Source organism: Callithrix jacchus, chromosome 11 (assembly GCF_049354715.1).
Source record: "Callithrix jacchus isolate 240 chromosome 11, calJac240_pri, whole genome shotgun sequence".
Lineage (NCBI taxonomy): Eukaryota > Metazoa > Chordata > Mammalia > Primates > Cebidae > Callithrix > Callithrix jacchus.
Window position 1 is genome coordinate 52,432,137 of NC_133512.1, and position 144,179 is coordinate 52,576,315.

Genomic DNA, 144,179 nt, shown 5'->3' on the forward strand with positions numbered 1-144,179 from the left:
TTGTCAAAGGCCTTCTCTGAATCTATTGAGATAATCATGTGGTTTTTGTCTTTGGTTCTGTTTATGTGATGGATTACATTTATAGACTTGTGTATGTTGAACCAGCCTTGTACCACTGGGATGAAGCCTACTTGATCATGATGGATAAGCTTTTTTATTTACTGTTGCATTCAGTTTGCAAGTATTTTATTGAAGATTTTTTGCATCTATGTTAATCATGGATATTGGTCTGAAGGTTTCTTTAGTTGAGTCTGCCCAGTTTTGCTATCAGGATGATGTTGGTCTCATAAACTGAGTTGCGGAGGATTCCCCCTTTTTGGATTGTTTAGAATAGTTTCAGAAGGAATGGTACCAGCTCCTCTTTGAACATCTGGTAGAATTCAGTTGTAAACCCATCTGGACCTGACTTTTTTTGGTTGGTAGGCTATTAATTGCTTCCTCAACTTTAGCCCTTGTTATTAATCAATTCAGAGTTTCAACTTCTTCCTGGTTTTTGTCTTGGGAGAGTGCAAGTGTCCAGGAATTTATCCATTTCTTCCAGATTTACTGGTTTGTGTACGTAGAGTTGTTTGTAGTAATCTCTGATGGTAGTTTGTATTTCTGTGGAATCGGTGGTGATGTCCCCTTTATCATTTTTTATTGTATCTGTTTGATTCTTCCCTCTTCTTTTTTTTTTTTATTAATCTGGCTAGTGGTCTATCTATTTTGTTCATCTTTTCAAAAAACCAGCTCCTCAATTTGTTGATTTTTTTGGAAAGTTTTTTGTGTCTCTATCTCCTTCAGTTCTGCTCTGCTCTTAGTTATTTCTTGTCTTCGACTAGCTTTTGTGTTGTTTTGATCTTGCTCCTCTATCTCTTTCAATTTTGATGACAGGGTGTTGATTTTTAATTTTTTCTTGCTCCTCATTTGGGCATTTATTTCTATGAATTTCCCTCTAGACACTGCTTTAAATGTGTCCCAGAGATTCTGGTACATTGTTTCTTCTCATTGGTCTCAAAGAACAGTTTTATTTCTCCCTTCATTTCATTGTTTATCTAGTCAATATTCAGGAGCCATTTGTTCAGTTTCCATGAAGTTGTGCAGTTCTGAGTTAGTTTCTGAATTCTGAGTTCTAATTTGATTGCACTGTGATCTGAGAGACTATTTGTCATGATTTCCATTCTTCTGCATTTGCTGAGGAATGATTTACTTCCAATTATGTGGTCAATTTTAGAGTAAGTGCAATGTGGTGCTGAGAAGAATGTATATTCTGTGGATTTAGGGGTGAGAGTTCTGTACATGTCTATTAAGTTTGCTTGGTTCAGATCTGCATTCACGTTCTGGATTTTCTTGTTGATTTTCTGTCTCATTGATCTAATATTGCCAGTGGAGTGTTAAAGTCTCCCACTATTATTGTGCGGGAGTTTAAGCCTCTTTGTAGGTCTTTACGGACTTGCTTTATGTATCTGGGTGCTCCTGTATTGGGTACATATATATTTAGAATAGTTGGCTCTTCTTGTTGTATTGATCCTTTTACCATTTTGTAATACCCTTCTTTGTCTCTTTTGATTTTTGTTTGTTTAAAGTCCATTTTATCAGAGACTAGGATTGCCTCCCCTCCTTTTTTTTGCTCTCCATTTGCTTAGTAAATCTTCTACCATCTCTTAATTTTGAGTCTATGTGTATTTTTGCACATGAAGTGGGTCTCCTGAATACAGCACACCAATGGTTCTTGGCTTTTTATCCAATTTACCAGTCTGTATCTTTTGATTGGGGCATTCAATCCATTTACATTTAATGTTAATATTGTTATATGTGAATTTGATCCTGCCATTTTGTTACTGGTTGGTTGTTTTGCCCTTTCATTGGTGTAATTTCTTCATTGCGTCATTGGTCTTTACCATTTGGTTCTTTTTTGCAGTGGCTGGTACTGGTTTTTCCTTTCTGTGTTTAATGCTTCCTCCATGAGTCCTGTAGGGCAAGTCTGGAAGTGATGAAATCTCTCAGCAATTGCTTGTCCATAAAGGATTTTATTTCTCCTTCACTTATGAAGCTTAGTTTTGCTGGATATGAAATTCTGAGTTGAAAGTTCTTTTCTTTAAGGATATTGACTATTGGCCCCCACTCTCTTCCGGCTTGTAGGGTTTCTGTCAAGAGATCCGCTGCGTGTCTGATGGGCTTCCCTTTGTGGGTGACCCGACCTTTCTCTCTGGCTGCCCTTAGCATTTTTTCATTCATTTCAACCCTGGATCTGATGATTATGTGCCTTGGGGTTGCTCTTCTTGAGGAACATCTTTGTGGTGTTCTCTGTATTTCCTGGACTTGAATGTTGGCCCGCCTTGCTAGGTTGGGGAAGTTCTCCTGGATCATATCCTGGAGAGTGTTTTTCAGCTTGGTTTCATGCTCCCCATGACATTCAAGTACACCAATCAAGCATAGATTAGGTCTTTTCACATAATCCCATATTTCATGGAGGCTTTGTTCATTTCTTTTTACTATTTTTTCCCTAGTCTTGCCTTCTCATTTTATTTCATCTCTGATATCCTTTCTTCTGCTTGATCAATTCAGCTATTGAAACTTGTGTACACTTTGTGAAGTTCTTGTGTTGTGTTTTTCAGCTCCATCAAGTGGTCTATGTTCTTCTCTAAGCTGGTTATTCTAGTTAGCATTTCATCTAACCTTTTTTAAGGTTTTTAGTGTCTTTGCATTGGGTTAGAATATGTTCCTTTAATTCAGAGAAGTTTGTTATTATCCACCTTCTGAAGCCTGCTTCTGTCAATTTGTCAAATTCATTTTCCATCTTTCTTTGTTCCCTTGCTGGTGAGGAGTTGTGATCTCATGGTGTGGAAGAGGCATTCTGGTTTTTGATGGTTTCATCCTTCTTCCACTGGTTTGTTCCAATCTTGTTGGATTTATATAGCTTTGATCTCACATAGCTGCTTGGAGAGGTAGCCTCTCCTTTGTCTGCCTGCAGAGGCACTGCTGGGTTGCCACAGATTCAGTGGAGCTGCTGCTTATTTTTCCTGGCTATTATATTTACTCAGAAAAATTAGGCTGGCTTCTGCAATGGCGGCTGCCCTTCCCCCTGCTGAACTTCACTCTCTAACTGATATTCTGGGTGTGAAACTCTAATGTGAGAATTTTTTAGCCTGCTAGGCTTTGTTGTATGGGAGACCCATTCTGCCATGTGGGGTGTTTTCCTGTTTTTAGTTCCCCTTCTTTCTGGGGTGTGGATGGCTCTGTCCATCCCGCTTTCTGGCTTTTTCAGCATCAGCCAGTGCTTCCACCTAGATCTATGCTGATAGCCCCAGCACCAGCTGAAGTTGCTGTTCTGCCCTGTTCAGGCAGCTCACTGAGGTTTTTCAGCCTAGCAAAGGTCTCTTGTTCTGTGGGTTGTAGAGGGCTTGGGTAGAGCACTGTGTCTGAACCAAAGTCCCGGAGAGGGAGTTCCCCCAGTCCTCTGGTCAGTTGCATGTACCTTCTGGGTGGGGCAGCCTCACCTTGCCTCAACTTGCCCTATTTGGTTTATACCCACTGTCCAACCAGACCCACAAAATGAACCTGGTACCTCACTGGGAATTGTGGAGACCACTCAGCTTCTGCACCTCTCTTGCTGGGAGCTGCTTTCCAGAGCTGCCTCTTATTTGGCCACCTTGGAATCAAAAGCCTTAAAAATTTAAGCTAACCAATTTCAACAACATATTTAAAAAAAAAATACCATGATCAAGGGGAATTTACCCCAGGGATACAAGGATGTTTCAAAAAAAAGAAGTTTATAAGTGTGATATATCATGTTAACAGAATAAAAGACAATAACCATATGGTCATCTCATTAGATGTAGAAAGAGATTTGACAAAATTCAACATCTTTTAATATTAAAAACTCTCAGTACATTAGACATAGAAGGAACATATCTCAACACAATAAAGGCCATATATGATAAGCCCACAGTTAACATACTCAACAGTGAAAAATTGAAACCCTTTTCTCTAAAATCTGGAAAAGGTAAGAATGTTTATTTTTATTACTTCTGTTCAATGTAGTGTGGGAATTCTTTGTTAAAGCAATTAGACAAGAGAAAGAAATAAAAGGCATCCAAATGGGAAAGGAAGTAGTGATATTGTTACTGTATGATGACAAGAACTTACACATAGAAAAACCAGAAAGATCCACCAAAAAAATAGTTAGAGTTAATTTAAGAATATGGTAAAGTTGCAGGCTACAAAATCAACATACAAAAATTAGAGGTCTCTATGTACACTAACAACATTCCAAAAGAGAACAATTCTATTTACAATAGCTATAAAAATAATTTAGAAATAGAGATAAAAAAGAGACCTGAAAACTAAAAACTATAAAAATTTTAATGAAATAAGTTGAAAAGACACAAATAAATGGAAATATATCCCATGTTTATGAATTGGAAGAACTGATATTGTTTAAATGTCCATAATACCCAAAGTGATCTATGGATTCAGTACAATACCTATCAAATCAAAATTTCAATGTCATTTTTTATGAAAATCAACCCTAAAATTTATATGGAACCACAAAAATCCCAAATAGCCAAGGCAATTATGAGGAAAAAAAAAATTGGGGTCACACCACCTGACTTTAAACTACATTACAAAGCTACCATAATTAAAGCAGCATGGTACAGCATAAAAATAGACTCTTTGACCAATGGGAAAAAATGGTCTGGAAATGAGCCCATGCACATATGGACAAATGACTTTCAACAAAGGTGTCATGAACACAGAAAAAGAACAGTCTTTAATGAATGCCGTTTTAAAATAATTGGGATATCCGTATGCAGAAGAATGAAATTAGGCTTTTATCTTATACCATATGCAAAAATCAACTCAAAATAGATTAAAGACATAAACATAAGACCTCACATTGTAAAACTACTAGGGGAAAACATTCCAGAAGAACTACAAGACACCGGTCGGGGCAGTGATTTTTTAGATTTGGCCCCAAAAGCACACTCAAAAAAAGTGAAAAGAAACTAACAGAATTACCTCAAAATAAAAATCCTCCACAAAACAAAAGAAACAATTAACAGAGTGAAGAGCCAGCCTAAAGATCAAGAAAATATATCTGCAAGCCATGCATCTGATTAGGGGTCAATATCTAAAATATAAGACTCAATTCTATAGAAAGAGAACAAATAATCTGATTTAAGAATAGGTAAGGGAACTGAATAGACATTTATCCAAGGAAGACCTACAAATGGCCAACAGATATATGGAAAAAATTCTCAGTATTTCTAATCATTAGAGAAATGCTAATTAAAACCATGATGAGATATCCACACACGTTTCAGAATGTCTATGTAAAAGATGAAAGATAATGAGTATTGGTAAGAATGTATAGAAAAGGGAACACTTGTACACTGTTCATGGAGATATAAATTAGTATGGCCATTATGGAAAACTATATGGAGGTTCCTCAAAAAAAGCTAAACATAGAATTACCATATGATTCAGCAATCCCACTTCTGAATATTTCCTCAAAATATTTGAAATCATATTGAAGAGATGTCTGCACTCCCATGTTCACTGCAGCACTATTCATAACAGCAAAGTCAGCCTAAGTGTCCATCGACAGAGGATTAGATAAAGAAAATGTGGTATTACACATAATGGAGTACTATTCAGTTAAAAAATATTGTCATTTGTGGCAACATGGATGGAAGTGAAGAACATTGTGCTAAATTAAATAAGCCAGACACAGATGAATATTGCATGTTCTCACTATATGCAGCATATAAAACACTCAAATGCAAAGAAGCAATGAATAGAATGGTAGTTACAGGCAGGGGGAGGGTGCAGGAGGAATTAGGAGTTGGTCAAAGAGAACAGATCTATAGATTAGATATCTGATCTTTTTCCTTTATATTGGATTGCAGAATGAGTACATTTAATGTACATTTAAAAATCACTGAGTTAATTTCACATGTTCTCATCACAAAAATATGTATTAAAGGGTAATGAACACATTAACTTGATTTAATTATTCCATATTCATAGACAATATCATTTTGAACCCCATAAGTACATGCAATTATAATTTGTCAATTTACAGTTAAAAGTGTATATAAGCCTGGCATGGTGACTTATGCCTGTCTCAGCATTTTGGGGGGCTGAGACAGTAGGATTGCTTGACCTCAGAAGTCTGAGACCAGCCTGGACAACAGTGAGACCTCATCTGTACTATAAACAAACAAACAAAAATTAATAAAAACATCTATAGGCCAGGTGCAGTGGCTCACACCTGTAATCCCAGCACTTTGGGAGATCAAGGCAGACAGTTCATGAGTTCAGGAGATAGTGGCCATTCTGGCTAACACAGTGAAAACCCGTCTCTACTAAAAATACAAAAAATTAGGCATGGTGGCATGTGCCTGTAGTCCCAGGACTAGGGAGGCTGAGTCAGGAGATTAGCTTGAACCAGGGAGGTGGAGGTTGCTGTGAGCTGATTTCCTGCCAGTGGGAAAGAAATAGTCTGGAAATGAACCCATGGTTCATTTCAGCCTGGGTGACAGAGCCAGACTCTGTCTCAAGCAAACAAACAAAATGAACAAAAAACATCTACAGCAGAGGAGATTCTTAATAATCAGGTGAACAAATTAACATACATGGTTTGTGAATATCTTTCAACCCCTTTATCCAACCACCCTAGTGGTTGATAAGCCTATGTACGAAGTAGCCACAGTGGCAGGGATAGATGCTATGCATGGGCTAAATAACATGGACTTCCCCTCACCAAGGCTGACATGGATACCACTGTTGTTAAGCCTAATCTATCAACATCAGAGATCAGTGCTTACCCTTTGATGTGCCATTATTCCCCAGGTGACTAGATAGATAATTGATTACATCGGTCTCTTCTTTACATGGAATAGGCAAGGATTTATTCTTATTGGAATAGACATGTATTCTGGATATAAATTGGGTTTTCTTGTTTATAATACACTGCCAGTGTCACAATTTGTAAACCTATGGGTTGCCTCACTCATCATTGTTACTATACAAATGTTGCTGGTAACTGGGGAATTCATTTCAGAGCAAAGGTGCATAATCGGCTTATGAGTTCATTAATCTCCCAGCACCAATCACCTAGAAGCAGTTGACCTAGTAGAATGCTAGAATAACCTAGTGAAGACCCAGTTATGATCCCAGTTTGGAGACAATGTATGAGGTTCTATTTTACAGAATGAAGTTTATAGTTTGAATTAGTGACCAATATTTGGTGCTGTCTCTCCCATAGTCAGGATAGATGGATCCAGGAATCAATATACAGAATTGCATATAATTCCCCTCACTATTAGTAATCCTCTTGCAGAATTTTTGCTTTGAGCTTTGCCAATTTAGAAGATATAGTTCCAAGGGAAAAATGTTTCTACGAGGGGACACAATGAGGATACTATTGAATTATAAGTCAGGGCTACCACCTAGCCATCTAGGGTTCTTCATGCTACTGATTTAGGCAAAGATGGGGTTAATCAACTAGCTGGGATGATTGATTCTGATTACTAACAGAAAGGGGTTGCTGCCTACACCGGAGCAGGAGGACTATGTTTGGAACCCAGGAATTTCTCCACCCCAAAAGGGAAGGGCCACTGAAGACTCAGGTCCTTCAAAATGAGGGTTTAAACATCTCACCAGGTTAAAAACAACAGCAATGAGCCAGGCATGGTGGCTCACACCTGTAATCCCAGCACTTTGGGAGGCAAAGGTGGTTGGATCACAAGGTCAGGAGTTTAAGACCAGCCTGGCCAAGATGGTGAAACCCTGTCTCTACCAAAAATAAAAATAATTAGCCAGCCATGATGGTAGGCACCTGTAATCCCAACTACTAGGGAGGCTGAGGCAGAGAATTGCTTGAATCTGGGTGATGGAGGTTGCAGTGAGCCAAGATCGTGCCACTGCACTCCAGCCTGGGTGACAGAACAAGACTCTGTCTCAAAAAAAAAAAAAAACAAAAAACAAAAAAACCAGCAACGACATCTTTGATAAGGTGAAATTAAGACTGAGAACAAAAGAGAGAAGGGATTGATAGTGAAAGAGGAAAGTTATAAACTATGACCTTGGAACTAGTTAAGAAATAATGAATAAATAATATATGTACTTTCTGTTTATTGTATAAGTGAGTATTCATCTCTATACATGTAAATTTTCCTTTCATATGCTTCCCGTTATTAATTTTCACAAATTTTGTTGGCAGTTAAGTTTATAATTTGGTCTTTAGGTGATCAAATATTCAGATGGAACTGTGATTGAATTTGGGGAGTAGTTATCATAGCCAAGAGATAAATAGTGTAATCATTTATGGATGTGGATGCTTTTATTGTGACTTTAGGCTCCTCATTTTGAAAAAAGGATGAGAGCATCTTCATTCGTACAAAGGATAGTTGCATTTCTGGGTGGAATCATAGAGTTGTTTTTGTTGTTTGTAAAACAAATACACATAGAAGGATGCAAGTATGCTGAGTAGCTAAAGGGATGGGTTTTGCCAGTTTCTGAATTACTGTCCCCAAGCTTCAAACCCACTCTTCTAACTGAGCTTTGTGATGCTGGTGTTGGGACTCTACAACTACATTCCTGCTTTACCAGATGATTTCCTTATGCTCTGCCAATAGGGGATACTAGAGGAAAACTATTAGACTGGAGAAGGAAAAGCCTTGTTACTTCCTGTTTGCTTCTTATTCCTGTTCCTGTCAGTGTCCTCCAGCCTCTTTTCACTCTAGAAGTGGCAGCCAGTTCTAGCAGCAGCAGTTGAAGCAAATTTGCAAATTCCAACTTTTGCAAAACTAGCTGCTTCATACTCACTCCATCTAAGAGACACCCACTGTCCACTGCCCTTCTCCTCAGATGTCTGAGTTTCAGCTACTGGGGGCACACTTCTAAGCTTTTAAACCTTAATAATTTTAACCTCTTCCCCTTATTCCCTTAGCTCTAGAATTGATAGCTTCTTCCTGCAATTGCTACCTCTATGACACCTTATTGTTCTCTTTTGCTTTATCAGTTCTTAATAACTAATTAAAAACCCTTCATATTAAATTCTCTTAATGAAAATGACTGGCATCATTTCTGTCTTCTGATTGGACTCAAGTTTAGCCTAAAACTGCCTTCTTATATATTTCAAGTTCAGCCTAAAGATTTCTCCATACAGAGAAACACTGTAAACCAAATGTGTAAACAGATTATAACCTAATCTTGTTTCAGTCAAGTTTTGGCCAATTGAAGGCAGCCAGAGGTTCAAACCATGTTCAAATAAAGTGAACACGAAGCTGTAATCAATCCAGCTGTTTCTGTATCTCACTTCCATTTTCTGTATGGCACTTTCCTTTTTCTGTCCATAAATCATCTTTTACCACAGAGCTGTGCTGAAGTCTCTCTGAACCTATTTTGGTTTGGAAACTGCCTGATTTCTGGATCATTCTTTGTTCAACTAAACTGTTTAATTTTTATGTGTTTTTTTTGTTTTAGCAACTAAGTGATTCAAGAGGTAAACTCAAGCTAGCTCATAAAGCATCTAACAATATGCATTGAGGAGTTTGGACTTACCTTGAACAAGATAGTATTGAAGTGTTTTAAAGCAGGGAAGTGACATAATCAGATTTGAATTTGAGAAAAATTACCCTCCTGGCACTCCATAGAACAGATTGGATGGTCAATTATAGAGGAAGTTAGGAAGATATTGCAGAAATCCAGATGAGATAATGGGTTGAACTAAAGTGAAAGTGTAGATAGAAAAAAAAAAACTGAGTGAATGTAAGAGTTATTAAATAAAATAAACAAGACTTGGTGTGATAGGTTGGATAAAGGTGGGGAAGGAACAAAAGGAATGTATTTCATGCAGAGCTAAGGAAGAGAAACATATCAAAGATGACAGTTTCTGATAATGACAGCTGGGTGATTCAGTTCACAGAAAGTGCAAACAGGGTGATCAGGTTTCAGGCAATTGAATGAATGGAGTTTTGAACTGTGGTCTTTGGGTCTTTGGATAGCCAGGGGTGGACATCTGAGGAAAGCTTGGATTCAGAGGTATGGAGCTCATGAGAAAGAGATGCAGCCTGGCGAGAGATCTGGATATCATTAAATACATGGCTCAGAGAGCCAAAGGAGTTGATGGAGTACCCAGGGAGGGAATGGAGTAAGAAGAGATCTAAGACCGAAATCCTAAGAACGAAATGTGAGGACAATTGGTGTGGTACTTTAAGCATGTGTTTCTTTTCATTCCTGAATTTGAAAGGTACCATTAACTGTGTCCAGAGTTAGGGTCCATTTACATGACCTCAGGATCGCAAAAAATTTGCCTCGCAGTTTCCTTTTGGAAGAGTTGCTATCATCTAGTGTTCACTGCCATGCCTGCATTGTCTCCCTGCACAGGGGACTCTAGTGGGACTACTCTGTTTGTTGGTATCACTATTCGATGACCAGTAAGGGGTGCTCATCTATAAGGAACTGATGGCAGAGGTACCTAAAGGAATGCTTAGCACTGTGCAAGCAATGTGAGAACCTCTGAGTGGGTAAGACCACTGGAAAGTAACTGTCTAAAGGGTTACTTGATGGGGACATGACTAATAGGTGCTGACCCAACAGGTCACCTTTACCAATTCAATTATGTTTTCCTCTGGGAGGAAGTGTAATGGTATAGTGGTTAAGGGCATAGGTGCTAGGAAAACTTAAAAGACTAAAATCCCACTTCTCACTCTTATCAGCCATTTGACACCTAGCAAGTTACTTCATTCCTCTAAGCTTCAGATGAGTCATCTATAAAACAGTAATAGCAAATCATAGGGAAGTTGAGGCTTAAATAATTTATGTAACATGATCCATCTAATAGATGAATAGCTATACACTATGTATAATCTATATAAGAACCAATATAAATCTCAGTATCTGGCATATATTCTGTGTTAACTACAAGTGCTTGATGTCAGTTGATTGCCTCTCTTCTTCAATGTGATCCTGCATTATCAGTTCTGTGATGATGGAAATTTAAACATTTTTCATTTGTAGTGAGAAAATCTCTAGTTTTATCCGTGGAGAGTGTGGAGGATCATTGCAAAAGCAGAGATTTATCTAGTGTGCTGCCATTTTTGCTTCTCCTTCGCTCCTGCACAGATGCGACCAGCATGTGTGTTGGGACACCATTGTACTCTGCCAGCTGCATGTCCAGGATGTATAGTCTCTTGCCAAGCTTGTAGCCTGGCCTGGACTGCTGATCACCTCACCTGGCACTCAGGACATGATCACTGAACATCTCAGGCTATGGGGCACCCTGCCCACAAATAAGCTCCAGATGCCCTGACTCCCTCTTTGTGCCTACCTGGCTATCAGCCTCTGCCCATCTCTATCCAAGTTGCTTATTGTGTAACTCTACACAAACACTGTGCATTCCAAGCCACAAATTTCCTGATGCCTGATACTCTCTGTATGCTTGTTACCATCATCAACCTGCCTGCATTGCATAAGGTTGTTTCTTAAGATGCCCAGATAGGCACACTGCATACCTGTCTGTACACAACCTTACCAATGAGCAGAATCCCAAAACTCCAAATTCCTCTGAAAGCCTGCCTGCCTGCCAGTGCCATCCTACCTACCAGAGGGAAGTTTCCTGCTTGCTTAGCAACTGTACACTAGCTCTAGCCTGGGCAACACAGGAAATGCCTCTGCTACTTACTAGGCTCTGAATCCCAACCTTGGAAAGGGCCCCTCTTTCCAAGTTTGTTCTTCTGTTGATACTCTGCCTTGTCTCTAGGGTATTCCTTTGAGTTCTCTTTACATCTTTATAACAGCTTTACAGTTACTTCCCTACTTAATACTTTTTATGTTAAACTTTCCATATTCAAATTGATGGTTTGTCTCTAGAATAAACACTGATTGACATGCTACTTTTAGGTATTACTTTATTCAACTAATATTTATTAAGTTCCTACAATGTGGCTGACACTTTATAATTATTTGTCAAACATCAGTGAATAAAACAAAATTTCTGCCTATGGAACTTGGATTCTCTATAGAAAGACTCAGATTGTGTTCTCTCCTCCCACTGCACAAGATGCTAAAAAGAAAGGCCAGTGGGAAGAAGTAGGTAGCCAAGAAAGTAGTGAATCCCGGTTTGAGGAAAGACTTAAAGAATTTTGGCATTGGACAGGACATCCAGCCCAAAAGGGACCTCACCTACTTTGTCTCTGTTGTATCAGGTTGCAGCAGCAGAGAGCCATCCTCTATAAGTGGCTAAAAGCACCTCCAGAGATTAACCAGTTCACCCAGGCCTTGGACTGCCGAAGAGTTACTCAGCCACCTAAGCTGGCCCACAAGTACTGACCAGAGAAAAAGAGAAGCAGAGGCTGTTAGCCCGGGCTGAGAAGAAAGCTGCTGGCAGAGGGTATGTCTCCACTAACAGATCACCTGTCCTTCAAGCTGGAATTAACACTGTCACCACTTTGGTAGAGAACTAGAAGGCTTAGCTGGTGGTGACTGTACAGGACATGGATCCCATCGAGCTAGTATCTTCTTGCCTGTCCTGTGTTATAAAATGGGGGCCCTTAACTGCATTATCAAGGGAAAGGCAAGACTGGGGCATCAAGTCCACAGGAAGACCTGCACCACTGTAGCCTTCACACAGGTTAACTTGGATGACAAAGGAGCTCTGGCTAAGCTGGTGGAAACTATCAGGACCAATTACAATGACAGATAAGATGAGCTCCCCCGTCCCTGGGGAGGCAATGTCCTGGGTCCCAAGTCTGTGGCTCGCATTGCCAAGCTAGAAAAGCCAAAGTTTAAAGATATTGCCACCAAATGGTTAAAGGAACACAGCTAAATTTTCTGTACATAAAACTAATTAAAATAATACAAATTCTCCTTTTTAAAAAAAAGACTGAGATTGGGGCAACCGAGTTAAACCATGCGAGATGTGTCTTTGCATCTAGAAGACAGAAAGTTACCCTCACATGTTTCATAAAGCTAAGCTTTGAGAACAATTCCAGTATTTCAAAGTTATTCGCTGTATTATTTTATGGAAATGTTATGGTGTAGGCCTTTCTCCCTACTTTAGTTGGTTTAAAATACTATCTAATCCAAATCCCATTCATTTAAATGTTTTTATCATAATCTTTTTGTTTAGTCATATTTTAAAATCAAATTGCTATTGAGTGAGCTTTTCTTACAAGTTCATTATGATATACATTTTAAATGCAAAATTTTACTATTCTTGCAGCCTGGTGCTTTGTTCTCCTTTCAGTCATCTGACGTGAGTGGCAGCATTAATTAGAAATGCAATTGCTATACAGATAGTTATTCTCTTAATATTGCTTAGCAACAATTATTCAACATTCAGCTCCTTTCAGATTTTGCACTGATATATTTTGAAATCCTGAAAAGGGTATACAATTTCAGGTATCTAGCATTGAACTCCATTACTTCTTTGCTAAAACACTATAAGTTAATCTTACAATTTGTACAAAAATAATACATTTCTTAAAGCCCATAACTGGCAGTTGACCCCAGCATTTCTGCATGTTTCTGTAAGTTAAACTTAAAGATGTCCAAAACACTCAATTAGTTGGAATAAGTGTATTTGTATTTGAAATTCATTAATCTTGAGAGACAAAATGCATTCCTTGATCAAATAAGTTCTGAAAATAAAAGGGCAAAAAATGTGGTTAAACTAGATACATCTATCAGCCTGTTGAATTCCATGTTACATGAGTCAAATTGACATAACAAAGGTCCTGTAGTCTTTGCTTTATCAGGTCTCTTACCAAAAGGAAAACGCAAACAACCCTCAAGTGTTATTCAATGTGACACCAATTTTTTGAAACACATCAACATAAAATGCCAAGAGCTAGAAAATAATGAGCTTTATTAAAAAAAAGATAAAAGCAACAAATACAAACCCAAAAGTAAACATTATGTCAATTTTCCCTCTTAAGCAGATATATTCCTACATTACACATTGACCAAATTCTTGAAATGTTATAAATAATTCAAAATTGTGGGGAGCTGGATTATGTTGAAAGGGAGCTAATCACTATAAATGAGAGAACCTGTGGTCGATCCTTAATTGAAATAATTTCCTATTTTATTAGTTTTACTCAAGTTATGTTGTTGGTTTAGTCTGTTTTTAATACAGCAGTGAAAGTCAAGCCCAGAAACTCATCAGAATTTCCTAGAGAGCTTTTTTAAAACTACGAATGCCCAGGCTCTATCCTACACAGTTTCTTCAGGGTAGGCACCCAGTAATTTGTATTTTTTGCAAATCCACCATTGTAGTCAATGGCAAAACACTCTCCTTTAAAAGGTTCAATATGCCTTAGGAGAGGAAGGAGGGGTTCCATATCATGTCCAGTCTTTCCTTCTTGATCTTGAGCAAATGTCTCCAAATGCCTTTGGACTGTTCTTTAGAGATTATCTCTCTTTCCCATGACTACACTTTGAACAATTATCTTTCCCACTCCAGAAGTTTTTACTAGCTTACAAATGGAAGTCAATGAGGTAGACATACACTTTGAAGAATAATTATAAACACTCATATGAACATAACACATCTTAGAACATGAAATGTTGCTCCCCAGGATCCCAGAAGACTCCATGCGCCCATTTCTAATCACAACCATGTTAGTGGAGTTAACCACTATTTAATTTTTGTGATTGTAATTTGCTTGCTTTTCTTTAAAGTTTTACCATGAATACCTGCATCTCTCACAATATTGTTTTGTTTTGCCTGTTTTCCAACTTCCTATTAATGCATTCACACCATATTTGACTTCTCTCATCCATCAGTATATATGAAAATAATATTCATTCATGTTTGCTGCTATATGACTATATCATAACTTTTTTCCATTCTACTATTAAGGGACTTTAGCATTGTTTCTGATTTGACAAAAACAAGCAATGGGGAAAGGATTTCCTATTTAATAAATGGTGTTGGGAAAAACTGGATCCCTTCCTTACATCTTACACAAAAATTGACTCAAGATAGATTAAAGACTTAAACATAAGAGCTAAAACGATAAAAACCCTAGAAGTAAACTGAAGCTGCTAAAATTCTTATATGAACACTCTTGTATAGTATTCTAATCCACACATGCACAAAATTGTCTAAAACTGTTTTGTGAGTTGCAAAGTAATAACAGTAACAGCAATAATGATAATAAATGCATTGTGGTGTTTATTACATTCCAGGTACTGTTCTGAACATTTCATAAGGACTAACTCATTTAATGCTCTCAATGCTGTGAGAACAAAATTTGGTTTTGGGGTAGGGAGACAGACCTTACCTCTATGAATCAAATCACATGTTCAAGGCCAAAAATCACGGAAAATGGGATTCAAATCCATGTAGTTGGCAGAAGTGTCCGTACTCAATCATCATACCACAATGTAATACCACCAATGCAGTAACATGAAAATACAATAGTATTGTGCATAATAATCTTCCAATTTTCTAGAAAATGTCAAATTGTATTCCAAACACATTAAGTAATGTATACTCCCACCAGCAGGATAAGAGTTTCTATTATTTATCTTCATCAACACTTGTTATTGTCAGACTTTATCAAACCTGAAAGTTGTGTAATATAATCTCATTATAATTTATGTATGCATTTTTCCCTATTACAAATGAGGCCAAGGACTTTTTTATGTTAACTGACCATGTAAATTTCCTTATTGGTGAATTTCCTATTCAATTATTTGCCCATTTTGTATTGAATTTTACCTATTTTTCATTTATTTATAGGAGTTCTTCAGATATTCTGTTGGCCATTATATGTGTTGCAACTTTTTTTTTTTTCTTCTTATTTTTTTTATTGCATTTTAGGTTTTGGGGTACATGTGCAGAGGATGCAATACAGTTGCGTAGGTACACACATGGCAGTGTGTTCTGTTTGCTTTCACCCCTTCACCCACATTTGGCGTTTCTCCCCAGGCTCTCCCTCCCCACCTCCCCCTCCCACTGGCCCTCCCCTTTTCCCCCCAATAGACCCCAGTGTTTAGTACTCTTCTCTCTGTGTCCATGTGTTCTCATTTTTCATCACCCACCTATGAGTGAGAATATGCGGTGTTTCATTTTCTGTTCTTGTGTCAGTTTGCTGAGAATGATGTTCTCCAGATTCATCCATGTCCCTACAAACGACATGAACTCATCATTTCTGATTGCTGCATAATATTCCATGGTGTATATGTGCCACATTTTCCCAATCCAGTCTATCATCAATGGGCATTTGGGTTGATTCCAGGTCTTTGCTATTGTAAACAGTGCTGCAATAAACATTTGTGTGCATGTGTCCTTATAGTAGAATGATTTATAGTCCTTTGGGTATATACCCAGTAATGGGATTGCTGGGTCAAATGGGATTTCTATTTCTAAGGCCTTGAGGAATTGCCACACTGTCTTCCACAATGGTTGGACTAATTTACACTCCCACCAACAGTGTAAAAGTGTTCCTTTTTCTCCACATCCTCTCCAGCATCTGTTGTCTCCAGATTTTTTAATGATCGCCATTCTAACTGGCGTGAGATGGTATCTCAATGTGGTTTTGATTTGCATCTCTCTGATGACCAGTGACAATGAGCATTTTTTCATATGATTGTTGGCCTCATATATGTCTTCTTTCGTAAAGTGTCTGTTCATATCCTTTGCCCACTTTTGAATGGGCTTGTTTGTTTTTTTCTTGTAAATCTGTTTGAGTTCTTTGTAAATTCTGGATATCAGCCCTTTGTCAGATGGGTAAACTGCAAAAAATTTTTTCCATTCTGTTGGTTGCCGATTCACTCTAGTGACTGTTTCTTTTGCCGTGCAGAAGCTGTGGAGTTTCATTAGGTCCCATTTGTCTATTTTGGCTTTTGTTGCCAATGCTTTTGGTGTTTTGTTCATGAAGTCCTTGCCTACTCCTATGTCCTGGATAGTTTTGCCTAGATTTCCTTCTAGGGTTTTTATCGTGCCAGGTCTTATGTTTAAGTCTTTAATCCATCTAGAGTTAACTATCTTTTTATACTCTGAGGCTTCTGTTTGCATTCTTTACTACTTTTAACAAGAAGCTACATGTTAATCAGACTTACTCATTTTGTTCTTTAGAACTTGTGGTGTCTTATTTTTAAAGGTTGTTCCTACTTCAATATTTTGAAGATATTTTTTGTATTATCTTCTTGCAGTATTGTATTATCACCTTTCTTATTTTGATCTTTAAGAAACCTATAACCAATCTGAGACACCAAAGTTTTTTTTACTAGAAAAATACCACTGTTCCAGAACAGTTTATTGACAAGCAGTCCTGTCTCCATTATAGTGCAGTACAGCATTGCCATAAGTCAAGGCTCCACATAAGAAGAAGCTATATTATCTTAATAACTAAAGCTATATTTTGACATCTGGTAGGGTAAGTCTTATTACATTGTTCTTAAGAATGCCTTGGTTATTCTTGGCCCTTTACAACTTCATATAAATTTTAAAATAAGCTTGTCAATTTTAAAAATTAAAACATTTAGAAATTAGATGAAGACTGCATTGAAACTACAGATCATTTGGAAACAAGATATTTACAATATTAAATCTTCTAATCCTTGACTGTGGAGTGCCACTTTATTTAAGACTTCTTTAGTGGCTTTAAGTAGAAAGTTTACAATTTCCTCCAGATAATTTTTAACATCTTTTTCTAAATTGGTTTCTAAGTATTTAATATTTGTTGATAAAATACTTATAAATTTTCATGCTGGTTTTTGCTGCTACACAGGAATTCAATTGATAGCAATTTTCACATCCAACAAACTTCTCTTATTCATCTGAATTTGTGGAAATTTGTGGAATCATCTAGATTTTCTACATATACAATTATACTGTCTGAGACTATCAGATTTGAATCCAGAAGAAGAAATCACAAATATCCTGTCTTTTTCCCAGTCTTAAAGACAAAACTTTCAATGATTCATCATGTTTATTGCTGCTGTTCAGTATAACCCTTTCATTGCTAAAGTGCCCTTTATACCTGGTTTGTTAAAAGCATTTTTATCATGAATGGATACTGAATGTTTAGCAAATGCTTTTCTCCATCTGAGATGATCATAATTAAATCTCCTTTAATTTATGCCGTTGATCATAGTAATTGGTTTTTTTAATGTAAAAGCAACTTTGGATTCCTGGAATAAACCCAACTAATTCCTAATGAATCATCCTTTGACGAATTTGTCTTGCTAATACTTAGTTTAGAATTTTGAATCTATGTTCCTAAGTGAAATTGGCCAGTAATCTTCCTTCCTCATACTTCATTTGCTTTCAGGTATTTGCTGGGCTCATATAATTAAGAAGTATCACTCTTTTTCTGAAAGGCTTAAGTTTGGAATTAGTTTTTGAATACTTGTTAGTACTCACCAAGTAAGTTGCTTAGGATGGAATTTTCTTTCTGGGAATATTTTAAATTATGATTCAATTATTTTGATGGCTATAGAACTATTTTGTATATTTTGGTAAGCTATATTCTTATTAAAATTCAATTTTTTCTACATGTTACAAATTTACTGGTTTTAAGTTATTCATAATAACATATTTAACATCATAACAGAAATATTTTTGTCCTCTTCATTCTTGATACAGGATATGTCTGCCTGCTTTTTTTATTACCTTTACCAGAAGTATATCACTGTTATGAATCTTTTTTAAAAAAAAAAGTTATAAAGAAATTTCTGCTCTAATCTTAATTTCCATTTTCCTCTTTTTGTTGTTTTTTTGTTTTGTTTTGTTTTGTTTTGTTTTGAGTCTCACTCTGTCGCCTAGGCTGGAGTGTAGTGGTGCAATCTCAGCTCACTGCAACTTCCGCCTCCCTGGTTCAGCGATTCTCCTGCCTGTCTCCTGAGTGACAGGGACTACAGGTTCATACCATCACGCCCGGCTAATTTTTGTATTTTTAGTAGAGAAGGGGTTTCACCGTATTGGTCAGGCTGGTCTTGAGCGCCTGACTTCATGATCCCATCCACCTCAACCTCCCAAAGTGCTGGGATTACAGGCGTGAGCCACCGCACCTGGCTGGCTTCTATTTTCTTTCAGCTTATTTTGTGTTTCTGTAATAACTTAAAGATATATGCATCTTTTCCTAATACATCTTTCTGCTAAACACATTTAAATATATCAGTTTCTTCCAAGTGCTATTTTAGCTGCAATGCATACATTTTATGTATTTTCACCACTGTCCAGTTCCACTTTCTAGTTTAGATAAGCATTTCTTTGACTCATGGGTTACCTTGAATTGTCTTAACATCCTCAAATATGGGGCTGCTGAATCATTTACTTACCAGGTAATGCCAAGTTTTTTTGTTATTGTACTTTGGGCTCTGGGGTACATGTGCACATCCTGCATGCTGCAGGATTGTTGCATAGGTACATACATGCCATGGTGCTTTGCTGTCTCCATCTCCATCACCCCCCCATCCCCCTCCCCATTGCCTACATCAGGCAATTCTCCCGGTGTCATCCCTCCCCATCCTCCCTGCTCCCTGCTGGCCCTCCCCTACTCTCCCCTCCACCCTCCCCACCTAGCCCAGTGAGTGTTGTTCCCTTCCCTGTGCCCACATGTTCTCATTGTTTGTCACCTGCCTAGAAGTGAAAACATGTGGTATTTGGTTTTTTATTCTTGTCAGTTTGCTGAGAATGATGGTTTCTAGATTCATCCATGTCTCTTACAAGAGTCTCGCTCTGTCACCCAGGCTGGGATTACACGCTTGAGGCACTGCACCTGGCTGGTAATGCCAATTTTGAATTATCTTCCTAGTGAAGTGAACTTTTCATTATGACTCTTTTCCCTAGCAATTTCTTTTTTCCAATACTAATATATATACATCAGCTTCCTTTTGGTTTGTATAACTTTACCCATCACCTTACTTTCCGGTTGCTTGTATTTTATGGTTTAGGTGTTGTCTTTTATAACAGTATATAATTGGTTTATTTTTTTAATCAGTTAACAATCTGCCTTTAACTGGTTGTATTTTCCTTACAGATGGTGGACAATAGAACTTTGTCAAATACATAGCTTGCAAATACTTTCTCCCATTCTGTAGGCTTCCTGTTTATTCAGGGCAGCTTTTTAGTTGGCATTAGATCCCATTTGTAAATTTTTGCTTTTGTTGCAATTGTTCTTGCTGTCTTTGTCATGAAATATTTGTCTGTGCCTGTGTCGTGAATAATATATACTGACTAGGTTGTTTTCCAGGCCTTTTATAGTTTTGGATTTTACATTTAAGTCTTTAATCCATCTTGAGTTGATTTTTGTATATGGTATAAGGAAGGAGCAGTTTCAGTCTTCTGCATATGGCTAGCCAGTTATCTGAGCACCATTTCCTTTCTCCATTGCTTGCTTCTGTCACCATCAGATGGTTGTAACTGTGTAGCTTAATTCCAGGCTCTCTATTCTATTCCCCTGGTCTATGTGTCTGTTGTTGTGCCAGGACCATGCTGTTTACTGTAGCCCTGTAGAATGGTTTGAAGTCAGGTAGTGTGATTCCTCCAGATTTGTTCTTTTTGCATAGAAGTGCCTTGGCTATTTGGGCTTTTTGGTTCTGTATTAATTTTAAAATAGTTTTCTAGTTCTGTGAAGAATGTCATGTTAACTTAATAGGAATAGCATTGAATCTATAAACTGCTTTGGGTTGACATAGGTCATTTTAATAAAATTGTTTCTTCCTATCCATAAGCACGGAATGTTTTTCCATTTGTTTGTGTCATCTCCGATTTCTTTGAGCAGTGTTTTGCAGTTCTCCATGTAGAGATCTTTCACTTCCCTGGTTAATTGTATTCCTGGAATTTTATTCTTTTTGTGGCAATTCCGAATGGGACTGCATTCCTGTTTTCACTCTTGGCTTACCGTAGTTGGTATATAGGAATGCTACTGACTTTTGTATGTTGATTATATGTCCTAAGATTTTGCTGAAGTTGCTTCAGCTTAAGAAGCTTTTGGGCTGAGATTATGGAGTTTTCTAGATATAGAATCATGTCATCTGCAAACAGAAATGGACTTCCTCTGTTCTTATGTAGATGCCCTTTCTTTCTCTTGCCTGGTTGCTCTGGCCAGGACTCTCAATACTATGTTGAATAGGAGTAGAGAGACAGGGTATGCTTTTGTCCATTCAGTATGATATTGGCCGTAGACTTTTCATAGATGGCTCTTATAATTTTGAGGGATGTTCCTTCAATATCTAGTTTATTGAGTTTTTAACATGAAGAGGTGAATTTTATCAAAAGCCTTTTCAAAGCACTTCCTTTTGTGAGAATCTGCAGGTGGCAACCTTGCTCCTATTTTGTTATCTGACAGTATCTTTATTCTACCCTCATTCCTGAAATACACTTGCTAGGTACAGAATTTTAAAATTGAATTTATTTTTCTTTCAACACATTAGAGATAGTCATTCAGCTGAAGATTTAGTTGTGAGAGAAATCACTCTGCACTGCTTACCACTTTAGCCCACTGCATCTTGCACTGCAATCTCTACTACTACTTCAAAGAGTCTGGTGAGACAGAATATTCACACATACACAAGTTTCAATTCAAGAAGTCAACTTATTATAGGTAGGCAGTAAGAACAACGGTAGCCCAGGATTCATGACAAGCAAGTCTCTGAAGGCTGAGGAAACCAGCATAGGGCAGATTTGGATTTATCTGTGCATACTCCACTTGCACTGTCGCTGAGAGCCGCTGGGGAAAACAGTACCCGTTGGAGGGGTGACATGGTCTGTTGGGTTAAAGTGGTGAAGGACATCCTGTTCCAGGAGGGGCATGAACAGAGCCTGGGCTATTCTGGACAATTCTTTATCTTTGGTTGTTGTATTCCTGGCACATTTTTACAAGAACTACAAGCGAGAAAGTGGAGAACAGCTGGGTCACTAAAGCTATTCAGGGACTTGTCCTGTACTAGCTGAGGTTTCTGTTACTTTTGTTTTGGCTACTTTTACAAGTTTTTGGCATTCTGTTGTTTCACTACATATGTGTAAGAGTGAGGATTTTATATCTATCCTGCTAAGGATAAATCTGTAATGTGTTTCATTGATTTGAAAAAAAAATCTCAGGAATTATAGCTTCAAATATTGCTTCTGCCTATCTATATGAAACTATTAGACATACATTAGACTCTTGTGTTTTAACTGCCTCTCATATTTTCAAGCTTGCTTTTTATGCTGAATCCTGGATAGTTTCTTTTGGTTCTATCTTGCAGTCATGAATTCTCATCATTTCAAGTCCATCAAGGTTTATTTTTAAATTTTAGCTATTCTATTTTCCACTTCTAGAAGTTATAATTGGTTCTTTTCCAAATATGCCAGGTTTTTATAATGCCGTTTCTTGCAGATATTTGCCAGCAACTTTTAATTTTAAACATGTAAACATGTTTTGTATTACACATGTGTTAATTCCAGAATCTGAGTTTTCTGGTGGTCTATCTCTGCTGCCTCTTAGCCGTAGTGCTAGTTTTCCATGTGGAATCAGCTTGTTATTGAAACGTAAGGATTCACTTTCCTTGGAAAATTATTTGTTGACAACAAAACTTGTTGACATCCGTCAGACACTCATTCTGGGCCATATATCAAATTTATAGCTCAAGTTTTGTTTTAGCACACAGATGACTTAAATCCAGGATGGCCTGCAATTCTGCCCAAGTACTGAAGCAGGTTTCTTCTGGCTCACTCTTACCCTGAGGATACAGTCCTTAGGGTCTTGTCTTTCCGGAAAAAGTGTTTCTTATGACTCTCTAACTCACATGGGTTCTGTGCTTTCTGTTCTGCCCACTGTGTCAAAACCAAAACCAAAGTTGAAATTCATCTTAGGGTAAAAGAGGCTTTATCCAGTTTCACTTAGAAATATTGGCCTTATAATTAATCTCTTATGATATTGCCAGCTCCTAGAAACTTCTCAAAAATGCTTTTTCTACTCCTCCTAAAGTTTTCATTTTCAGCAGGAGAACTGCTAGATTAACTATCTGCCACATTACTGAAAAGAAAATCTAAAATTTTATTAAAAACCTCATATATTTCATAGCATCATTTTCTCATTTATCAATGTGAGGAAATTTTCTATGTCATTAAAAATTCTTCATAAACCTACTTTTAAACTACTTCATTATACATGTCATCCCAACTCACTTAACCTTTTAGGTATTTGAAAGAGTTCTGTTATTCCCAAATTTTCACTCAGATAATCATTTTTAGTAACATGATTATGTGAAAAACTTTGTCCACGTTCATGAGTATCTTTTCCTTAGGATAGAATCTTAGAAATAAAATTTACAGGTTCAAAAAGTATCACTGTTCTTAAAGTTCTTAATACATCTCTCCAATTTATTTTCAATAAGCTGTATCAGATTCCTCTCAACCACCAAGACCAATGGTAAGAAGTAAATTGCGCCATGTATCACTACTATTAAGTACAATCCAACACCCTTCTCCATGCCAAATGTTAAGCAAGGAAATATGATCAGATTTGCATATCAGTAAGGTGACATCTACAGCCAAATGGCTGCAAACAACATACTAAAAAATGGACTGGAGACAAGAAAGCCACATATAGATTGCTACAAAAAAAAAAAAAAGAAGTCTAAAGTATCAGACTGATAGTTGGAAAAGGGGGAATGAGTGACTTTGAGACAGTAAAGCACTGTCTCACATAACTCAGCTCTAACTACACAATAAACCATCACAGAATGTACTGATTTAAAAGAACTACAGTTAATTTAGCTTGTAACTGGCAATTTGGATTGGGATTAGCTGTCATGGCTGAGCTCACTCGTGTAAGTGTGGTTGGCTGAGAGCCGGCTGGTCTAGGATGATCTACCTCTGCTCTACATGATCTGATCCTCTGGTAGGCCAGCCCTAGTGTGCTCACATGTCAGTTGGACAGATGTCCAATAGTGCAGATAGAAGTATGCAAGGCTCTGAGGCCTAGAACCTAAGTTTGCATAATATTACCTCATTCTTTTGAGCAAATCAAGTCAAAAGGCCAAGAGATTTGAATAACTGAAAAACAGATGAACAGGAGACACTGCAAAGTTACCTTGCAAAAGATACAGGTACAAGGAGTGGTAGAGAACCATGAGCATTTTGTGATCCACCACATAGTGTTATCACAATTGCTGAATAATGAGGAAGAGGCCTCTAGGGAAATGGTGAAGTCACCATAAAAGTTTCAAGGTAGCTACACATTATGTCAGGGGTGGTTATTAACAATAATGAAAATGTATTAGACTTTGTATAGTCTATTATACAAATGATTGATGTAAGTAAATTTTAAAGCTTCTCCCTAACCTTTTATTGTGAATGAACATTGATGCAGGGAGAAGAGACGGTCACAAGAAAAATCATGTATGTGTTATTAAAGTAGAAGTGATGAAATGTTCAGAATGACAATGTATTTAAAAAATAACCTTGCTGGAATTCTACATCTATCATTATCACAGCATACTTCTTTGATGAAGCTAAAGAAAAGCCAGAAGGCTAATATTCTTGGATGAGAATAGCATTTTAAAATTTTTTCAACAAAATTCTAGAAACTTGTCCATTTTAGATCCATTATTTCCTGTTTAGTTGTAAAATCAAATTTCATACATCAAGTGCTATTATTCCAATGAAGTTTTTTCAATTGTCACTAGTGATCTTGATCCACATATTACATTTATAATATCCAAAAATAAAATATTTCATTAGTAACAGGAATTTTCAAAGCTTAAATAATATATTTCAAAAACCAATGATAATTAAAGTAAGGATTCTAAATTTCTGCATGTCTTGTTAAGCTTTGTTGTATAGACTACAATTTTGGTTCCGCAGATTCAGAAACACGAAATTGCCAATTGGGTTTCATGGCTTCTTGCATCAGCTCCTGCAACTGTCCAATTTGTTCATCACGAAAGTCATTAAGTTTTTCTTCTGGGAGGAAGATGCCAAAACATGGTTTTCCAGTTGAATTTTGCCTGTTTTCATTAGCTTGTTGCGATAACACTGTTGCATACACCTAAAAAGAGAAAGAATGAAGGTTATAGACATAAAGTTTAACTAGTATTTAACATTAGAAGAATTGAATTTTAATTCCAAGTCACCTATTTTTCCTCATCACTAAATGCAGAAGCATTTGGTTAGGAAGATACAAATATAGTTGTGAAGATACAATTCATTGATAATTTTATGTGTATCTATTTTTTAGCACTTTTAAGAATTTCAGTCAATTTTTAGCAAAATTTTTAACCTGGAAATAAGTAGGGCATGATGAGTTCATGGATGGGCATGCATAAACCACTTCAAAACATGTGCAAAACTGTATTTACAGAAGTATGGACATCGTTTCTAGGGCCATAGCTTTCAACAGATTCTCAAACAGGAAAGATGGGTCTTTTTTCCCCCAACTTTTATTTTAAATCTTCACATGTATCCCCTAGATACAAGGGGTATATGTGTAGGTTTGTTACATGGCAACAATTACATGATGCTCAAGTGTTGGGTACTGATCCTGTCACCTAGGGAGTAAGCATGGTAGTTTTTCAACCCATACCTCCCTCCAGTAGTCCATGCTGTCAGTTGTTCCCTATTTACATCCATGTGTGCTCAATGTTTAGCTCCCCCTTAACAATTGTCCGTTCCTGTGTTAATTTGTTTAGAATTAAGGCATCCATGCTGCTGTAAAAGGACATGATTTTATCCTTTTTATGGTTGTGTAGTATTCCACAGTGACATGTAATACATCTTCTAGTGAGTCTAAGTTTATTCCTAAGTCTTCAATTACAATTTTAATTTAAAATACACTAGATAAAAACTTCTTAAACCTTTAAGCTTTCAATACGTAACAACCATCTGTGTCAAGAAAAACTGTTTTTCATGTTCTTGTTTTGTTCTTATTCATTAAGTACATTCAGTCTAATACTTCAACTGTCACCATCTGTGCAAGTGCCACTGTTTTAAAACAGACTCTCACTCTATAATTAATTAATATTTTAACAGATGAATTACCAATGTATTTTAGTTCATAAAGTTAAAGTGAATGAACTGGCTAACTATGGATAATGCTGCTACTCAATCTGGCTTGAGATATCCAAATTGCTTGTAATTGCTGAAATGGGAATGTTGCCAGAGCAACTTTAATTCCAAACATTCCAAATCTTAACTTATGGAGAAAATATTTTCTCCATGATTTACAGAAATCCGCTTATGAAAACACTTCAAGTTTTCTCAATTCCACTTCTAAGTATATGCTTCAGAGCATCAACCTTGGCGCTATTTTGTTGGCAGTGGAGAGGGTTCCTGGGAGTCTGCTCTTGCATTGCAGATGTTTAGGAGCAACACCCTCTCCCAGTCTTGATAATCTAAAATGTCTCCAAACACTGCCAAAGGTTTCCTGGTAGACAAAAATCACCCTGGTTGAGAACTACCAAACATCTGAACAAATATCATCCATAAGATGTTCATTGTGAAAGCAAAAACTTCATAACAATTTTACTTTAATAGGAGAAAAGTCAACACTAAAACTTACTCAGATAATAAAGAAATAACAGGCCGGGCGTGGTGGCTCAAGCCTGTAATCCCAGCATTTTGGGAGGCTGAGGCGGGTGGATCACGAGGTCAAGAGATCGAGACCATCCTGGTCAATATGGTGAAACCCCGTCTCTACTAAAAATACAAAAAATTAGCTGGGCATGGTGACGCATGCCTGTAATCCCAGCTACTAAGGAGGCTGAGGCAGGAGAATTGCCTGAACCCAGGAGGAGGAAGTTGCGGTGAGCTGAGATCGTGCCATTGCACTCCAGCCTGGGTAACAAAAGCAAAACTCCATCTCAAAAAAAATAAATAACTAAAGAAGTAACAACAAATAAGCTAAAAGTCTATGTATCAACATAGATGAATCTCCAAAACATAGTTACTCATTTGCAAAAATGGAATAGACAAACAGCAAAAACAATCTTGAAAAAGAACAAAACTAGAGGACTCACAACTCCCAGTTTCAATACTTGAAAGCTACCTTAAAACAGTATGGTACTGGCATTAGTATAGATACCTAACACCAATAGAATAGACAGTCTAGAAGTAAATCCTTATATATGTACCCAATAGCTTTTTTACAAAGATGTCAAATCCACTGAATGGAGGAAAGAATAGACTGGTCAACAAATGGTGCTGGTGGGCAAACTGAATTTCCACATGCAAATGAAGTTAGACCCCCACCTTCCTCCATATACAAAAATGAACTCAAATATAATAGCTAAAATTATGAAAATCCTAGAAGAAAACATATAGGTAAATCTTTATGACTATGTCCTTTGATTTGGCAAAAGGTTCTTAGATATGACACCAAAAGCCCACACAGCAACAACAAAAATTGATAAATTGGACAGCATCAAAATTTAAAACTTCTGTGCAACAAAGGACACTTAATAGTTAAAAGACAAACTACAGAATGAGAAAACATTTGTAAATCATATCTGATAATGGTTTACTATCCAGAATATATAAAGAATCACAACAAAAAGACACCCAATTTAAAAATGGGTAAAGTACATGAATAGACATTTCTCCAAAGATATATAGATGGCCAATACATGAAAAGGTGCTCAAAATCATTTATCATTTAAAAAAATGTAAATCAAAACCACAATGATATGCCACTTCACACCAAGATGTCTACTATAATAATTTTTTAAACCCCAGAAAATAACAGGTGTTGGCAAGGCTATGAATAATGGGAATATAAAATGGTATAGGTGCTGCACAAAAGATTGGCAGTTCCTCAAAGTTAAAACAGAATTACCGTATGATTAAATGCACTCATAGGTATATACCAAAATAACTGAAAGCAGGATCTCAAACACATACTTGTATACCCATGTTCACAGCAGCAATATTTAAAATAGACAATATTTGGAAAATAACCTTAGATGTCCAGAAGCAAGCAGATAAACAAAATGTGGTACAGACATACAATGGAAGAATATTTATCACCCTTGAAATGGAAAAAAGTTCTGATGCATATGACATGGATAAACCTTGAAAACATTATGCTAAGTGAAGAAGCCAAACATAGAAAGAAAAATATTGTATCATCCCACTTAAATGAAATATGTAGAATAGAGAGTACTAAGGGCTGGGAGGAGGTAGGAAAGGCTGTTATTGCTTAATGGCCACAGAGTTTGTTTGGGTGATGAAAAAAAAATCTGGAATAATATCTCTACAATGTATCATGTACAGTGTCCAGGAAAAATATTCAAAATTATTACAAACATAGCCAAGAGAAAAGGCAATCAATGGAGACCAGTGCCTGAGATTATTCAGACATTAGAATTAGCAGAAAAAGATTGTATAACAGCTACTATAAATGTTATGTAAAAGAAAATAAAGTCCTCATAAATGGGCAGATAAATTTCAGCAGAGAATGAAGAATTGTAAGAACCAAATAAACTCTAGAACTCAAAAATGCAGTATCTGGAATTTTTAAAATGTCATTTAGTAGATTGGAGATGAAGAAAAGATACATTAAACTGAAAATATAGCAATAAAAATTATCCAATTTCAAAGAGAAAAAAACTATTTAAAAATGAATAAAATATCACTGATCTGTGAAACAATGCCAAAAGATTTACTATACATTTAAGTGAAATCCACGTAAGTGCCTTAGCAGAAAAATAAACAAATTCAAGAAGCTTAGCAAGTTCTAAGCAAAATACAAAATAATACTATACCTAAGCATATAAATTATTGAAGAATAAAGAAAAAATCCTTTTTAAAAGTTTATAAAAGAAAACATTTACAAATATGGGCAAATTTACAAAACATAAAAACAAGCATGGAAGCAACCAACATCAGGATCCTGATTACCTCTGAGGAGTAAGAAGGGGAAATGGAATTTTAGCTATACTTTTATTTACTTTCAAAAAGAGTAATCTCAAGTAAATCCTTCAAAATATCAATATTTGTTAAATCTGAGTGATAAATACATAACTTTTCCATTTTGAAAAATTTTATAACTTTATGGCAGTGATGCTTCTTACGGAAACTAGAAATATATCAGTGAATAAACACTGTGGGTAGGAAGACTGTCATGAAAAGGAAGAAAAAAAAAACCCAACTTTCCTCCTGCAACACCACCCATTACCTACTACTCTTTGACTCCATGTACTTGCAACAGCATTCCTTTCCTGACAAGACACAAGAATGACCAAAATAAAAATAACTTCAGGACATAACTTGGAGGTGTCCAGATATAGAAGCAGCAGCAATAAAATGTGACTTTATGACTAGGTCACCCTGTCAAGCATATCTACCTGGAGGGAGGAGACTCAGAACAGAAAAATACTACACTACACATTAACTAACAGCATCCTTTGGTTTCAAACTGTTATCATGCTGGCTTCTAAGAATAAAGCTATCCCGAAAGTTAGAAGACTCCTATGATTGCTCTCTTCAACCAAAGAGAATGTGCAGTGCTCCTCAGGATAAGTTAAGCAGCTGCTTCAAGCAGCAGAAAGCAATGGAAGAGAAACACTGAGTATAGTGAGAGCTGGTGCAGTGGGCTGAATGGTGTCCCCAAAAGATGTCAAGTCCTAATCTCGCACTTTTACTTATATGTATATTATAGGTTTTGCAGGTGTGATTAAATTAAGGATTTTGAGAGGAGATTATCCTGATCAGTCAGAAAATAACGTTCACAAGTATTCTTAGAGGGGATAAGAGAAATTAGGCATATGGAGGAGAATGTGATATGAAGACAAAATCATTTTGGAGTGATATGGCCCTAAGTCAAGGGAATCCTTCATACACCAGAAGCTGAAAGATGTGGATTTCTTCCCTAGAGTCTCTCACTCTTTAATTAGGCCTCTCTAGAATATGCTACCATTGTTTTAAGCCAACCTGTGGTAATTTATTACAGCACACAGAGGAAATTAATACAGCAGTAACTACAGAAACACAGTTTTAAAGTTTCCTAGTAGAAAAAACTAACCTTCATGCTGCGCTATTTCCCACCAGAGTTTTTGAAAAGGCAGACAAGCTGTAGTACCAGTTTATCAGTGATAGAACAATCAGAAATATTTTAAGGCTAGCTGTGACTTCACTGTACTAATTCTCTACCTATATATTAAACTTGGTTATAGTCTGAATCAAATTGATACTATTAAATTAATGGTATGTCCGAGCACAGTGGCTCACACCTGTAATCCCAGAGCTTTGGGAGGCCAAAAGGACTACTTAGTTTTTAGTAAACCAAACACCACAAGTTCTCACTTATAAGCGGAAGCTAAATGATGAGAACACATGAACACAAAGAGGGGAACAGACACCTACATGAGGGTGGGAGAGATAACTATTGGATACTGGGCTTAATGACTAGGTGATGAACTCATCTGTACAACAAACCCCATGACACAAGTTTACCTAGGCAACAAACCTTCACAAAGGCTTTAAACCAAAAATTTTAAAACTCATTTATCTATTGTACACATTTTTTAAAGAATAAAAATGAACTATATATAAGATTTCTTCTTACCAGCATTTGGAATTAAACTAAATAAACCATTTCCATGAATAGCATAAAAAGAGAAACAATCAGATATTATGTGCCTCCTGATAGAAGTACATATTGCCTATACCAAACAACAACAAAAAAATCAACATGCACCTAATAAGCTTCTACATCTAATTATCAATTTACAGGAAACACAAGAGACGTAAGTGTTAAACATCACCACAGGACTGCAATCAGCATGATTCAGACTATGAAAAACTACATTAACAACCCCAGTCTCAGAAGTAATAAAGGAAAAATAGCAACTTTACAGTGAGAAAAGCTGAAAGAAACCACTCAATGAAATGATCAAGGTAAACATCACCAGTAATAAGTCACACTGCCCTCATGTACCTCCCGATAATTATGCACTGAGAGGATGTATTACCTCTGTGGTATTCTTCCTAATAATTCACAACCTCAGTCTAATCATAAGAAAACTTCAGACAAACTTCAATTAAGGGACACTCTATAAAATACCTGATCAGTACTCTTCAATAGTTTTAAGGCCATCGACGACAAGGAAAAAGGAAGGAAAGAACTATCACATATTAGGGGAAACTAAGGAGCTCTGATGACTACATTTGACGTCAGATCTTGGATTACGCCCTGCAACAGGGGAAAAAAAACATTCCTATAAAAGCTAGTGAAACTGAATATACTCTATAGTTTAGTCAATACTGCATCAATGTTAACTTCTTAGTTTTTATAAATGTTCTATGGTTATGTAGGCTATTAATAGGGGAAGTCACTGCAGAAAGGTACAGGAAACCTGCACTATCTTTGCAACTCTCTTCTGTAAGTCTAAAATTAAAGAAGAAAAAAAATTAAGATTTAACAGGTATATCAACTCATTATAATACATATATTTATTTCTTATTTGAACAAAAATGCTAGCAGTGGCTCATGGCTTTAATACCAGCACTTTGGGAGGTAGATGGATCACCTGAGGCCAGGAGTTCAAGACCAGCCTGGCCAACATGGTGAAACCTCATCTCTACAAAAAAGACAAAACTTAGCCAGACATGGTGGCATGTGCCTGTAATCCCAGCTATTCAGAAGGCTGAAGGAGGAGAACTGCTTGAAACTAGGAGTCAGAGGTTGCAGTGAGCCACAATTGTGCCCCTGTATTCCAGCCTGGGTGATAGATAGAGTAAGACTGCCTTTAAACAAAACAAAAAAGAGAGAATCCAGAAACGTTAAAAACTGACTTGAACTTTGGCATTATTTCTAATTTTGGAGGTGACATAATAGTACAGTCATGACTTTAAAGAGTCTCTTTTAGGCACCTATTAAAATATCTGTACATTGCGGGGGTGAAGGAAGATGGCACTCTAGGAGCAGCTCAGGATTGCAGCTACCAGTGAAAGCACAGAGGGTGAGTGGACGCCATATATCCAGACGGATCTTTATTGCCCACAGACCAGGAGATTCCCAGGTGGAGGAGCCCCACAGGTTGCCAGAGTGGCTGTTTTGGTCAGTGCGGCTGTTTCAGCTGGTGCAGCCATTTTGGCTGGCGTGGCTGTTATGGCCAGCACCACAGTGCAGTGGCTCTCCGTACAAAATACACTGATCTGGTTATCCTGTTAAACTGGCAATTTGAGATCCGGAAAGGCAGATTAGCCCATTCATCTGATTAAATGAGACTGAAGCATAAAGCAGGCCAGGAGATTACCAGGCAGCCATGTTTTCACCTGGCACAGTGGGTCGCCGCACGGGAAATCACACAGATCCTGGCACCCTTTCAGCAGGCTACTGAAACACCTGAGAGAGTCAACCATTCAACTTAAAAAAAAAGGGCCCTGAGGCAGGAAGCCAGGTGATCAGGCTCAGTGGGTCCCACGCCCACAAAAACAAACAAACAGCAATTGGAAATGCTGGGGGTTGAGAGTTTCATGGCAAGCACAGCTAAAACCAGGACAACCCAGCTCTGTGGGGCAGGGGCGTCCGCCATTACCGAGGCACTCCATCCCTACGGATGTAGTCTGCCATTGCTGACGCAGCCTGCCGTTGCCAAGGCAACCCGCCATAACAGAGGTGGGCCAACATTGCAAGGCAGTTCTAACCACACCCATATAAACAGGACTGCAGGGAAATACACAAGGCAGCAGGACCGAGCTGGCAGCAGGATGGAGCCGGCAGCAGGGCAGAACCCACAGCAGAGGCTTAGCAAAGCCTCCACAGGCAGTGACTAGGCTGCCCCCTTGCTGGGCAGGACAGCCCGAGGGGGGGAAAAAAAAAAGGCTGCAAGACAACGGATACCATAAATAAAGCCCTAAGCCCCGGGACAGAGCACCTGGGGAAAAAAGGGGGTTTATGAGTTCTGCTGCAGCAGACTTAAATGTACCTTCCTAGCAGCTCTGAATGAACAACAGAGCTCACAGCTCAGCACTTGAGCTCCTATAAAAAACAGACTGTCTCCTCAAGCAGCTCCCTGACCCCCATATATCCAAAGAGTCACCTCACAAAGGACTGATCAGACTGACATTTGGCCGGCATCATTCTGAAACAAAAATAGCAGAAGAAGAAACTGGTAGCAACCCTTACTGTTCTGCAGCTGCTGCAGGTGATCCCCAGGCAAGCAGGGCCTGGAATGGACCTCAGCAGTCCTACAGCAGAGGGGCCAGACTGCTAGAAGGAAAACTAAGAAACAGAAATAACTTCATTATCAACAATCTGGATGTCCACTCAGAGACCCAATCTGAAAATCAGCAACTACACAGATGACAGGTGGATAAACCCACAAAGATGGGAAGAAACCAACGCAAAAAAAGGAAAACACCCGAAACCAGAACACCTCACCTCCTACAAGGGATCACAGCTCCTCACCAGCAAGGGAACAAAGCTGATGCAGAATGAGTGTGATGAAATGATGGAATCAGACTTTAGAAGGTGGGTAATGAGAAATTTCCATGAGCTAAAAGAACATGTTCTAAGTCAACGCAAAGAAACTAAGAACCTTGAGAAAAGAGTTAATGAAATGATAACAAGAATGGACAACTTAGAGAGGAATATGAGTGAATTGATGGAGCTGAAAAACACAACACAAGAACTTTGCAAAGCATGCACAAGTTTCAACAGTGGAACTGACCAAGCAGAAGAAAGGATATCAGAGGTTGAAGATCAACTCAATGAAATAAAACGAGAAGGCAAGATTGGAGAAAAAAGTGCCAAAAGGAATGAACAAAGTCTCCAAGAAATGTGGGACTATGTGAAGAGACCTAATCTACGTTTGATAGGTGTCCCTGAATGTGACGAAGAGAATGAATCCAAGCTGGAAAACACTCTTCAGGATATTATCCAGGAAAACTTCCACACCCTAGCAAGGCAGACCAATATTCAAGTCCAGGAAATAAAGAAAACACCACAAAGATATTCCTCAAGAAGAGCAAGCCCAAGGCACATAATCGTCAGATTCACCAGGGTTGAAATGAAGGAGAAAATGCTACAGGCAGCCAGAGTGAAAGGTCAGATCACCCACAAACGGAAGCCCATCAAACTCACAGCAGATCTCTCGGCAGAAACCCTACAAGCCAGAAGAGAGTGGGGGCCAATATTCAACATCCTTAAAGAAAAGAACTTTCAACCCAGAATTTCATATTCAGCCAAACTAAGCTTCATAAGTAAAGGAAAAATATAATCATTTGTGAACAAACAATTGCTCAGAGATTTTGTCACCACCAGGCCTGCTTATAGGAGCTCCTGAAAGAGGCACTACACATAGAAAGGAACAACCAGTACCAGCCACTCCAAAAACATACCAAATGATAAAGAGCATCAACAAAATGAAGAATCTGCATCAACTAACTGGCAAAACAGCCAGCTAGAATCCAAATGGCAGTATCAAATTCACACATAACAATATTAACCCTAAATGTAAATGGGCTAAATGTACCAATCAAATGACACAGACTGGCAAATTGGATAAAAAGCCAAAACCCATCAGTGTGCTGTATCCAGGAAACCCATCTCACATGCAAGGATACACAAAAGATCAAAATAAAGGGATGGAGGAAGATTTACCAAGCAAATGGAGAACAAAAAAAAGCAAGAGTTGCAATTCTCGTCTATGATAAAATAGACTTTAAAGCAACAAAGATCAAAAGAGACAAAGAAGGACATTACATAATGGTAATAGGATTGATAAAACAAGAAGAGCTAACCATCGTAAATATATATGGACCCAATACAGGAGCTACCAGATATATAAGGCAAGTTCTTAATGACTTACAAAGAGACTTAGACTCCCACACAATAATAGTGGGAGACTTTAACACTCCACTGTCAATATTAGACAGATCAACCAGACAGAAAATTAACAAGGATATCCGGTACTTGAACTCAGACCTGGAATAAGCAAACCTGACACACATTTACAGAACTCTCCACCCCAAATCCACAGAATATACATTCTTCTCAGCACCACATCACACCTACTCGAAAACTGACCACATAATTGCAAGTAAATCACTCCTCAGCAAATGCAAAACAACTGAAATCATAAAAAAACAGTCTCTCAGACCACAGTGCAATCAAGTTAGAACTCAGAATTCAGAAACTAACTCGGAACCACACAGCTTCATGGAAACTGAACAACAGCCTCTTGAATGTTGACTGGATAAACAATGATATGAAGGCAGGAATAAAGAAGTTCTTCAAAACCAACGAGAATGAAGACACAACATACCAGAATCTCTGGGACACATTTAAAGCAGTCTCTAGAGGAAAATATATACCAATAAGTGCCCACATGAGAAGAATGGAGAGATCCAAAATTGACACCTTATCGTCAAAATTGAAAGAGCCAGAGGAGCAAGATCAAAAAAACTCAAAACCCAGCAGAAGACAAGAAATAACTAAGATCAGAGCATAATTGAAGGAGATAGAGGCACGAAAAACCCTTCAAAAAAATCAATAAATCCAAGAGCTGGTTTTTTGAAAAGATCAACAAAATGGACAAAGCACTAGCTAAACTGATAAAAAAGAAAAGAGAAAACAGATGCAATAAAAAACAATAAAGGGGAAATCACCACAGATTCCACAGAAATTCAAACCATCATTAGAGAATATTACAAACAACTCCATGCACATAAACTAGTAAACTGGGAAGAAACTGATAAATTCCTGGACACTGGTGTCCTCCCAAGCCTAAACCAAGAAGAAGTTGAAACTATGAATAGACCAATAACAAGATCTGAAGTTGAGGCAGCAATTAAGAGCCTACCACACAAAAAAAGCCCAGGTCCAGATGGGTTCACAGCCAAATTCTACCAGACACACAAAGAGGAACTGTTACCATTCCTCCGGAAACTATTCCAAATAATCAAAAAGAGGGAATCCTTCTCAAATCATTTTACGAGACCAACATAATCCTGGTACCAAAACCCGGCAGAGACTCAACAAAAAAAGAAAACTTCAGGCCAATATCCATGATGAATGTAGACGCAAAAATCTTCAATAAAATACTGGCAAGCCGATTGCAACAGCACATCAAAAAGCTTATCCACCATGATCAACTAGGATTCATCCCGGGGATGCAAGGCTGGTTCAATATTCGCAAGTATATAAACGTAATTCACCACATAAACAGAACCAAAAACAAAAACCACGATTATCTCAACTGATGCAGAGAAGGCCTTTGACAAAATTCAACAGCGCTTTATTTTTAAAACCCTCAATAAACTCAGTATTGATGGAACGTATCTCATAATAATAAAAGCTATTTATGACAAACCAATAGCCAATATCATAGTGAATGGGCAAAAACTGGAAGCATTCCCTTTGAAATCTGACACTAGACAAGGATGCCCTCTCTCACCACTCCTATTCAATATAGTACTAAAAGTTCTAGCTAGAGCAATCAGGCAAGAAAAAGAAATAAAGGCTATTCAAATAGGAAATGTGGAAGCCAAACTGTCTCTATTTGCAGATGACATGGTAGTATATCTAGAAGACCCCATCATCTCAGCCCAAAATCTCTTGAAACTGATAAGCAATTTCAGCAAAATCTCAGGATACAAAATCAATGTGCAAAAATCACAAGCATTCCTATACACCAGTAACATACTGAAAGAGAGCCAAATCAAGAACAAACGGCCATTCACAGTTGCTACAAAGAGAATAAAATACCTAGGAATACAACTAACAAAAAATGTAAGGGACCTCTTCAAGGAGAACTACAAACCACTGCTCAACAAAATAAGAGAGGACACAAATAGATGGAGAAGCATTCCATGTTCATGGTTAGGAAGAATCAATATCGTCAAAATGGCCATACTGCCCAAAGTAATTTAAGAGATTCAATGCTATCCCCATCAAGCTACCAATGACCTTCTTCACAGAACTGGAAAAAACCACCTTAAACTTCATATGGAACCAAAAGAGAACCCGCATAGCTAAGTCAATTTTAAGCAAAAAGAACACAGCAGGAGGCATCACACTACTGGACTTCAAACTATACTACAAGGCTACAGTAATCAAAACAGCATGGTACTGGTACCAAAACAGAGATATAGACCAATGGAACAAAACAGAGGCACCGGAGGCAACACAACATACATACAACTATACAATCTTTGATAAACCTGACAAAAACAAGCAATGGGGCAAGGATTCCATCTTTAACAAATGGTGTTGGGAAAACTGGCTAGCCATGTGCAGAAAGCAGAAACTGGACCCCTTCCTGACACCTTACACTAAAATTAACTCCAGATGGATTAAAGACTTAAACATAAGACCAGGCACCATAAAAACCCTAGAAGAAAATCTAGCCAAATCCATTCAAGACATAGGCACAGGCAAGGACTTCATAAACAAAACACCAAAAGCATTGGCAACAAAAGCCAAAATAGACAAATGGGATGTAATCAAACTCCACAGCTTCTGCACGGCAAAAGAAACAGTCATTAGAGTGAATCTGCAACCAACAGAATGGGAAAAAAATTTTGCAGTTTACCCATCTGACAAAGGGCTGATATCCAGAATTTACAAAGAACTAAAACAGATTTACAAGAAAAAAACAAGCCCATTCAAAAATGGGCAAAGGATATGAACAGACACTTTACAAAAGAAGACATACATGAGGCCAACAAACATATGAAAAAATGCTCATCATCACTGGCCATTAGAGAGATGCAAATCAAAACCACATTGAGATACCATCTCACGCCAGTTAGAATGGCGATCATTAAAAAATCTGGAGACAGCAGATGCTGGAGAGGATGTGGAGAAATAGGAACACTTTTACACTGCTGGTGGGAATGTAAATTAGTTCAACCATTGTGGAAGACAGTGTGGTGATTCCTCAAGGACCTAGAAATAGAAATTCCATTTGACCCAGCAATCTCATTACTGGGTGTATATACAAAGGAATATAAATCGTTCTACTATAAGGACACATGCACACGAATGTTCATTGCAGCAAAGACCTGGAACCAACCCAAATGCCCATCGATGATAGACTGGACTGGGAAAATGTGGCACATATACACCATGGAATATTATGCAGCCATCAAAAATGATGTGTTCGTGTCCTTTGTAGGAACATGGATGAATCTGGAGAACATCATTCTCAGCAAACTGACACAAGAACAGAAAATGAAATACCACATGTTCTCACTCATAGGCGGGTGATGAACAATGAGAACACATGGACACAGGGAGGGGAGCACTACACACTGGAGTCCGTTGGGGGGAATAGAGGAGGGACAGCGTGCGGGGAGATTTGGGGAGGACTAGCATGGGGAGAAATGCCAGATGTGGGTGAAGGGGAGGAAGGCAGCAAATCACACTGCCACGTGTGTACCTATCCAACTATTTTGCATGTTCTGCACATTTACCCCCAAACTTAAAATGCAATAAAAAACAAAAATATCTACATTAAAATTTTATGTTTGTGATTTGATTTAAAAATAATCTGGAAGAAATAGGTGTGGGTACAGAACAGCTCATGGCCAATCAGGTTTCATATCTGTTGAAGTCGAGTGATAGGTATAAAGTGGTTCATTATATTTTCTCTACATCTGTATATGTTTAAGATTTATCCCATTAAAAAATGAATATACATGTGCACACACACATTCATATATAACTTAAAATTAGAAACATTCAACTAAAACTATTATCAACAAAGCTTCTCAGGTACTGAAGAGCTACTCTTGGCCTAAGTCTAAACACAAGCCTGTAACTCTGGAGAGAGAATGTTCTCATATTGTTTTATCAAACCAAAAATCACAGCTCTCAATTCTTTTTGTTTCAATGAGTGAAGGATACTAAGTGTCTTCAAAGCCCAATTTAAATTTTTGAAAATCAGCAAAGAAAAAACAAACCATGTTTTACTCAGATTCAAATACTGGTAAACCATCACAAGATTTTTTCTTGTGCATGTATCAGAGTGCAAGACGAAAAAATGCTGGTTAGCTTTGAAGGTATCTTTTCTCAATCCCAAGAGCTTAATATTTCAATGAAATCATAATAACATGGCTAACAAACTTTTATACTTCTTGCTGTTAATTTGTTAGATTCTCATTCTGTTGTCTATTAACCATTTTACTGTCATTTCTTCCTGTCTACTAAGTGTTCATTAGAGCAGGGTTCCCCAACCTCTAGGCCACAGACTGGTGCAGTCCATGGCCTGTTAGGAACCAGGCAAGCATTACCTCCTGTTAGATCAGCAGTGGCATTAGATTCTCATAGGAGCATGAATCCTATTGGGAATTGCTTACGCAAAGGATCTATGTTGTGTGCTCCTTATGAGAATCTAATGCCTGATGATCTGAGGTGGAGCCAGTTCATCCCAAAACAATCTTCCACAACAAATGGAAAAATTGTCTTCCACAAAACCAATCCCAAAAAAGTTGGGGACCACCTAAAGTTCTTTGATATAGAAAGCCTTGATTTACCAGTAGTTATTCTTCTGTTTCTAGAAATATTAAACATATTATAATAATTTTTTACAATATATATTTTTTAAATCCAAGACATATCAAAACCTAGGTTTCAGAGCAATTTCCTCACCAAAACAATGGGATTTCAGAATTGTCACTTTAGCACATAGCTGGTGAACCTTTATTTCATTTACTTTGTGTACCATTACTATTTACATTTATAATGTGGAAACATTGAATTTCCCCACAGGCTAGCATCAAAGTGGCATACAATTCCTTACATAACTGACATGCAAAAATTGAGACTGACTGGTTCAATAAACAAATCTGGGTCACAATTTAAGATTCCAATAAAGAACAGCGTTGGAAGAAGAGAATGGAATTTGAATATGAAATGGTGATAGAGTCACAGAATGACAAGAACCAAGAAAACAATGAATTTCAGAGAGTTGAGGACTCTGTGAGTAACAGGACTATGAAGGCAGAAAAGCTACTGGATCCTTTCATACCTTAAAATATACATACATATAGAAAGAATTATAAAGATTGGCCAAATTAACTAGTTAATCTAGGCTACAGATAAGCATGCAATAGTTAAAAATCAGGTCAAACATGTACTGACATGAAAAGCTTCCCAAGTAAAATAACCAGCAAAAATATGCCATTTGTACATGTTTCAAAACATGTACAAATTTATATATGTGAAGAATTATATATTTGTATACAAAAACAGAGGCTGAAAGGATACCAAGAAATTTTTGAAGAATACTTTTTCACATTTTGTTCTGAGCACCTCAGCTCTGTACCATTTTGATATTTTATAATAAATACTATTTAAGTAATTAAATGAAAGGGAAAGAAAGTAGGGAGGAATCGCTATAGAAAAAATTTGCAGATAAATCACATATCTAGTATTTGCTCATCTGTGTTCTTTAAAACAAAATTCCACATAAATGACCCAAAACTAATAATGATATATGAAAATCTAAACTGTCAAGCTCTGTAAATAAAGAAAATTAGTTGTCTCACAAAAGGCTATTTGTATTTCAAAAAGAATGTATCATAGGCCTCCTTTAATACTAAAACCAAGTGGTTTAAAACATTTTATGAAAACAGCGTTTTTAAGGTACTCATTGACTATACAGAGTTCAAGAAAATACCAAACTGTGTAACATCTGTCCCATTAAAAATGACTTTTTAAATTTTTATATACAAAAAATTTCCTCAATAGCATAAAAGATTTTAGGTGAAATCATAAAAATACTGCCACAATTTTTTTCACATACTACAATCAGAATTAGTCTGATGCCTAGCTTTCTTTTGAATTACATAAATTATAAATTCCCTTTTAAAATAGGCATACATGGTGTTACCATTCTCACAACTTCCTGGATAGCTAAAATGACAATAGTTTTTTATAATTTTGAAAAATTATTTGTATTCTTCAATGTAAACACCCAAAGAGAAAGCCAACTATTAGATCTGGGGAAGAAAAAGGTAACTTTTGCCCCAAATTTATTCAATTATTCTAAGATTCTATATAGCAACACTGAACCAATAAACCTAAGTTAGGAGCATTTGGTCAAGCTTTCCCCAGAGAACTTATTAAAAATATCATACCTCTTAGAGGAGCAAAAACAAAAATACCACTTTCTACAAGAAGCCTAAAAGTTACCTGAATTACTATAACTACATTCAAAGCCACTTTGGGGATTTGAATCACATCTGCCCAAGTCATTAATACAGAATATATTATAGAAAAAAAGAACCTACATTGGCAATGACAATAAATTTGGTTTACTGGGCTCATTCTGACCAAGTTTTATGATTTCCAAGTCAAAGATAGACTATACATGCTATTTCTTAGCCTGCAAACCCTTGTAATATATAACACTTTGATTCACGGATTGCATAGAAAGTAACACTAGTGTCACCAACAAGTGAATTTCTCAGGTGGCCAAGAAGCTTACCCTCTGAAGTCAAATTCCCCAGGTTCCTCTGTAAACCCAACTCAAGATTCACCTGTGACTCCCAGAGATGAGCAGAAAAGGTGTTAGTTGTGACATAGCACAGCAAAGAAAAAAGAAAGAATAAAAGTAAAAACATAAAGTTACTGGCTAAGGAAGTAGTAAGGAAATGTTGTAGAAAACCTAGTTCACAAATATTCTTTACATTTGTCTACTATAAATTCTGTATGTCCATGATATTGGACACTTACAAATCAAATGTCATAATGTCAGAAATGAGAGGTCGGCACAGAAAATAAGCACATTCTTGTTTATAAAATTCATCTGAAAGTTCCTAGAAACAGTAATAGCATTGTACTTAAGGTAATATTACATAACTTGTTTAACTTCACCATCTAAAAATGTATTCATAAAACTTATTTTAAAAATACATTTTCTTGATTAGGTAAATGGACTATTTGTACATTTTACATTTTTTTGTTGTTGTTTCTCACACTGAGTGAGAGAAAGAACAGATCATTTTATGTTTTATATACAAACTTAAGTTTATTTTTTAGTAATATAATTTGCCTAGGTGAAAAGAGAGAGAGTGTAACAGCAAGGAATAGAATACAGGGAGGCACAGGAAATTTTCTGGAGTGACAGACTTTTCTGTTACTTTGATTGTGGAGATAGTTTCATGGGTGGATTCATATTTCAAAACTCACCAAACTGTACACATTAATATGTGTGGTTCACTGTGGATCCATGATGCCACAGTAAAGCTGTTATGTTTAAAAAAAAGGAACTAGCCAACTCCTTCTTACCTTACTCACTTATACCCCAATGCCATTTTTGGAGGTTAGGATGGGTTCTAGGAAATCAGCAAGAAAATAAGCTTAACTATAATAACTAAGGATGACAATAATCCAGTTAGATAAGAATGACACTGATTTAAAAATGGATCAGAACAAAAACAGCTTATGAGGCTGATATCTAAAACTCAAAAAAGCTTTTGAAAAAATTCTTTTCCTCCAAATACTTTACTATCAATATTAATCATCAAAAGCTAGCTAAATTGCAATAGTTAAGAAAATAGAACAAAAAGTTCACTCCTAGACATTAAAACATACAGAGTTCAAAACTCTAATTTGATTTTTCTTCTTTTCACATTTTTATGATCAGGCTTTTTAACTCTATGGAAAAAATGCATTTAACAATAAATTTTTAACTACCTGTTAATCTGTAATGCAGGTTAATTCTATATTTTATATATATCATAAACCAACTTAAGAACATGATGCATTTAAATTCTATTATGATGTAATCCATTTAGAAAATACTCAATTCATTGAGAAAATAAAATGAGTATGTTTTATAACAAATTAATTTAGATTGTAGCTGTCATCAAAAAAATATATAGCAATCTCCATAATTCTTACTCTCCAAAGGTATCTATTATCAAGTGAGTTTCTACATCAAATCAAGTAACATTTTAAAAAATCACATGTGAAATTGACAGTACCTTTATAGTTAAATTTGGGGTAGTACTGATCCAAAGCAGACTATTATGATATTAATACTTTGTTTCTCAAAGGCAAATTTTAACAGAATATTTAATATGTTCTGTTATACTATAATGTATTACAAGTTATCTTTTGCATTTAAATGTTATTCTAATTAACCTAATGAAAGAGAGTAGCGTTATCACAATCACATTCACCCATAATCTACACATCTGTAATCAAACTAAAATACCAAACAAATAAGCTAGCACACTCACTAAAGGAGAATATGAGAATAAGTATATAAGAAATTAACAGGATATTTATTTATACACTTAAAACATGGGATAAAAGAAGAGGGAACAAAAATTAGTTAATGAATTAACATCATAAAGAATGTAAAAGGGTGAGGAAAAATGAGAACACATGGACACAGGGAAGGGAGTACTACACATCGGGGTCTATTGGGGGGAATAGGGAGGGACAGTGGCGGGGAGCTGGGGAGGGACAGCCTGGGGAGAAATGGCAAATGTGGGTGAGGGGCAGGAAGGCAGCAAAACACACTGCCATGTGTGTACCTATGCAACTATTTTGCATGTTCTGCACATGTACCCCAAAACCTAAAATGCAATAAAAAAGAAAAAAACAAAACAAAACAAAACAAAAAAGAATGTAAAAGGCATGAGGAAAACACAGAAGCCAAGTATATGAAACCTCCCACTTTGGGGTCAACACCTATCCCAATTATACCCCCAGTTAGCAGGGAGAAGTTAGAGCAGTTGTCTCACTTTTTCCATTTCATTAGCCCATATCTTAAGATTAAGGTGTTATAAAACCCAAGAGGAGGGACTGAAACCACCACTGCAAAATTATAACTGAAACAGTGAAAGAGATCTGACCAACTCCATCTTGCTTCTAGCCTCCAAGCTGCCCTTATTCATTCCTGGGCACAGGCTGAATTAACTTTGAGAAAAATTAGTTTACAGTTTGAAATAAAGATAACCTTTCCCAAAACGAACCCCCTTTTTGTCTAGGGACTAGACTGCTGTTTGTAAGATTAACAAATTGCTAAAAGATTATGATTTAAGAGTCATGCAGTTGGAGGCTACAACATTTTGACTCTCCCCAAACTGCTCCTGGGAATAATATCATTATTGTGAAACTTAAGATTGATGTGGGATTTATTTTTTCTCTAACTTTAGTTCAGCTAAATCCAGGTTCTTGTATCATAACCAGGAAAAATTGGGCATCTGAACACACTGAAGGGTGAGGAGGGCAAAATTTATTAAGCAAAAAGAAAGCTCTCCGCAAAAAGAGGGAGTCCTGTCAGCAGGTTCCCACCTCACAAACTGAATACCAGGGCTCCCACACATGAGCTGAAGAGACCAGGCTCCTCCCCTGCATAAGGCACAAATTCCTGGTGGCTCCACCCCATTCCCCCAGTGCATGTGGACCTCCAGTTCACTGTGGGCATGCCCAGGCAAGACCATGCAGGTATTCCCTTATCTGCACAAAAACATCCAGTGTAAACACTTGTGGGGCAGGTTGGAGATTCTCCAAAGACCCTTCCTTATCTCTCTAGGCATTTGTCCACCTCCTGCCTCTATCAAGATCAGTTCTTATTTTGCATACCCTGCACTTGGTTCAGCTGGCACCACCCACCAGATCAATAAACTGGCTCATTTGATCTTGTGGCCCCCAACCCAGGAACTGACTCAGTGCAAGAGGATAGTTTCAACTATGTATGATTTCATCTCTGACACAATCAATCAGCACTTCAGAATCACTGCTCCCCACCCAGCAAATTATCCTTAATAAGCCAGATCCCAAGTGCTCAGAGAGACTGATTTGAATAATAATAAACTTGCCTCCTAGACAGCTGACTCTGTGTGAATCACCCTTTCTCTATTGCAATTCCCTTGTCTTGATAAACTGGCTCCGTCTAGGTAGCGGGCATGGTGAACACACTGGGTAGTGCATTAGTCTGTTCTCTATACTTCTTTTTTATACTTCTATAAAAAGTTACCTGAGACTGGGTAATTTTTTAAGAAAAGATGTTTAATTGAGTCACAGTTCCAAAGCCTTAACAGAAAACATGACTGGGAGGCCTCAGGAAATGTACAATCATAGCAGAAGATGAAGGGAAAGCAAGCACCTTTTTCACATGGCAGCAGGAGAGAGTGAGCCAAGGGGCAAGTGCTACACACTTTTAAATCATCAGATCTCGTGAGAACTCACTATCATGAGAACAGCAAGGTGGAAATCTGCCCCTATGATCCAATCACATCCCACCAGGCCCCTCCTCCGACTCGGCATGAGATCTGGGAGGGGACACAAATCGAAACCATATCAGGTGGTTATATGTAAATCCATCCTGAAAACACTCCTCTTTAACTGCCTTGGCATGAAAAGAAAAAATCATTGAAAGCTGTAAAATCTTATCAAGCATTGTCAAGAAAGAAAGTGCCTAGATCAAATTAGTATTTTGATGCCCTGAGCAAGACCCTATAGTGGATAAAGTACATAAAATCCATTATGCATTGTTGACTATGCTGAATGAATAACTTTCAAATGGTAATTATTTTTACTATTTTATAAGATCCTTCATTTGACACCTTATTACACCAGCATCATTACAAACTACCTATAGTTCCTGTAAACCCAAAATAAAATTCTAAGCACTTGCGACCCCCCACCCCAATTAATTGAATAGTCCCTTCTCTTGGTCAAGGGCATTCTAAAGTAAACCTGAAATATTAGTTCAGGCCATGATGGGAATGGGTGGTCTGGCATGCCTCATCATACCTTCTTCCCTTTGGAATTCAGGCACGGCTGACCAGCATTAGCATTGAAACAGAAACCTTAAAACTAACAGAATAAACTGTGTAAGTCTGACAGAAACATTTACAATCTATTCTCTCTGAAGGCTGCTATCAAGAGGCCTCATCTCCATCTCCACAACCCCTTATCTTAACCCAGTAACTCCCTATTATTGATTCCAGGTCTTTAGATAAACTCTTTCAATGAATTGCCAATCAGAAAACCTTTAAATCTACCTGTGACCTGGAACTCCCACTCTCCCCAATTCAAGTTGTCCCCACTTTCCAGACTGAACCAATGTACATCTTACATGTATTTACTGATGTCTTATGTTCCCTAAAATGTATAAAGCCAACCTGTAGACCAACCACCTTGGGCATATGAAGTCAGGACCTCCTGAGGCTGTGTCACGGGCATATCCTTAATTTTGACAAAATACTCCAAACTGATTGGTCGAGACTTGTCTCAGATACTTTCTGGTTTATATTGCTAAATATTCTATATCCATGCATCAGCAGCCATGTATTTCCTTTATTTAGCATGTCCTTATTTACTTCATGGAATAAGATTTCAAGACTCAGTTCAAGTGTCATTTTCTTTCCCTGTCCCAAGTTTGCCTCTATGCTCCCTTGGCACTCTGCACACAGTTTTTTATAGCAGACTTCTTACTGCTGATGTTGACAACAAAGTCCTCAAAACATATGATACTGCCAAGACACCCACATGCCTTCAATGTCTAGCAATACCAGGCACTGACATACATTTATTAAAGAAAAAAGGGGGTACTGCTGGCAAGATGGCCAAATAGGAACAGCTCCTGTGTGCAGCTCCCAGCAATATCGATGCGGAAGGTAGGTGATTTCTGCATTTCCAACGGAGGTACCTGGTTCATCTCACTGGGAAGGGTTGGACAGTGGGTGCAGCCCAAGGAGGATGAGCCAAAGCAAGGTGGGGCTTGCCTCACCCAGAAAGTTCAAGGGGTTGGGGAACTCCCTCTCCTAGCCAAGGGAAGCCATTAGGGTCTGTCCCCTGCACTCTGGCCCAGATACTGCACTCTTCCCACAGTCTTCACAACCCACAGACCAAGAGATTCCCTCTGGTACCTGTACAACCACCTGGGTTTCCAGGGCCCTGGATTTCCAGCACAAAACTGGGCGGCCATTTGGGCAGACATGCAGCTAGCAGCAGAAAATTTTTTCATACCCCAGTGGTGCCTGGAACACCAGTGAGACAGAAACATTCACCCCTGGAAAGGGGGTTGAAGCCAGGGAGCCAAATGGTCTGGCTCGGTGGGTCCATGCCCCCAGGAGACCAGCAAACCAAGATCCACTGGCTTGAAATTCTTGCATCCAGCAGAGCAGTCTGAGCTCGACCTTGGACACACAAGGTTGGTGGAGGAAGGGGTGTCTGCCATTGCTGAGGTTCGAGTAGGCAGTTTTAACCTTACAGTGTAAACAAAGCTGGCGGGAAGCTCAAACTGAGCAGAGCCCACCACTATTCAGCAAGGCTGCTGCAGGCAGACTGTCACACTAGATTCCCTCCTCTCTGGGCAGGACATCTCTGAAAAAAAGTCAGCAGCCCATCAGGGGCTTATAAATAAAGCCCCCACTTTCCTGGAACAGAGCACCTGGGAAAAGGGGCAGTTGTTGAGTAAAGCTTCAGTAGACTTAAACATCTCTGCCTGGCAGCCGTGAAGAGAGCAGGGAATCCCCCAGCACAGCCTTCGGGCTCTGATAAGGGCCAGACAGCCTCAAGTGGATATCTGACCCCCTTGTATCCTGACTGGGAGATACCTACCAGTAGGGGTTGACAGACACCACACACAGGAGAGCTCTGGCTGGCATCTGGCGGGTACCCTGCTGAAACAAAGCTACCAGAGGAACGAACAGGCAGCAATATTTGCTGTTCTGCAGCCTCTACTGGTGATACCCAGGCAAGGAGGATCTGGAGTGGACCTCCAGCAAACTCCAGCCAACCTGCAGCAGAGGGGCCTGACTGTTGAAAGAAAAACTAACAAAAGAAATAGTTTCAAAATCAAAAAGTATGTCTACTCAGAGACCCCATACAAAGGTCACTGACTTCAGAGACCAAAGGTAGATAAATCCACAAAGATGGGGAGAAACCAGACCAAAAAGGCTGAAAACTCCAAAAACAAGAACACCTCTTCCCTCCAAAGGAGCACAACCCCTTGCCAGCAAGGAAGCCAACCAGATGGAGAATGAGTTTGACATATTGACGAAAGCAGGCTTCAGAAGGTAGGTAATAACAAATTCCTCCACGCTAAAGGAGCATGTTCTAACCCAATGCAAGGAAACTAAGAACCTTGAAAAAAGGTTGGATGAATTTCAAATTAGAAAAAAACAGTTTAGAGAAGAACATAAATGGCATGATGGAGCTGGAAAACACAGCATGAGAACTTCATGAAGCATACACAAGTTTCAATAGCTGAACTGATCAAGTGGAAGAAAGGATATCAGAGGAAAAAGATCAATGAAATAAAGCAAGAAGACAAGATTAGAGAAAAAAGAGTGAAAAGAAATGAATGAAGCCTCCAAGAAATATGGGATTACCTGAAAAGACCAAATCTACGTTTGATCAGTGTACTTGAAGGTGACGGGGAGAATGAAACCAAGTTGTAAAACACTCTTCAGGATATTATCCAGGAGAACGTCCTCAAGCCAGCAAGGCAGGCCAACATTCCAATTCAGGAAATGTAGAAAACACTAGAAAGATACTCCTTGAGAAGACCAACCTGTAGACATATAATCCTCAGATTCATCAAGGTTGAAATGAAGGAAAAAATGCTAAGGGCAGCCAGAGAGAAAGGTCAGGTTGCCCACAAAGGGAAGCCCATCAGAGTCACAGTGGATTTCTCTACAGAAACCCTACAAGCCAGAAAATGGTGGAGGCCAATATTCAACATCCTTAAAGAAAAGAACTTTCAACCAAACTAAGCTTCATAAGCAAAGGAGAAATAAAATCTTCACGGACAATCATATGCTGAGAGATTTTGTCACCACCAGGACTACCTTACAAGAACTCCTGAAGGAAGCACTAAACATGGAAAAGAACAGCTGGTACAAGCCACTGCAAAAACATTCCAAATTTTAAAGACCATCAATATTATGAAGAAACTGCATCAACAAATAAGCAAAATAACCAGCTAGCATCAAAATGGCAGGATCAAATTCACACATAACAATATTAATCTTAAATTTAAATGGGCTAAATGCCCCAATTAAAAGACATAGACTGGCAAGTTGGATAAAGAGTCAAGACCCACAGTGTGCTGTATTCAGGAGACCCATCTCACATGCAAAGACACACATAGGCTCAAAATAAAGGGATGGAGGAAGATTTACCAAGCAAATGGAAAGCAAAAAAAAAAGCAGGGATTGCAATCTTAGTCTCTGATAAAACAGACTTTAAACTCTCAAAAATCAAAGAGACAAAGAGGGTATTACATAACAGTAAAGGGATCAATGCACTAAGAAGGGCTAACTATCCTAAATATACATATGCACCCCTTACAGGTTCACCCAGATGCATAAAGCAAGTTCTTAATGACCTACAAAGAGACTTATACTCCCACACAATAATAGTGGAAAACTTTAACACCCCATTGTCAATAGTAGACAGAACAGCAAGACAGAAAATTAACAAGGATATCCAGAACTTGAACTCAGTACTGCACCAAATGGACCTAATAGATATCTACAGAATTCTCTACCCCAAATCAACAGAATATACATTCTTCTCATCACCACATCACACTTATCTAAAATTGACCACGTAATTGGAAGTAAAACACTCCTCAGCAAATGCAAAAGAATGGAAATCTTAAAAAACAGTCTCTCAGACCACAGTGCAATCAAATTAGAACTCAGGATTAAGAAACTCAAAATTGCACAGCTACATGAACAACCAGATCCTGAATGACTACTGGATAAATAAAAAAATGAAGGCAGAAATAAAGATGCTCTTTGAAACCAATGAGAATGAAGACACAATGTACCAGAATCACTGGGACGCATTTAAAGCAGTGTGTAGAGGAACATTTATAGCACTAAATGCCCACAAGAGAAAGCAGGAAACATCTAAAATCAACACCATAATCTCACAATTAAAAAAACTAGAGAAGCACAAGCAAACAAATTCAAAAGTTAGAAGACAAAAAATAACTAAGATCAGAGCAGAACTGAAGGAAATAGAGACATGAAAAACTCTTCAAAAAAATCAATCAATCCAGGAGTTGGTTTTCTAAAAAGATCAACAAAACAGACCACTAGCCAAACTAATAAATAAGAAAAGAGAGAAGATTCAAATATATGCAATAAATACGATAATGGAGATATCACCATGGATCCCATAGAAATACAAACTACCATCACAGAATACTAAAAATACCTCTGTGCAAATAAACCAGAAAATCTAAAAGAAGTTGATAAATTCCTAGACACTTATACCCTCCCAAGACTAAACCAGGAAGAAGTCAAATCCCTGAACATACCAATTACAAGGTCTGAAATTGAGGCAGCAATTAATAGCAAACCAACCAAAAAAATGTCCAGGACCAAATCGTTTCACAGCCAAATTCTACCAGGGGCACAAAGAGGAGCTGGTACCATTCCTTCTGAAACTATTCTAAACAACAGAAAAAGAGGGAATCCTCCCTAACTCATTATATAATGAGGCCAAAATCATCCTGATACAAAAACCTGGCAGAAACACAACTAAAAAAGCAAATTTCAGGCTAATATCCCAGATGAACATCAATGCAAAAATCTTCAATAAAATACTGGCAAACCGAATCCTGCAGCACATCAAAAAGCTTATCCACCACATCAAGTCAGCTTCATCCCTGGGATGCAAGGCTGGTTCAACATATGCAAATCAATAAACATAATCCATCACATAAACAGAACCAAGACAAAAAACTATATGACTATCTCAATAGATGCAGAGAAGGCCTCTGACAAAATTCAACAGCCCTTCATGCTAAAAACTCTCAATAAACTAGGTACTAATGGAATGTACCTCAAAATAATAAGAGCTATTATGACAAACCCACACCCAATATCATACTGAATGGGCAAAAACTGAAAGCATTCCTTTTAAAAACCAGCACAAGACAACGATGCCCTCTCTCACCACTCCTATTCAATGTAGTATTGGAAGTTCTGACCAGGGCAATCAGGCAAGAGAAAGAAAGGAAGTGTATTCAAATAGGAAGAGAGGAAGTCAAATAGTCTCTATTTGCAGATGACATGATTGTATATTTAGAAGACCCCATCATCTCAGCCTAAAATCTCCTTAAGCTGATAAGCAACTACAGCAAAGTCTCAGAATACAAAATCAATGTGCAAAAATCACAAGCATTCCTATACACCAATAATAGACCATCAGAGAGCCAAATAATCAGGGAACTCCCACTCACAGTTGCTACAAAGAGAATAAAATGCCTAGGAATACAGCTTACAAGGGGCACAAATAACTTCTTCAAGGAGAACTACAAACCACTGCTCAAGGAAATGAGGACATAAACAAATGAAAAAACATTTCATGTTCATGGATAGGAAGAATTAATATTGTGAAAATGGCCATACTGCCCAAAGTAATTTATAGATTCAAAGCTATCCAACCAAGCTACCATTGACTTTCTTCAAAGAACTAGAAAAAAACTACTTTAAATTTCACATGGAACAAAAAAAAGAGCCCATATAGCCAAGACAATCCTAACTAAAAAGAACAAAGCTAGAGGCGTCACACTTCCTGACTTCAAACTATACCACAAAGTTACAGTAACCAAAACAGCATGGTTCTAGTACCAAAACAGATATACAGACCAATGGAAAAGAACAGAGGCCTCAGAAATAAGCCATGTCTGCAACCAACTAATCTTTGACAAACCTGACAAAAATAAGCAATGGGCAGATGATTCCCTATTTAATAGTGTAGGGAAAACTGGCTAGCCATATGCAGAAAACTGAAACTGGACCCCTTCCTTACATCTTAGACAAAAATTAACTCAAGATAAATTAGACTTAAACATAAGACCTAAAACCACAAAAAAACCCTAGCAGAATATAATGTGATCTCCTGGGTGGAATCCTGGAACAGAAAAAGAAAAAGGTCATTAGGCTCATGACCTAAGCCATGGTGAATAAAGACCAAGCTAAATGAGAATAAGAATGAATTTTAGTAATAATGTATCAGTATTAGTTCGTTAGTTGTAACAAATGTACCATACTTTCTTTTTTAATGGCAAAAAGTTTAATGCTGTTAGCTTTATATCAGTGATATTAGATGCTTCAAATAGAAAACCAGTTAAATTAAATCTAGGAGCAGGCTGAATTCTTTTTCAAATTCATGGAGTCAAAGTAAAACTACTGGTGACTATTTGTTTAATTTTTTTAAAGAGACAGAGTCTTGCTCTGTCACCCAGGCTGGAGTACACAGTAGGGCAATCATAGCTGGCTGCAGCCTCAAACTCCTGGGCTCATGCAATCCTCCAGCCTTGGCATCCTGGGCAGCTGGGCCTAAAGGAATAAGCTGTCATGCCTGGGTAATTTTTAAAATATTTTTCTAGAGACAAAGTCTCAAATTATTGTCCAGACTGGTCTCCATCTCCTGGCTTCAAGTGGTCCTCCTGCTTTAGCCTCCCAAAGTGCTGGGATTATATAGGCACAAGCCACTGTGCCAAGCTGGAAATTCATTCTTAAAGGTGAAACATCTGATGTTATTTCAGTTCAGTGCTATCGTAAACTCAATTTTTAAAAAGTTTACCATTGGCTGAGAGCAGTAGCTCACACCTATAATCCCAGCACTTTGGGAGGCTGAGGTGGATGGATCACTTGGGGTCCAGAGTTCAAGACCAACTTGGTGACATAGTGAAACACTGTCTCTACAAAAATTATCTGGGCATGGTGGCGGCATGCGCCTGTAATCCCAGCCACTTGGGAGGCTGAGGCAAGAGAATTGCTTGAACTTGGGAGGGAGAGGTTTCTGTGACCTGAGATCACACCACTGCACTCCAGCCTGGGAGACACTGCAAGACTCTGTCTCAAAAAACATAAAAATAAAAATAAATAAAAAGTTCAGCACTGAAGATAAAATTATTTTTTACAGTGATAACACAAATACACATTTTGGTGGAGCAGAGTGGCAAGGTAAGAAACAGTGTTCTTATTCGAGTCTTTGAGAGGAAGGTACATGCAATTAGTGGTGTGTACACAATTTATAACCATGCCCAAACCGTGACATTCTAATAATCAAAACAGAATCTGCTGTCAAATTGACACTTAGCTAAAAATCTGTTTATACAGTAAGAATAATACATAAAAATTTTGTAACAAGACTGTTATTGAGCACAAGCACTTGCCCATGGCAGCATGAACTGTTCTGTTGGGCTGCCTATCATCTATAGATTTTAGAAATACTGGAGCTGTTTCAGAACTAATTTGCAAATCGATAGCATCCTAAAATAATGATGAAATTTCTTATAAACTAATTCCCTAAATTTTGGTTGCATTTTGTTCAAATCAGCAGGAATTATTTAATCAAAGTACTGGACAAAGAAACAAAAAGCTTAAGCTTTTAACAAATGGTGTTTTTGAAAACAAAGCTAATAACTAGAAGACAAATTTATTAAAAGAAGAAACAATGTATTATGACAGCACAAATAATGTATAAGATCTATTTCTGAAATTCTATAATTGCATATCTATCTCAACTTCTGAAAACAATCTTTAGAAGGAACTCCTGGTTATAACTGGGTATGCTTATATTAATATCCAAATATAAGAAAATTGAAAAGGCCTATGATTTTGAAGCAAATGAATTTGGCAAACCATTTAAAATAATCCTAAATTCAGATAATTTATCTGACAACTTTTGTCCTACAGAAATATCTGTCAAAGAAAACTAATCTAAATGGAAACAAAAAAGAGTTCCTATTAAAATCTTTGGGCTTAAATATTTATAATTTAAATGTAAAAAAAATAATGATTTGAGAATACCCTCTACTGGGCAGAATTTGCCCTGAGTTTCTTTGGTATCCCAACATCTACAGCAGAATAGTTTTCTCTATTAATCATAAAATGTAACTTCAAAAAAGGTATTGGGCAATTTAAAAAGTGAGTTTTTTTTGCCTTGAAGTATATAAATGCTTCAAGAAAATTTTTGAGAAGTTATAAAGAACCACTTTACAGTTCTAACATAATAAACCCAATTTATATGTCAATAAATACACATTTCAAAAATGTGTTTATGATTTGATTTTAGTGCTTCTTTTACTCCCAGAAGTGTCCAGTTTGACAATAAATTATACAATTAAACTAACAGGACAAAACGTCAGCACATTTAAAAAGGAAAGAATATTACCAGCGAAAAATTAAAAATGCCGTATGTTATCTTTTCTTTTTTTTTTTGAGACAGAGTCTCACTCTGTTGCCCAGACTGGAGTGCAGTGGTGTGATCTTGGCTCACTGCAACCTCTGCCTCCCGGGTTCAGGCGATTCTCCTGCCTCAGCCTCCTAAGTACCTGGGATTACAGGTGGATGCCACCACACCTGGCTAGTTTTTGTATTTTTAGTAGAGGCAGGGTTTCACCATTTTGGTCAGGCTGGTCTCGAACTCCTGACCTCATGAGCCACCCACTGCAGCCTCCCAAAGTGCTGGGATTACACACGTGAGCCACCATGCTTGGCCCAAATCTCTTCACTTTTTAAACTACATTATCTACCATCTAGTGTTCAAAAGCAGGGGAAAAATGGCCATTTAAGTTTTTAGAAAATTTCCAAATCTCGATTTTTATCTTTTTCAGGTCATCAATATAATTCATAATTTCACAACTAACTTGTTAACTATATATAAAGCTGCATTTTCCTTAAAATTTTTATTAGAAACATTGTTTTAATAAGAATCACAGAAATTTACTCAAAAACAATTATGTGTTTGATGGCTATCTGCCTTCCAAGATTGGGAAATCCTGAAAACAAAGATTTTGTCTATTGGGGTTTTGAACTACTATAAATCATCAGGGTATAGAGCATGCTCTGAAGCATGGAAGGCATTTAATAAATGTTTACTGAATGAAAGAATTTCTTCAACTACGACAAAGAAAATTTAAGAGAACACTTGACAAGGACAGGGAAACAAAGCAAGAATCAAAATGATAATGAGACCATGAAGTTGTCATTCAAAATTCCAGGTAAGTTAACACAAAAGAATGTATGTTGAATCAATTTCTTATTTTCTAAAATGAAGCCAAATAAAATTTCACATGTTAAGTTTCATATATTCATCTATAACTGGTAAATATATCCCCTCTATATCCCCTAAACTAAGAACACTGACTTTTACCAAACCAATTTTTTAAACACTATTCAGTGAATACCCATAAAGCCTTCAAAAATGGATTAACATTGTATACAGTAGAAAAACATTTACTGTCTTTTAAAATTAGTTAAAATATATAAAAGATATTTAAGGTGGCAACAAATCTATATTAGACAATTCAAACATAAAACGTACTAGTTTAGAATGTGAAAAGACAAACACTACTTAAGATAAAATTGAAATATAAAGTTTTCATTTGGTTAAGTCTTCCCAGACATAAGTATCTTCTGCCATCATGTGGAAATTTCTGAAATTACATGTATACACACACACAAAAATTAATGTTACCAGTTCCTAGAACTGATCAAATAATTCAGCAAAGTTTCTGAATACTAGATTAATGTACACAATCAGTAGCTCTTCAATACACGAACAACGACCAAGCAGAGAATTAAATCAAGAACTCAACCCCTTTTACAATAGCTGCAAAAAAAAAAAAAAAAAAAAAAAAAAAAAAAAAAACACCCTTAGGGATATACCTAACCAAGGAGTTGAAAGACCTTTACAAGGAAAACTATAAAACAATGCTGAAGGAAGTCACAGATGACACAAACAAATGAAAACATATCCCATGCACATGGATGGGTACAACCAATATGCCAAAAGCAATCTACAAATTCAATGTAATCCACATCAAAATATCACCATCATTCTTAACAGAATTAGAAAGAACAATTCTAAAATGTATATGGAATCAAAGAAGAGCCCACATAGCCAAAGCAAGACTAAGCAAAAAGAACAAATCTGGAGAATTGACACTACCTGACTTCAAACTGTAAGACTATAGTCACCAAGACAGCATGGTACTGGTATAAAAATAGGCACATAGACCACTGGAACAGAATAGGGAACCCAGAAATAAACCCAAATACTTACAGACAACTGATCTTCCACAAAGCAACTAAAAAATAAACAAACAAAGTAAGGAAAGGATACCCTTTTCAACAAATGGTGCTGGAATAATTGGCTAACCACATGTAGGAGAATAAAACTGGATCCTGATCTCTCACCTTATACAAAAATCAACTGAAGATGGATCAAGGACTTAAACCTAAGAACTGAAACTGTAAAAATTCTAGAAGATAACACTGCAAAAACCTTTCTAGACATTGGCTTTGGCAAGGATTTCATGACCAAGAACCCAAAAGCAAATGCAATAAAAACAAGATAAATAACTGGGACCTAATTAAACTGAAAAGCTTTTGCACAGCAAAAGAACAGTGACAGAGTAAACAGACAATCCACAGAGTGGGAAAAAATCTTCCCAATCTATACATCTGACAAAGGACTAATAACCAGAATCTACAATGAACTCAAACTAATCAGTAAGAAAAAAACAAGTGGGCTAAGAACATAAATAGACAATTCTCAAAAGAAGATATGCAAAAGGCCAATGAACATATGAAAAAATGCTCAACATCACTAATGATCAGAGAAATGCAAATCAAAACCACAATGTGATACCAACTTACTCCTGCAGGAATGACCATAATGAAAAATCAAAAAACAGATGTTGGCATGGATGCAGTGATCAGAGAACACTTACACACTGCTGGTGAAAATGTAAACCATACAGCCACTATGGAAAACAGTGTGGATATTCTTTAAGGAACTAAAAGTAGAACCACCATTTGATCCAGCAATCCCACTACTGGGTATCTACCCAGAGGAAAAGATAATCTTTTTCATTATTTGAAAAAGATAATTACACACGCATGTTTATAGCCACACAATTCACAATTGCAAAATCATGGAACCAACCCAAATGCCCATCAATCAATAAGTGGATACAGAAACTATGGTATTTATACACAATGGAACACTACTCAGCCATAAAAAGGAATGAATGAAAGCATTTGCAGTGACCTGGATGAGACTGGAGACTGTTATTCCAAGTGATATAACTCACAAATGGAAAACCAAACATTGCATGTTCTCACTGATATGTGGGAGCTAAGCTATGAGGATGCAAAGGCATAAGAACGATACAACTTCGAGTACTTGGAGGAAAGAGTAGGAGGGAAGTGAGGGATAAAAGACTACAAATATGGTGCAGTGTAAACTGCTTCGGTGATTGGTAGACCAAAATCTGACAAATCACCACTAAAGAACTTATTTGTGTAACCAAATGCCATTGTACATCAACAACTTATGGAAAAAAAAAATAACAATGTATCAGACTAGGGTATTAGTTTACCCTAATAGGCTCTACTATTTTAAAAGATTAATCCAGTTTTTAAACAAAGTGAATATTCTAAGAAGAATTTAAGAAGGGGCCAGGTGCAGTGGCTCATACTTTAATTCCAGCACTTTGGGAGGCAAAGGTGGGTGAATCACTTGAGGCCAGGAGTTCAAGACCAGCCCGGCCAACATGGTGAAACCCCCTCTCTACTAAAAATACAAAAATTCGCCAGGTGTGATGGCGTGTGCTTGTACTCCCAGCTACTCAGGAGGTTGAAGGGAGAGAACTGCTTGAACCCAGGAGGCAGAGGTTGCAGTGAGCCATGATCACACCAACGCACTCCAGCCTAGGTGATAGAGACCTCGTCTCAAAAAAAAAAAAAAAAAATTTAAGAAGAAAATGATCCTGAAAAGTTGCTCCTTCTTCCTGAGAGAAGAGGGTGGTGTTCATTGGTACCTTAAGGAAATTGCATGCAGACACTCAATTTCATTTTCTTTCCAAGATTCAGAAATTATGGCTCTTCTGTGTCTTTTCCACTTCAAAATCTTAAATTCCTTAAAAACCCTCTCCTTTTCTCTCCCCTACTTTTGGCACTTAAAACACTATGTTAAATGGGAAAAGCAACAGGAGTATTAAGCTACTTTAACTTATACTGAATAATTAGTAACCAGAGATGCTTGATACTAGTTTTATAAAGACAAAAACCTTATTAATAGCCACATAGCAAAAAAACAATTAAAAACTGAACCAGCTATGCATACTATCATATGCCTAGTATCTTGACAGTATTATCAAAAGACATGAATTAAAAGTGCTTAGAATAAGCCTAATGCCCTAAATTCTCATATATTTATAAAATACAATTTAAGAATTTAAAACTTCATTTAAATTATTAATCTTTATAAAAACTACAGTTCACACATTTGATTACTCAACTTTTTATCCAGCTGTGGTAATTAGCATGTTTGGTCTTTGTCAAAAAATAACCACTCATTTTTGTTTAGGGGGGGAAAAAAGATTTACTGAACATCTGTATAAACATATTACTGTCCCAGTAATTTTACAAAAATAAGTAGAACATTGTCTTTGTCCTAATGAACTTACCATCTACTAGTAGCAAAAAGGTGTACATAAGTAACTATGACACAAATGTGTAGAAAACATTAAGTACCAAAAGAGAAAAAAATACAATTTCAGGGAAATTAAAAGACATAGAGATTTCTTTCCACTTGAAGAATTAATCAATTAAGAACCAACAGCACAGTACGAAGGCTGTTTTGAAAGACATTTTAGGGTTTGGCCACGCAGCAAAAGACAGAAAAACAAGACAGAAAAGCAGTTAAGCCCTATGAATAGTGGGAGTCAAAACAACTTGAGGCCACTTTCTGAGAGCAATGCTCAGTTAAATGACTAGGACATAGAATTCATGACAGAGAACATTGAGATAAAGGTAGGAAAAATATATTTGGGTCAGATTTTGCAGTTTTGAACATCAAGTTAAAGAGAGGTCAATGGAAAAACAGTGATGGATTTTGACAATCGTAATAAAATGATCAAAGTTGTACTTTATAAGGTGACATTTAAGAGAGACTGAAGGCACTTTGGGAGGCCGAGGTGGGTGAATCACGAGGTCAAGAGATCGAGACCATCCTGGTCAATATAGTGAAACCCCATCTCTACTAAAAATACAAAAAATTAGCTGGGCACTGTGATGCGTGCCTGTAATCCCAGCTACTCAGGAAGCTGAGGCAGGAGAATTGCCTGAACCCAGGAGGCGGAGGTTGTGGTGAGCCAAGATGGCACCATTGCACACCAGCCTGGGTAACAAGAGCGACACTCCGTCTCAAAAAAAAAAAAACAAAAAAAGAGAGAGAGACTGAAGGTAAGATTATTTATGAAATTACTATAAACATCCAGAAGTACTGACAATTGGAATGGAGACAATAGGTCAGAGTTCTGATACTATAAAAGAAAACAGAATTAACAGGGTTTGGCATCTAATAGGATACCGAATTTAAGAAAGACTTAAGAATCATAAAATTACAAAATTTGTTTTCAGAGCATTCCTATCTGGAATTCTTGCCTCCTTCCTATCAACCTACTTCCTACCTCACATTGATAGCAGCAGGAAGCAGACAAATGCCTAGGCAGATAGGGACAAGTCCACAGTCAAACCCTGTAGGGTCCAGTCCTACAGGGTCCTTTGAGCCCCCCCTCTGCTGGTGTGGAGACAAGAAACTGTAGAAATAAAAGACACAAGACACAGAGATAGAGAAGAGAGAGTTTGGGCCCAGGGGCCCAGGGGCCCACTGCCAACCAAAGTGCAGAGTCCAGCAATGGCCCCAAGTGCCTGGACACTGACTTTTATTGAGTACAAAGCTGGGGGCAGGGTAAGTAGGGCATGGCGCTGGTGGTCAGTGGCACGGTCAAGTACATCATGTGTCATATAGGTAGGGGCCCAAGACTTTCTAGTAGCCAAGGTGAGGTAAGGAACATAACACGTCAGCACTTTTCCATACTTGTCAAGAAAGAACAAAGACATTAAGATTTATATTACTTTTCCTGACTATCTCTTCTAAGAAAAAAGGAACCAGGTGCAGAAGCGGAACAAGAGAGTGGACATGGAATGTATCCCCGGAAGCCCTGCATCACACAGAGACAATTAAACCGCAAAATGTCTGTGGGCTTACCTGACAGCCATCAGGCCTACAGCAACAGCTTGGAGGAACAGAATTTTCTTCTAACTCCCCAGAGGAAGGAGACATCTTGACCATCTTGGACGTCTCCTTCCCAGCTGGCTAAATAGTGTGTGCTTTCCCAGTGCTGGCACTGCCACACAGCCAAAGCACCCTCCAGCAGCCCTTACATGGGCATGACAGAAGGCTTAAAGCATCTTGCCCTCTGTCACCCCAGGTTCACACTTCGCAATCTGAAAGACATTAGTAAAAGAACTATGATCACCTATGAATAACTAAGATTACCTATGAGTAACTACTATGATTATATCTCCAGTTATTTTCTTCTTCATTATTTATATGGAAATAGGCTGAGGCTTCTGACTCCTGCCTCAGTACTTATGGGGTCTACCCTTGACAAAATCCCACCTTCAAACCAAAGACAGTTTAAAGCCTGAAAGCCCAGGTACATGTCTCAAATAAATCTACAGACCAGACTGAGAACCTCTTTTCCCGTTTGGTGCTCTTTCCTCTGATTGATACCCATCCTTCACCTATTTTACATATACCTACCCTTCCCTAATTGGCTTTTTACACCATCATGCCTACCTTTGAGTGGTGCCTTTGTTTTAGCCTTTTTGCATACTCACAAACTACTCAGCATGCACTCCCCGATTCTGAGCCCATAAAAGCCCCAGACTCAGCCATATTTTGGAACTGCCAGTCTCTGGGTGTGACGGACTACTCACCTTCTGGTGGGGGAACACCCACTTTGAGTCCCCTTTCCACTGAGAACTGTTCTGTCACTCAATAAAACTCCTCTGCCCTTCTCACCCTTTGGTTGTCAGTGCAACCTCATTCTTCTTGGGCACAGGACAAGAACTCAGGAACTACCAAACACTGATAGGAAAAAGACTGTAACACGATGGCCTCTGCCCTCTGCCAGCACCAGGCAGCCACCTCAGGCAATGGGATGCAGCAGCAGGGCTGGTCAGCCCTGGACATACTGGCTGGAGCAGGGCAGCAGGACTGAACAAGCTATAGCACAGGCAAGCTGGGGAACACCTGGCCCAGACACAGGTTGAGTGTGGATCCTGTGTCAAGCACAGAATCTGGGCTAGAGTGCAGACCAGGTGTGACCCAATGGGCCTAATGGGTAGGTGCCTCCTGCAGTGAGCCTGGGCACAAGCAAGGCCCTGGTGGGCGTGTTGCTGGCCACATAGGTCTCCAGCTGCCAAAGCAGCAGCAAAAAAATACTGCATCAATATTAAAGCTAAAACATCTCACAGTTATTGAGCACTTACTATGTGTAAGGCACTGGGTAACTATTATCCAAATACCATCTTACTCAATCCTTAACCTTAGAGGTAAGTACTATTGCTATGCCCATTTTACTGATGAGGAAACCAAGGCCTAGAATGGTTAACCAAAATACCCAAGTTCACATAGTAAGTGCTTAGATGTTAACCAATGTCAGATAATCATTAAAAGTGTTAGTCATAAAACATTTAAAATGTAATCTCTCACACAGGTATACATATTTTTAAAATAAACTCAAAGATACAATGATCTTCAAAAGGTGGGCAGCAGTGGCTCAAGCCTGTAATCCTAGTACTTTGGGAGGCCAAGGTAGGTGGATCACTTGAGGTCAGGAGTTTGAAATGAGCCTGGCCAACATGGTAAAACCCTATTTCTACTAAAAACACACAAAAAATTAGCCAGACATGGTGGCAGGCACCTGTAATCCCAGCTACTTGAGAAGCTGAGGCAGGAGAATTGCTTAAACCTGGAAGGCAGAGGCTGGAGTGAGCCAAGATTGTTTTACTGCACTCCAGCTTAGAAAACAAAGAAAGATTCCATTTAAATTAAAAAAAGCCAATGGGGCTTGGTGCAGTGGCTGACACCTGTAATCCAGCACTTTGAAAAGCCAAGATGGGTGAATCACCTGAGGTCAGGAGTTTGAGGCTAGCCTGGCCAATGCGGTGAAACCTACTAAAAATAAAAAATTGGCTGGGTGGTGCCATGCGCCTGTAATCCCATCTACTCGGGAGGCTGAGGTAAGAGAATTTCTTGAAACCAGGAGATGGAGGTTGTAGTGAGCCAAGATGGCCCAACTGCACTCTAGCCTGGGTGACAGAGCAACACACAGTCAAAAAAACAAACAAAAAAAAACAAGCAAATGGAATGAGGCCATATGAAGGAATGGCAAGTGACATGAAATGGTCATGAACTGGTAGATACATTGGGTAGGTAACTACCTAATCATAAATTCGATAGCTAAAAGAGATGCTTTCCCTTTTGTACTCATACTCCAAATCACTGTCACACTGCCATAAGATCAGCATTCACAACTATTATTCTTTAAGGCACAATGGGTCTCACCCTATCATATACTGATTTGTGGCAGGCTCATAAAGTCCTTAAAGATCCTATGTATTAATATCTGTAACCACTAAAAACTAGTAGACATTGAATAACTGAGTAAACAACTGACCTCAGTTGGGCTGCTTCTGTCTAGTCCTCTCCAACAGTATCAACACCCTCATAGTCCAAGACCTACATTTTGAACAATTTCTCCATGTCCCTGACTTGAACTTGATCCCAAAACGTCTGCTCCTGATCTGTTGTCTCCTTTCTAGTTTTGAACTTAATAATATCCTGTGTATTATCCTTGACTCTCAACTTGTTAAGGTAATGGACAAATATAGCTGGCCTGATTTACGTTAGAAGTGTTTCTCCTAGAGCCTAGGAAATTTCCAAGAGTTCCCTAACCCACAGATTCCTTCCTCAGTTATCAAGGAAATGATTTAATTTCCATGGGATCTAACAGAACACATGTTAAATCATGATTCTCCTTTGACTGACAACCTAGTAGGCTATGCAGAGGATGTGACAGATGTGGACAAGTTCCCAATGCTCTCGGCTTTAGTTTGTATATACTTTCCCAAAGAAAAAAATGTGATACTGAGGCTCCCAGATAGCACTGAAAAACCACCAAAAAAAAAAAAAAAAAAAACCTATATTTAACAAAAATGGTGCAGTTAAATATTACACAATAGCAATCACATTTTATTTTACATAGTCATTATAAATCTACCATTTTATATTATATTAAGGACTAGATCACTGTTTATGGCTAATTCAAGCATTCAAACTAAGAATTATTACTATCTTCCAAGTATTAAGCAGAGCAATAAACTAATCAAACTACAGTAAGAGAACAAACATTATATTTAAATGCACCATATACATCTACTTCTACAACTAAAGACCAAGGCGCAACAAAAAATTTCAGATCCCAGTTATGCTTTTAAAAAAGAAGAAAACTTCTGAATAACTTTTTAAACTTTGCCTAACTTCACACTACCCATTACTATTTAGGTAAATACAGTTTAAAAATGTACTGTAGTTCAATCTTATACAAACTCTTGCCACCCCCTTAATTTAGGCTGTAAAGCATATTTTGATAGCATATTGTTAAAAAGAGTGGAACTAAAATAATCTGGCCTGTCTTACTTTATCGAAAGTAAAGTAAGACAAAATCTGAATTATTCACGTGAAACAGAAATTTTCTTTTCAGACACATGTATCAAGATTTGTAGACATGCCCTATTTAAAACAAATTCGATGTATGCAAATACAGGCTTATACAAAAAAACAGATTATACTTTGATAATTCACTTTTCTAAAGGATTCACAAAAGAACTATTTTAATTAGTAAGTTTGCCAATACACTAAAAGTTATATTTCAAAAAAAAAAGCAATTTATCAACAATTCTTCAGAAATACACTGAAGGGTATTAAATTAGTTAGTTATAATAGTATCAAGCTTCAGAAACTCCTATTATTAGTCTTTGTCCCAATAACCTGACAAATATAGCAGGTGAAACCAAATACATTAACAGAAAATGCATAGAAATGCATATTTAAGATCGTCTCTGATAATTATATTTGTATCTATCCTAATAATCATGAACCTACCAAATTATTCTTTTAAAATATATTCATGGACTAGCAAATTACAGAATCAATGTGACTAAAGGTGACCCAAAGAAACCAATGGGCTAAAAGCTACTATACCTTCTTTGTACAGGCCAGAAGTACAAAAAGAAAAATCCAGAGATCCCCGTTAGTGTGGCAGTTTCTTAAGAAGTGCTCTCACCGGTCAAAGACAATGTCTAAGAAAGGAAATCTAAATTCAATGATCTGGAAATGAAATATTTTGGAGCTGCTAAGGGAGGCAGGAAGAAGGATCCTAATGTACACAAACTGTCACTGCCAGCTAGCTTCTTGTTCTGTTGAGAGTTGCACCCTAAGAACAAATCCACAAACACTGGCATCTTAACTAAAGACCAAAATGTTAGTTATGATGTAGAGTAACCTTAGTGATAGCAAAAAGCAGCCTTACAATAATAAGGGAGTAAAGCTGAATGAGAAATATGACAAGGATGTAGCCACTTCAGGAAAATCTGACAGTCCAAAAAAGAAAGCTACGGTTCCTGAAAAAACAAAGGGGACTAGGATGAAGAGGATGACAGATAGGAAAAAGAGAGGATTAAGGAAGGGGGTATGAAAAAAATAAAACTGAACATCTCTTTCCATGTAAATTCCAGAGTAGGGAAAACACCATAATACACCTCTTTGCGAATGTGTCTCTGCCCTTAGTAGATTTCATTACAAAATTAGAATATGATCACAATGCAGTTTCTAAGTGTTCTGAAAATTTTAAGTATGTGCATTCAATAGTCAAAGGTGTTATGAGCACCCAGAAACTGTATCAAAGTTGCAAAAATTTCCAAACATTTTAAAGAAGTTCTTCTCATCTGGGTAAGGTGGCTCACACCTATAATCCCAGCACCTTGAAAGGGAAAGGCAGGCGGGTCACCTGAGGTCAGGAGTTCAAGTCCAGCACGGTCCACACGGCGAAACCCTGTCTCTACTAAAAATACAAAAATTAATCAGGCATGGTGGCAGGAGCTTATAATACCAGCAACTTGGAAGACTGAGGCAGGAGAATCCTGTGAAACTGGCAGGCAGAGATTGCAGTGGGCCAAGATCATGACACTACACTCCAGCTTGGGCAACAGAGCAAGACTCCTTCTCAAAAACAAAAGAAGTTCTCTCACTCCATGCATCTTTCTCTTAGCCATATAAAGGCATTTAATGATATTCACAGCATTTTTCTTTTAAAGTGGTGTTCACTCTGGTTATTCACCAGAAATCCAGAGTTATCAATTGTATGTATCTATAGCTTACAAAATAAATAAATCACATAGACAAATTCTTGAGGCCCATGCTTGGAAGTGTGAGGCAATAAACATGTTACTTTTTGGAAGGGCCACATTCAAGGTGTGTGCTGTGAAGCCAGATCAACTGAGGCTACAGCTGGCAGTCATCTCACCGAGATGGTTGCTGTAGCTGTTTTTGCAGGTATGTGTTTGCTATATATCATCTGCTGCCATTCTTAGCTTTGGAAAGGCAGGGAGGGAGTCAGCTGCATGAAAAGTGTATGGATTTAGTTTTAAGTGGGTTAGTTTTTAAGCAAACTATAGACCTCTTCATCAGGAAAGAGTCATTGCATCAAAGTACAGAAACCGTTCCTACTTACCTTGTGATATGAACAATAATATTCTGCTTTGGCTTTGGGTTTTTTGTTTGTTTTCTGCTATAACAATGAAGCGTCTTTTAAAGGAAAATAAACCATAATATAATTTTTAAATCTATCAAATAAAGCATAAATATTTGAGCTCAGAAAGCAAAATGCAATTTACTTTAGAAATGCTTTGAGTTACACTGATTTAGGAGTAAAGAAGAGCAAAAACTTGTAAATGAGGCAACTATGATTCTCCCTCCTCTGGAGTTAAGCTAATTAACTTTTCAGGCGAAGAGAAGAATCTAAAATTTTTCAGGCCTAGGTAAAACTAAGTAAGAAGTGGTTTAATCTATTAACATGTTTAAGAATAATAATGATACCTCAACAGAAAGAAGGTGGTTAACAAAAAAATAAAGGAGTGAGGGCAAACTTCTAATATGCATTCAATACTATTCAGGAAAAAAGAGCAATGAAACTGGGACCTATAGAAATAATCACTAAAGGGATGTTTTCTACTGCAGATACAGTGAGGCCTTATGAAAAAAAGCTTTCATGCCTACCTGCTTCCTGTCATTTTAATTCTACGTTTACCAGACAACCATCTAAATACTAATTCAGTTTCCCAGAAAGCTTAATAGAGGTCCCCTGAAGTCAAAGAAGTTCTTAAAAACAAAAGCTCTTTGAGAACTTATCTGGCAGCAAATCCTGATATAAATGTACATAAAGTATTTACTCCATTTACTGTGAATACTCAAATTTTTTTCTGAATATATATTAATGTATTTGATTACAGTACCACCCTAGATCCCACTGGGTGTTAAAATTCACTAAATACTACTTACTCACTTTCTAAAATCAAAAAACAATATGTGGTTATGAGACATATCTGAAAAGGTGTCCCCTGGAAGTAAATATAAATATTCTAACTACTGGAAAATGAGAGCCCTCTTTATCAGCACCTCCTCCCCTAGCAGCAGAAAAAAATAAATCAGTACTCTCATTTATATTTCAATGTTATATAAATTTAAGTAATGTGAGTCTGCTGCCAGTCTTATCATTTCTGGTTATGTTGGTAAAGTCCAACTCCAGGCTACAAGATCAATTACCAGACCCTATAATCACAATCAGGGTGGCACATACCTACTTAGAATATCTTTCCATAACGTACTGGTTTCTAAGCCAAGCGGAGCCTGTTTACTTGTCTTCCATCCTCCTTGATTGATGTATCAGAACACAAACCAACAGTTAACCTATATCCCCTCCCAATCCTACCCCACTATCAGCCTTCATTTACCTTCTACAAAACATAGGGGGAAAAGGTAAAAAATTAAAATAGAATACAGTTACTACGTGGTAACTTAATTTTTATCAAATTAAGTTAATAGAAAAATCATTTAACATTTAAGTATGATCTCTAAGAAATTAAACATGAAAAGATTTTTCATGTTGCTTACCAACACATAATACTAGACCAGATAGATGACAGTGATGATGCCAAATGTTGATTTTCTGATCTCAGCTTTGAGCCTAAAGATTCCAAATATTTTTCTAATGGTTAAAAATATTTACATAAGGTTTAATTTTGAATCTATACATGTTTAGATTTTACTTCATTTACAAAATTCAACAAGAAATCATACAAAATATACAGCTGACATTAACATTTATGAAACATGAAAAAGTCTAAGTTGAACCTATAAAATATAAAAGATAAAATTAAGAAATGTATGCATAAGGAGCTAGTAGCTGACACATTGAACGTGTCTGCCTCAAGTCTTTTGTGAAATAAGATGGGTAAAAATATTAAGTACATCCAATCCATTTTAAAAGGTATTCTTAATAACCTCCTTATAATTACTAAAGTAACACCTGATATTTGCAGAGAATGAGGAAAATCTCAGGTACATAGAACAAAATTGCAGTCATTCTTAATCTTATCATCAAAGATAAATGGTTTATATGTAATTATGTTTTTCCATGTTATTAGTTCTTCTGAAACACCATTTCTAATAACTGCATACTAACCCATTTATCATATGACTATAATTTCATTATTCTATCATTGGATATCTACAGTAATTTAAATGTCTCACTTTACTATAGAAATGCAACACACCAATTAACATCTTTGTACATAAATCACAGAATGACCTATTAGAGTCCCTTTTGCCCATTCTTTTTAGTAAAGCTTTAAGTTGTTTCCTATTAAGCTAAATAAGCTCTTTTCATATTAATGTGGTCAATCACATACTAATCCCAAATATTCCATTTGCCTTTATATTTTAACCAAACATTTGATTAACAATTTAACTCACCTCATAATATAATCACATCTTAGAGGTAAAAAGGAACCTTTTGGTCCACCTCTAATTCAGGGGGAAAATATTATTTTCCCTCTTGAGACAATTAAGGCCCAAATAAACCTTTCAAAAAATTACACAGAAAACAAATATGTGTCTGATTATTAAGAAAGTTTAACAGTTATAGCCCATCAATTTCTATTCTCATCTCGTTACTGAAAACAATCTTTCAAATAGAAATATCAGGCAATTAGCACTTCAGGCTAATAAACATAAAAATAAATTACTATTCAAATAATATTTAGACACTGGTTTGCAAGACATTGTGCTAGGGGTGTAGAAGATAAAAAGATGATTAGAAGTTTTCTTTTCCCTGAGGAAAAATAAAAAAATTGAAAAATCAAATAGACAAATTATAAGAAGCAAACAAGCAAGATTCAAAGAAAAAAAATCTGTAATCATTTTACAGCATATAAAAGTATAATAGTTTTTTGGAAACATTATTTTTAAATATTGACTAGACTGTCATAAAATAAGAACACAACATTTTTGTCCTATCTAGCTATATGATACTGATGGTGGCAGGAGACAGACAAATTCCTAGGCAGACAAGGGTGGGTCCCAGTGAAACCTGACTTGCAAGCCAAAAACAGCCTGGAGCCTGAAAAACAAGCTACCAGTTCCTGGTGAAGTCTATGACCAGATAGAGAACTTCCTTGATGCCTTTTTAGCCAATCAAAAGGTGTTTTTTCCAGGCCTACTCATGGACCAATCAGCATACACTCCTCCATTATGAGCCCATAAAACCCCTGGACTCAACCACAGGTGGAGACTACTCCCCTTCAGGTAGGGACTACCTACTTCAGGTCTCCTCTTGTGTGGAGAGTGGAATAAAACTTTTCCACCTTATTCACTCACTCTCTGGTTGTCCCATAACCTTATTCTTCTTAGATGTGGAACAAGAACCTGGGACCCAGCAAATGGTGGATGTAAAAGCAGCTACTGTAAGTCCATAGCCTTCCCGACCTCTGCCATCACAGAGCTGCTGCCCCAAATGACAGGAAGCACTGGAGGGGTAGGGCCAGCACACTGCCCCAAGGGTCGGTGGCACTGAACAAGCTATAACATGAACAAGCTGCAGGTGGTGACACACTCCCACTAGCTGGTCTATGAAAGAAGGGGTAGGACCCTTCTGAGGTCCCAAACTCAAGGACTACCAGAGCCAGAGCTATGACATGCCCCAGTTTGCTGGGCTGCAGACAGCAGAAACAAGCTGTGACATGCTGAAACACCACCTTTGGGGCTCCATGGTTGCTAATGGCTCTGAGTTTTCTGGTACCACTGCATTCCCCCTCATCCAGATGCTGGCACCCAAGGTGGAAGCCACTGGGGTATGCCTGATCCAGCCACAGCCTCACACAAAGCCAGTGCCTGGAGTTGCTTAACCTGCCACAGACCCACCATAGCAGCCAGTGCACCTGGCTGTGAACCATGGCTGGATCCTACAGTCACTTGCTCACATATCCCTTGCTGCTCTGTGCCTGGCTCATACTCAGTGGACATGGGATCCAGGCTGGTTGTCTGAGCCAAGCACAGCCTGACAGGCTGAGTGGACAGAGCAAGCCTAGTGGCCAGCTCAGAGCTAAGCGAGGACTGGGCAGGGGTGCTGCCGACCAGAGAAGATTTCTGGATGGCAAAGCAGCACTGAAAAAATCCTGTATCAATATCAAAAAAGTCATTTTACTTCTATAGGCTTTAATTTCTTCATTTTTAAAATGAAAAGATTTCCAAGTAAAGATGACAGACTGGAGATATTACAAGAGCTTGTTTTTTATCCTCTCCCTTCCAAAACCATGCAAAACTATTAGTAAAGCAATTTTTAAAAGGAATAATCCATAATGACTAAGAGGACAAGAATGGAGCCATTAGTGGCTAAAAAATTTCAACAGATTTCTGAAGATGGAAAGCAGAAGAACAGTGTAAATAATGAAACAGAGCAGACGGAGGAGGCCACAGCTCAGAATACAAACAGAGGAGAAAACAGCTAAAGAGACAGCCAAGCTGCCAAAATCAAGTGAACTCAAACATGAGGTAGGGAGGACATCAGAAGCAGGAAGCAAATACAGGCAAGATTAACTGAAATGCTAACCCTAAAAGAAATTTCCCCCAGCCTATCTATATGAATAGTTCTTGGTCAGTTCTTACTGCTTTATTCATAAATATGGACAGATAACCAAAATTCCCAAGACATTTGAAACATGAAAGAAAACAAAATAAAACAAAAAATGTCCTCATAAAAGATAAACAGGAAAGAATACATTGCTTTTTATTATAAGCCCTTCTACACTAATTAATTTTTCTAAGCCATCTGTATCTATTACTTCAATTTAAGAAAAAACTTAATCTCCACTACTAGGGAGGCTGAGGCAGGAGGATCACTTGAGCCTAGGGGTTTGAGAGCAGACTGGGCAACAGAGAAAAATCCTGTCTCAAAGGGAAAAAAAAGTGCACCAACTGAAAAAAAAGGGGATTATTTAACAAAACAATCAGAAGCTCTCTTTCAGTTAATTCAACTCCCTATGTAAAACTTCAGTTGTATATGCGTTCTTATTAAGCAACCATAAACTACAATTTAATAAGTAGAACAAGTAAAATTAATATTAACCATATATTCTTTCCCATATTTTTCGTGAATTTTAATTTATTTTTCTTTTCCTTTCAATGGATATATAATTTTAATCACCTTAAATTCTGTACAAAAACTTCAAATTTTAAGATTCCATATTACGTATACACATAACCTACACACACATACAATGTTTCTGAACTATGACCACTAGCATATTAACATTATCATGCATTACCATTATTTTAAACCTGAAAATTTAAATAAATGTTGAATCATTAAAATAAAAGAAGGAGACGGATCCAAGATGACCAATTAGGAGCAGCTCAGGATTGCAGCTCCCAGCGAAAGCGTGGAGGGTGAGTGGACACTGCATATCCAGAAGGATTTTTATTGCCCACAGACCAGGAGATTCCCAGGCAGAGGAGCCCCACAAGACACCAGCGTGACTGTTTTAGCCAGTCTGCCGGGTCTCCACACAAAATACCCGGGTCCAGGTGCTGTTTTAGCTGGTGATTGGAGCTCCTGGGAGACAGGGTCGCCTATTTCACTGATAAAAAAGGGGACTGAAACAGGGAGTCAAGCCAGGAGATTCCCAGGCAAAAAAGCACCACGAATCTCAGCGCAGCTGTTTCAGCCAGTGCAGTGGGTCACCACATGGGAAATCATACAGATCCCAGAGCCTTTTCAACAGGCAACTGGAAGACCTGGAAGACAGAGTTGCCCATTCAACTGAAAAAAAGGGGGGGGTCTGAGGCAGGGAGCCAAGTGATCAGGCTTGCCTGGTCCCACCCCCACAAAAAAAAAAGAACAGCAATCTGAAACACTCTAGATTGAGAGTTTCATAGCAAGCACAGCTGAACCCATGAAGGTCCAGCTGTGTGGGGGAGGGGTGTCTGCCATTACCGAGGCAGTCCACCACTGTGAAGGTACTCTGCCATTGTTGAGGCAACCCGCCATTGCTGAGGCAGACCGCCATTACAGAGAGAGTCCGCCATTATAGAGGGGGGCCACCATTGCTGAGGCAGTTCTAACTATACCTGTATAAACAGGACTGCAGGGAACTTCACACAACAGCTGGGTGAAGCCCAAAGCAACTCAGCAAAGCCTCTGCAGGCAGACTGTGACTAGACTGCCTATTCACTGGGCAGGGCAGCCCTGAAAAAAGGCAGCAGCATGATAGAAACTTATAAATAAAGCCCTAACTCCCCAGGACAGAGCACCTGGGGAGAAAAAAAGGCATTTATGAGTTCTGCCATAGCACACTTAAACATACCTGCTCAGCAGCTCTGAATGAACAAAGGAGCTCACAGCTCAGCACTTGAGCTCCTATAAAGGGCACACTGTCTCCTCAAGCAGCTCCCTAACCCCGTATATCCAAAGAGTCACCTCATAAAGGAGAGCTCAGACTGACATCTGGTAGGTATCCTTCTGGGACAAAGATAGGAGAAGAAACTGGCAGCAACCCTTACTGTTCTACAGCCACTGCAGGTGATCTCCAGGCAAGCAGGGCCTGGAGTGGACCTCAGCAGTCCTACAGCAGAGGGGCCTGACTGTTAGAAGGAAAACTAAGAAATAGAAAGAAATAACTTCATCATCAACAAACTGGACATCCACTCAGAGACCCAATCTGAAAGTCAACAACTACAAAGACGACAGGTGGATAAATCCACAAAGATGGGAAGAAACCAGCACAAAAAGGATGAAAACACCCAAAACCAGAACGCCTCTGCTCCTATAAGGGATCACAACTCCTCACCAGCAAGGAAACAAGGCTGGATGGAGAACGAGTGTGATGAATTGACAGAAACAGGCTTCAGAAGGTGGCTAATAAGAAACTTCTCTGAGCTAAAAGAACATATGCTGACCCAATGCAGAGAAACTAAGACCTTAAAAAGATTTGACGAAATGCTAATGAGAATGAACAGCTTAAAGAGGAATATAAGTGAATTGATGGAGCTGAAAAACACAACAAAAGAACGTCGCGAAGCATACACAAGTTTCAACAGCAGAACATACCAAGCAGAAGAAAGGATAACAGAGATTGAATATCAACTCAATGAAATAAAAAGAGAAGGCAAGATTAGAGAAAAAAGTGCAAAAAGGAATGAACAAGGTCTCCAAGAAATATGGGACTATGTGAAAAGACCTAATCTACATTTGCTAGGTGTACCTGAATGTGATGGAGAGAATGAATCCAAGCTGGAAAATACTCTTCAGGATAATATCCAGGAAAACTTCCCCAACCTAGTAAGGCAGGCCAATATTCAAGTCCAGGAAATACAGAGAACACGACAAAGATATTCCTGAAGAGGAGCAACCCCAAGGCATATAATCGTCAGATTCACCAGGGTTGAAATAAAAGAGAAAATGCTAAGGGCAGCCAGAGAGAAAGGTCAGGATACCCACAAAGGGAAGCTCATCAGACTCACAGCAGATCTCTCAGCAGAAACCCTACAAGCCAGAAGAGAGTGGGGGCCAATATTCAACATCCTTAAAGAAAAGAACTTTCAACCCAGAATTTCAGATCCAGCCAAACAAAGCTTCATAAGTGAAGAAAAAATAAAATCCTTTACAAACAAGCAATTGCTCAGAGATTTCATCACCACCAGGCCTGCTTTACAAGAGCTCCTGAAAGCAGCAGGAAATAGAAAGGAACAACCAGTACCAGCCACTCCAAAAACATACCAAATGGTAAAGAGCATCAACACAATGAAGAAACTGCATTCAAGAGCCAGTTTATTTATTTTCCATGAAGCTGTGCGGTTCTGAGTTAGTTTCTGAATTCTGAGTTCTAACTTGATTGCACTATGGTCTGAAGGAATGTGATGATTTCCATTCTTTTGCATTTGCTGAGGAGTGACTTACTTCCAATTATGTGGTCAATTTTAGAGTAGGTGTAATGTGGTGCTGAGAAGAAAGTATATTCTGTGGATTTAGGGTGGAGAGTTCCATAAATGTCTATGAGGTTTACTTGGTCCAGGTCTGAGTTCAAGTCCTGGATATCCTTGTTAATTTTCTGTTTTGTTGACCTAATATTGACAATGGGGTGTTAAAGTCTCCCACTGTTATTGTGTGGGAGTCTAAGTCTTTATGTAAGTCATTAAGAACTTGCTTTATGTATCTGGGTGCTCATGTATTGGGTTCGTATATATTTAGGATCATTGGCTCTTCTTGTTGCATTGATCCTTTTACCATTACTTAATGTTCTTCATTGTCTCTCTTCATCTTTGTTGGTTTAGAGTCTATTTTATCAGAGACAAGAATTGCAACTCTTGCTTTTTTTTGCTCTCCATTTGCTTGGTAAATCTTCCTCCATCCCTTTATTTTGATCTTTTGTGTATCCTTACATGTGAGATTGGTTTCCTGGATACAGCACACCAATGGGTTTTGGCTTTTTATCCTGTTTGCCAGTCTGTGTCTTTTGATTGTGGCATTTAGCCCATTTACATTTAGGGTTAATATTGTTATATGTGAATTTGATCCTGCCATTTTGATGCTAGATGGCTGTTTTGCCTGCTTACAGGAGCTCCTGAAAGAGGCACTACACATAGAAAGGAACAACCAGTACCAGCCATTCCAAAATCACACTAAATGCTAAAGAGCATCAACATAATGAAGAATCTACAACAACTAACAGGCAAAACAGCCATCTAGCATCAAAATGGCAGTATCAAATTCACACATAACAATATTAACCCTAAATGTAAATGGGCTAAATGCCACAATCAAAAGACACAGACTGGCAAACAGGATAAAAAGCCAAAACCCATTGGTGTGCTGTATCCAGGAAACCAATCTCACATGTAAGGATACACAAAAGATCAAAATAAAGGGATGGAGGAAGATTTACCAAGCAAATGGAGAGCAAAAAAAAGCAAGAGTTGCAATTCTTGTCTCTGATAAAATAGACTCTAAACCAACAAAGATGAAGAGAGACAATGAAGAACATTAAGTAATGGTAAAAGGATCAATGCAACAAGAAGAGCCAATGATCCTAAATATATACGAACCCAATACATGAGCACCCAGATACATAAAGCAAGTTCTTAATGACTTACATAAAGACTTAGACTCCCACACAATAACAGTGGGAGACTTTAACACCCCATTGTCAATATTAGGTCAACAAAACAGAAAATTAACAAGGATATCCAGGACTTGAACTCAGACCTGGACCAAGTAAACCTCATAGACATTTATGGAACTCTCCACCCTAAATCCACAGAATATACTTTCTTCTCAGCACCACATTACACCTACTCTAAAATTGACCACATAATTGGAAGTAAATCACTCCTCAGCAAATGCAAAAGAATGGAAATCAACACATTCCTTCAGACCATAGTGCAATCAAGTTAGAACTCAGAATTCAGAAACTAACTCAGAACTGCACAGCTTCATGGAAACTAAATAAACTGGCTCTTGAATGTTGACTGGATATATAATAAAATAAAGGCAGAAATAAAGATGTTCTTCAAAACCAGTGAGAATGAAGACACAACATACCAGAATCTCTGGGACACATTTAAAGCAGTATCTAGAGGAAAATATATAGCAATAAATGCCCACATGAGAAGAAAGGAAAGATCTAAAATCAACATCCTATCACCAAAATTGAAAGAGCTAGAGGAGCAAGATCAAAAAACTCAAAAGCTAGCAGAAGACAAGAAATAACTAAGATCAGAGCAAAGCAGAAGAAGATAGAGACACAAAAAACCCTTAAAAAATAATCAATAAATCCAGGAGCTGGTTTTTTCAAAAAGATCAACAGAATAGACAGACCACTAGTCAGACTAATAAAAAAGAAAAGAGAATATTCAAATAGATGCAATAAAAAATAATAAAGTGGATATCACCACAGATTCCACAGAAACACAAACCATCATCAGAGATTATTACAAACAACTCTTTGCACATAAACTAGTAAAAGTGGAAGAAATGGATAAATTCCTAGACTTGAATCCTCCGAAGCCTAAACCAGGAAGAAGTCAAAACCCTGAATAGACCAATAAAAAGGGCAGAAGTTGAGGCAGCAATTAAGAGCCTACCATCCAAAAAAAGCCCAGGTCCAGATGCATTCATAGCTGAATTCTACCAGACATACAAAGAGGAGTTGGTACCATTCCTTCTGAAACTATTCCAAACAATCCAAAAAGAGGGAATCGTTCCCAAATCATTTTATGAGACCAACATCATCCTGATGCCAAAACCTGGCAGAGACTCAGCAAGAAAAGAAAACTTCAGGTCAATATCCATGATGAACATAGATGCAAAAATCTTTAATGAAATACTGGCAAACTGATTGCAACAGGACATCAAAAAGCTTATCCACCATGATCAAGTAGGATTCATCCCGGGGATGCAGGGCTGGTTCAACACACACAAGTCTATAAATGTAATTCACCACATAAACAGAACCAAAGACAAAAACCACATGATTATCTCAATTGATGCAGAGGTCTTTGACAAAATTCAACAGCCCTTTATGTTAAAACCCTCAATAAACTAGGTATTGACAGAACGTATCTCAAAATAATAAAAGCTATTTATGACAAACCAACAGCCAATATCATACTGAATGGGCAAAAACTGGAAGCATTCCCTTTGAAATCTGGCACTAGAAAAGGATGCCCTCTCTCACCACTCCTATTCAATATAGTACAGGAAGTTCTAGCCAGAGCATCAGGCAAGAAAAAGAAATAAAGGGTATTCAAATAGGAAAGGAGGAAGTCAAATAGTCTCTATTTGCAGACGACATGATTGTATATCTAGAAGACCCCATTACCTCAGCCCAAAATCTCCTGATACTGATAGGCAACTTCAGCAAAGTCTCAGGATACAAAATCAATGTGGAGAAATCACAAGTATTCCTACACACCAATAACGGACTTAAAGAGAGCCACATCAAGAATGAACTGCCATTCACAATTGCTACAAAGAGAAAAAAATACCCAAGAATACAACTGACAAAAAACTTAAAGGACCTCTTCAAGGAGAACTACAAACCACTGCTCAATGAAATAAGAGAGGACACAAACAGATGGAGAAACATTCCATGTTCATGGTTAGGAAGAATCAATATCGTGAAAACGGCCATACTGCCCAAAGTAATTTATAGATTCAACACTATCCCCATTAAGCTACCAATGACCTTCACAGACCTGGAAAAAACCTTAAACTTAATATGGAACCAAAAGAGAGCCTGCATAGCCAAGTCAATTCTAAGCAAAAAGAACAAAGTTGGAGGCATCACACTACCATACTTCAAAATAAACTACAGGGCTACAGTAATCAAAACAGCATGGTACTGGTACCAAAACAGAGACATAGACCAATGGAACAGAACAGAGGCCTTGAAGACAATGCCACACATCTACAACCATCTGATCTTTGACAAACCTGATGAAAATAAGCAATCGGGAAAGAATTCCCTGTTTAACAAATGGTGTTGGGAAAACTGGCTAGCCATGTGCAGAAAGCAGAAACTGGACCCCTTATACTAAAATTAACTCCAGATGGATTAAAAACTTAAACATAAAGCCTAACACCCTAACAACCCTAGAAGAAAACCTAGGCAAAACCATTCAGGACATAGGCACAGGCAAGGACGTCATGACCAAAACACCAAAAGCATTGGCAACAAAAGCCAAAATAGACAAATGGGACCTAATGAAACTCCACAGCTTCTGCACAGCAAAAGAAACAGTCATTAGAGTGAATCAGCAACCAACAGAATGGGAAAAAATTTCTGCAATCTACCCATCTGACAAAGGGCTAATATCCAGAATCTACAAAGTACTAAAACAGATTCACAAGAAAAAAACAAGCCCATTCAAAATTGGGCAAAGGATATGAACAGACACCTTACAAAAGAAGACATACATGAGGCCAACAAACATATGAAAAAATGCTCATCATCACTGGTCATTAGAGAAGTGCAAATCAAAACTACATTGAAATACCATCTCATGCCAGTTAGATGGCGATCATTAAAAAATCTGGAGACAACAGATGCTGGAAAGGATGTGGAGAAATAGGAACACTTTTACACTGTTGGTGGGAGTGTAAATTAGTTCAACCATTGTGGAAGACAGTGTGGCAATTCCTCAAGGACCTAGAAATAGAAATTCCATTTGACCCAGCAATCCCATTCCTGGGTATATATCCAAAGGATTATAAATCATTCTACTATAAGGACACATGCACACGAATGTTCACTGCACCACTGTTTAAAATAGCAAAGACCTGGAACCAATGCAAATGCCCATCGATGATAGACTGGACATGGAAAATGTGGCACATACACACCACAGAATACTAGGCAGCCATAAAAAACGATGAGTTTGTGTCCTTTGTAGGGACATGGATGAACCTGGAAACCATCATTCTCAGCAAACTGACACAAGAACAGAAAATCAAACACCACATGTTCTCACTCATAGGTGGGTGTTGAATGATGAGAGCACATGGACAAGGAAGGGGAGCATCACATACTGGGGTCTGTCGGGGGGAAATAGGGGAGGGACAGCAGAGGGTGGGGAGTTGGAAAGAGATAGCGTGGGGAGAAATGCCAGATATAGGTGATGCGGAGGAAGGCAGCAAATGACAATGCTATGTGTACCTATGCAACAATCTTGCATGTTCTTCACATGTACCCCAAAACCTAAAATGCAATAAAAATAAATTAAATAAAAAGAAACATACACCAGTCTTCCAGTAACATACCATAAAGTCAATAACACATGCAATATTGACTGAATTATGGTTTTAAATACTTTTACTTTATCATGAGCACTGTTATAACACATCTTATAACACTAATAACAAATATTCTTAAGGAGTAGTATCTTAAAATCTTCATTAAGTGTTTCAGACATTAAAAACGAGAAAACATTTTATGTTGCAAGGATAAACTATTTTATATCTTCTCTTGTACTCCTTTTTAAGCCATTAGTTAAGTATCACAATATGCCTAAAATTTTTTAAAAGTTAAAACTTGATGTAGAAAACACATATGTGTGACACATCACCATTCAGTAAACCATCACAAAAACACCAACAATGAGTAAAATGCAGAATTGACAATTTGACTGAGACCTAACTGACCCATTCATATCTGGGAGATGTATCCCTGACACATACAATCCATTCACTCAAGAGAGAAGCAATTTATTCCTGTTCTCCTGCACGCTAAAATAAAACTATAAATCAAGATGTTAAAAAGCAACGAAATGAGGTCCTCAAATTAGGTAAGTTAAGAAAACTCAAATATAGGTGACACGACACTTAATCATACATATCTGATGATCCACTTCAAAATCATATATAAGAAAAAAAATCCCAAGATATTACAAAGGGATGGCTACCTGAAATCTGAAACATTTCCTCCTCTTGAAATGCAACAAAATAAAATGAGAGAGAAAATGTTATGACATCTAGATTATCAGACAAGTACAAAGAATTGAACATATTCAAGAAGTAGGAGCAGTTACAAATGGTCAGTCCATGATAGCGAGATTGTTGCCTTTACTTGAAGGGACGAAAAAGAAAATGGATTATCTTGGATGTGGCAAGATGGCCAAACAGGAACAGCTCCAGTCTGCAGCTCCCAGCAAGACCAATGCAGAAGGCAGGTGATTTCTTCATTTCCACTTGAGGTACCCTGTTCATCTCACTGGGACTGGTCAGGCAGTGGGTACAGCCCACAGAGGGCAAGGAAAAGCAGGGTGGGGCATCGCCTCACCAGAGAAGTGCAAGGAGTCGGGGGCCTCCCTTTCCCTGCCAAGGGAAGCCATGAGGGACTGTGCTATCTGGCCCAGATACTACTCTTTTCCCATAGATTTTGCAATCTGAAGACCAGGAGATTCCCTATGTGCCTATACCACCAGGGCCCTGGGTTTCAAGCACAAAACTAGGCAGCTCTTCAGGCAGACATCAAGCTAGCTGCAGTTTTGTTCTTTTTTTTTTTTCATACCCCAGTGGTGCCTGAAACCCCTGTAAAACAGAACAAATTGTTCACTCCCCTGGAAAGGGGACTGAAGCCAGGGAATCAAGTGGTCTCACTCAGCAGGTCCCACTAGCATGAAGGCCAGCAAGCTAAGAACCACTGGCTTGAAATTCTCACTGTCAGCACTGCAGTTTGAAGTTGACCTGGGACCATCCAGCTTGGGTGGGGAGGGGTGTCTGCCATTACTGAGGCTTGAATAGGTGGTTTTCCCCTGACTGTCAGGGGTAAGTTCCTCTAAAGACTTGGAGGAACTCAACACAACGCAGCAAAGTGGCTGTGGCCAGACTGCCTCCATAGATTCCTCCTCACTGGGCACGGCATCTCTGAAAGAAAGGCAGCAGCCCCACTCAGGGGCTTATAGATAAAACTCCCATCTCCCTGGGACAGAGCACCTGGGGGAAGGGGCAGCTAAGGGCACAGCTTCGGCAGACTTCATTGTTCCTGCTGGCTGGCTCCAAAGAGAGCAGTGGATCCTGACAAGGCAGGTTCTCCCAGCACAGTGCTTGAGCTCTGCTAAGGGACAGACTGCCTCGTCAAGTGGGTCCCTAACGCCTATGCTTCCTGACTGGAAGAGACCTCCCAACAGGGGTTGACAGACACCTCATACTGCTGCAGAATATTCAGGAGACCAGAGAGACCAGTGGGTGAAACAGGAGGATTTTTTAAGTTGGCCACTGGCTCAGCAGATTAGCATACCAAGGATGAGCAAAGGAGAAAGAAAATGGGGTACTTTTTATACATCCAGGATGATACAGCAGCTAACAGGTTTACAGAAGCCAAGACAAAGAACACTTAATTAATTTGTAACATGTCTTATGATGTACATTACCTTTGAAAAATAGCATTTTGAGAAACACATTGTACATCATTTGGGTGTTACCTTGCCCTGTGACCTTGCAGCTGATCAGCAAGAAAAACAGGAGTCTTGAGATGCCTGGGAACTTTGCTGAGAATGTGTGGAGAATAGATAAAGTAGGTCTTATGGGGAGTTAGCTAATTTTAAGCAGAGCTGAGGGTTAGGTTTTATATTGAATACAATACAGTAGACTTTATTTTATTATGCAGCAATTACAGACTGCCACTGTCATAATTTAATTTTCTTCTTCAGTACGGGAGAGCTCCAGCTGGCATCAGGCTGGTGCCCCTCTAGGACGAAGCTTTCAAAAAAAGGAGCAGGCAGCAATATTTGCTGTTCTGCAGCCTCCACTGGTGATACCCAGGCAAACAGTGTCTAGAGTAGACCTCCAACAAACCACAGCAGACCTGCAGAAAAGCAGCCTGACTCTTAGAAGAAAAACTAGCAAACAGAAAGCAGTAACATCAACATCAACAAAAAGGACCCCACACAAAACCCCATCCAAAGTAAATCCACGAAGATGAGCAAAAACCAGCACAAAAAGGCTGAAAATTCCAAAAACCAGAATGCCTCTTCTCCTCCACAATTCCTCTTCAGCAAGGACACAAAACTGGATGGAGAATGAGTTTGATGAATTAACAGAAGTAGGCTTCAGAAGGTGGGTAATAACAAACTCCTCCAGGCTAAAACAGCATGTTCTAACCCAATGCAAGGAACTTAAGAACCTTGTAAAAAGGTGAGACAAATTGCTAACTAGTATAACCAATTTAGAGAAGAACATAAATGACTTGATGGAGCTGAAAAATACAGCATGAGACTTTGTGAAGCATACGCAAGTATCAATAGCCAAATCAATCAAGCGAAAGAAAGGATATCAGAGACTGAAGATCAACTTAATGAAATAAATCATGAAAACAAGATTAGAGAAAAAAGATTAAAAAGGAACAAATGAAGTTTCCAAGAAATATGGGACTATGTGAAAAGACCAAAGCTACAATTGATTGGGGTCCCTGAAAGTAGTTTCTCTGAAACCAAAGAGAACAAAGAGACAACATACCAGAATCTCTGGGGCACAGCTAAAGCAGTGTTTAGAGGGAAATTAATAGCACTAAATGCCCATATAAGAAAATGGAAAAAATCTAAAATTGACATCCTAACATCACAATTTTAAAAACTAGAGAAGAAAAACAAACAAACAAACAAACAAACAACAACAACAACAAAAAAAACCTAGAGAAGAAAGAGCAAATTCAAAAGCTAGCAGAAGACAAGAAATACCTAAGATCAAAGCAGAACTGAAGGAGACGGAGGCATGAAAAACCCGTCAAAAAGAAAAAAGTCAATGAATCCAGGAGCTGTTTTTTGAAAAGATTAACAAAGTAGACAGACTGGTAGCCAGATTAATAAAGAAGAAAAGAGAAGACAAACTACTTTAAATTTCATACAGAATGAAAAAAGCGCCCATATAGCAAAGACAATCCTAACCAAAAACAACAAAGCTGGAAGCATCAGGCTACCTGACTTCATACTATACTACAAGGCGACAGTAACCAAAATAGCATGGTACTGGTACCAAAACAGACATATAAACCAATGGAACAGTATAGAGATCTCAGAAATAATACCACACATCTATAGCCATCTGATCTGCAACAAACCTGACAAAAACAAGCAATGGGGAAAGGATTCCCTATTCAATAAATGGTTTAGGGAAAACTGGCTAGCCATATGCAGAAAACTGAAACTGGACCCCTTCCTTACACCTTATATAAAAATTAATTCAAAATGGATTGAAACTTAAACGTAAAACCTTAAACCATAAAAACTCTAGAAGAAAACGTAGGCAATGCCATTCAGGACATAAACATGGGCAAAGACTTCATGACTAAAACACCAAAAGCAATGGCAACAAAAGCCAAAATTGTCAAATGGGATTTAAACATCATTAAAAAGTCAGGAAACAACAGATGCTGAAGATGCAGAGAAATAGGACTGCTTTTACACTGTTGGTGGTAGTGTAAATTAGTTCAACTATAGTGGAAGACAGTGAGGCAATTCCTCAAGGATCTGGAACCAGAAATATCATTTGATCCACTACTGGGTAGGTAACCAAAGGATAATAAACCATTCTATTATAAAGACACATGTGCACACATTTACTGCAGCACTATTTACAATAACAAAAATATGGAACTAACCCAAATGCCCATCAATGATAGACAGAATAAAGAAAACGTGGCACATATATACCATGGAATACTACGCAGCCATAAAAAAGGATAAATTCCTGTCCTTTGCAGGGACATGGATGAAGCTGGAAACCATCATCTTCAGCACATTAATACAGGAACAGAAAACCAAACACTGAATGTTCTCACTCATAAGTGGGAGTTGAACAATGAGAACATATGGACACAGGGAGGGGAACATCACACACTGAGGCCTGTCGGGGGCATGGGAGGAAAGAGGAGAGAGAGCCTCAGGACAAATACCAAATGCACACTGGGCTTAAAACCTAGATGACGGGTTGATAGGTTCAGCAAACCGCCATGGCACATGTATACCTATATAACAAACTTGCAGGTTCAGCACATGTATCCCAAAACTTAAATTTTTTAAAAAGTTAAAAAGTACATTCCTTTGCAGCAGTAGCTAGGAACAACTAAATACAAATGAAAAAAATAAAACAATTCTAGCACTATACTACTACTTTCAATCTCTTAACTCCTAAATGTTAATGTTCTATCTTTGACCAAGTTCCCCTATACTATACCCAAAAGGGGCACTTCCACCCACATCTTTGGTCCACCAACTACAGGTAATAAATTCCAAATCTCTATCTCCAGCCACAATCTGTCTCCTGAGCATCAGCCCAACACTTGTCTCTCTGAACATCTCCACTTAACTGTTCCATCAGAATTTTTAGCACAAGGCTGGGCGTGGTGGCTCACGCCTGTAATCCAGCCACTTTGGAGGCCAAGGTGGGTGGATCACCTGAGGTCTGGAGTTCAAGAATTTTTCGCGCAAAGCACACCAAACTGAACTCATTCCCAATCTGTTCCTCCTGCATAACTATTCTGGTTACTGGTATCATGCTCCAAATTCAGAAGTTATCCATTCTGTTTTCTTCTCCTTCACTAATACTGTATTGGTCAACAAGTCAAGTTCCATTCTACTTTAAAAGAAAAAAAAAAACCCCTCATAAATCCATATTCTCCATTTTCAAGGCCTCTGTCTTGGTTTAGGCATATACCTACTTGGCTTGGAATTACTACATCAGTCTACTAACAGTTCTCCCTATTTTCAATCTGGCTCTTCAATTATTCCTCTATATTGCTGCTAACATGATCTTTTTAAAATATTATTTAAATCATTTCTACTATTTAAAAAGTTTTCAATGATTCAAAATAAAAACTTAAAATCCTTAGCAAAATATCCTGTCTCCTGCCACCTCTTTAGCTTTATTTCTTCCTCATCTTCTGTATAAAATGCTAAATTCCAAACACAACACTGCAGTTCCTGGAAAAACGTCATACTGTTTCTTACCTCAATGCTTCTGCATATGTTATTCCCTCTTTCTAGAAAGTTCTCTTTTTGACATGGTAAATTTGACCTACTCAAGACTTAATCATCTTGTGTAGCTTTCAACTTCCTCCATTCCTCCTTGATCCCACAGCATTTAGTAGACACTCTTTCATACTATATTACAATTGTCCTTTTCTACTAAACTTTGAACACCATGAAAGTAAAATATATTTATTGTTCATTTTTGCACCCTAAATGCCTGGCACATTGTCTGACAATAGTGAGTGATCAAAACTATCTGCAAAATGTTTATGCCTTTGTTTTCTAGAAACAAAACTAACACTTAAAAAACATTCCCCAACAGACACAGAACAAAGCAGCTCCTTAAGAAAAACAACAGAAACCAGGCAAGGGGCAACTGAGAAAAATAAATGAGACAGAGAAAGAAAAATTAAACACATGAAGTCTATTCAGGTAGCTCCTGAGAGCACACTCTTCTGTGCTCTTTGTCTCATATTCTCTCACCAACATGTTTTATCTGTTTAATCTTCAATGTTTATTCTGATTTACCACAAAATAAGTGGTAGGCAAAGAGAGAAGAAAGCCTTACTTAAATCAACTTCCCCAAAAATGAGCACAGTTAGAACACTTAAAATGCGGTAGTAAGACCCCTAATCTGTGGAGTCTCAATTTCACTTCTAAAGGTTACCTCCTAAGAGTTGAGAGATTACAATGCACAGTTTTACAAACTAGTTATCGTACATTCTCCCTTAATAGATTCCCAAAAACTCTTCCTGAACTTGTATTTTTTCTTCCGGTAAGAAATTAATAAATTCACTATTTATTCTGTAAACATGCGTTTTACATTTCTATCCTTAAAATGAAATACTTTCCTTCCACCCTGCCTCAAGTGGCCCTTGAACAAAAACTTCCCCCAGCTTAATTCTCTCTATTATGATATTGCCAGTTTTCCAGGATCACAAATAAAGGGATTACAGAACTCTCTTCCAAATACATGGCCTTTAGCATTCTTGATCCCATTCTATCAAGTGGTAACTATACCCAACATTGCCCACAGATGTAAAACAAATTCAGAATACATTCAAGTCCATAATTAAGTTTAGATGTGTGTGAGCGATTGGGATTGTGCAGACCAGACTCTACATAACATATTAAGTTAGAAGTCCACAACAGTTACTTAGTCGACAGGTGCCAAGTTTGTAATCAGCACTAACTGAAAAACAACAAAGACATAAAAATCCATATCATATCTAGCAATATCTAGTAAAACAATCATAAATTACATGTTTTGAAGAACATGTTGGGGAGAAGGACTTGGAAGTCTTAAGTATATTACTCTCTGGGGATAAAACTTCTCTAGCCAGGTTTTTCTCCCCTCCAAATCATTAGCATCTTCTCTAGCCCTACTCTTCCAAAATGACCAGTTTTTCAAGTATCTTTCTTAGTAGGATCCAATCTACCAATTCTTACTCCCAGGCTTAGATTAAGCTGCCTTGCAACTGTGAGAATTATGTTATCCAAAGAGATAACTAGGTTTAAATTTATCTTTACCCAGCTGCCAATTCATTAACTCCACTAGGTCAACAATGGGGAAGATAGGAAAACTGTTCTCTACAGACATATGTCAACTAAAAAATTCAGAAAGAATAAGGGAAACCAAAAAAAACACCATTGGAACACAATGCCAAAATCCTTCAATGAATGCTAAGATTAGTATTCATCTGCAAATCCTGAGAGAGTACCTACCTCCAACTATGTATTAATTTCAAAGGGGAAATATTAAGTTTACAGTGGAGACACCAGGCAGATTATCACTTTAACCAAGTGATCACCATTATCATTACCAGTAAGAAGTCATGTTAATATCATTTACTCTCTGACATTAAGTGTTGAGAACAGTTCGCTCCTGTGCTATTCTCAGTAATGTATAACATTAATTTAACCACCAGAAAACATCAGACAAACTCAAATTGAGAAACATTCCACAAAGTAACAGAGCAGTACTTTTCAAAAAAGTATCAAAGTCATGAAAGATAAGACTGAGGAACAGTCACAGAAAGGAGATTAAGGAAAAAGAATGACTAAATGCATTGTAGAATCCCTATGGGATCCTGGAACAGAATAAGGACATTAGTGAAAGTACTGGCAAAATGTAAATAAAGCCTGTAGTTAATAGTATTGTAGCAATGTTAATTTCTTGCTTTTGATCACTGTACCCTGATTATGTAAAATGCTAACATAAGGGAAAACAGGATGCAGAGGAACTCTGTAGTCTTCCTACTCTTCTCTATGTTTATGAGTTTTAAAACGCTCCATACCTGTTACCAAGCCTACTAGGTCAACTAACACGTTTTTTATTTATGCAGTTCTTTTATATACCCTCTCTCTCTCCTACAACCTATTATCAATTTTTCTGAGTTGCTATTCTTTCCTACTTTTTCCCTAAAAGGCTTCCAAATTCTTACATTTTAAGACTTCTCAAAATAACCTATTTCCTCCCAATAGAAGGCTACTCTCTTTCGTGTACAGCCACAAAATGACATACCTTAAAAGATGTAAAATACTTTAATACAGTATCTTATAGCTTCATAACAAAATACAAGGGCTTGTAAATACATTTACATAAATAAATTTTGAGATGCATATATAAACACTTTTACAGATGAGAAAATAAGACCAGGAAAATTATCTGACACTTAATATTAATATCAGAGACTCAATCTGACTCCAGTTCTTCAGGCCCTAAGACCAAATTACCTTATTAAAAGTGCTCTGTATCTGAAAAGCTTCAACTTCCCTGGCTTCAGACAAGCGAATTAAACCAAATACACCATGATTTTCAAGAAAGTTCCAAATTTCCCCCATTGTTCTAAATGTCACTCTTAAAAGCTTCAATAATTCTACAAATAAGAATTCTGGAAGTCAGTGTAAATTTTGTGTTCACCCTAACCATTCTTTCGTGATTTTTTTTTTTTTTAAAAAGCAGACTTCAGTCATCTCCTCTTCAACTGTTTAGGCTGAGGAATCGCTTACCTCTATTTTCATACCAGCTCCAACTCATGCTTTCAAATACCTTAGCTGTCATTCTAATCTCTAACTGCATTCATTTCTCGATATACGCAAGTGAAAACTATGGGCTATCCTGCAGGGCCCCGAGTCCCACGAAATATTCTGAATACCTTTTGTCTTCGCTAAAAAAAAAAAAAAAAAAAAAAGCCAAATGACTTATTGCTAGTGCATGTGTCCCTTTAATATTTAGAGCAATGGTGCATGGCGATGTAACACTGACTTGAGACCCCGGAAGAAACAACTTTCGCCTGACCTAACTGCCACCAGCATTTTTCTCCTTCACCGTTTGTAATCTCCAGTCTATTGTAACCTATAGTCTTTTTCATGCTATGTGATTTCTGTAACGGTCAAGTGAGAAAATTATTTAAACCCACCAAGAGAGCTGAGATTAAAGAAATAACAGGGAAATAATCCTTTAAATTTGAAAACTAATAAGAGAGCCATTAATTTATTAATGGGCTCTTACTACGTACAAAGGTACTTAAAGGAACAAAAAGCTCCTGAGGTCTTTGGACACTTAACGACGACCTGCTCATTTCTGTGACCTATCCTCACCCTTCCAGAACCTGGCATCTGCAGGAGCTCAAAAGTTAAACTGAATTGGAGACGCTGAAGTAATAGGGAACTGCTCCACTGAGAAACCCGTGGGAGAAACTTTGGAAAGTGTCGCCTGAACAGCATTACGCAGTTTAATTCAAACAAAACAGGTTGTTGCACTGTTTAATCCTGGATGGGGCCATGGAACAAGAAACCGGGACACCGAGGGACCCCAAAGGTCTTGGGCAAAGAAACTAGGGCGCCACTTGCCTCCCATTCCTGCAAGAAACGCTGGGCCTCGTCAGAACCAACGGCCTTATGTCTCCTAAATTCGTCCTTAACATACTGATCACCCAGGGCTTTGAGGTCCGGGGGCAGAACACGATGCAGCTGCAAGACGCGCTTATATAAGGCCCGGACTCGAGAAACGTGCCGCCCCGGCATTGCGCCGCGCGCCTAACGCGCCTGCGCAGAGGGACAGCGTATTCACGCCCATCTGCGAAATCGCGTATTAGTGAACCGGAAGACCGACGGAAGTGGGCGCGCAACCTTTATCCGGTTTGGTCCCTCCCAGAATCAGGTCCTCCCGGAAACCCAGGCTCTCCTCCGGGCGGGAAACGGGTTGGCCCTTCTCTACGAAGGGCGTGGCCTTTGTGGAGTCGCACCTGCGCCTCGTTGTGGCTTCTCCTGGGCTGCGATCTGGTGGGTCTTGAAAAAGAGAGGTCTTTCTAGACACAGGGAGGGGAGCACTACTCACTGGGGTTGGTTGGGGGGAATAGGGGAGGGGCAGCGGGAGGTGGGGAGTTGGGGAGAGATATCATGGGGAGAAATGCAAGATATAGGTGAAGGGGAGGAAGGCAGCAAATCACACTGCTATGTGTGTACCTATGCAACTATCTTGCATGTTCTTCACATGTACCCCAAAACCTAAAATGCAATTAAAAAAAGAAAGAAAAGAAAAAGAGAGGTCTGTCGTGGATCGCTGTCACTTCTCAGTCCTACTCCACTGTCTTTTTCATTCAACTTCGTTTCTGTCCTCCTACCAAAAGCCTGAGAAACACTTACTTGAAATCAGGCTCCTCCAGGAATCCTTCCATGGTTCTCAACCCACTTGAGACATCTTAGAGTACTACTGCATCCAGCGTCAGGGATAGAGATTAATCCAGTAGCTCACCAACCTACACACTTTGCAGAGTGCTGTACTCCCAGCTTATACTCTGGGCATGGGCTCTTCCGTATAAAAACACAAGTTGTTCACGGAGCCCCGAGCCCGCTGACTCCGTAGTCCAAGCCAAATTGGCGGCAGAATTCTTAGGAAGCGTTTTAAATGTATTGTTTCCAGGGCCATGATCCTGGAGATTCTGGTTAAATAGTCTGGGATAAGAATGATGAATCCAGAAATTCATAACGCTCTATCTTTTGCAAAAGTAATAATGAGAGTTGAACTGATTTCCAAAGCTGGCAGCTCCTTGTGTTGTCCTTTCCTGTCTCACATTTTGTTCTTCAGCAAATCATGATGGTGTCACCAACAAAAATGCAGGAATCAACCATTTCACCCCATGTACTCTACCACAATCTCTCGCTACTAGATATTGTGCTAGCTTCCATATCTGTGTTCAGCTCTGGCCATGACCAACTGTGGTCATGCTCCAACTTAATTTAAATTAAATTTGGCCTAAAGCTTCCTCCCTACTCTGAGTTGCTATGTAGGGAGCTGCAACCTAACTTAGTATGTAAATGAACTGCAACTGAGTATATTCTTGTGACAAGTAGCTGAGCTTCAGTCAATCACGGACTGCCAACTCATCAGAATATGTCCATATTAGGCAAATACTTCATAATGTCCTGCCCAAACAAGCCCAACTATAACCAATCAAGCTTTCTGTGGGACACTTTCTTTTTTTGTCTGCAAATACTGCCTGCCCACAGTGCCGTAAAGCGCTCTCTGAACCTCTCCCTGTTCTAAGTGCTGCTGCCTGATGAATGCCTCATAAACTGCATGTGTATGTGAGCCCACGTGTGTGCAAATAAACTCTTAGATTGAAGTTGTCTAAAGTTTTTAACAGCCTAAACTGTAAATCAGACCATGTCACTCCTCTGCTCAACAAAAGCCTCCAGAGATTTTCATCAGAGTAAAGCCCAGAGTCTCTAGCCCTTAAAACTTTAAATTTTCTCCTATTGCTTTCTCCCTGGTTAGCCAGTTCCAGCCACACTGGCATCCTAGCTCTTAGTTCAACTTTTAAAAAGCCAGTTATGCTCCCAACTGAAGACTTGGCACTTGCTGTCCCCTCTACTTGGAATGCTTTGCCAAATGTATCATTTTAGCTAACACATTTACTTCACTCAGCTCGTTATTTTAGGTCCCCTTCTAATGAGACCCTCCCTGACAACCCTATTTGAAACCCTGCTTGAAACTACAACATACCCAAACCAAGAATTTCTTATGCTCCTCGTCTGCTTTGTTTCACTCAATATTACTTACATAATTTACTCATGTGCTTCTTCTCTGTTACTCCCCAACTAGATTACAAATTCTATGGGGGCAGGGATTTTGTGATTTTTTTATTGACCTGCACTAGACCTGTAATAAGCACTCAATAAATATCCGTTGAATTAATGTGTGAAACTTACTAACAGTATCAGGTGCCTTGTATTCCGTCTGGTGAATAAAAGGCAGGAATGTTGGAATTTGTATGATTCTCTCACAGACCCCAGAGTTCTTTCTGTGCAAAAACTTTTTGAAAAACAAACAAGACACACACTCAGCTACTAAAGGAGGTACCTACTCATTTTAGCATCTTTTTCAGTACCCACAATGCCTTACAAATAGTAAGCACTTCAATATTTATTGCATTGAATGGAGTTTCTCCTTTTGCTGAAATTTAGGGAAAAATATGTGTTTTAAAAAACACGGAACTTTTTGAAAATAGATTTAATTTGGTATTATGACAAACCTTATTAATGGCAAGGATTGAATGGCAGCGTGGTTATTCTGCTTCAAGAAATTTTTTTCTAACTATACTTCATCTGTTAATATCCCTGTAAATTGAAAATTAATTTCCTGTTCCAGTTTGTTTTTTTCTAGTTTCCTTTGAAGTTAAAGTACATGTGTAATAAATACTTCTTCAAGAGCCAACGCTCATATAAAAATGTGAGAAAATGTTCAATGAATTAATTAAAAAATAAAGGAACTAATTGAGCCTATATAAAGAGTAGAAAAGGTCCACAAAGCATTGGAGAATTAATGCTTAAAAATGGCAGATGACGGTGATAGAGAAGCCAAAACACAACTACTCAAGAGGTTGAGACAGAAGAATTGCTTGAACCCAGGAAGTGAAGGCTGCATTGAGCCAAAATCACACCACTGCACTCCAGCCTGGATGACAGACAGAGTGAAACTCAATCTCAAAATATATATCTATATATAAAAGATTTATTATATATAATTATATGTAATATATAATAATCTGTTACTAATATAGTTAAAATTGCTTTTGTTTTGTTAGCATTTGCTTCAAGTGTCTTTTTATGTTCAACCATCACATGTCATTTTGTTTTTCTCCTCTTCACTAAGGACTGTATGTGTATCAATTTTCAATAAGAGTAAGGGAGTAGAGACAATGTGCCACTAGGATATCTTGCCAGTTTGAGTATCTTAGTGGGTATCTTAGTCTTACACTTGTGGAAATTCCTATCCTCTGTGTGCCCTTGTAAGCAACTTAAGGGCACGTTCTCATCTCTCTGACCCAATCTCCCATACCCATTGCCTTCACCTGGAGGCAGCCCCCTGGCCACTCCTGCTGTAGCACCCTAACTAATCACCCTGTTCATTGCCAAGACCCTCCCTGCTCATAGTGTTTATCTCTTCCAGGTGTGGTACATTCTGGAAATCACTCTCACCTGCTTCTAGCAGTACTCATGTACTCACCTTTTGGGCTGAGTTTTCTTTTTCAATAATATCTACTCTCCATCACTCAGGGATTCTTCACAGTTTCTGAAGTTTCAATACTTAAGCACCGTTTTTTCTAGTAAGATTATGAATGTAGTTTCCAATTTTGAACAACATATTATCTCTTTTACATATAAAAAGATATTTTACATTACTTATTTAAAAACTGTTGAAAACAGAGAATTCATATTACTACTAAATTGTAAATATTAAATTCCCCTTTTCCAATCTAGTTACAGCTTTTTAAAATAAATGTTATCTCATTTCTAAAGTTTAGTAAGAATAGGAGGTTGGGGTGGATTTCCAGTCTATTATTTTAACATTTGAAGAATGATATATTATTTATAGTTGTAAAACAAAGAATCAAATCTAAACATCTAACACCAAGGAATTAAGTAAATTATGATATAGCCATATAATAAAATAGTAAATATGCTTTTAAAAATGATGTTAATTATGATATTTTAATGAAAAACACGTCAAATTATTGTTAATAACCAAGAGCAGGATACAAATATAAAATATATATATATATGGATTTTAGTCATTTTTTTAAATAGAAAATCAAGAAGCAACTATATTAAAATACTTACTGGTAATATTATAAATGTAGTTCCTAGTTTTGAACAATAAGCTATATCTCTTTTACATGTAAAAAGATATTTTACAATACTGGCTTAAAAACTGTTAAAAAAATAATTCATATTACTTTCAAGTTTCCATAAATATCTTTACAAAAGCTTATCAAAAATTAGATCATATCATAAGGAAAAATTGAAATGAATTTTTAAAAAACCAGGAATTTTATAGATCTTATTCTCTGATCACAATGCACACAATTAGAAAATCATAATAGATACTATGTAGTCACAAAAATTAAAACTTAACACAAAAGAAAAGTACAACCACTCAGAAATTCTAAGGCATTCTTCTACATAAATGTTAGAACAGGCTGGGCACCATAGCTCAAGATCACGAGGTCAGTAAATCGAGACCATCCTGGCCAACATGGTGAAATCCTGTCTCTGCTAATATACAAAAAATTAGCCGGGCGTGGTGGCACATACCTGTAGTTCCAGCTACTCAGGAGGCTGAGGCAGGGGAATTGCTTGAACCTGGGAGGCAGAGGTTGCAGTGAGCTGAGATTGCACCATTGCACTCCAACCTGGTTACAGAGCAAGACTCCATCTCAGAAAAAAAAAAAAGAAAGTTAGAACAAAGAAAAAGAATATAAAAACACAATATTTTAAAAATATTTTTAAAAAGATACTTAAGGGCTGGGAACAATACAAAACAAAATGGATTTTATTTCAAATGGTGTAATCACATACTCAGGCACTCACCTAGGAAGACATTATAGATGAGTGGAATCTAAGCTGTGCCTTGAACGATGATATATAGGCAGGTTAAGAAAAGACCTGAGGGTTTTTCAAAAGAGAAAAACAACACAAAAAGCAACACTGAGCGTGTGTCGTTAAAACAGTGAAGAAACCAAACTGATTAGAATAACGAATAGACTGATGCAGGCAGAGTATAAAATAGTCCTTTAAAAAATAGGAATGTTTGTTTCGATCTAAAAGGAATTATACACGTATAATATATAGTATTATGCAGTTATATGTCTTTATATATTTATTAATGTATAATTTTACGGTTGGTAAAATGGGCCAGAGAAGTTAAGCGACATCCTAAGTTGAGTGGGTGTAGATTATGAAACTGGCCCAATTGTCCCATAAAACTGATGTTTATGGTTTCTTTTGAATAAACACAAAAATTGATCCTCCCAAGACTTTTTGGTTATTCCCTGTATTGTTTAAGGAATAATGGCAATGAACATTCGTGTACATGTGTCCTTATAGTAGAACGATTTATAGTCTTTTGGATATATACCCAGTAATGGGATTGCTGGGTCAAATGGAATTTCTATTTCTAAGGCCTTGAGGAATCGCCACACTGTCTTCCACAATTGGAAAACATCATCCTCAGCAAACTGACACAAGAACAGAAAATGAAACACCACATATTCTCACTCATAGGTGGGTGATGAAAAATGAGAACACATGGACACAGAAAGGGGAGTACTAAACACTGGGGTCTATTGGGGGGAAAAGGGGAGGGCCAGTGGGAGGGGGAGGTGGGGAGGGATAGCCTGGGGAGAAATGCCAAATGTGGGTGAAGGGGAGAAAGGAAGCAAAGCACACTGCCATGTGTGTACCTACGCAACTGTCTTGCATGCTCTGCTCATGTACCCCAAAACCTATAATCCAATAAAAAATTTAAAAAAAAAAAAAAAAAAAAAGGAATAATGGCAAGAAAAAAATGTCTGGGAGGGTCTTAAGACTTAAGAAAGTTACATTTTTCTTATCTGAGTTACTTTCTCAGGAAACCAAACATCAGGCCTTCCACATAGTATCAAGGAACTGGAACTTACTGAAATCACTGCATCTGGACAATGCGATGCCTGATCCCTTTCCCATTATTAATACCTAACTGACCACCTGCTTCCTGTTGACCAATTCCTCTTTCTTACCTCTCCCTGATTCCTGTTTTCCCACACGTGGTTACTTTTCTTTACTGTATAAAACCTCCAATTTTAGTTGGTCAGGGAGAAGGATTTGAGATTAATCTCTGATCTCCTCAGCTATAGCACCTAAATAAAGCCCTCTTCCCTGGCAATGCTCTGTCTCAGTGATTGGCTTTCTGTGTAGCAAGCAGCAGGACCTAGACTGAATCCCTGCAGTTCCAGTGCCAATTATACAAAGCCTTAAAGGGCACACAAAGCAGTTCACCATTTACAGAGTAGGAAATGAGGAGTTACTGGGATATGTGAACCAAGAGAATTGGTGAAAGCAGTCTTTTAAAAACAATCTGGCAGTCATGTGCACAATAGACTGTTGAATGAATAAACACTTTCATTTAAAGAAAGGGCCTTGCATGAATCCACGACGACAACATGCTGAAGAACATTATTAACTCAACTGTCTGCACATGAGCCAAAGAAGACAGCAAGAGATTGCCAGGAGTTCATAACCTGGAGGCAGGAAGAGCTCTGGGAGCATGCGCATAAGACTATGAAGGACATTGGATTTAAAGACTAACCAGATATGAGAAAATGGAAAAAAGGCTGAATCTAAGAGGTCTTCATGTTTTCCTTTGTGGAGGTACAATTGAAGACAGAAAGTCCAGAGAGAAAACTGCTTGTGGAAATGCATTTTATTTTAATCACACTGAGTTTGAATGGGGCAGCCTACCCTAAATGATGCACTGAAAATGTGCATAATAGTGTCAGTGCAAGTCCTTAATGGTCTAAGTCAGTGGCTCTCAACTTCTGCTGTGTATTACATTCACCTGTGAAACAGGTAAAAAAAATACTTGTTCTTAGGCTTCATTCCAAACTGCTTGAATAAGGCTTCAATTCAAACCTTCAAGAGTGGGCTGAGACATTGATATTGCTTAGAAGCTCCCCACAAGGTGATTCTAATGTGCAGCCAGAATTCAGAACCAGTGATCTAAATTCCCATCTTGGAGACAATTGAGTTCTAGGAAAGTACACAAGATATTAAGACACTGTGTTAAAAACTAATTACTACATGTTCAGCCTATTCAGTACTAAAGAGTCCTTGCAACAATGGGAAAATATATTGTTATATAGTTAACAATACTTTAAACCATAAAAGTGAAACTTCTCTCTGAGGAAGATCATGTTAAAGCAAAAACAGAAAAAACATAGCTTTGAGTCATATCCGTATTTATAAAAGGGGGGGGTGATTATTATGTCTCGGTCTCAAGAGCTAACCCCAGAATCTTTCCACATGCCACATCGGCAATACCACGTTTCTCTGAGAAAACGATTTAACCTTTCCAGATAACTAATGAACATTTGGAATACAGCTTACTGATACAATCAATTCTTGATATACATGGGGAATTGGTTCTAATGCTTCTCTCTGCTCCCCAGGTACCAAAATCTGCAGATGTTCAAGTCAATGATATAAAATGGCATAGTTATTTGCATATAACCCATACACATCCTCCTGTATACCTTAAGTAATCTCTAGATTACTTATAATACCTAACACAATATAAATGCTATGTAAATAGTTGTTATACTATATTGTTTAGGGAACAATGACAAAAAAAGTCTGTATATGTCACTAGAGATGCAATTGTTTTTCTTAATATTTTCGATCCTCAGTTGGTTAAATCCATGATGCAGAATGCACAGACATGAAGTGCTGACTGTACAATGTTGCCACTCATAATAAAGATCCATAAAATCTCTATTATCAATGTCTTCTTCCTCCCTACTCTTCTTCAACCCAAACCTTCCACCAGAACTCTTGATTATATCCCAACTCTTCTGAGAAGTGTCTTCATAATTATCCCCTTGTTCTTTCTCTCACAGGTATTTTCAATTATTTTTTTCATGATATTATTTCACTGAGCTTACAAACACTGATGAAAATACTTAAGGTTAAAAGAAAATCACTCCACCTATTTTGCCTCCCCCATAAACGACCAGCCTGTTACTCTGCTTTCTTTTTATTTATAAACTTGAAAATATACATTCCTATTCCCACTTTCTTCATTTCCGTACCCGTTCCCCATTTAATCCCCCCCAACACACACTTTTTTTTTTGAGATGGAGTCTGGCTCTGTTGCCCAGGCTGGAGTGCGGTTGTTCGATCTCAGCTCACTGCAACCTCCACCACCCCGGGTTCAAGTGATTCTCCTGCCTCAGCCTCCCAAGTAGCTGGGATTACAGGCTAATTTTTGTATGTTTGGTAGAGACATTGTTTCACCATATCGGCCAGGCTGGTCTCGAACTCCTGATCGCAAGTGATCCACCCACCTTGGCCTCTCGAAGTGTTGGAATTACAAGCGCGAGCCACCGTGCGGGCCCATTTGACCCTTTTAACCTAGTGTTGGCTTCACTATTCCTCTGAACTCTCTTTCTTCAAAGACACTAGTCACTTGCTTCTGTTCACATTCCTACCCCTTCCTGACTTCCTAGAAGCCTTTGCATCTTTGCTTTCACACATTTATGCTGCCCAGGCGTTCCCACCTTCAGGAGCCCACTCCCTCTGTCTCCTTACCTGGCTGTAGTTCTTCCATCTCACAAATGTGAACACATCCAGAAGCTCAATCCAAACATAACTCCCTGTCAGCGCTCTTGTCCTGGCCAGCTGTCCCCTGCAATTACTGATGCTCTGCTGCCCCCTCCTGGCCAAGCCCATTCTATCCACTCTAGAGACCTCACTGGACCGTTTCTGAAAAAATGCCAGCAAAGCTTCTCGAAAGTCTTTCCAAACTTCACACACACACCTCTGACTTGCTCTCTCTATAACCATGGGGTAAGCCCAAATTGGGTGTCCTATCCTCCTTTCAGAGTCTCTGTCCCAAGCTAAACTCTTCAGTTTTCTCCAAAGACTTTTCCCTCTCCACATATCTGTGACATCTTTCCTTCTCTTGATGTATATGTAATTGTCCAGGAATCCCTGTTTTGACACTTCTTTTGTAAATCAGTCGCTTTTTCCCCTTGCCATTGCACCACCTGTCTAGACTCTTTATCTCTCAGTTAAAGGATTGCAACAGTCTTCTAAGTGGATTTCATTTCTTTATTTTTCTACCTCCAATTAATAGGACATAATAATATTCAAATTAATCTTTTTAAAACACGGCTTCACTCAGGTGTCTCCCACAGCCCAACATCTTCCAGAGAGCTCCCATTGTCCTCAGAGCACAACCTGTGCCCTCAGGATATAAAGTTACATTATAATCAAAGCCAACACTGGCAGCCACACTATTACTCACTTTTTCATAGTACTGTACTTTCATTGTACATAATACTCGTAAAATTGAAGGAAAAAATTCTAAATAATAATTCAAACAAAGATGTCAACTTCATAATGCCATTGCCATTTAACCTACGGAAAGCAAAAGTCAGTAAATATATGAACAAATGCAAAAAAAAATTGTCTGACAAGGGATGTGATCTCCCTACTCTTTGTCCTCCTCAAATTAGAATGAATTTAAAGTATCTATTCTGTTTTGTTGTTGTTTATTTCAATAGTTTTGGGGGAACAAATGGTATTTGGTTTCATGGAAAAGTCCTTCAGTGGTGATTTCTGAGATTTTGGTGCTCCCATCTCCCAAGCAGCGTACACAGTATGCAATGTGTAGTCTTTTATCCCTCACCTCCTCCCACCCCTCCGCCGGAGTCCCCAAAGTCCATTAAGCCATTCTTATGCCTTTGCATTCTCATAGCTTAGCTCTCTCTTATTTTTTTTTTAAATTTTTTATTGGATTTTAGGTTTTGGGGTACATGAGCAGAGCATGCAAGACAGTTGCGTAGGTACACACATGGCAGTGTGCTTTGCTTTTCTTCTCCCCTTCACCCACATTTGGCATTTCTCCCCAGGCTATCCCTCCCCACCTCCCCCTCCCACAGCTCTCTCTTTTTTTTGTTTTTTTTAATTTTTTATTGGATTATAGGTTTTGGGGTACATGGGCAGAGCATGCAAGACAGTTGCGTAGGTACACACATGGCAGTGTGCTTTGCTTTTCTTCTCCCCTTCACCCACATTTGGCATTTCTCCCCAGGCTATCCCTCCCCACCTCCCCCTCCCACTGGCCCTCCCCTTTTCCCCCCAATAGACCCCAGTGTTTAGTACTCCCCTTTCTGTGTCCATGTGTTCTCATTTTTCATCACCCACCTATGAGTGAGAATATGCGGTGTTTCATTTTCTGTTCTTGTGTCAGTTTGCTGAGGATGATGTTCTCCAGATTCATCCATGTCCCTACAAACGACACGAACTCATCATTTCTGATTGCTGCATAATATTCCATGGTGTATATGTGCCACATTTTTCCAATCCAGTCTATTATCAATGGGCATTTGGGTTGATCCCAGGTCTTTGCTATTGTAAACAGTGCTGCAATGAACATTCGTGTACATGTGTCCTTATAGTAGAACGATTTATAGTCTTTTGGATATATACCCAGTAATGGGATTGCTGGGTCAAATGGAATTTCTATTTCTAAGGCCTTGAGGAATCGCCACACTGTCTTCCACAATGGTTGAACTAATTTACACTCCCATCAACAGTGTAAAAGTGTTCCTTTTTCTCCACATCCTCTCCAGCATCTGTTGTCTCCAGATTTTTTAATGATCGCCATTCTAACTGGCGTGAGATGGTATCTCAATGCGGTTTTGATTTGCATCTCTCTGATGACCAGTGAGGATGAGCATTTTTTCATATGATTGTTGGCCTCATATATGTCTTCTTTCGTAAAGTATCTGTTCATATCCTTTGCCCACTTTTGAATGGGCTTGTTTGTTTTTTTCCTGTAAATCTGCTTGAGTTCTTTGTAAATTCTGGATATCAGCCCTTTGTCAGATGGGTAGACTGCAAAAATTTTTTCCCATTCTGTTGGTTGCCGATCCACTCTAGTGACTATTTCTTTTGCCGTGCAGAAGCTGTGGAGTTTCATTAGGTCCCATTTGTCTATTTTGGCTTTTGTTGCCAATGCTTTTGGTGTTTTGTTCATGAAGTCCTTGCCTACTCCTATGTCCTGGATAGTTTTGCCTAGATTTCCTTCTAGGGTTTTTATGGTGCCAGGTCTTATGTTTAAGTCTTTAATCCATCTGGAGTTAATTTTAGTGTAAGGTGTCAGGAAGGGGTCCAGTTTCTGCTTTCTGCACATGGCTAGCCAGTTTTCCCAACACCATTTGTTAAAGATGGAATCCTTGCCCCATTGCTTGTTTTTGTCAGGTTTATCAAAGATTTTATAGTTGTATGTATGTTGTGTTGCCTCCAGTGCCTCTGTTTTGTTCCATTGGTCTATATCTCTGTTTTGGTACCAGTACCATGCTGTTTTGATTACTGTAGCCTTGTAGTATAGTTTGAAATCCGGTAGTGTGATGCCCCCCGCTGTGTTCTTTTTGCTTAGAATTGACTTGGCTATGCGGGCTCTCTTTTGGTTCCATATGAAGTTCATGGTGGTTTTTTCCAGTTCTGTGAAGAAAGTCAATGGTAGCTTGATGGGGATAGCGTTGATTCTGTAAATTACTTTGGGCAGTATAGCCATTTTCACGATATTAATTCTTCCTAACCATGAACATGGAATGTTTCTCCATCTGTTTGTGTCCTCTCTGATTTCGTTGAGCAGTGGTTTGTAGTTCTCCTTGAAGAGGTCCCTTACGTTCCTTGTGAGTTGTATTCCAAGGTATTTTATTCTTTTTGTAGCAATTGCGAATGGCAGTTTGCTCTTGATTTGGCTTTCTTTAAGTCTGTTATTGGTGTAGACGAATGCTTGTGATTTTTGCACATTGATTTTATATCCTGAGACTTTGCTGAAGTTGTTTATCAGTTTCAGGAGTTTTTGGGCTGAGGCAATGGGGTCTTCTAGGTATACTATCATGTCGTCTGCAAATAGAGACAATTTGGCTTCCACCTTTCCTATTTGAATACCCTTTATTTCTTTTTCTTGCCTGATTGCTCTGGCTAGAACTTCCAGTACTATATTGAATAGGAGTGGTGAGAGAGGGCATCCTTGTCTAGTGCCAGATTTCAAAGGGAATGCTTCCAGTTTTTGCCCATTCAGTATGATATTGGCTGTTGGTTTGTCATAAATAGCTTTTATTACTTTGAGATACGTTCCATCGATACCGAGTTTATTGAGGGTTTTTAGCATAAAGGGCTGTTGAATTTTGTCAAATGCCTTCTCTGCGTCAATTGAGATAATCATGTGGTTTTTGTTTTTGGTTCTGTTTATGTGGTGAATTACGTTGATAGAGTTGCGTATGTTGAACCAGCCTTGCATCCCCGGGATGAATCCTACTTGATCATGATGAATAAGTTTTTTGATTTGCTGTTGCAATCGGCTTGCCAATATTTTATTGAAGATTTTTGCATCTATGTTCATCATGGATATTGGCCTGAAGTTTTCTTTTCTCGTTGGGTCTCTGCCGGGTTTTGGTATCAGGATGATGTTGGTCTCATAAAATGACTTGGGAAGGATTCCCTCTTTTTGGATTGTTTGAAATAGTTTTAGAAGGAATGGTACCAGCTCCTCTTTGTGTGTCTGGTAGAATTCGGCTGTGAACCCGTCTGGACCTGGGCTTTTTTTGTGAGGTAGGCTCTTAATTGCTGCCTCGACTTCAGACCTTGTTATTGGTCTATTCATAGTTTCAGCTTCCTCCTGGTTTAGGCTTGGGAGGACACAGGAGTCCAGGAATTTATCCATTTCTTCCAGGTTTACTAGTTTATGCGCATAGAGTTGTTTGTAATATTCTCTGATGATGGTTTGAATTTCTGTGGAATCTGTGGTGATTTCCCCTTTATCATTTTTTATTGCATCTATTTGGTTATTCTCTTTTCTTTTTAATCAATCTGGCTAGTGGTCTGTCTATTTTGTTGATCTTTTCAAAAAACCAGCTCTTGGATTTATTGATTTTTTGAAGGGTTTTTCGTGTCTCAATCTCCTTCAGCTCAGCTCTGATCTTAGTAATTTCTTGTCTTCTGCTGGGTTTTGAGCTTTTTTGATCTTGCTCCTCTAGCTCTTTCAATTTTGACGATAGGGTGTCAATTTTGGATCTCTCCATTCTCCTCATATGGGCACTTATTGCTATATACTTTCCTCTAGAGACTGCTTTAAATGTGTCCCAGAGGTTCTGGCACGTTGTGTCTTCGTTCTCATTGGTTTCGAAGAACTTCTTTATTTCTGCCTTCATTTCGTTGTTTACCCAGTCAACATTCAAGAGCCAGTTGTTCAGTTTCCATGAAGCTGTGCGGTTCTGGGTCGGTTTCTGAATTCTGAGTTCTAACTTGATTGCACTATGGTCTGAGAGGCTGTTTGTTATGATTTCAGTTGTTTTGCATTTGTTGAGCAGTGCTTTACTTCCAATTATGTGGTCAATTTTAGAGTAGGTGTGATGTGGTGCTGAGAAGAATGTGTATTCTGTGGATTTGGGGTGGAGAGTTCTGTAAATGTCCACCAGGTTTGCTTGCTCCAGGTCTGATTTCAAGCCCTGGATATCCTTGTTGATTTTCTGTCTGGTTGATCTGTCTAGTATTGACAGTGGAGTGTTAAAGTCTCCCACTATTATTGTGTGGGAGTCTAAGTCCTTTTGTAAGTCATTAAGAACTTGCCTTATGTATCTGGGTGCTCCTGTGTTGGGTCCATATATGTTTAGGATCGTTAGCTCTTCTTGTTGTATCGATCCTTTTACCATTATGTAATGGCCTTCTTTGTCTCTTTTGATCTTTGTTGCTTTAAAGTCTATTTTATCAGAGATGAGAATTGCAACTCCTGCTTTTTTTTGCTCTCCATTTGCTTGGTAAATCTTCCTCCATCCCTTTATTTTGAGCCTTTGTGTATCCTTGCATGTGAGATGGGTTTCCTGGATACAGCACACTGATGGGTTTTGGATTTTTATCCAATTTGCCAGTCTGTGTCTTTTGATTGGTGCATTTAGTCCATTTACATTTAGGGTTAATATTGTTATGTGTGAATTTGATACTGCCATTTTGATGCTAAGTGGCTGTTTTGCCTGTTAATTGTTGTAGATTCTTCATTATGTTGAAGCTCTTTAGCATTCAGTGTGATTTTGGAATGGCTGGTACTGATTGATCCTTTCTATGTGTAGTGCCTCTTTTAGGAGCTCTTGTAAAGCAGGCCTGGTGGTGACAAAATCTCTGAGTACTTGCTTGTTCGCAAAGGATTTTATTCTTCCTTCACTTCTGAAGCTCAGTTTGGCTGGATATGAAATTCTGGGTTGAAAGTCCTTTTCTCTAAGAATGTTGAATATTGGCCCCCACTCTCTTCTGGCTTGTAGTGTTTCTGCCGAGAGATCTGCTGTGAGTCTGATGGGCTTCCCTTTGTGGGTGACTTGACCTTTCTCTCTGGCTGCCCTTAGTATTCTCTCCTTTATTTCAACCCTGTTGAATCTGACGATTATGTGCCTTGGGGTTGCTCTTCTTGCGGAATATCTTTGTGGTGTTCTCTGTATTTCCTGCAATTGAGTGTTGGCTTGTCTTGCTAGGTGGGGGAAATTTTTCTGGATGATGTCCTGAAGAGTATTTTCCAGCTTGGATTCATTCTCTTCGTCCCCTTCTGGTACACCTATCAAACGTAGGTTAGGTCTTTTCACATAGTCCCACATTTCTTGGAGACTTTGTTCATTCCTTTTTGTGCTTTTTTCTCTGATCTTGGTTTCTCGTTTTATTTCATTGAGTTGGTCTTCGACTTCAGATATTCTTTCTTCTGCTTGGTCAATTCGGCTATTGAAACTTGTGTTTGCTTCGCGAAGTTCTCATATTGTGTTTTTCAGCTCCTTTAATTCGTTCATATTCCTCTCTAAGGTATCCATTCTTGTTATCATTTCCTCGAATCGTTTTTTCAAATCTTTTTTCAAGGTTCTTAGTTTCTTTGCATTGATTTAATACATGATCTTTTAGCTCACAAAAGTTTCTCATTATCCATCTTCTGAAGTCTAATTCCGTCATTTCGTCACAGTCATTCTCCGTCCAACTTTGCTCCCTTGCTGGTGAGGAGTTTTGGTCCTTTCTAGGAGGCAAGGTGTTCTGGTTTCGGGTGTTTTCCTCCTTTTTGCGCTGGTTTCTTCCCATCTTTGTGGATTTGTCCGCTGGTCGTCTGCGTAGTTGCTGACTTTTCATTTGGGTCTCTGAGTGGACACCCAGAATGTTGATGATGAAGTATTTCTGTTGCTTGGTTTTCCTTCTACCAGTCTAGCCCCTTCGCTGTACGACTGCTGAGGTCCGCTCCAGACCCTGCTTGTCTGGGGTGCACCTCTAGTAGCTGTGGCACAGCGAGGGATGCTACCAGTTTCTTTTTCTGCTCTCTTTGTCCCAGGATGATGCCTGCCTAATGTCAGTCTTTTGGATATAGAGGGGTCAGGGAGCTGCTTGAGGAGATAGTTTGTACTTTATAGGGGTTTAATTGCTGAGCTGTGCACTCTGTTGTTCATTCAGGGCTGTTAGGCTGCTATGTTTTATTCTGCTGCAACAGAGCTCATTAAAAAACCCTTTTTTTTTTTTTCTCAAATGCTCTGTGTTGAGGGGTTTGGGCTTTATTTTTGGATGTCCGATCAGGTGTCCTGCCCAGCTAGAAGGCAGACTAGCCACTGTTTGGCTGTCGAGGCTCCGCCCTGCTGTTGTGTGATTCGCGCTGTTCCTGCTGGCTCTGCTGTGGTCTCCGCCACGCCCTGCGGCAGAGTCTCTTCGTTGTAGCGTGTTGCCTCAGCAACGGCAGGCTGCGTCAGCAGTGGGTGTGTATCTCAGTAGGGACGGGTTGCCTCGGCAACAGCTGGCTGCGTCAGCAATGGGCGTGTATCTCAGTTGGGGCGGGTTGCCTCGGCAACGGCTGGCTGCGTCAGCAGTGGGCGTGTATCTCAGTTGGGGCGGGTTGCCTCGGCAATGGCTGGCTGCGTCAGCAGTCGGCATGTATCTCAGTTGGGGCAGGTTGCCTCGGCAACGGCTGGCTGCGTCAGCAGTGGGCGTGTATCTCAGTTGGGGCAGGTTGCCTCGGTAGTGGTGGATGCCCCTCCCCCACAGAGCATCTCAGACCGTCTGCTCGGGATAGTTTGAAATCGTGGTTTTGTTCGTCCCACTGGGTATCCCAATCCCTGCAATCCCCTGGGCTGGCCTACTGTCCAAGTCTCGTTCAGTCTCAAGTCCAGCCCTCTCAAGTCTCAGGTTGCCGGTTCAACAGGGCACCCGGACAAGCGCGCCCTGTGGGGATTGCTGGGTAGGGCCGGCCGCCGCCGCCCCGGCTGCCGGCTTTGCCAGGCAGACCTACTGCCTGGCGTCCCATGTCTTTTTTATACTTGGGAGTTTCCCCGTTCTGTGGGCAACCAAGATCAGTCTGGAAATGCCGCTCTGACTCACCGTTTGCGGATTCAACAAGAAGAGCTCCAATGCTGGGTTGTTCTCACAGTGCCATCTTGAGTCAAAGAAAAAAAAAGCTCTCTCTTATAAGTAAGAACGTATGGTGTTTGGTTGTCCATTCCTGAGTTACTTCACTTAGACTATTTTTTAGGATAATGATCACCAACTCCAACCAGGTTGCTGCAAATGCCATTATTTTGTTTATTTTTGCGGCTGAGTAGTATTCCATGGAATAATACACACACACACACACACGCACACACACACACACAGTATATATATATAATATATATAATATTAGATATTAGATATAATACTATATATAATATATATATATATATATATAATTCAACAAATGGTGTTGGGGTAATTGGCAAGCCATATGTAGAAGAAGGAAGCTGGATCCTCATCTCTCACCTTATACAAAAATCAGCTAAAAATGGATCAAAGACTTAAATCTAAGACCTGAAACGATAAAAATTCTAGAAGATAGCATCAGAAAAACCTTTCTAGATGTTGACTTAGGCAAAGTCTTCATGACCAAGAACCCAAAAGCAAATGCAATGAAAACAAATAAATAGGACCTAGTTAAACTGAAAGACTTCTGCACAGCAAAAGAAATAATTAGCAAACAGACAACCCACAGAGTGGTAGAGTATCTTTGCCAGCCATGTAGCTGATAAAAGACTCATATCCAGAATCCGCAAGGAATTCAAACAAATCAGCAAGAAAACAAACACCATGGTACTATATATATATATATATATATATATATACATACATATATATGTGTATGTATATATATATATACATATATATACATAATACTTTGAGAGACTGAGGTGGGTGGATCACTTGTGGTCAGAAGTTCAAGACCAGCCTGGCCACTATGGCTGGAACCTAGGAAGCAGAGATTGCAGTAAGCAGAGATCGTGCCACTGCACTTCAGCCTGGGAGACAAAGTGAGACTCCATCAAAAAAATAAACAAAATAAAATAATTAAACATAGGAGCAAAAATAAAGCTTTGGTATCTTTTTGTTGTTGTTTGTTTGTTTGTTTGTTTTGAGACAGTCTCACTCTATCACCCAGGCTGGAGTGTAGTGGTGCCATCTCAGCTCACTGCAACCTCTGCCTCCTAAAAGCAGTTCTCATGCCTCAGCCTCCTGAGTAGCTGGAATTACAAGCATGCACCAACACAGGGGCTGATTTGTAAAATTTTTTTGTAGAGACAGGCTTTCACCATGTTGGCCAGGCTGGTCTCGAACTCCTAGCTTTAAGTGATCTGCCCACCTTGGCCTCCCAAAGTGCTGGGATTATACACATGATCCACCGCGGCTGGGCTCCGATATATTCTTTGAGTTAAATAGCTAAGACAAGAGAAGGATACTACAAAGGTGAAAGCCATCAGTCTCACCTTGGAAGCATTGTCTTCAGGTTTTGGGGCCTGCCCAGCCAGGATAGATAGCTTTTATATAGGGAATGACAGAACAACTGAATCCTAAGTACTTACGGCTAAAAGTGTTCATAAACATCTACAGTTGCCTAATCAAATTGCTTTTATGCCATTGGATCATCATTATATTACCCCACAGGGAATTTAAACACAACATAAACATGTATTTAAATGAATTTGAAAGAAAGCTTGCTGTCCCCTCTCCAGTTTTAATTAGTTATGTCTTTTATAAAAAACATATAAATGCAGACTCTGTGGTTTCCCTGGCAAGGCTAAGGCACTAAGTAAATCCACTTTAATATTATTTTGTTTGCTTTTTTTTCCCCTTAATTAAGTTTTTAAAGTTTCCTTAGCTCTCTGTGTGGCTGCTTCATCTTTGGCAGCTGGGTTTGTAGTGAAGGGTTGGGAGAGTGCATACCAGCCTCCCCTCACCCCTCCTAATCATACCCCCTATATAGTTAGATAGGAAAGTAGAAGAAATTGCAGGGGAAAACATCCCAACCAAACAATTGATGACCTTCACATAAATCCCCTGTCGTGCTTAAGAAAAGCCTGCTATTTATCTAGCACCTTGATGATGGGGGGAGGGGCTTTACTCAAAAGCTTTCACTTCTCCAAGTATGTGGATGGCATTCCAAGGCTTATGGAAAACAAAGATAGTGTCCAATTATACAATACTACTGTATTAAAATATGCTGCTGGCCCAAGTACTATCTTCAGCATAGATCTCTAGACTGGAGGCTCCGAGATCAGGGGCTGCAATCATGTGCTAGCAAAATAACCAACATGGGGCAACACAGAGGCCTCCAGTTTCTCTCTTCCTTTTGTTAAAACCTCAGTGAAGAAAGCCGGGTTGACAAATGGCACACACTGCTGAATGCTATTTAAATTAGAAAGCTGAATGGTTTCAAAACTACGTGCGTTTTTCATCTGCCTTTTTAAAGTTTAATATTAATTAGACCATAATTGAATGCTGCTAAAACTGAAAACAAAAAGTAGCACATGCATAATATGACCTGTGTATGTTGATACAGCTGGCTCCAAACGTGTAATTAAGCTGATGATGACTCATATAAGATATATGTGCATATTTGTATATCCCTTTTATGTTCTAAGACTATATCAAGGAAAAAAAATCAGTAAATCCATATAGTATGTTTTAATTTATGCTTATCTTTTCCAGGTTAGGGACTTTAGTACATTACTATTTATATATGAACAAAGATAAATGTAGAAAAAACACTGGAAGAAATAGGCCTAAATGTTAACAGTGATTATTTCTAAAAAGTAAAACTAGAGGCAATTTTTAATTTAAAAAATTGTTTTTCTTCTCCCCATCCCCTTCTAAAATTTCTGAGTGCTTTAAAACAAAATAAACAGAAGAGCCCAGCAAGATGACTGAATAAGAGCAGCTCTGGTCTGCAGCTCCCATCAAGATCAACGCAGAAGGGGGGTGATTTCTACATTTCCAGCTGAGGTACATGGCTCATCTCATTGGGACTGGTTAGACAGTGGGTGCAGCCCACAGAAGGCAAGCTGAAACAGGGTGGGGCATTGTCTTATCTGGGAAGTGCAAGGGGTCGAGGAACTCCCTCCTCTAGCCAAGTGAAGCTGTGAGGAACTGTGCCATGAGGAACAGTACACTCTGGCCCAGATACTATTCTTTTCCCACAGTCTCTATGACTCACAGACCAGGAGACTCCTTCAGGTGCCTACATCATCAGGGCCCCATGTTTCAAGCACAAAACTGGACGAATGTTTCGGCAGATACCGAACTAGCTGCAGGAGTATTTTTCACACCCCAGTGGCACCTGGAACACCAGTGAGACAGAACCATACACTCCCCTGAAAAAGAGGCTAAAGCCAGGGAGCCAAGTGATCTAGCTCAGCGGACCCCAACCCTATAAGGCCCAACAAGTTAAGATCCACAGGCTTGAAATTCTTGCTCCCAGCAGAGCAGACTGAAGTCAATCTGGGATGCTCAAACTTGGTCCGCCATTACTGAGGCTTGAGTAGGCAGTTTTCCCCTCACAGTGTAAACAAACCCTCCAGGAAGTTCAAACAGGGTATAGAATCTATCACAGCACTGCAAAGCTACTATAGCCAGACTACCTCTCTAGATTCCTCCTCTCCAGGCTGGGCATCTTTGAAAGAAACACAGCAGCCCCAGTAATGGGGTTATAGATAAAACTCCCATCTCCTTGAGACAGAGCACCTGGGGGAAGGGGCAGCAATGGGTGCAGCTTCAGCAGACATAAACATTCCTGCCTGCTGGCTCTGAAGAGAGCAACAAATCCCCCAACACAGTGCTCAAACTCTGCTAAGGGTTACACTATCTTCTCAAGTGCATCCTTGACCCCTGTGCCTCCTGACTGTGAGACACCACCCAACAGGTGTCAACAGATACTTCATACAGGAGAGCTCTGGCTGGCATCTGATGGGTGCTCCTCTGGAATGAGGCTTCCAGAGGAAGGAATAGGCAGCAATATTTGCTGTTCTACAGCCTCTGCTGGTGATTCCCAGGCAAACAGGGTCAGGAGTGAACCTCTAACAAACTCCAGCAGACCTGAAGCAGAGGGGCCTGACTGTTAGAAGGAAAACTAACAAGCATAAAGCAATAGCATCAACATCAACAAAAAGGATATCCATGCAAAAACCCCATTAGAAGGTCACCAACATCAAAGACAAATGGTAGATAAATCCATGAAGATGAGAGAAAGACAGAACAAAAAGTCTGAATATTCCAAAAGCCAGAATGCCTCTTCTCCTCCAAAGGATCAAAACTTCTCACCAGCAAGGGAACAAAACTGGATGGAGAATGAGTTTGAGGAATTGACAGAAGTAGGATTCAGGAGGTGGATAGTAACAAACTCTTCCAAGCTAAAGGAGCATGTTCTAACCCAATGCAAGGAAGCTAAGAACCTTGAAAAAACAGTTAGAGGAATTGCCAACTAGAATAACCAGTTTAGGGAAGAACATAAATGACCAGATGGAACTAAAAAATGCAGCACAAAAACTTCGTGAAACATACACAAGTATCAATAGCAAAATCAATCAAGCAGAATAAAAGATATCAGAGATTGAAGATCAACTTAATGAAATAAAGTGTGAGGACAAGATTATAAAAAAGAAAATGAAAAGAAACAAAGTATCCAAGAATTATGAGCTATATGAAAAGACCAAACCTTCATTTGATTAGCATACCTGAAAGTGACAGGAAAAATGAAAGCAAGTTGGAAAACACTCTTCTGGATATTATCCAGGGGAACTTCCCCAGGTTAGCCAGACAGGCCAACATTCAAATTCAGGAAATACAGAGAATACCACAAAGATAATCCTTGAGAGGAGCAACCCAAGACATGTAATCATCACATTCACCAAGGTTGAAATGAAACAAAAAATGTTAAGGGCAGCCAGAGAGAAAGATTGGATTACCTACAAAGGGAAACCCATCAGACTCACAGAGGATCTCTCTGCAGAAACCCTCCAAGCCGGAGGAGAGTAAGAGCCAATATTCACATTCTTAAAGAAGAGAATTTTCAACCCAAAATTTCATTTTCAGCCAAACTAAGCTTCATAAGCAAAAGAGAAATACAATTCTTTACTGACAAGCAAGTGCTGAGAGATTTTTGTTACCACCAGGCCTTCCTTACAAGAGCTCATGAAGGAAGCACTAAATATGAAAAGGAAAATCCAGTACCAGCCATTGTAAAAACATAGCAAATTGTAAAGACCACTAATACTATGAAGAAACTGCATCAACTAATGGGCAAAATAACCAGCTAGCACCATAATGACAGGATCAAATTCACACATAACAATATTAACCTTAAATGTAAATGGGCTAAATGCCCCAATTAAAAGACATAGACTGGCAAACTGGATAGAGTCAAGACCCATCAGTGTGCTGTATTCAGGAGACCATCTCACATACAAAGACATGCATAGGCTCAAGATAAAGGAATGGAGGGATACTTACTAAGCAAATGGAAAGCAAAAAAAAAAAAAACAAACAAGGGTTGCAATCCTAGTCTCTGATAAAACAGACTTTAAACCAACAAAGATGAAAAAAGACAAAGAAGGGCATTACATAATGGTAAAGGGATCAATGCAACAAGAAGGGCTAACTATACTAAATATATGTGCACCCAATACAGGAGCACCCAGATTCATAAAGCATGTGCTTAGAGACCTACAAAGAGACTCGGATCACCATATGATAATAATGGGAGACTTTAACAACCCACTGTCAATATTAGATAAATAAGATAGAAAATTAACAAGGATATTCAGAACTTAAACTCAGCTCTGGACGAAGCAGACCTAATATACATCTACAGAACTCTCCACCCAAAATCAACAGAATATATATTCTTCTCAGCACCACATTGCACTTATTCTAAAAATGACCACATAATTGGAAGTAAAACACTCCTCAGCAAATGCAAAAGAATGGAAATCATAACAAATAGTCTCTCAGATGACAGTGCATTCAAATGAGAACTCAATATTGAGAACTCACTCAAAACCACACAACTACATGGAAACTGAACAACCTTCTCCTGAACGACTACTGGGTAAATAACAAAATGAAGGCAGAAATAAATAAGTTCTTTGAAACCAATGACAACAAAGACACGATGTACCAAAATCTCTGGGACACAGCTAACGGAGTGTTTAGAGGGAAATTTATAGCACTAGATGCCCACAGGAGAAAGTGGGAAAGAGATAAAATCAACACCCTAACATCACAATTAAAAGAACTAGAGAAGCAAGAGCAAACAAATTCAAAAGGTAGCAGAAGACAAGAAATAACTAAGATGAGAGCAAAAATGAAGGAGATAGAGACACGGAAAATCCTTCAAAAAAATCAATGAATTCAGAAGCTGGTTTTTGGAAAATATTAAGAAAATAAACCATTAGTCAGAATAATAAAGAAGAAAAGAGAGAAATATCAAATAGATACAATAAAAAATGTTAAAGGGGATATCACTACTGATCCCACAGAAATGCAAACTACCATCAGAGAATGCTATAAACGCCTCTATGTAAATAAGCCAGAAAATGTAGAAGAAATGGATAAATTCCTGGACACATACACCCTCCCAAGACTAACCCAGGAAGAATTCGAATCCCTGGATAGACCAAAAACAAATTTCTGAAACTGAGGCAGTAATTAATAGTCTGCCAACCAAAAAAAAAAGCTCAGGACCAGACAGATTCACAGCTGAATTATACCTAGGGTAGAAAGAGGAGCCGGTACCATTCCTTCTGAAACTATGCCAAACAATAGAAAAACGAGGGACTCCTCCCTAACTCATTTTATGAGGCCAGCATCATCCTGATACCAAAACATGGCAAACATACAGCAGAAAAAGAAAATTTTAGGCCAATATCCCTGATGAACATTGATGCAAAACTTCTCAATAAAGTATTGGCAAACCAAATCCAGGAGTACATCAAAACTTATCTATCATGATCAAGTCAGCTTCATCACTGGGATGCAAGGCTGGTTCAACATATGCAAATCAATAAATGTAATCCATCACATAAACAGAACCAATGACAAAACTACATGATTGCCTCAATAGACGCAGAAAAGGCCTTCAATAAAATTCAACACCCCCTCATGCTAAAAATTCTCAATAAACTAGGTATCAATGGAATGCATACCAAAATAATAAGAGCTATTTATGACAAACCCAGTCAATATCATACTGAATGGGCAAAAGCTGGAAGCATTCCCTTCAAAAACTGTCACAAGACAAGGATCCCCTCTCTCACCACTCCTATTCAACATAGTATTGGAAGTTGTGGCCAGGACAATCAGGCAAGAGAAAGAAAGAAAGGGTATTCAAATAGGAAGAGAGGAAGTCAAATTGTCTCTGTTTGCAGATGACATGACCCAATATTTAGAAAACCTCATTGTCTCAGCCTAAAATCTCCTTAAGCTGATAAGGAACTTTGGCAGAGTCTCAGGATAAAAAAATTAATGTGCAAAAATCACAAGCATTCCTGTAAAGCAATAATAGACAGGCAGAGAGCCAAATTATGAGCAAACTCCCATTCACAACTGCTACAAAGAGAATAAAATACCTAGGAATACAACTTACAAGAGATGCAAAGGACCTCTTCAACAAGAACTACAAACCACTGCTCAAGGAAATAAGAAAGGACACAAACAATTTGAAAAACATTCCATCATGATGGATAGGAAGAATCAATACTATGAAAATGGCCATACTTCCCAAAGTAATTAATAGATTCAATTCTATTCCCATCAAGCTACTACTGACTTTCTTCACAGAATTAGAAAAAACTACCCTAAATTGCATGTGTAACCAAAAAAGGAGCCCATATAGCCAAGGCAATCCTAAGCAAAAAGAACAAAGCTGAAGGCATCATGCTACCTCACTTCAAACTATACTACAATGCTACAGTAATCAAAACACCATGGTACTGCTACCAAAACAGATATATAGACCAATGGAACAGAATAGAACCCTCAGAAATAATGCACACATCTACAACCATCTGATCTTTAACAAACCTGACAAAAATGAGCAATGGGGAAAGGATTTCCTATTCAATAGATGGTGTAGGGAAAACTGGCTAGCCATATGCAGAAAACTGAAACTGAACCTGTTCCTTACACCTTTTACAAAAATTAACTCAAGATGGATTAAAGACTCAAACATAAAACCTAAAACCATAAAAACCCTAGAAGAAAACATAGGCAATAACATTCAGGACATAAGAATGGGCAAAGACTTCATGACTAAAACACCAAAAGCAATAGCAACAAAAGCCAAAATAGACAAATGGGATCTAATTAAACTTAAAAGCTTCTGCACAGCAAAAGAAACTATCATAGGCAACCTACAGAATCGGGGAAAAATTTTGCAAACTATCCATCTGACAAATGGCTAATATCCAGAATCTACAAGGAACTTAAACAAATTTGCAAGAAAAAAAAAACCAGCCATCTCATCAAAAAGTGAGTGAAAGATAAACAGACAGCAATCTCATCAAAAAGTGAGTGAAAGATAAACAGACGCTTCTCAAAAGAAGACATGTATGTGGCCAACAAACATATGAAAAAAAGCTCATCATCACTGATAATTAGAGAAATGCAAATCAAAACCGTGAGATATCGTCTCACACCAGTCAGAATGGCAATAATTAAAATATCAGGAAACAACAGATTCTGTGATGTTTGCTGAGAGGATGTGGAGAAACAGGAAAGCTTTTCCACTGTTGGTGGGAGTGTAAGCTCAACCATTGTGGAAGACAGTTGGTGATTCCTCAAGGTTCTAGAACCAGAAATACCATTTGACCCAACAATCCCATTACTGGGTATATATCCAAAGGATTATAAATCATTCTACTACAAAGACACATTCATACATATATTTATTGGAGCACTACTCACAATAGCAAAGACTTGGAACCAACCCAAATGCCCATCAATGATAGATTGGATAAAGAAAATACATTCAGCCATAAAAAGGATGAATTCATGTCCTTTGTGGGGACATGGATGAAGCTTGAAACCATCATCCTCGGCAAACTAACACACACAGGAAAAGAAAATCAAGCACCACATGTTCTTACTCATAAATGGGGGTTGAACAATGAGAACACATGGACACTGAGGGGGAACATCACACACTGCAGGTATCAGGGGGTGGGATTTATGGGAGGGATAGCATTAGGAGAAACACCTAATGTAGATGACAGTCAATGGGTGCAGCAAACCTTCATGGCACGTGTATACCTATGTAACAAATCTGCACATTCTACACATGTATCCCAGAACTTAAAGTATAATGAAAAAAGATAGGAAAAACAAAAAGAAACAAAAAAGACTGTATTACAATCAAAAGTATGTTAATTTTTCTTGATATGTGTTTCACAACTATTTTACATAGATTACTTAATCCAGTGATCCAACAGAATTTATTAAGAATCTCCTATGTACCAGGCACTGTGCTCAGGCATTGGGAATACATGAATATACACATATTACATGTTTTTATCAAAAAATATCTTACCAAATACTCTCCATTGGCTTACAGAAGGATGCTAGAAATGCGGGCTCCAAAGTACACTAGTCTTCTTTGAAATTACCCCTTGTTCTCTACCTTTCCTTAATGGAACTGAGAGTAGAATTATTCTGACTACGCAAGCTTTTTTATCACTTTGTTTTTATCTTTAGTGAAAAAAAGTCACCTAATGGTAACTGCCTTGAGCCATGAAAACACAAAAAAGTCTTGTGTCCATGTTTTCAGAGCTTTGTGCTAAGACCCAGTAATGGTAGAACAACCTCCACACTCTTCTGAGACAGGGACAGGCCCGGGGAGATGTCAGTGAACCACTTCTCTCTCCCTTTTGAAGACACTTGTACTATATTTAGGAAGCCCCAGAGAAAGCTGTATGGGACTAGGCTCACCAGACAGTATACACAAAAATTGACCAAATATTCAAAGAACAAATCTGTAAAAGATGCTTAGCTAGTTAAATACAGAGCTTCATAATGGAATGCTTATATATGTCCTAGGTTCCAGAAGAAACCACTGTGATTAGCAACTTCCAGCCATCTAACATTTAAATTCTAATGTAACTAAGTGGTGCTTCTTCAATGTCTAAGTGTAGTGTGTTATTAAAACATCTCCAGGCCAGGCGCAGTGGCTCATACCTGTAATCCCAGCACTTTGGGAGGCCGAGGCGAGTGGATCACGAGGTCAAGAGATGGAGACCATCCTGGTCAACATGGTGAAACCCCGTCTCTACGAAAAATACAAAAACTTAGCTGGGCATGGTGGCACGTGCCTGTAATCCCAGCTACTCAGGAGGCTGAGGCAGGAGAATTGCCTGAACCCAGAAGGCAGAGGTTGCGGTGAGCCAAGATCGCGCCATTGCACTCCAGCCTGGGTAACAAGAGTGAAACTCGGTCTCAAAAAAAAGAAAACATCTCCAGCCAAGCCCACCCTGTCACTTTCCGCAATAGGCAGCACATTCAAAATGTTCATTGACTGCATATTCAAGATTTTTGATAAAACTGATCCTGGCCTTTGTTCCTCCCATTTCATTCCTGCATAGCCTTTCACTTAACTGACATAACTAGCCAGTCCTACAAAGTTCCTCACTTTCCCATTTTTGCCTCTGACTCCCAAAAGCCATCCTTTCATTTCTCCATTTTATGTATTCTCCAATAATGGACAACATTCACTTCTTCATGAAACTTCCTGAGAGGACTTCAATCCCCAGCATGTCTCCATCCTTGGACTCCACTGGGCTTCTCTCTGTAGACCTCATTGGGCCATGAATAGGTGTACGGAGGTAGATGGTTTGGGTTGAATGGGGTGCCGTACCCAGTAGCTTCTTACCATTCAGTACTGGCACCTTGACTTTGCTATCTTTGCCATAAGACAGACAATCTAATAGAGAGCTTAGGCAGGTCTTCAATGAGCCATAAAGCCCCTCTTGTATTACAGAACACATAATAGGTAATTAAATATTAAATCATTGTTTAATGATGTAATTGCTCAACTTTTCATGATTAAGTCTATCCAAATAGACTTTGTGCTTTCTGGAGGCAAGGACCACCTCATTCTTCTTTTATCTCTTAGAGTTCCCAAGGAAGTGCTTTGCACAGGTTAGGTGCTTAATAAATACATGTTTGTTGATGTATTTCATATTCAACACTATCAATAACAAAGTGTTCCCATAGAAATATCTGAAAACAAAAAATATGTCTTATAAATCTGGAGCTGGTCAGCTCTCCGGCTCCACCCTCTTTATACTCTTAGTCAAACTCCTTTTACAGTTTGGGTGATATTAATTAATACACATGTCAGAATAGCTGAAATCTAGAATACTGATAACAAACGCTGGCAAGATGTGGAGCAACAGAAACTCTCCTAACTCGTTTTTTGCTGCTGAGAATGCAAAATGGTGCAACCACTTTGGAAGACAGTTTGGAACTGTCTTATGAAGTTAAGCATACGATTACCACATGATCCAGCAATTGCACTCCCTCCCAAATGTGTTAAAAATTATGCACACGCAAAAACCCTCACTGGTAAGTTTATATCAGCTTTATTCATAACTTCCAAAACTTGGAAGCAACCAAGATATCCCTCAGTAGGTAAATTAATAAATGAACTGATATATTCAGACAGTGAAATGTTATTTAGCACCAGAAAAAAATGAGCTATCAAGCCATAAAAAGACACGGAGGAAACTAAAATGTGTATTACTAAGTGAAAGAAGCCAATCTGAAAAGGCTACATACTGTGTGATTCCAACTATACAATACTCTGGAAAAGCAAAACTTTGGAGACAGTAAAAAGACTAGTGATTGTCAGGGGTTACAGGAAGGGAGGGATGAATAGGTGGAGCACAGAGCATTTTTATGGCAGTGAAACTACTTTGTATGATTCTATAGTGGTGGATACACGTCATTATACATTTGTCAAAACCTATTAAATGTATAATGCTGAATCCTAATATAAACTATGGATTTTGGATGATAATGATATATCATTGTAGGTTTATAGACTGGAACAAATGTGAGACTCTGGTGACAGATTTTGATAGTGGGGAATGTTAAACATGTTGCGGGGGTGGGAAGGGGCAAAAAGAGTATATAGGAAATCTCTGTACTTTCTGCCAAGTTTTGTTGTGAACCTAAAACTGCTCTAAAAACAGTCTATTTAAAAGGCAAATGAGGGGTGGATTCCTAAGTGGGTTCTACGAAGGAGCATTCCAATTAGAGAAGCCACAGGTACATCTCTGTAAGTCCCAGCCTTAGATACAGCTTCCCCCTGCTTGCTGAAACACTTTTGTGGGAGCCCTAGGACGCCAATGTAAAAAGCCATCTTACCCTGAAGCTTCCTTGCCATGAAGAAGCCCAAACCAAGCCCCTCAGAGTCCACATAGAAAGGTCCTGGGCTATATAGAGATGCCCAGCCAGCTCCCAGTCATCCTTGCTTCCTTCCTGTTCCACCTTGAACCACTGTCTGATTGTAATCAGATGAGAAATGCAGAGCTAAAACCACTGAGCTGAGCCCTTCCTGAATTGCAGTCCCATAAAAATAATGAAAGATGATAAAACACCTGTTATTGTTTTAAGTCCCTGAGTTTTGGGGTAGTTTGTTACACATCCTATAGAACAGTCACCAGAAGTACAGAGGCTATGACCCAATTTTGCCCGGACCTGTGAGGGAAGAAGGGTATTTCTGCTCAGAGACCTTGCTGCCTGAGAATTTTCACCTACAGACCACACTCTTGGAGTCAAGAGTCTCAGTCTTTATTCTTTTCTCGAACTTGATAATGAAGGATGACTTCATGCAATTCACTTGATATTTTCAGATTCCACATCTACAAAGTAAAGAGAACCTGTCCTTGTTTTCTACATGGTTCTTAAGAAGGCTGTGAGGGTCAATAGGATGTCATAGGAACAATCATCCCAAGGCAGGTGTTCCGTAAATGTAACCTGTGACTTGACTTCCTCATGCTTGCCCATCTTCATGATGAAGTTCTTGTAAGAAGCTGAAGTAATGTGAAGTGGATACTATAATAGTTCACTAACTGGATTTACCTCCAGCATAACTCCAGCAGACTCAGTAGTGACTCCAGTGAGTCTGCTACCTCTGACTTGTTAAATTACAGGGAAAAAGCACTAGCCTCTCCATATTTATACAGAAGAATCCCACTTCCCATGCTGAATCTCTCTTCTGTAACTCCACAAGGTCAGTCCCCATTACTTTTCAATAGGGGAAACAGGAGAAAAATTCTCTTCAAATGGCCTCTTTTTATGAGCTTTGCTCTCTGAGATCTCAGGGAACATATGTGGTTAGGATCGTTTCTTCCAGCACCACAGCCTTTTTCAAAATCCCTCTTTTGGCAGCCAGCAAGTCTCTTATAATCCCTCTGGAAATAGCTTTTCCCTGAGAATAATCACCCCGGCAATGAGGCAGGGAAGAACACATAACTATGTCCCAGGACAGCCATGTTGGGGCCCTCATTTAATGCCAATTCTATACAGTATGGCGACTCCTGAAGGAAAATATCACCTTGATAGAGAAATTGGGCCCTGTGGCTGCTCAGCCTGGGTGGTCTGACAACCAGGTAGAAAGCAACTGCAGGGACAGTTCTTAACCTAGGTCACTTCTAATGTTCAATGGTAAAAGGGAGATATTAAAAATTCATTATTTTACTGTCTATTCAGATTTTATTCTGCCTCTAATTAGACAGAAGCAGAATCTAGAATAGATTCTACCCTAAAACCTAAAATTGAAAAAATTTAAAAATATATATGTATGTACTTTTACTTATATACAATATGAATTGTTCAATTGTAATTTTCTTGAAAGCCTCAAGCAGGCTATTTATTAATATTATGGCCAAGAAAGCTCAATATTTTTTTTAAAAAAAGGAAGATGGGCTCAGATCATTAAAACTGCTGTAATTAGGATTCTGGAAATTTAATTAAGTGCTTATGATGAATTCAGTGAAATTGGTTTTGATTGCATCAAGATAACTGATAACATCACATAGAAGGAGGTAAATTTAGAAGAACGTGTTATATTTCATAGGATATATTTTGGGTGATGTTTTCTTCACTTTCTACCCTTTCCACAACCCCATTTCTGCTAGAGTAGAAACACAAAGACATGTTGTTTCTGGTGTGTGTAGGCTCCCTTCAATTTTTAAAAACTGTATGTGAAGCAAACTCAACTCTAAAGGCTACTCTTACTCTTAACATTTAAAGTATCAAAAATATTTTTGGACAAATGAGAAGATACATATTTTTGAGGAAATTAATGCATTCAAATTACTAGCAATCTTTAGATTGACTTTTTCTACTATTATAAATTTTAAGTCTTTCAGGTCTTTTCATGGAAGCTTTCAGGGCTCTATCCCGAGTCATTTAACTTCTATTAACAGATCTGTCCTGGCTTCTTATTGGCATTATTCCTGTGCCACCCATGTAGAACTCCAAATGTGGATCCAAGGATTGCTGAGCTATGAACACTCTATTTGTGTAATTCTGCCAGTGACCACCCTTAAACCTCAAAAAAATCAAAGGAAAGCAAAGATATGCTGAAATTTTAGAAAGTTTTTAAAAAGCCTTGAGGACACTTACAAGAATGTGAGTTCTTCTATACTGCATCCTATCAAATGTGAGTCCAAAGGGTCAGGACCACCTATGTACGGTTTTCAGCAGCTAGGGGCTCTGGACATGATCTGTGGTGAAGTTGAATGCACATATATACCAGCCTGCCCAATGTGCCATGGAAAAATCAAGACTAACCACAACCTGAAAGAGGAAACTCCCATCTGTTGCAAAAAGTAGATGAATTGTGAGCCTTAGATTCAAATATCTTTTTTTACCTTTCTCTATCCATAAATACGATTTGTGTGTGTATGTGTGTTGTATGCACATGCAAACTTTGTTGTACCTTAAACTGTAACATAAAGACATGAGACAGTAGGGCTTCCCCATCCAGCAACTATGGATTAGGCAAAAGTTAAACAAAAAGAAAATATAGTAGTCATTTGAATCTTAACTACTAACTTTCTAGCCAACATCACCAACAATAAAAGCTTTGTTTTGTCTTGATTACAATTTGTAATTTCAATTTTATTCAGTGTTCTAAATTAAAGTGAAGAGAACATCAGTTAATTATAAGTTAATTTTGCCATAATCTGGAATAAATGAGATGATTGTTTAGTTTACATAAATATATTCCAATTATAAATTGGAATTTCAGACTTTGAAGGGAGCTTTGAAGTTACTTCCCATCCAAAACTCTCATTTTAGAGATGAAAAAAATAGGGGATCCAATATGATTAAATGACCTGCCCAAGGTCATACAGCTAATTAAAAGCTAGGCAAGAACTAGATATCATGTCCCCTGCTTTCCCATTAGGGGGTTTGTTTTGTTTCTATTACACCTCAGCTTTTTGGTTAGTCATAATAAGAGGTGGCAGTGGCCCAGATTAAAGAAAATAGCAAATAGACCTTCTGTCCCTTTCTTTGTTCTTTGGCTCTTTGCAAATGGGACAGTTTTGTTGTTAGTTTAATTATTTTTATATGCTCTGCATCATCTAACACAGTGTACATTTTTTTAGCAAAAATGTGTTAATTGTACTGAATAAATAGGGACATTAACTAATATATCTTTTGAGAAACAGCAGATTCATGTTAATATTAGCATTACAGATGGTGAAGAAAGCTGTTAGCCAGGTGGAGAATGATAGAGGAGGAAGCTGGTTTGGAATTTATGTTTTCCATTTCCATACCACAAAGAACAAACCACATGGAAGCAATAGAGACTTAACAGGAAAATACAAACAGCAGTATTATTCACATCATGTGAATAAGTCATTCCTTTTTCTCATTATCATTCTCATGTTGCTCATGAATCATGTCTAACTCTCTTTCTCAAAATTTGTTCCTTCTTTCTTAGATATAACTTAAATCATCTCCCTATTGTATGTGGTACAACTAGCCCTGAGCTTATAAGGTTTCAAAATAGATTGCTAATCACCAATTTTTGCAGAAGCAGTATTGTGTCTTATAAAGAGCATTTGAACTTAGAAGACATAGTATTGTGTCTTATAAAGAGCATTTGAAAATTAGAAGACATAGTAGACCTGGATCTGTCAATAAGAAATTGTGTGATTTTTGGACCAGTTGTGCAAAGCCACTGATGATCTCCCATCTCCCTTCCAACTTTAAGATTATGTGGCTCAATATCCTTTTTTAATGAAGTCACAAATAGTTATTGAACACTACTTAGGCATTTATTGCTCTAAAAAAGGTATCTGTCTCATTTGGAGAGAGCAAACTTAACATACCATGTTATAACTAACATGAAGAAAAGACTCAAGTGACTTGTTAAGCACCAAGGGGGTTGGAAGGGATAAAAAGAGCTATATAAGGACAGGCACAGTAGCTAACATGTGTAATCTCAGCACTTTCGGAGGCCAAGGCAGGAGAATCACTTGAGTCCAAGAGTTTGAGACCCACCTGGGCAACATGGAGAGACCTCATCTCTACAAAAAAAATACGAAAATAATTTAGCCAGGTGTGGTGGCACACACCTGTAGTCTCAGCTACTTGGGAAGCTAAGATGGAAGAATCTTTTGTATCTGGGATGCAAAAGTTGCAGTTAGGTGTGATTGTGCCACTGCATTTCAGCCTAAGTGAAAGAACCAGATCTTGCTGAGAGAGAGAGAGAGACAGACAGAGAGAGACAGAGAGAGAGAGAGAGAGAGAGGAATATAAAACAGGGTCTCTGCCCTTAAAGGCTTTAACAAACCAGCTGGGGAAACAAAACCCATAGATAAGAGAATAAGTAAAGTTCACATTATTATTGTCCATGTAAAGGGTCTAGTTGGTTTTATCTAAGTAATGTTTTTTAAACAAGTACTAAGCTAGGCTGCATACTCTTTGAACTCTATAAACATACAGAGAGAGAAAAAGGTGACCTAGACTATAAACACATATCCTAAAACCACGACTACAGCAAGAGCAGCCAAAGTACCTCTTTCACACTGACAGATGGTGAAACCAGTGCAGTCACACAGGGCCCCATAGTTGGGGTTTGATGCTCTGTGGTTGCTGCCTGGAAATTCTTAATAACATTATCTTTGAATATGGATTTTGTGAGTGAAGTCCAATGGGACAATGGAGCATGCACCAGAACCTTTGAGCTTCAGCACCACGTGGTCCTGCCTCCCTCTAACTGCCCTGGGCAGGTTCTCAGCAGTCCGCCCCAACTCCCTGTCATCCTTCACCCCAGTTATTTCTCCCTCTTCTCCCCAGAATGACTGTCATCCTCTGATCCTGGCAGAAGCATGAGGATAACATAAAGAGAATAGAGTTAGGTGTCTGCATTCTGGCATCTCAGGATAGAACATGGTGGCAGCCCCTGAGCCCTGGGCTGACAGCACGACTGCCCACATATCTGTTGATCAGCCCAGCAGAGGCTGCATCTAGGTGGTGGGGACAGCCTCTCCCCTATCTCACCTAGCTCCTGAGCACATTTCAGCCCTGAATTTAAAGATGTTTGAGGATTACCCATTTCCTGTGGATTGAGGCAGCACACTCACTTTCCATAGACCCTAGCCCCATTGAGTGGTATGGGCTCATGGCTGACAGGAGCAGAACCTGGGAAGTGACACACATGTCCTTGTTCCGCTGTGAGGATTCACACTCACCCCAAGAGTACCCTCTGCTCCATGCCTGGGAGGAATCTTCTCTTCCTTCTTCCACCTTTCTGAGTATGGTTCATATTTGTCTCTTCTGGCCCACTAGAGGCAGAAAATTTTCTGTTCATTTTTATATTGTGCTCTGACACTTGCATTTAAAACTGGTATTACACAATATAAAAATAAATAAAAAATTTGCACTACACATTTAACATCTAAATTTTTCTTGACTCAGAATGACATCAAATAGCAAATTAAAACATCAAGACAGGCCGGGCGTGGTGGCTCAAGCCTGTAATCCCAGCACTTTGGAGGCTGAGGCGGGTGGATCACGAGGTCAAGAGATCGAGACCATCCTGGTCAACATGGTAAAACCCCGTCTCTACTAAAAATACAAAAAATTAGCTGGGCATGGTGGCGCGTGCCTGTAATCCCAGCTACTTAGGAGGCTGAGGCAGGAGAATTGCCTGAACCCAGAAGGCGGAAGTTGCGGTGAGCCGAGATCGCGCCATTGCCCTCCAGCCTGGGTAACAAGAGAGAAACTCCGTCTCAAAGACAAAAAAGAAAAAAAAATTAAGACAAGGTTGAGAGAGAGAAACACCATGGAAGGAAGAAAAAAGCCTCATACATACTGATATGGTTTGGTTCTGTGTCCCCACCCAAATCTCATCTTGAATTGTAATTCCCATGTCTTGAAGGAGGGACTGATGGGATTGGTTGGATTACGGAGTGGTTTCCCCCATGCCGTTCTCATGATAGTAACTGAGTTTTCATGAGATCCGACACTTTAAAAGTATTTGTCAGTTCTACCCCCTCCCCCTCCCCACCCCTTTCTCTCCTACTTCACTGTGGTAAGATGTGGCCTGGCTTCCCCTTCACCTTCCTCCATGATTGTAAGTTTCCCGAGTCCTCCCCAGCTGTGTGTGACCGTGAGTCAATTAAACCTTTTATCTATATAAACTACTCAGTCTCTGGTGTGTCTTTACAGCAGTATGAAAACAGTTGAATACACCTACCTTTAATGGTGCTTTTCCCCAATTTTTGACAAGGACTCCACATTTTTATTTTGCACTAGGCTTTACAAATTACATAGCTCCACAAACAAAAAGAGAAATTCTGTCCTTAAAAAGTTTACTAACTTGCAATTATGTCTATATAATTGCAAAAAGTTTAAAGATTTCCAGTAATTCCTAATCTCTAACTTTTTTATTAACTTTGCCACCTCATCATTTCCCTGAAGACTCCTCAATCTTCCAGAAAACCTGAGTTTTAATATCTGATTCTTGGAAACAATTGTTTCACTATCACTTGTACCATTTTTGTCAGTCATTTTGAATCAAAACTATTCACTAAATACAAACTAAATGGGAGAAAGAGAGCACCTAAAAGAATAAAGAGTATCTACTACACAATACTCTTAATTTGGGATAGCAGAGCCCAAATTGGCATAAAAATGTATCCCACTAGGTTTCATAGGCTGAGAGAGTACATTAACACTCAGAGCATGGGGAAAAGATATTAAGCATGCACAATCATGATTTTGCTTAATATATTTGTAAAGAAAAATACTATACAAATTATGGAACAAAACACTTGAAAGCTATATGTCATTAAGGAACCATGTGCTTACAATTTTGTATCTTGCATTCTTCACTTAATCCTTAAATATTTCTCCCAATGTATCTACTATAATTTGTGTATTATTTTCTTACTTTTGGATATTAGTTGTTTCTGGTTTTGTGCTTCAAACTCCCATATTTCAAATTACTTCCTTAGAATATATTCCACTTGGGACAGATAATATGATATTGATAAAAAATATCTGTATTTTCAAATTGCTTTTTTAAAAATGTTACAGAAATTTCTAGTCCAACAAACTTGAGCATTTCAGCGTCTTGGTCCATTTTCTGGAGCTATGACAGAATATCAAGGATTGAGGAATTTATGAAGTTTACCAGGCTCATGGTTCTTGAGGCTGGGAAGTCCAAGAGCATGGCACCTGGCATCTGATGAGAGTCATCACAGGTGGAAAAGCAGAAGACAGAGGGCAAAAAGGTAAGTGTGACAGACAACTGGCTTTTGTAACAATGCCATTCCCACAATAACTGAATTATTCCCACAATAACAACAGTAATCCATTCATTAGAAAGTATCCTTCATGACTCAATTGCCTTCCAAAGTCCCTCCTCTCAACACTGCCACAATGGCAACCAAGTTTTCAACACATAAACTTTTGGGGGACACATTCAAACCATAGCATACAGTATCTGTTTCAACACTTAAATTTGTTGCCTAATTATCAATTAATTAATCATTTTCCAATTCAAAAAGTAAATCATCTTGTTTTAATTTGCATTTCTTTGATTACTAGTAAGATTGAACATTTACTAATCATTTTTAATATCTCTTCATATATGTCACATATGTGTGTGTGTGTGTGTGTGTGTGTGTGTGTATCTCTTTACAAGAATTAATAGGATATTACAGCCTTAGTTCTGGGTTTACATCCTACCAGCATAGCAACACTAGTGAAAATAAATTCTCTTTCCCAAAGTGACTATCACTGGCTTGGGTAGGACAACACACATACACATTCTTGACATGGGTAAAGGTAGTAGTACCTTCATTTTCAAGGTCTTAGTCCTATGCCCAACCCATTATGCTGGTGGATGGAGTCAGCCCTAATTGAGCTGGGAGCAACAAACAACACTGCTCATTGCAAATTCCTGAAACAGACTCAGGAAAACTACACAGTCTTCTAACTTTAGACATCATAGCATATGGTGTTCAGTGTATTTCCACACCTTCAATTGGGTATAAATGCTCCTGAGCTCAAGGAAATTGTGGAACGGCTTCTCACAAAGTGACCATTTGTAAAAGACAGAAGCTATTTGCAGGTGATCAATTATCAAGTACTTAACTTCCCACACACCAAAACTAGTACTTTCTTTTAGAACTAGGCATCTGTTAAAAGCAAGCATTGGATGAGATCTATCGTGTACAGTATTTTATGAAAATATCAAGCTGTATCTTTAATTCATGTCCAAACTAAACTTACCTTGACACATAAGCCATTATCATCCTTGCTTCTGAGTAAAATTTGTCTGGATTGAAGTAGAACAGTAAAAACCTTTGTAAAAAAAAATGGAAAAGTATCTCTTAAGAGAGATACTTTCAGCTTATAGTGTTCAGAGAGATGTAAACCATGAGAAGTTGATTGAAATGAATTTTCAAATCTTAAAGTTTAACAATGCAGAGAAGTATACAATAAAAAACTTCTCTAAAAGTGTAAACTAAAGGAGTGATTACATAAGATTACCTCTTGGTTATTTGGTCTTTTTAGTATACTCTTTCTGCTTATATTTTGATCACAAAGAGACCAGGTATCATGAAGCATCAACTGTTACTTACGTTGGCCCTGAATTGTAAGTTAGTATTATGTTCTTCCCTTCTATTTTTCATGCCCTTTTCATTGCTGTAGGGAGGGGGGAGGTGTGAAGATGTGGCGGGTATAAGGATACACAAAGAAGCTAAGTACTTGTCTAAAGTCACACAGACAATCGCTAACAGAGCCAGAAACCAAAATCCTGTTTTCTCTAGTCTAATCCACGAAATCCCTCCAGCAAGCGTCATAACCTCAGCAATTGGATTTTTCTGGGTATTCATTCCAATGGCTAGAAATCAAGCAAACTATAAATGCCACCAGCAAGTGCTAAATAGGAACGAGTGAGCACCCAGAGCTGAACCCAAATCTCAACTCTAAATCCTCTGTAGTTGATCCATTTTTCACCTTTTTTTTTTAGTTCTCCTGGATATTATTTTAGCTCTGGAAAGAGAGTTGGTTGAAAAACTTGGCATCAACTGTGCAAACAAAATGAAATGAATACTTTTTTAAAAAAAGTTTATTTCTTCAAAACATTGGGTTAGAGGCTGTGGAAGCAGCCGTAGTTAATTAAACAAATGCTAACAAACCTCATGTTTTCAGTGGAGCCCGCATGGTTTCTGCCATCTGTGTTTTGCAATTGTAGAGTCTCCATATATCAGAAGTAGTAAAATAAATCATAATTGGTTTCTTCCCTAACAAACATTTTTCATGAAAATTATCACTGTTCTTTACTAGCAGAATGAATAAAATATGACAAAGTAGATATAAAAGGAATAGAATTTCCAAGAAGTCTCTTGAAAAGGTCCTGATTTTGGTGATATTCTGTCCATTTCCTATTCAAAACACATATGCGGTTGTCACCTATTCCAAACAGACATCATTTTAAAAAGGGGGAAATTTTAAACAGATGGATGAACACATGTTTCTGGATTTTGAACATAGCAGAGTACCTACAAATGCCTTGAAAACCTGTAGTTAAGGAAAATACAGAAAAATGAGTTGCCACATGTGCTATACAATGTAAAACAAGTTGAGAATGAGGAAGGGGATAGGATTTGGTTTTCCACCTTAGATAAATCACAAATATGTGAAGGGTTTTTTTTAAATTTGCAGATTTGGAATAAAAATGTTACTCTTATTCAGAAGGACATTTTATAGTTACCAAGTAAGAGGATTTTAAAAGCAAACACTTAGTAGTATTATTACAATCATGTCAGATTCTTACCTCTAAAATTATTTGTAATGCGGAATCATATAGATCCAACTTACAAAATATTTCTTCACTATTTATCTTCATTTTCATTGTCACTAATTTGTTGTCTTAATTTAAAATTACATGATTGCATAATCAGATTGCTGCAACCATCCCCCAACTCATATCTCTACCTCCTTTTTTGCTGAGGGTTGACTTTAAAGACTTGGAGTCATGAAAGGCTTATAGCTCCATCTCCTAATCCTCTACATAATTTGAATAAAACTATGCTCTATATTTTTTAAAGTTTTTAACATGTGATTCTGGAAAACAGTTTACCTTTTTCTGGTTTACAAGGTAGGCGTGTGACTTTTTTTACTTACGTAACACTATTGTTTGGTACAGAAGTGCCTCTTTGAGTGCTCCACATTTCTAATTAATTAGAATCTATAACTAAGTTCTGATAGATTTTTTTTAAAAAAGTCATAAAAGTCATAGCTTCATATTCATGAATCTTAATTAAAATTTCAAGCTCAAAAATCACTCTGCACAGTACAACAGAATTTCCACTTACGTGGCACTTTATATTTTTGCAAGAGAAAATGCTCTGGAGAAGCACATATCTGTTGTTTTTGCCCGGTGCGTTTTTGCCTACTAACATTCAGTAACTGTTCTTTCCAGAGCCATGCTTCACTCACTGGTTATACTCTTGAGAGAATGTAAATTTAAAAATGAGCATGTGGTTCAGGCTAGTCCAATCAGAAGGCCTCTTCCTGGAATCTGAATCTGGAACAAGTAACAAAGACTAAAAAAATTCAAGTTTATTCATCCTGATGGTTATGACCTTAAGAATTGTCCACTGGTTCCCACTACCTATATTTCTGGAAATATTCTTCTTTAAAAGTTAAAGTCAAATAAACTTATATTTTTAGTGTGGTTGCATTTAGAATCAATTTGTCACCACATTAAAAGCCGAAAAACAAATAAAGGCTCCCTATGCCAAGCTAGCTGTGTCTTTGATCTTTGTCAAATAAGACCTGAAGGCCCAGTTGTCTTAGTGGCTGTGTTAAAGAAAAAGACAATTCAATGATACTTATTAAAATATGGTAAAGCATACTTTACTCAGGATCATCAAGATAGGTATAGGGCCCACTGCAATGGGACTTTGCAGTAGGGCAGAGAAGTTGGGCTTAACATGAAATATAGTAAGGGCAAATGGGAATTTATAATCAAGGACGAGAATGGAGCCAGTGGATAGAAAATTGCTAGAAGAAATGTGAGAGGTATAGGGGATTCTGGCTAAATCAAAATAACAAGATTCTTTTTTCTTTTTTTCTTTTCTTTTTTTTTTTTTTTTTGAGACAGGGTCTCACTCTGTCAGCCAGCCTGGAGTGCAGTGGTGCAATCTCATCTCACTGTAGCCTCTGCCTCCCAGGTTTGAGCAATTCACCTGCCTCACCCTCTGGAGTAGCTGGGATCACAGGTGCCTGCCACCATGCTACTAATTTTTATAGTTTTAGTAGAGACAGTGTTTCACCATGTTGAACTCCTGACCTCAAGCAGTCCACATGCCTCAGCCTCCTAAAGTGCTGGGATTACAGGCATGAGCCACTACACCCAGCCAACAGGATTCTTGCTGAAGACAAACCAAGGTGATCAGATCTTGCTAGGGGGATGATGGAAAAGAGGAATCCAGTCAGATACTAAGGGTAATCAGATAGTGAGAGTGGGAGGATCTTGCAAAACTGACTTGGCAAAGTTCTTGCTAAAACTGAATCTTATAAGGAAGTGCACGAAAGCACCTAGCAGATGGTTCAGGAACTTGACTAAAGTTTGATCAAGCAAAGAATCTTTGTCATTTCCCAAGCTTTTAAATACAACTCTATTCTAAAATCAGAACACTTATTGTGTAATGAGGAATGTGAATTTTGTCCCTGCTTCTTGGGAGACACTTAATCCTTGGGATTTCACAAGTCATAGGAGTATCTTTGTTACTTTTGAGCCTCTTGGATCACACCAAGAGGCTCTTTCATTTTATGCTAAAGGATGCAATGACTCAGGATGGATGCAATGACTCAGGATGGATGCTGGGCACCAGAATGACCAACCATATAATTAGAAGGTGGGGGCTTTGTGTCGGGAGGAAGACAAGCTTCTAGTCCACGGGAAAGGGCACAGAGTTTCTGGAAGCCTCCCTTCCAAACCTTGCCCCACATGTTCCTTCACCTGACTGGTCTTGATTTGTATCCTTTACGATAAAACTGCAGTCATAAGTACAGCACTTTCCTAAGTTCTGTGAGCCTTTTGAGCGGATTATCTGAGGGCCTCAGAGGAACTCTCTGAATCTTGAGCCAGGCTATCAAAAATGCAGGTGCACTGAGAACTCTACTTGTAGCTGGCCTCTGAAGTGGGGGTAGGCTCACTGGGCACCATGCCCTTTAACCTGTGGGCACCAACTCCAGATGATTAATGTCAGAACTTATATTGCAGGGCACCAGGAAGTGCAAGGATAGCAACTTTTCTCTGCTTACATTTAAAATCCAGTCAGATTTTCCACAGCAGTGCAAAGGGCAGGTGTCTGATTCTCCCCTTGGTGCTGAGTTGGTATGTGCTCAGTGATCATTCCTCAGCCTGCCCCTTGTCCCTCCTCATGGCACAGCCAGATTCCTCCCCACGAATGCAAGTCAAGGGTCCTGAGGATCAAAGTGTCCTTGATGAAAAAACAGGGTGTGAGAAATATTCATTTACTCATCTAACAAATATTTACTGGGCACCAACTCTGTGCCAGGCATAGTTCTAGGCTCTGAGTATGAGCCATGAAGAAAGGCAAAAATCCTGCCACTGGGGCTTCCATTATTTAAAAGATTATCTGCCATGCTGTGCACCCAAAAGGGGCTCCACATGTGTTCCTGTGATGAGTAAATGAGCACTTCTTACCCCTTAAAGAAAAGTTATTTTCTGCAATAGAGTTTGGTGGCGACACACACTATTTCTCTGTACACTCACAATATAGAACAATTCTGTGACAACATGGATGGGAAATTTTCCGCATACACCAAGCAGTTCTCCAGTAGATACCAAGTGTCCTCTAATTGAATTCAATTCTGACACTATCTACGTGGGATACTGTCAGATCCCACAGATTAAGGCCTCAGTCCCACAAGATTGTCCCCTACTTCAGACACCAATTGCCAATCCCAGGTTGTCACCTGTGCTTCTTACCTACTAACCACAAATCAGGGTTCCCATTCCAATAATCTGCCAGGACTGCTCACAGAACCCAGGGAAACACTCTACTTACCGGTAGGTTTATTACAAAAGATATTATAAAGGATAGAGATGAAAAGCCAGATGAAGTGATACACATGGCCAGGTCCAGAAGGGTCCCAAGCACTGGAGTCTCTGTGCCTGTAGAGCTGGGGTAGGCTGCCCCACCTCCACTCAGGCAAGTGGATGTGATCACCAACCTGGAAATTCTCCTGGAAATATACTAAGCTCTCCATTCTTTTGGAGAATCTTTGGGTTCTGGCAACAATATCCTTCTACCAATGTTCTTTTTTGTTTAAGTTAGCCAAAATTGATTTCTGTTTGCTGCTTGCAACCAAAGAACTCTACTTCATACAGCTTTTATGCCTTTTTGATCTAAATACTATTTATAATAGGCCAGACACAGTGGCTCATGCCTGTAATTCTAACACTTTGGAAGGCTGAGGCAGGTGTATCACTTGAGGTCAGGAGTTCGAGACAAGCCTGGCCAATATGGTGAAGTCCTATCTCTACTAAAAATACAAAAATTAGCTGGGCATGGTGGTACATGCTTGTAGTCCCAGCTACTTGGTAGGCTGAGGCAAGAGAATCACTTGAACCTGGGAGGCAGATGTTGCAGTGAGCCAAGATCACACCACTGCCCTCCAGCCTAGGTGACAGAGTGAGACTCTGTCTAAAGAAATTAAATAAATAAATAAATAAATACTATTTATAATAATTAATAGTATTTAATTTCACAGCAAGGAAAGTTATGAAGTAATGTAATTAAAAAGAGAAAACCTTTTAGCTGTGTGAAATGGCCCATGCCTGTAGTCCCAGCTACTTGGGAGGCTAAGGTAGGAGGATTACTTGGGCCTAGGAATTTGAGGCTGCAGTGAGCTATGACTGCACAACTGCACCACTGCACTACAGACTGGCAGCCTGGGTGACACAATGAAATCTGTCTCTAAAAATTTTAATTTTAATTTTTAAAAAAGGAGAAAACCTGTAATCCATATAATTCTGGTCACTTCTTCCTCAGTGTCATTTAAAATAGAAGCTGGTGCTAAGAATATTCTATTTTTTTCTTCTAGGGCCCTCCACACCGCCCCCCACCACCATTTGAGTAGCCATTAAACTTGTTATTAGTCCAAAGGGAGGCTACTCAAACATACATTTCTCATTGATGTTAAGAATGTCTAAAACTTCAGATCATCACGGCAGATGGGAGGCAGGACATCATGGCAGCTGTAATTTAGTTTACAGCTCCAGACAGAGCAGCATGCAGAGACCCACCTTGTGAATTTTAGCTCCAGATCTGGAGCTAAAGGAGCTGCTGTAAGAACAAATCAGCAATGCTGAGAGGACCCACAGACCCTCTGAAGGAAGTGGACTGCTCCTGCAAGACCCGGGAGATGCCCCAAATACTTCGAGTGTTCCAGCTGTGGAAGTGGGAAAGGGAGACCCTTTTCTCCCAAACATACACCCCAACTGGAGAAAATGAAGGTCTGTTTGTGTGAGAAGTTTTTGACTTTACCTGGAGCTGAGTCAATTTAGAGAGTCGAATGAAATACAGGGGTAGAGCAAGCAGGACAAAGGCCCTAGGACCTCACTGGGTCTCCAAGCAGGCCATTCCTGCCTGGCCCCACAGGGATCCATTGGGAGGATGGCCAGAGGAGCAAGGGGTAAAACTCCACAGGGAAAATAAAAGCCTTAGCTGAACTTTGTAACAATTTGAATGGGCTGAGAAGTCTTCTGGCCAGAACTCAGGGAAGGGCGCAAATCTGGTGTGCAGACTCCACAGGTGGAGGAAGAACCATACCATTTTCTTTTGCAGCTGGGAAGTGGGTATCCTGGGGCAAGTTTTCAAGCCCTTCTCACCCACTTCCTGGAAACAGACTAGGGGCTGTTGGATAAGGCATGGTGGGCATGAGACCAGCCCTCCAGTTTGTGTGGGATCTGGGTGAGGCCTGTGACTGCCAGCTTACTTCCACTTCCCTGACAACTTGCAAGACTCAGCAGAGGCAGCCATAAACCTCCTAGGTACACAATTCCAGTGACCTGAGAATCTCACTCCCATCCCCCACAGCAACTGCAGCAAGACGTGCCCAAGGAAAGTCTGAGCTCACATATGCCTAGTCCTGCCCTCAGCTAATGGTCCTTCCCTGCCCACCCTGATAGTGGAAGACAAAAGCATATAATCTTGAGAGTTCTAGGGCTCTATCCACTGCTGGTCCCTCTCCATACCATTACAGCTGATGCTCTCTGGAAAGCACCACCTCCTGCCAGGAGGCCAACCAGCACAAAAATAGAGCATTAAACCACCAAAGCTAAGAACCCTCATGGAGTCCATTGCACCCCTTTGCCACCTCCACCAAAATAGGCGACTGGTATCCACAGCTGAGAGACCCATAGATGGTTCACATCACAGGACTCTGTGCAATCAACCCTCAGTACCAGCCAGGAGCTGGGTAGACTCACTGGGTGGCTGGATCCAGAAGAGAGACAACAATCGCTGCAGTTTGGCTCACAGGAAGCCACATCCATAGGAAAAGGGTGAGAGTACTACACCAAGGGAACATTCTGTGGGACAAAAGGATCTGAACAACAGCCTTCAGCCCTAGACCTTTCCTCTGACAGAGCCTACCCTAATGAGAAGGAACCAGAAAGCCAACTCTGGTAATAAGTCAAAACAAGGCTCCCAGAAAATCACACTTGGTCACCAGCAGTGAATCCAAACCAAGAAAAAAAATCCCTTATTTACCTGAAAAAGGATTCAGGAAGTTAGTTATTAGGATAATAAGGGAGGCACCAGAGAAAGGCAAAGCCCAATGCAAGGAAATCCAGAAAAACAAAACAAGAAGTGAAGGGAGAAATATTCAAGAAAATAGATAGCTTAAAGAAGAACCAATCAAAAATTCAGGAAACTTTGGACACAATTTTAGAAATGCAAAATGCTCTGGAAAATCTCAGCAATAGAATTGAACAAGTAGAAGAAAGATTCAGAGCTTGAAGACAAGGTCTTTGAATTAACCCAGTCCAACAAAGACAAAGAAAAAAGAATAAGAAAATATAAACAAAGCCTCCAAGAATAATTGGTGTTCCTGAGGAAAAAGAAAATTCAAAAAGCTTGGAAAACGTATTTGAGGGAATAATTAAGGAAAACTTCCCTGGCCTTGCTAGAGACCGAGACACCGAATACAAGAAGCATAAAGAACATATAAGAAATTCATCACAAAAGGGTCATCATCTAGGCAGATTGTCATCAAGTTATCCAAAGTTAAGACAAAGGAAAGAATCATAAGAGTTTTGAGATAGAAGCACAAGGAAACGTGTAAAGGAAAACCTGTCAGATTCAGATTTCTCAGCAGAAATCCTGTAAGCTAGAAGGGATTGGGGCTCTATTTCAGCCTCCTCAAACAAAACAATTATCAGCCAAGAATTTTGTATCAAGAGAAATTAAGCATCATATATGAAGGAAAGATACAGTCTTTCAGACAAACAAATGCTATGAGAATTTGCCATTACCAAGCCACCACTCCAAGAACTGCTAAAAGGAGTTCTAAATCTTGAAACAAATCCTAGAAACACATCAAAACAGAACCTCTTTAGAGCATTAATCACACAGTACCTATAAAACAAAATACAAGATAAAAAGCAAGCACAAAACACACAGGAAAAAAAAAAACGAAATACAAAGGCAACAAACAGCATGATGAATGCAACAGTACCTCACATGTCAATACTAACACTAAATGTAAATGGCCTAAATGCTCCACTTAAAAGATACAAAATCACAGAATGGATTAAAAACTCACCAACCAACTATCTGCTGCCTTCAGGAGACTCACATTACACATAAGGACACAACTAAACTTAAAGTAAAAGGGTGGAAAAAGGCATTTTATGAAAATAGACACCGAAAGTGATAGCAATTCTTATATCAGATAAAACAAATTTTAAAGCAACAGCAGTTAAAAGAGACAAAGAAGGACATTATATAATGGTAAAAGGCCTTGCCAACAGGAAACTATCACAATCCTAAACATATGCACCTAACACTGGAGCTCCCAAATTTATAAAATAATTACTAGTAGACCTAAGAAATTAGAGAGCAAAATAATAATAGTGGAGGACTTCAATACTCCACTGACAGCACTAGACAGGTCATTAAGACAGAAAGCCAACAAAGACACAATGGATCTAAACTATACCTTGGAACAAATGGACTTAACAGACATATGCAGAACATTTTGTCCAACAACCACAGAACACACATTCTATTCAACAGTGCATGGAACTTCCTCTAAGATAGACCACATGATAGGCCATTAATCAAGTCTCAATAAATCTAAGATAATTGAAAGTATATCAAGCACTCTCTCAGATCACAGTGGAATAAAACTGAAAATCAACTCCAAAAGGAATCTTCAAAACAATGCAAATACATGGAAATTAAATAACCTTCTCCTAAATTGGGTCAAAAATGAAAGCAAGATGGAAATTCAAAAACCCTTTGAACTGAACAACAATAATGACACAACCTACCAAAACCTCTGGGATATTCAAAAGGCAGTGCTAAGAGGAAAATTCATAGCCCTAAATGCCTACAGAAAAAAGATTGAAAGAGCCCAAACTGATATTCTAAGGTCACACCTCAAGGAACTAGCAAAACAAAAACAAACTAAACCCAAACCCAGCAGAAGAAAGGAAATAACCAAAAGCAGAGCATAACTAAATAAAATTGAAACCAAAAAATAAGTGGAACAAAAAGCTGATTCTTTGAAATCATAAATAAAATTCATAGACCACTAGCAAGACTAACTAAGATAAGAAGAGAGAAAATGCAAATAACCTCACTAAGAAATGAAACAGGAGATATTACAACCGATGTCACTGAAATACAGAAGATCATTCAAGGCTACTATGAACACTTTTATGCACATAAACTAGAAAACTTAGATGAGATGGATAAATTTCTGGAAAAATACAACCCTTCTAGCTTAAATCAGGAAGGATTAGATACCCTGAACAGACTAATAACAAGCAGCAAAATTTAAATGGTAATTTTAAAACTACCAACCAAAAAAAAATTCAGGACCAGACAGATTTACAGCAGAGTTCTACCAGACATTTAAAGAAGAATTGGTATCAATCTTTTTGATGCTATTCCACAAGATAGAGAAAGAAGGAATCCTCCATAAGTCATTCTATGAAGCCAGCATTACCTTAATACCAAAACCAGAAGACATAACCAAAAAAGAAAACTACAGACCAATATTCTTGATGAACATAGATGTTAAAATCCTTAACAAAATACTAGCTAATAGAATCCAACAACATATCCAAAAAACAATCCACCATGATCAAGTGTGTTTCATACTAGAGCTGCAGGAATGGTTTAACATATACAACTCAATAAATGTGATACACCACATAAACAGAATTAAAAACAAAAATCACATGATCATCTCAACAGATGCAGAAAAAGCATTCAACAAAATCCAGCATCACTTTATGGTTAAAACTCTCAACAAAATCGGCATACAAGAAACATACCTCAAGGTAATAAAAGCCATCTATGACAAATCCATAGCCAATATAATACTGAATGGGGAAAGTTGAAAGCATTCCCTCTGATAACTGGAAAAAGACAAAGATGCCCATTCTTACCACTCCTCTTCAGCACAGTACTGGAAGTCCTTGCCAGACTTCCAGACAATCAGACAAGAGAAAGAAATAAAGGACATCCAAATCAATAAAGAGGAAGTAAAATTGTTACTGTTTGCTGATTATATGATTTTTTACCTCGAAAACCCTAAAGACTCCTTTAAAAAGCTCCTAGAACTGATAAAATAATTCAGCAAAGTTTCTGGATACAAGATTAATGTACACAAATCAGTAGCTCTTTTATTCACCAACAGCAACCAAGTAGAGAATCAATCAATAACTCAACTCAAAAAAAAAGTACTTAGGAAATACTTAGGAATATATCTAGCCAAGGAGTTGAAAGACCACTACAAGGAAAACTATGAAACACTGCTGAAAGAAATCATAAACAACGCAAACAATGAAAACACATCACACGCTCATGGATGGGTAGAATCAATACTGTGAAAATGACCATACTGCTAAAAGCAATCTACAAATTCAGTGTAATCCCCCTCAAAATATCATCATTATTCTTCACAGAATTATAAAATACAATTCTAAAATGCATATGATGCCAAAAAAGAGCCCGCATAGCCAAAGCAAGACTAAGCAAAACAAACAAATCTGGAAACATCACAGTACCTGATTTCAAACTGTACTATAAGGCCATAAACACCAAACAGCATGATACTGGTATAAAAATAGGCACATAGACCAATGGAACAGAATAGAGAGCCCAGAAATAAACCCAAATACTTATAACCAACTGATCTTCGACAGAGCATACAAAAACATAAAGTGGGGAAAGGACACACTTTTCAACAAATGGTGCTGAGATAATTGGCTAGCCACATGTTGGGGAGTGAAACTGGATCCTCATCTCTCACCTTATACAAAAATCAACACAAGATGGATTCAGGACTTAAGCCTAAGACCTGAAACTATAAAAATTCTAGAAGATAACATTTGAAAAGCCCTTCTAGACATTGGCTTAGGCAAGGATTTCATAACCAAGAACACAAAAGCAAATGCAATAAAAACAAAGATAAATAGCAGAGACCTAATTAAACTAAAGAGCTTTTGCATGGCAAAAGAAACAGTCAGTAAACAGACAACCCACAGAGTGGAGAAAATCTTCAGAATCTACACATCTGACAAAGGATTAATAACCAAAATCAACAAGTAACTCAAACAAATCAATAAGAAAAAAACAATCCATCAGAAAGTGGGCTAAGGACATGAATAGGCAATTCTCAAAAGAATATACACAAAAGGCCAACAAATATATGAAAAATGCTCAACATCACATATGATCAGGGAAATGTAAATCAAAACCACAATGTGATATCACCTTACTCCTGCAGGAATGGCCATAATGAAAAATAAAAATAGAAAAATAATAGATGTTGGCATGGATGAGGTGAACAGGGAACACTTCTACACTGCTGGTGGGAATGTAAACTAGTACAACCACTATGGAAAACAGTGTGGAGATTCCTTAAAGAACTGAAAGCAAAACTACCATTTGATCTAGCAATCCCACTACTGAGTATCTACCCAGAGGAAAAGAAGTCATTACATGAAAAAAGATACTTGCACACGCATGTTTATAGCAGCACAATACACAATTGCAAAATCATGGAACCAACCCAAATGCCCATCAATCAACAAGTGGATAAAGAAACTGTGGTATATATATGATGGAATATTACTCAGCCATAAGAAGTAATGAATTAACAGCATTTGCAGTGACATGAACGAGAATGGAGACTATTACTCTAAGTGAAGTAACTCAGGAATGGAAAACCGAACATTGTATGTTCTCACTGATATGCAGGAGCTTAAGCTGTGAGGACACAAAGGCATAAGAATGATACAGCAGACTTTGGGGACTTAGGGAGAAAAGTTGGAGGAGGGCAAGGGATAAAAGACTACAAATATGGTGCAGTGTATTCTGCTCAGGTGGTGAGTGCACCAAAACCTCACAAATCACCACTAAAGAATTTACTCATGTAATCAAATACCACCTGCACCTAATAACTTATGAAAACATAAATAAAATTAGTAAATATGTAAATAGAAATATTACCCTGATTAATTAAAAAAGAATGTCTGCAACTGAGGAGCCACTCCTAGTGGTCCCATTGTGCTGAAATTTCTTTTTATTCCTGCAACTGAGATCCGAATCCATCCTGTCACTTGACCATAGAACCCTCTGATGGAGAGGAGCAAGGAAGACTTGGAATTGATAAAGCAGTGGCTATATCCATTTCAGCTGTTACCCAGTCAACTCTCCTTTCATGATCTTCTGTGAAACAAAATTCCTCTAGCTTCACTAAAAACTTTCAAGCAGAGAAAACGATCCAAGATGGCCGATCGCTAACATCCCGGGATTGCAGCTCTCAGGGAAGGCGCGGAGAACTAGAGGACACCACACTTTCAGACAAAGTCTGGTCGCTCACGGAGCAGAAGATCCCCCAGTGGTGGAAACACACGAGTCACCAGCGCGACTCTAGTGGTCGGCGCAGCGGTTCCGCCGGCACCTCGGCACGGCAGCGCTCGGCGCAGAGTAAACAAGACCGGTTCCCCTTCTGACCGAGGTTTGGAGCCCCAGGAAGGCAGAGTCGCCTACTACGGAAACAAGAAGGAAGCCAGACAGGAGAATCCTGGGCAGAAAAGCACCATCAGTTTTAACGCCACTGCTCTGGCCCTGGGAACTAACAACCTGGACGTCCACTCAAGAGACCTAATCTGAAAGTTGGTAATTTCAAAGACGACAGGAGGATAAATTTACAATGACGGGAAGAAACCAGTGTAAAAAAGCTGAGAATACTCAGTCAGAACGCCTCTCCCTCTAAAGATGATCACAGTTCCACATCAATAATGGAACAAGGCTTGATGGAGAACAGCGCCTCCTGATGACAGAATCACTCTTCAAGGAATGGATAATAACAAACTTCGGTGAGTTAAAAGACCATGTTGTAGCCCAACGTAAAGAAACTAGGAACTTTGAAAAAAGGTTTGATGAAATCCTATTGAGAATAGACAACTTAGAGAGGAGTATGAGTGAATTAATGGAACTGAAGAATACAATACAGGAACTCCGAGAAGTATGCACAGGTTTAAACACTCGAATTGTTCAAGCAGAAGAAGGGATATCAGAGGTCAAAGTCCAACTTAATGAAATAAAACAAGAAGACAAGATTAGAGAAAAAAGGATAAAAAGGAATGAGCAAAGTCTCCAAGAAATGTGGGACTATGTGAAAAGACCAAATTTACGTTTCATAGGTGTACCTGAATGCGATGGAGAGAATGAATCCAAGCTGAAAAATACCCTTCAGGATATTATTCAGGAAAATTTTCCTAAACTAGCAAAGCAGGTCAACATTCAACCCCAGGTAATACAGAGAACACCACAAAGATATTCCTCAAGAAGAGCAACCCCAAGGCACATAATCGTTAGATTCACCAGGGTTGAAACGAAGGAGAGGATACTAAGGGCAGCCAGAGAGAAAGGTCAGATTATCCACAAAGGCAAGCCTATCAGACTTACAGCAGATCTCTCAGCAGAAACTCTACAGGCCAGAAGAGAGTGGGGGCCAATATTCAACATCCTCAAAGAACAGAACCTTCAGCCCAGAATTTCATATCCAGCCAAACTAATTTTCACAACTGAAGGAAAAATAAAATCTTTTATGAACAAGCAAGAACTCAGAGATTTTATTACCACCAGGCCTGCTTTACAAGAGCTTCTGAAAGAAGCATTACACACAGAAAGAAACAACCAGTATTAGCCTTTCTAAAAATACACCAAAAAGTAAAGAGCACCAACATAAAGAAGAATTTACATCAACAAATGGATAAAACAGCCAGTCAACATCAAATGGCAGTAACCCTAAATTTAAATTGACTAAATTCCCAATCAAAAGACACAGCCAAAACCCAACGGCATGTTACATCCAGACCTGTTTCACATGCAAGGATACACAAAGACTCAAAACAAAGGGATGGAGAAAGATTTACCAACCAAATGGAGAGCAAAAATAAATAATAAATAAACAAAAAGCAGGAGTAGCAATTCTTGTATCGGATAAAATAGATTTTAAAGTAACAAAGGTATAGTGGTAAAAGGATCAATGCAACAACAAGAGCTAACGATCCTAACACCCAGATAGGAGACTTAGATTCAATGAGACAGAAAATTAATAAGGATATCAAGGACTCGAACTCAGATCCAGAACAAGTAAACTTAATAAATATTTATAGAGCTCCCCACTTCAAATACACAAAATATACATTCTTGTCAATACCACATCACACCTACCCATTAGTTTAAATGAAACATTGATTGGCCATTATTAATACCCAATTTTTTTCAAAATAAAGCAATATTTCCATTTACTCTCCCTCTTTCTCTCCTCTTTCTTCCTCTCCTTTACTTATTTTTTTTTCTTTCCTTCTCTCAAAAAAAAAGAAATCAACTTGTAAACCGCTAGATCCAGGTCGGCAATGTCTCTTTCATTGCTTGATTTCCTTTCTTCCCTTCCCTCCCTCCCTCCCTCCCCGCTTCCTCCCTTCCTTCCTTCCTTCATCCCTTCCTTCCTCCCTACCGTCCTTCTCCCTTCCTTCCTGCCTTCCTCCCCCCACCAAAAAAAAAAAAAAGCTTTCAAGCAAATGTTTTATTTTCCACATTATTTGTAATATCAACATTTAACTATATAGACCTTGAAAAGCAATAGCAAAATGAGTAAATCCAAAAGAGTATTATTTAAGCTATACATCTCAAGATACTATACATTTATTTGAATGGTGCAAAAAATATTACATAATACCTCTTTTAGAATTAGCTAGTCTTGGTTTTTGTTTTTGATCATCAAAAGACCTAGTGCCAAATGACTATTTTTGTGTCTGAAAATCAAATTTATCCCCAAATAATGAAAATATGATCATTTTCCAAAGAAAAAAGTTTCAGAACAATGTATATAGTAAGATCCCATTTTGTAAAACCAAATGCAAATATATTAAAGACACATTATTTTCCCATTTTAATGTAGAGGTGTTTTTCAATCCCAAAAAGCTATGATTAAAATGGAAGTTCATCATATAATCACTGACATCTTAAAAATGAAAACTATTGGCTAGGCGCAGTGGCTCATGCCTGTAATCCCAGCACTTTGGGAAGCTGAGGTGGGTGAATCACCTAGGTCAGGAGTTCAAGACCAGCCTGGCCAACATGGTAAAACCCGTCTCTTCTAATAATACAAAAATTTGCTGGTTGTGGTGGCACATGCCTGTAATCCCAAGTAGTCTAGAAGCTGAGGCAGGAGAATCATGTGAACCCGGGAGGTGGAGGTTGTAGGGAGCTGAGATCGTGCCATTGCACTCCAGCCTGGGCAACAAGAGTGAAACTTGGTCTCAAAAAACAAAAAACAAATATATATATATATATCAATGTTCCCAAGTACAGATGCAGTTACTGTACTTCCCAATCCCACTTTATAAAAAAGGCTGGTTAAGGTAGTTTCATAAAATACATAAATTCATAAATACCATTGCCATCTCTCTTTTTTCTGAAATTTTGCACATCCTATTCCTGTATACCTGGAATACTTGCCTCTTCCTCTTCCCACACCCTGCTATTTACCCGCTAACTTTCACTTGTAAGGCAGTGTTCCCTAGACTAACTTATGTTTTCCTGCAGTGTGCTCCCTAGCACACTTTACATCCCCTCCTCAACACTCCTCATACATTATATGTATTTGTTTATGTCAAAATGTACACTGCATGAGGGCAGAAACAAAATATGTCTTGTCCTCAGCTTTAGCCAGAGTATTTATCAAGATACCCAGGATATGGAAGACATTCAATAAATATTCATTGGCTAAATGATTGAATGATTGATTGAATAAAGCTGGGTGAAAACACTGGCTTAGTTCCTGGTCAAACAGCAGGTTTTCAATAAATATGCATTGAGAGTAGAAAGCAATGGAGAAATCAAGACTGCCAATCAGAGTTGTGCAGAGGTAGAAAGGAATGAAGATAATGGACTCAACTGGATAACCGCCACCTTCTCAGAGAAGTAGAACCTTAAGAAAGTACAGAGGTAAATGACAAGAAATAAAAACAAATCACATGCAAACAAATGCTGATTTTTTTCAGATGTATTATATTTTCTTCCACTCTATCATTATTTTATGCACGATTGATTTATTTGTATTTAAAACTCTATCAGTTCCACCACTTTTTAATATCATTGACTATATTAAATCAAGGAACAAAGGGCACTAATGTTATATTATTTTAAGATAAAAACCTATTTTATGCATTAATCCTGTGAAAGATGAGCCCAGAGAGTATAGGAATAGGTAATTGTCTTTCTTCATTTGTGATTTGTTTGTCTGTGCATCTGTGTGTGTGTGTGTGTGTGTGTGTGTGTGTGTACTAGTATGGCTTTTGGTGAAAATAACTACTTATCTGGGTTTGAGTAGAGAATGTTATGCACATTTTAAACATAACATCAAAATTCCATTTTTTTCCCCCTTAGAATTCTTGAGTTGCCAAGGTTTTCTCTGACAATTTTCTGATATTTTCCCCACCACCACAGAGGGACAATTTCTTTATCCCTAAATCAGAAAAGGCATTAGGCCTAGCCTTGAAAGGAAGGTTTTCACAATATTTAATCTTTTTTTTTTTCTTCCTTTTGCTGCAGCTTAAGTCCCATTACTCCTAGTCTTGTCCTTGTTGACTAATGAGGATAATTGGTCCCTTTCCTCCTAGAAACATTCTTTTATGTATTTTGGAGAGTTATTATGGCCCTTTTCAGTTCTCTCTTCTCTAGGCAGAACAGGTCTGATTCTCTTAACCTTTCCTCACAGGGCTGATTTTCCAAACCTTTGATCATTTTTGTTCTTCCCCTCTGAACTCTCTCCAATTTGTCTGTCTCTTTCAAAACGTGGTGCCCAGGATAGAATTCAGTCCTTCAGTCGAATTTTAACCAATATGGTATTAACCTGGCCAATGCTTAGTGGATGTGTAATAGAATCTTAAATATTATTTATCCAAATTCTGATATGTAAGTTCCCTTTATTTAAAACATAATAGAAACTAGGAATTTTAATTTGGCATTCAGTGTTCCTTAGATAATCCATGATAGTGTACCACGGGATTTGAAAAGCATGGAGTCGTCAAACAATAGTGAACAGAACTTGAGTTAGAGATATAGAATAACGTTTTTGGAGTAGATGACCTTCCTAAAGGAAGGGAAATAGAGCTTTTCAAATACAAAGGAGGATTTCCACATTATTCTGTCATTTTGCTCATTGTATAGTATCTAATGTTTGTAAAATAATTTATTCTATTTTGATGTTCCCTTGAAAATCTTCTGGGAATACATTTTTACAATTCAAGTTGGTCTAAAGCTTACTTATTATTTCACATCTCAGCTTAACATTACACTAGCAGTTACTAAAACTAGAGTCCACCAACTAGTCAGACAAGAAGAGATACAGTTGTTCCACTGAAACTTGAGGAGAGATTAAGAAATGGTTTAGATGAGGATTTGTTTTACATATGTTATATGTTTTAAAATCTATGGGCCAGGCATGGTGACTCATGCCTGTAATCCTAGCACTTCGGGAGGCAGAGGCAGGTGGATCACCTGAGGTCACGAGTTTGAGACCAGCCTGGCCAACATGGTGAAACCCTGTCTCTACTAATAATGTAAAAATTAGCCCGGCATGGTGGCAGATGCCTGTAATCCCAGCTACTCGAGAGGCTGAGGCAGAAGAATCGCTTGGAGGGTGGAGGTAGTTGCAGCAAGCTGAGATCCCACCACCGCTCCACTCTGAGTGAAAGAGGGAAACTCCATCTCAAACAAACAAACAAAAAACCACTATAAAAACTACAAAAAAAAAAACATATAAAATATCAACCTTGCTGTGACAGAGTTTTAAAACTTGCGGATAAGATCAAGAAGCATGAAACACCAGTGAAAACATTTGATGCTTCACTTCATGGTACTAAATGTAAATGAAATGAAAATTCAGAGAAATGAGAGGTCGGCACAGGCTTCAGGAATAATGAAGATATGGTTTTGTAGAAGGGATGAACTTAAAATGAGCTTTGAAAAATAGACATCAGAGAAGAAAGGGAGAGAGAAAAGGAGGAAAAGTGGCAGGAGAGGAGAAAGGAATATGATGGATCCAGAGAACAGAAAAGAAACTAACTTGGCTGGAGTAGAGTAATGAGGAAATGTGAGAAATAAGTACAGTGGGTGATTCTTACGAGTGATTTGAAAGCCAGGCAGGTAGGTATGAATTCAATGAGATGGGCAGCTGGTGACAACTGAAGGATTGATGAGAGTTACTATTTGGGGAGATTACTCTGGTGGCAGCCTTCTGTGTGTTGGAGTAGAGGGGCAGGATACAGCAACTTTGAGCATTCTACCCATGACCAAGTTCTTTGAGCTGTCAGACTTGTGTTTTTGTTGTTGTTGTTGTTGTTTAATATTTGGGCTCAATTATTCTTCTTTTGCTATATTGCAAGGTGACCTTCATACTCAGTTAAACTTTTTACTCCTGATCTATCACCACTTGAATTTGAAACAACTTAGAGACCCTTAAGTTAGAGGTCCTTAGAAGGACCATTTAAGGGTAGATATTAGCAGAGAGATTCAACTTTAGATGCTTAACTCTGGTATCACCCTT

General features: G+C 38.5%; 1 protein-coding gene across 1 annotated transcript; it reads right to left on the reverse strand.

The window, feature by feature from the left end:
* Positions 1-23,284: 23,284 nt before the first annotated feature.
* SDHAF3 (succinate dehydrogenase complex assembly factor 3) lies at positions 23,285-87,921 on the reverse strand. Its single transcript, XM_002751539.7, has 2 exons — positions 87,729-87,921; positions 23,285-24,980 (listed from the first exon to the last, which is right to left on the reverse strand). Exons 1-2 carry the CDS (start codon positions 87,900-87,902, stop codon positions 24,777-24,779), a joined length of 378 nt encoding a protein of 125 aa, XP_002751585.1. The 5' UTR covers positions 87,903-87,921; the 3' UTR covers positions 23,285-24,776.
* Between the last annotated feature and the right edge of the window lie 56,258 nt (positions 87,922-144,179).

Bases quoted from the DNA above. Each gene is read 5' to 3' on its own strand.
- SDHAF3 (XM_002751539.7), bottom strand. From the start codon at position 87,902: ATGCCGGGGCGGCACGTTTCTCGAGTCCGGGCCTTATATAAGCGCGTC. The intron at 24,981-87,728 runs GCAAGTGGCGCC...TTCTCTTTTTAG, and splicing joins GTTTCTTGCAGGAATGGGAG to GTGTATGCAACAGTGTTATC.